The following is a 121,896-nucleotide window of genomic DNA, read 5'->3' on the forward strand; positions in this document are numbered from 1 at the left end:
TGCCGTCGCTGGAGTGGGGTCAAAAAAGTTCAGCCGCACCCAGTCTGATTGATGGCCGCCTTCTTGCTCCTAATAATATTTTGCTTTCTTATTGCTTCCTACAAAACAACTCTTATACAAAATGATTTCATATATTGTTTTAAAAACAATTTCATAACAAAAACAACGACATCATATAAAAAAGCCAAATTCACATTCAGTACAGACACAGCCTAATGAGTTGCTTCCTGTTCAATCACCCTGCCTTTAGCAATCCTGAATTGCCTTTAATTAGTCAGTTCTTGTCCTGCGGGAGGGGGCAGTCTCCGTTTGCAATTGCAATCTTAATAAATAAAATAGGAGAACACAAACTGACTAATTAGGGGCAATTCAAGAATGCCGCGTCCAGGGCTATGAACAGAAACTAATTAGCTGTTTTAAAAAGAAAGGGGCAAGGATGATTATAGCAATTAAAGGGATATTTTGCAGGAAGAAGCAAAAGCTAAAAGAGGCTTCCTTCTGGGTGAATGTTCCTACCTTTGGATGGGGAAAGTTGCACCACATTTAGGCTGCCTCAACCTCTGACCTTTAAAACACATTCAAAGCACAAGCCAGCCCCACGAATTCTGAGAGCTGTAGTTTACCTATCACAGACCTATCATTCCCAGCATCCTTAACAAAACTACAGTTCCCAGGATTCTTTGGGAGAAGGAGGCGGTGCCTTAAAGGTCTGGTGTGTACCCAGCCTAAGTGTCAAATGGAACCACCCTTTTAAATTCTGCTCTCAGCCAATTGCAAAAAAAGCAATGACTCATCAGCGCTAAAGGGTTTTTTGTATGCAAATAACTGCTGGCTGATAGGTTCTCGTCCCAAACATCTGGATGTGTTTGTGCCATGTTGGGAAAGGTTGTTCTAGCCCAGGGTTTGCCAAACTTGGGTCTCCAGCTGTTTTTGGACTACAACTCCTATCACTTGGGAGACCCAAGTTTGGGAAAGCCTGATCTAGCCACTATAGAATACTGGTTTCCAGAGCTTGCAAGTATATTTAATGAACAGATTTATCAGCGCTTTTAGGGGTTCACCTAACCTGATTTCTAGGGGCCCCACACCCCAGGTTTACAATGGCATATTTTATATTTATTGTTGTTTCATCCATTGGCGTTATAAAGAAGAAGAAGAAGAAGAAGAAGAAGAAGAAGAAATTGATTCAAGCAACATTCCAATAAATCCTAACTTAATCAGATACCATGGAATGTCACCAGGGAAAATAAACCAAAAAGGCTTTCAATAGAGACAACTGCAGACTTCCACCTTTGGCTCCAGTTTCATTTCTAGTTCACTGGATTAATCAGATGATCATCTGCTAGAGATTATCGCACCAACCTTTCCAGAATCCTAATTTATTTTCCAATCAGCATATTACTCAGAATGAGGAGGTGAACAGAAGAGGCAGACTTGCAGACTGTGCCATTTGAAATTGGCTTTTTAAATGCATGGTGAGAAAACAGAAGGCATCTAAAGCAAATGTGAAATGCTCAGAAGCCAGAACCACCACCATCCCATCAATCACTTTGTACTTTCATGGGATCTACCATTTTGTTTGCCCTGCCAACCATGATTTCAGAGTCATTTACATGCATGCTCCAACATACCTCTGTGAATTAGCTACCAGGCTAGGTTAAAATGCTGGTGCTGATGCACAAAACCCTATGCAGGTTGGGAGAAGGACACCTAGAATATTGGCGCGTGACCTATATACCCAACCAATCACTGCATTCTGCAGGAAAGGGCATCCTGCAAACCTCGTCCTATCAGGAGGTTCATTCCTGCATTGCAGGGGGTTGGACTAGATGACCCTCGGGGTCCCTCCCAACTCTACGGTTCTATGATACTATTGGAATCAGGCCCGACCCCTTTCCATTACATATCAGACAGGCACCTTCTCTGTTGTCCTCTCAGCACCCGCCAAAGACATCCCCCTTTCCACAAGCCTCCTTGGTATCTGGATTGGATTTGAGCTGATCCTATAAATGTGCTGTTAGTTTAAAACATGTTATTATATGTATGTAATTATTTCTATATAAGCAAATGTTCTAGCTGTTTTGATATATGCAGTTGCTCTGTACGTTTTTATTCCATTGTAGGTCACTTCAGGGTGCCTCATAAGAAGTGATTCATAAATTATTATAGTGATCATAGAATTGTGGAATTGGGAGAGATCCTGAGCGTCACCCCATGCTATGCAAGAGTCTCTAAAGTAGATCATCCCTGACAGATGGCCACCCAACCTCTGCTTTATAAACTCCACATCCTCCTGAGGGAGTCTGTTATGTACTGAGCTGAATCATAGAACAATAGGATCCAGAATCAGCAGTCTGATTGGTCCTCAGGAGCCACCCAATCCAACTCCAGGTGGAAGTGAATCCGCAACCTGATTGGCCTGCAGGAGCAGCCAATCAGGCTGCTGGCAGAAGTCAATCCACAAACTGATTGGCCCACAGGTGTAGCCCTGAAGCAGCCAATCACGCAAAGCCCATTGTGTAAATAATGTACGGTATATAAGCAGATGGTTTTGGGAAAAGGGCATTCTTCTCTTCTTCTCCTTGATGACTACGAGCTGAATAAAGAGCATGAAATTCACTCTCGACTCCGAGTATATTTCAGAGTCCACTGTCAAACAGCTCTTACTGCCATAAAGTTCTTCCTGATGTTTAGTTGGAATCTCCTTTCTTCTAACTTGAAGACATTGGTCCTCCGCAGGAGGAGAAAGCAAGCTTGCTCCATCAGCCCTTGAGGTATTTGAAGGTGGCTATCACGTCCCCTCTCAGTCTCCTCTTTTCCAGGCTAAACATACCCTTTGGTCATCTAGTCCAAATCCCCGCAATGCAGGAATTATGGTGATGATGACGTTTTGTGGCAATTTTGGAAAGAATATGATGCCCAGTGGCATCCCCCAAATGTTGATTTGCTTACTTATTCTTCATTATATTTCTACCCCATCTTTCTTCAAAGGAGCTCATGGTGGCCTACAAGTCTCTCCCCCTCTCTTCCCCATTTCAATCCCCACAACAACCCAGTGAGAAAGCTTAGGCCGAGAGACAGCAAGTGGCCCAAGGTGACCCAAGTGAGCTTCATGGCTAAGTGGGGACTAGAACCCCCATCTCCTGGGCCTTAGCCTAACACTCTAACCCAGGCACCCCCAAACTTCGGCCCTCCAGATGTTTGGGACTACAATTCCCATCTTCCCCAACCACTGGTCCTGTTAGCTAGGGATCATGGGAGTTGTAGGCCAAAACATCTGGAGGGCCGCAGTTTGGAGGTGCCTGCTCTAACCACTACACCAGACTGCACCCTGTGCAAAAGGGGCCTATCACCCACATAGGTATTAAGTTCCTTCACAGAGTTCCTTCAAGCAAGGTGGAACCCTAATCTAGGACTCAGAAGGAGGAGGCCTACACATACAGACCCTGTATACATGCAGGTCCCATTTTGCACAAACACAGAAGAGACATAGAATCAAAGAATTGTAGAGGTGGAAGGGACCCTAAGGATCATCTAGTCCAACCCCCTGCAATGCATGAATATGCAGCTCTCCCATACAGGGATCAAACCTGGAACCATTGCATTATCAGCACCATGCTCCAACCAACTGAGCTGTCCAGACATGGCCAACAGGCACACTGGTATCAGAATGCATGTGAATGGGAATGATCCTGCTTCCCCCTCAATGCTTCATTGAATAACTTGGACTCACAGTGTCCCATCCCAGTGTACATTACTTATCTTTGGCTGAATCTAGTAATCGGGTGCATCTGGTTCTTTAATGGCCATTTTGCTGCTGTTCAAAAAGGCAGCCAGAGAGCTCCACCTAGTGCATGCATAGCCCCAATAACTTCCCACAATAGCTTGCTTGATAGAATAAAGAATTCACTCCCCATTAGATGATGCTAAAATAAGGTGGGGTTGGCCGCTTGCTTGCTTTTGCGATTGCAGTGCCTTTTTACAGACCACAAGGCAGAGACCAAAAGGGACATATCGTTAAGGTTAAAGCCGTTGCAACTGTGAAAAACTGGTCAAGCAGAAGAAGATACATTTATGAATATCTTTGCACAGGTGTTATCAGTATGCAGGTGGCACACAGCTCAGTCTGTCTTTTTCATCAGATGCGGGCGAGGCTGTGGACATCCTGATTCAGGGCCTGTGATGGACTGGATGAGGGGAAGCAACTGAGACTCAACCCAGACAAGACAGAAGCAAAGGTGGTAGTAGGTCATCTGCTCATAGCTGCCAAGTCTCCCGTATTCCCCAGGAAACCCCCGTTTTTCCGGCTGTTCCCAGCCGAAAAAACGGATTTTTTTTATTTTTCCCGGTTTATTCTGGTGCGGCGGCCATTTTGGAACTGGGTGGAGCATGCTCAGAAGCGACTTTTGATGCTGCTTTGCCCAGTTCCAAAATGGCTGCAGCATGACTTCTGGTGCGGTGGCCATTTTGGAACAGGGCAGAGCAGCATCAAAAGTAGCTCCTGAGCATGCTCTGCCCAGTTCCAAAATGGCGGCAGCACTACTTCCGGTCTGCTACTTCCGGTCCAGTCCCTTATTTCTCAGGCCGGAACTTGGCAGCTATGCATCTGCCTTGCATGGAGAAGTTCCCAGATTGAACCCATGTCCTGATGAGCTCCTGCTTAGACTACAGTACTGCAATATGTCATACATGGGACTGCCTTTAAAAGCAATAAAAACACTACAGTTGGTTCAAAAAAGAGCCATAAGACCATCAAGCCCTACATGGAAGTGCTGACAACTGAAGCTGGAACTTTCTGCATGTAAAGCAGATGCTCAGCCACTCAGCTATGGACTTCCCCCAAAGATTTGTAGGGCAAAGATGATCTTTGAGGTTGTGGGTTTCTGAGCCATGCAAGGTTGTGTAAGTCAAATCCACGCTTCGGTTTATTCTGGTGCGGCGGCCATTTTGGAACTGGGTGGAGCATGCTCAGAAGCGACTTTTGATGCTGCTTTGCCCAGTTCCAAAATGGCTGCAGCATGACTTCTGGTGCGGTGGCCATTTTGGAACAGGGCAGAGCAGCATCAAAAGTAGCTCCTGAGCATGCTCTGCCCAGTTCCAAAATGGCGGCAGCACTACTTCCGGTCTGCTACTTCCGGTCCAGTCCCTTATTTCTCAGGCCGGAACTTGGCAGCTATGCATCTGCCTTGCATGGAGAAGTTCCCAGATTGAACCCATGTCCTGATGAGCTCCTGCTTAGACTACAGTACTGCAATATGTCATACATGGGACTGCCTTTAAAAGCAATAAAAACACTACAGTTGGTTCAAAAAAGAGCCATAAGACCATCAAGCCCTACATGGAAGTGCTGACAACTGAAGCTGGAACTTTCTGCATGTAAAGCAGATGCTCAGCCACTCAGCTATGGACTTCCCCCAAAGATTTGTAGGGCAAAGATGATCTTTGAGGTTGTGGGTTTCTGAGCCATGCAAGGTTGTGTAAGTCAAATCCACGCTTTGGGTGGATTTGGGCTGAGAAACAAAATGGCAGGCAGTGTGTGTTAAGTATAATTGGTTTAATTGGCACAGAAATGAGAGGTGTGTGTATATTAATGAAGGTTCAAAATGGAAAACGGCCAAATGTAGGGTTGTCATATGTCTGGAATTTTCCGGACATAGTTGGCATTCAGCCCCCTTAAGCAGTGTCTGGGTGGAAATTGCTGAAATGTCCTGGAAAATCCAGACATAGAGCAGCCCATGTTCATTAAGAATAGCTCAAAAGCTTCTCTCTCTTTTTTGAGATTTCGCAAACAACTTTTGTGTCCAGATTTTCACTTGCCGGATTTTCACTTGAAATGTGACACCCTAGCTAAATGTGTATTGCTAACATTGGGGTTTTCCCACAGTAATTTTCTAATACGGACTCTGAGCTCTTGCTGAGTTGATGATTAACTAATTGTTTTCTGCTAGCTAACATGTTAGGGTTATCACCTTAGATCAGGTAACAAAGGTAAAAGGGAAAGGGACCCCTGACCATTAGGTCCAGTCATGACCGACTCTGGGGTTGTGGCGCTCATCTCGCATTATTGGCCAAGGGAGCTGGCATACAGCTTCCAGGTCATGTGGCCAGCATGACAAAGCCACTTCTGGCGAACCAGAGCAGCACATGGAAACGCTGTTTACCTTCTCGCTTGAAGCGGTTCCTATTTATCTACTTGCACTTTGACGTGCTTTCGAACTGCTAGGTTGGCAGGAGCAGGGACCGAACAACGGGAGCTCACCCCGTCACAGGGATTCAAACCGCCGACCTTCTGCCCCAGGCTCAGTGGTTTAACCCACAGCACCACCTTAGATCAGGTGACAAAGGTATTGAATTGCAAATCCGCCATCTTGAAAGGGTGGTAGCTGTTAGTCTTTATTTCAATGTGACAGAGGGTGTAAATGACTCTCCAAGAGCTGCATAGCCTAAGGCAGGCTAAGGTGGGTTGAGATGGGGAGAAAGAGACAGAGTTTGGATTTCTTTTTCTTTTTCTTAATTATCCTTTATTTCTAAGGGACTAAGCCACTGCAGGATGTATATTTGATGTTTTAATTCTGTTTTGAATAAAGTTCTGCAGTAAAAATGTGAATAATATTTTTATGGTTCTGGACAAGGATTTCTTCCGAAAGGTGTCCGTTCTTATGCATCCAGTCACTTCAAACCGTACAATATTAATATCTGCAATAGTGTAGGCAGCCCAGCACCAGTCCAAGGTGCAGTATTCTGACCTAGAGGTTGCCAGATCACAGAGAACCAAAGCTAATTTTCCCCCATCCAGATACTCATCTTCCAGAACAAGGCAATCTACAATCATGACCATTTGATTGATTCTTTGAATGGGTGATTGATTGATTCAGAAGGTTTATTATATCCTGCCTTTCAGCTTCAAGTAATGATTCTGATTTACCTTGCAGGGATAGTGTAGGGATTAAAACTAGACAGTGCGTGTGAAAGGCTTTGGAAGTGCTAACCAAATGTTAAGTGTTATAATGAAATGCTTCTGAAGCAGCTAGAAAGTGGGATTCAAACCATCAAACCCAAGAGGAAAACAATAGATCTTCAATAATAAAAAACAGCGATAAAAGCAGCAAGAATAAAAGCAGGAACATCACAGGCAGGCACATTGATAAATACAATAATAAACAGAAGTAAATGCAGAAATAAACAGCAAGGCAGGAAAAATAATCTAAATAGAAGCTGGAAGAAGTGTGATTTTTACAACACTTAGAAGAGAATGTATCAAGTGAAATTCAGTGGCATGGTGGGGGAATATCTTTATTTGTTGTTTAGTTGTGTCCGACTCTTCGTGACCCCATGGACCAGAGCACGCCAGGCACTCCTGTCTTCCACTGCCTCCCGCAGTTTGGTCAAACTCATGTTAGTAGCTTCAAGAACACTGTCCAACCATCTCATCCTCTGTCGTCCCCTTCTCCTTGTGCCCTCAATCTTTCCCAACATCAGGGTCTTTTCCAGCGAGTCTTCTCTTCTCATGAGGTGGCCAAAGTATTGTTGTTGTTGTTGTTTAGTCGTTTAGTCGTGTCCGACTCTTCGTGACCCCATGGACCATAGCACGCCAGGCACTCCTGTCTTCCACTGCCTCCCGTAGTTTGGTCAAACTCATGTTCGTAGCTTCGAGAACACTGTCCAACCATCTTGTCCTCTGTCGTCCCCTTCTCCTAGTGCCCTCAATCTTTCCCAACATCAGGGTCTTTTCCAAGGATTCTTCTCTTCTCATGAGGTGGCCAAAGTATTGGAGCCTCAGCTTCACGATCTGTCCTTCCAGGGAGCACTCAGGGCTGATTTCCTTAAGAATGGATAGGTTTGATCTTCTAGCAGTCCATGGGACTCTCAAGAGTCTCCTCCAGCACCATAATTCAAAAGCATCAATTCTTCGGCGATCAGCCTTCTTTATGGTCCAGCTCTCACTTCCATACATCACTACTGGGAAAACCATCGCTTTAACTATACGGACCTTTGTCGGCAAGGTGATGTCTCTGCTTTTTAAGATGCTGTCTAGGTTTGTCATTGCTTTTCTCCCAAGAAGCAGGCGTCTTTTAATTTCGTGACTGCTGTCACCATCTGCAGTGATCAAGGAGCCCAAGAAAGTAAAATCTCTCACTGCCTCCATTTCTTCCCCTTCTATTTGCCAGGAGGTGATGGGACCAGTGGCCATGATCTTGGTTTTTTTGATGTTGAGCTTCAGACCATATTTTGCGCTCTCCTCTTTCACCCTCATTAAAAGGTTCTTTAATTCCTCCTCACTTTCTGCCATCAAGGTTGTGTCATCTGCATATCTGAGGTTGTTGATATTTCTTCCGGCAATCTTAATTCCTGCTTGGGATTCATCTAGTCCAGCCTTTCGCATGATGAATTCTGCATATAAGTTAAATAAGCAGGGAGACAATATACAACCTTGTCGTACTCCTTTCCCAATTTTGAACCAATCCGCTGTTCCATATCCAGTTCTAACTGTAGCTTCTTGTCCCACATAGAGATTTCTCAGGAGACAGATGAGGTGATCAGGCACTCCCATTTCTTTAAGAACTTGCCATAGTTTGCTGTGGTCGACACAGTCAAAGGCTTTTGCATAGTCAATGAAGCAGAAGTGGACGTTTTTCTGGAACTCTCTAGCTTTCTCCATAATCCAGCGCATGTTTGCTATTTGGTCTCTGGTTCCTCTGCCCTTTCGAAATCCAGCTTGCACTTCTGGGAGTTCTCGGTCCACATACTGCCTAAGCCTGCCTTGTAGAATTTTAAGCATAACCTTGCTAGCGTGTGAAATGAGGGCAATTGTGCGGTAGTTGGAGCATTCTTTGGCACTGCCCTTCTTTGGAATTGGGATGTAGACTGATCTTCTCCAATCCTCTGGCCATTGCTGAGTTTTCCAAACTTGCTGGCATATTGGGTGTAGCACCTTAACAGCATCATACAGCCAAAGTATTAGGACCAACCAAAAAGTCTGGAGTATCAGAGAAGATTGAAGGCGTATTTAGACTGGCCAGTGTGCTAAGTAGATTGCACTGAAAGCTGTGGATACAAAGAGCTCCTAGATTGTAGAGCTGAAAGGGAACCCCCAAGGATCTTCGAGTCCACCTTCTGCTATGCAGAAATCACAGCTAAAGAATCCCCGACAGATGGCCATCCAACCCCTGCTTAAAAACCTCCAATGAAAGAAGTCCATAGCCTTCCAAGGTCTGGTTGTCAGAGCTGATGGGAAGGTAAGCTTGGTGTCTTCCAGATGCTATTAGACTACAATTCCCATCATTCCCACCAGCCATTTTCTTAAAACAGGGGGCAGTGAGGGACACGGCCTATGGAGAGAAGGTGGGGCTGGGGAGGGCAGGAGGGGTGGCCTGCAGAGTGTCTCAAGGGCCACATAGAGAGGCCACATTTGGACCCAAGGCCTGAGGCTTCCCACCCCTCCTTTCATAGATTAAGTACTGTCATCTTACAACAGAACATTCGCTGAGCTGTTGGGGAGACCAGGCTTGCTCAATCCTCACCTCCGTTATAAGAAGGTGATGTTTTCAACCCACTGGCTGGCTTGTTGACAGACTCTTCCTAGTTCAAGCATCACCCTGGACTCCTTTTGCAATGCCGCCTACTGGAACATTGTGTTTCGACCATCCTTACCCTTGCCCGCCTTTCTGTTTAATGCAAGCCATATGGAGATGTCCATTTTGAAAATCCTGCTATTTGATCTGGCTTTCCAGGTGGAATTAGCAGAAACTAAGGGTTTGGCACTAAGTTTCATGACACTGAGCAGGCTCAATAGATGCATTTGCTCCTATTGCGGGGGGGGGGGGGCAGCGGAGGGGGGGGGAATCAATAACCAGTCCTGGCCAAAAGCACTTACTTCAACTCAGGAATTTTCAGTGCAAACCTCAGCAGACTCATTATCGCCATGATCAGATTCTAAAAGCCCAGATCTTGCTTCCCCACACACCCCACCCCTTTAATTGTTTCCTAGCCGTTAAAGGCTCGATGTCACCATCTGATCACATCTTATCTGTGCGCCTCAGTGAGAGAGGGATGTTACACCAGGAGAGAGGGATGTTACACCCTTTCATGGGACAGCAAAGGACTGGCTTTGGATATGTTTATAGTTAAGACTCCGTTTTGCCATGAAAATCTCAGTTGGTCACACTTTGTAGCATACTTCTCTGTGATTGAAATGCCCAAAATGCCCCCAAAACAGCATGGATATATATATATATAATATTAAAGAGGGAAATAAGACAGCACAAAGTAAACCAGCCAGGATCGGCAGAAGTTATGCAGATATTTTAAAGTCACCCAGGCATAGTTTGGTTTGTGATAATGCCCTGTTGAAATCCTAAATTGCCTCAGTTTATACTTCAGAACACTGAGGCCACATGTGAATCCTAGAATCATAGTTGGAAGGAAACCTGAGGGTCTTCTAGACCCAACACCTTGCAATCCAGTAATTTCACCTAAAGCACCCATGACAGATGGCCATCCAACCTCTGCTTAAAAACCTTCAAGGGGTGAGAGTCCAACACCTTCTGACGGAGTCTGCTCCACTGTCAAATAACCTTTATTACAGGACTATTATACCCCTTTAACAGTCATGGCATCCCCCAAAGAATCCTGGGACCTCTAGTTTGTTAATGGTGCTGAGAGTTGTTAGGGGACCCCTATCACCTTCACAAAGCTACAATTCCCAGTATTCCCTGGGAAGAATTATCTATTGTTAAAACACTCTGGACACTGTAGCTCTGTGAGAGGCAGATCAACTGCAGGAGCCCTTAAGACTCAGTTCTGGGACTGCCAATCTCTTGCCCTCTTTAGTCATCCAAAGTCCCACCCTCCCAGCCAAAGGGAATCTGCCGAGTTAAGCAGAGTCAGCAGCTAAGCTAAGTCTTTAAGCAGTTTCTCTACAAGCAGAGTAATAGGGTTGTGGTGTGGCTGAATGATCCTTAAGAGGTCACTCGAACCACCTTCCAGAGCAAGAAACCTCACTGGCTTTCAACAGAAACTTGACCCAACCCCACCAAGAGAGAAGGGAACTTTTGACATTTCAATCCGGCAGCAGTTTAGAATATTTCCTCACTCCGTGCCAAAGAACAGGAGCGATTTTTCCCAGGAGCCAAAGGAAATTACTGGAGGTTTCTAAGGAGAATGCCAAGCTTTGGTCTATTACTTAGATTATTACCTTGGGTGAGGCATTTTCTCAGCCAGCAATTTCAAAGGTTTCTGGGCCGCTCTGGAAGGGAGATAAGTCTTCATAAAGCTGATTGACACGCCAAGCCATGTGCCTGAAAGCAAAGTGGCAGAATGGATTTCATAACAGAGATCAGAACATTGTACCCTAAAATCAGTGCTGACCTCTTCACACCGGCTTCCCCCTTTGCTATAATAAAAAAAAGAAGCCTTTAAAAGCTGGCATTTCAGGAGCTTTCAAGTCATAGTGAATAATATGTATCAGCGAAGGCGTCTTGTGTTGGTAAAACGATGCCATGGGAAAAGCAACGTCCGTGGGGCAAAAGGGCAATGACAGCACAATCCTTAGTGAGCTAAGCCTGCATAGGTCACCCCTATTCCAAACTCCATTCAGGAGCAGAGCTGCTTTCGGCTGAGTCAGGCCAAGCAGCACAGTGTAGTGGTTAGAGATCTGGAATTGTAATTGGGAGGCAAAGGTTGTTATCCCCACTTGGTCATGAAGCTCCCTGGGTGATTTGGCACTGTGGGTTAAACCACAGAGCCTAGGGCTTGTCAATCAGAAGGTCGGCGGTTCGAATCCCCGCGACGGGGTGAGCTCTTGTTGCTCGGTCCCAGCTCCTGCCAACCTAGCAGTTTGAAAGCACGTCAAAGTGCAAGTGGATAAATAGGTACCGCTATCCTACTCTGGGGTTGTGGCGCTCATCTCGCGTTATTGGCCGAGGGAGCAGGCCACATGACCTGGAAGCTGTACGCCGGCTCCCTCGGCCAATAACGCAAGATGAGTGCCGCAACCCCAGAGTCGGTCATGACTGGACCTAATGGTCAGGGGGCCCTTTACCTTACTACCTCTCAGTCAAACCTACCTCAGATGGTTGGGGGGGGGGGTTGGGGGGGGATAAACCAGAAAACCATGTGCACCACCTTTAGCACCATGGAGAAAAGCTGGGGTGTAAGTGTAAAAATACCCAATGTTCATTCAAAACTTGCAATTGAATGTCTCTTTAACTTTAAATTTTTAAGGGCCATCCCTTTGCAGCTTAAAAGGGAAACTTAGGTAGGCTAGTTTTAGCCATTTGGTTTAAGTAATCCAGAACGCTTTAAGGCAGACTGGATTCTCCTGGTATTTCCCCTTTAGAACAATAATCACACAAGCAGTCTTGTAAAAGGTAAAAATGACATTTACCCACTCGGTGTTTCTGGTTGAAGGATAACAGACACAGCAGCTTTGTTCAGACAGGCTTAAAATGGTAATTCAGTTATACCAGGCATCCCCAAACTGCAGCCCTCCAGATGTTTTGGCCTACAACTCCCATGATCCCCAGCTAACAGGACCAGTGGTCAGGGATGATGGGAATTGTAGTCCAAAACATCTGGAGGGCCAAAGTTTGGGGGTGCCTGAGTTATACTAACACATGCTTTAGTCTAGCTTAAGATGGAATCTGAGCAGTGGCTCAGATTTAGCATATGTTCCACATTGCTGGAATAAGGTCAAAGACCAAAGAGGAAGCACCCAGCCAGGTGAGAAGAAGGTCCGTATAGTTAAAGCTATGGTTTGCCCAGTAGTGATGTATGGAAGTGAGAGCTGGACCATAAAGAAGGCGGATCACCGAAGGATTGATGCTTTTGAATTATGGTGCTGGAGGAGACTCTTGAGAATCCCATGGACTGCAAGAAGATCAAACCTCTCCATTCTGAAGGAGATCAGCCCTGAGTGCTCACTGGAAGGACAGATCGTGAATCTGAGGCTCCAATACTTTGGCCACCTCATGAGAGGAGAAGACTCCCTGGAAAAGACCCTGATTATTGAGGGCACAAGGAGAAGGGGACAACCGAGGACGAGATGGTTGGACAGTGTTCTCGAGAGCTTCCGGGTTCAGCGCCAGCGCCGATCGGCGGGGTTTCGTCTCGTCTCCGAGACGGCCCGTCCCTGCTAGGAGTGGGGAGGGCAGCGAGAGCGACGCTGCGTCCCTTAGAACCTCGGGAAGGGCGTCCCGGGGGCAAATTTGCTCGGCACAGGCCCAATCCGGACTCCCCAATCCTTCGGCTAGCTCTAATAAGAGCTCCGGAGCGAGGAGGGTAGAAGTCGCGGGGGCCATTTTGAGCGGCAACGTTATTCTAGCAGGGAGAAGCTTCAAGCCGAAGGCGGAGAGCGCTGGATTCTTCCGAAAATAAAACGATTGGAAAAGACTGTAAGTAACCTCATGATTTGGATTATAAAACAATTTGGATCTGGGAGAGAGGGGAGAAAAGAGGAAGCCACCCCCCCCCCACGGCAACAAAAGAGACAGTAAATAGAAACCCGAAGCCGTAAACAGAAGATTTGCAATTCAAAAGGATCCCTCAAAGGCATCAAAGAGAATCTCCCCTTTGATGCAGGGTGAAAGGGGAGAGAGACTGTGGTTTATGAGTGCCCTGCAGCAAGAGGTAAAGACTAAGAAAAACCTTTCTTTTCCTCGGGAGCCGGCAGCCCAGACAACCCAGTGAGTTGATCAGGATTTATAAGTCAATTTTTATTTCACTTTGTATTTCTGGACTTTGTGGAATTTTTTTTTTTTGGTTTAAATGTTTGTGAAATGTGAGTTCGAACTTTATTGTTAATAAGACTTGAAGAATGCAGCCAGCTTGTTAAAATGGAGTCGAGAAAATAAACTGTGATCATATTCCACCCCACGTGACAAGTTTTGACCTTGGCAGGATTGAATTATGTCAACAAAAAAGTGTTCCCCTGAGTTCCAGCGGTCTGTTTTGACCTTAATGTGGGAAACAAGAATAGAGCTATGTCAAGAGGAGACACGACGGCAAGAGTTACAGCAAAAATTTCAGATGGTGATGGCAGAATATGATTTTTTAGAAGATGAAGCTTTTGACACTGAAAAAGATGAATGTGAGAATGACAATGATGGTGACTGTGATTTGGAAGGAAAAGATGAAGATGAGGACTGTGATGATTCAACACAAAATGAAGCACACCACGAAAAAAATGATGACTTTACTCTACAAAAAGTTGGATGGAGTGCCCTGCCTTTGAGGGGGGCACGATTGGTATTATTGGAACTCCAGAACGCCCACAGGGAAGAAGGAAAAAATATGCAGAGAAGAGAAGAAATTCAGGGGTCCTGCATGGTGGCCTGGATGGCAAAAGACTGTAAACAGGGGGTGGGGTGAAGGGAAAGTGATGTTGTGATTATAAGGATGGATTAACAGGTTTATAACTGGTCTGCTGATTATGGAATTTGCTGGATTGGGGGGGTGGAGCCGGTAATCGGGGATGTAAGGTTAAATTGAGAATAGTTATAGTTTTAAAGGTGAATGGATTTTGGAAAAATGTGAAAATATGGAGGCCTATAGAGGGAGAAAAAATAAGGAATAAGGAAAAAATAAGGAATAAGGTCAAAGACCAAAGAGGAAGCACCCAGCCAGGTGAGAAGAAGGTCCGTATAGTTAAAGCTATGGTTTGCCCAGTAGTGATGTATGGAAGTGAGAGCTGGACCATAAAGAAGGCTGATCGCCGAAGAATTGATGCTTTTGAATTATGGTGCTGGAGGAGACTCTTGAGAGTCCCATGGACTGCAAGAAGATCAAACCTATCAATTCTGAAGGAAATCAGCCCTGAGTGCTCACTGGAAGGACAGATCCTGAAGCTGAGGCTCCAATACGTTGGCCACCTCATGAGAAGAGAAGAATCCCTGGAAAAGACCCTGATGTTGGGAAAGATGGAGGGCACTAGGAGAAGGGGATGACAGAGGACGAGATGGTTGGACAGTGTTCTTGAAGCTACGAACATGAGTTTGACCAAACTGCGGGAGGCAGTGCAAGACAGGAGTGCCTGGCATGCTATGGTCCATGGGGTCACGAAGAGTCGGACACGACTAAACGACTAAACAACAAAATAATAATAATAATAATAATAATAATAATAATAATAATAATATTGCAAGGAATTGATCTTCTAGGAACTCCCTGTTAACAGAAAGCAGGCGTTGGGTAGGAATGGAGGAGAAAATGAGTTTGGTTCAGATCTTAATGGGAACCTACCAAATCGGTACTTTCTGAAGCACTATGCAAACCAAAGAACAGCTATCCTTTGAAACTGACGCTTTCCTGAATTTTTTGATGCAGTTCTCCAGCAAAAGAGTGTGTCCATTAAAGTATACTGTATGTCAGGAGGAGTGGAAAATATGCATAAAAATGAATATAACATATAAAAAACATTGCATTGGGGAAATTGCTTGCAAAACACATGCATATCACGAACAATTGCATACAAAGATATGTGTATTAGGAGAAATTTGTTCTAAAATGTGGGTGAATCTCCATGAAAATGCTTTCCTTAAAAAAATAATGCAAACTGATGCAGAAATGTGGAGGATTGAACTGGGAAAACGAGAAACAGAGAAACTGAAATTGATAGTTGTTTTCCATCCATATGGTCACTCTTCCATCTTAGACGCCTGCTAGAATACTTTTTTATTGTTATTACAAGTCCACTCAGACATATAGGATACAGTAATTTAGTTTTCCATACATGTTTTGTTTTTATTTTTTCCTGATCCTATAATTATTTCAAATGATTTTCTGTTCGCCACTTAGGAGACTTGTTTACTTTTGTTAAGCCATTCATACATATTTCAAAAGCGATGTGGAAGCAGTTATAGGTTTAAAATTCAGTCCTTCCCAACTAGGCCTCGTCTCCACAGCAACCAGCGTGTGAGAAAGAAGAATCTAGGAAGCCCCCTGAACATACAGCAAACCTTCCTGAGCATACGCACCTCAAAGTTTGACCTTTTCCTTCTACATTCAAAGCGCAAAACCCAGCATTCCTCCCCCTCCCCCCGCCTCAGCCATGAGAATTGTCTAGCTATTGTGGTTGTTGCTGCATTTGCTCTGTAATGCACCTGGGGGGGGTATTGTATTGGCATTCACGAACTCTAAACTGCATTGTGATTTTTTAATCAAGAATGGTATATTTAAATATATATTGTTGGCACCCGTCTGTCTCAAGTGACAATGGAGTGCGCCTCCGGAGGTGAAGTCAAACCGTTGCATTAGCTGCGCCAAAGTGACTTTCCTGGGTCAGTGTATATGGAGGACCTGGGCTGCTTGGATTTCATAGAATCATAAGAGTTGGAAGAGACCACAAAGGCCATCCAGTCCAACCCCCTGCCAAGCAGGAAACACCATCAAAGCATTCTTGACATATGCCTGTCAAGCCTCTGCTTAAAGATCTCCAAAGAAGGAGACTCCACCACACTCCTTGGTAGCAAATTCCACTGCCGAACAGCTCTTACTGTCAGGAAGTTCTTCCTAATGTTTAGGTGGAATCTTCTTTCTTGAAGTTTGAATCCATTGCTCCGTGTCCGCTTCTCTGGAGCAGCAGAAAACAATCTTTCTCCCTCCTCCATATGACATCCTTTCATATATTTGAATATGGCTATCATATCACCCCTTAACCTTCTCTTCTCCAGGCTAAACATACCTTTTGAAACATAAACATTTCAAGACCCTACTCTTGGCCTCCACATATTCCAATTGGAAGCCCACAGCCTCAAGGGTGCCAACTTGGGCCCCAGATTATGGGTGCCTGATGGCGCCCGTGATTATGATAATAATAATAATAATAATAATAATAATAATAATAATAATAATATATTTATTTATACCCCGCCCATCTGGCTGGGTTTTCCCAGCCACTCTGGGCGGCTTCCAACAAAATATTAAAATACAATCCTACAGCGATCCCAAAAGAATGGAGTAAACACTGAAATAGCAGAAAAATTAAGAATCACCCATAATAATGCTTGCTGAACTCACACAAAAAGCCACCCCCACCCCAATAAACTAAGTTGGTCAACCTATGCTGGCCCAAACAGAAATTGTTAATGGCCACAGAAGATGAAAAAAGTTACAGCAGTTAGATGGCCAGTTAAACTGCATGCCCTCAGGGGATATCTTGGTCAAAAGGGGCTTAGAAGAGACCAGGAAGCGTTTCTAGCAGACAACATGCCTGAGGGAGGTCAACGTCAGGTGGATTACCCAACCAGTACCATAAAGTTGCATTTGAAATTCTAAAGCAATAGCATTCACTATATATGCCTGTTTCAATATGACAAAGAAAACGTATGGGAACAATCCTGTAGCGATCCCAACGTTACGTTGGCATGCCACCTCCAACGCAACTTCCGTTTTTCTGCTGGAAATCACGTCGGAGGCTTCGCAGGGCCTCAGACGTCGCCTGGGAGGTCACGTCCAGCCTCTCGACGCAAGTTCCAGTAGAAACTGGAAGTCACGTTGGAGCTGTGCAGTGTGGGTGCTGAGCCCCTGCAAAAAATGTGGGAGCCTAGGCACCCAGGGGCCCCTAGAGTTGGTATCAGTGCACAGCATAACAATGGCTAGCAGTGGTCACAACCCCTCACTTTCTTAAAGAAAAAATGGTGTAAGGTCAGACCAAGGCTGGGCAGGGAAGCAGAACAGCTGAGCAGGAAAATCAATCCTCCTTCTTTTCCTTGTCAGCTCATTCTGGAAAATTCTGTGAATTTTTCCCGCCTTTTTTTTTGCCTCTGATTCTCAGCGGCAGAAGACCTCGGTCATTCCACCCTGTTTGTGCCTCATGCGTAATTCCCACAGGAGCATGCACAGTGTGCTCCTAGCTCTTCACCGTGTGACAGAAATTTCAATCCTGAGGCACTGGAGCCAAGGGCAGGCGAAGCAAATATCTAAACCACTGAGCCTCTTGGGCTTGCTGATCAGGAGGTCAGTGGTTCGAATCCCTGCGATGGAGTGAGCTCCTGTTGCTCTGTCCCAGCCCCTGCCAACCTAGCAGTTCAAAAGCACACCAGGGCAAGTAGATAAATAGGTACCACTGCGGTGGGAAGGTAAACAGCATTTCCGTGGGCTCTCACACTTGTCACGGTGTCCTGTTGTGTCAGAAGCGGTTTAGTCATGCTGGCCACACATGACCCAGAAAGCTGTCTGTGGACAAATGCCAGCTCCCTCGGCCTGAAGTAAGATGAGCGCCGCAACCCCATAGTCGCCTTTGACTGGACTTAACTGTCCAAGGGTCCTTTACTTACCTTTTACCTTTACCATCTACAAAAATATTTTGCATATTGCTATGCCGTAGAAATATCTCAAAGAGGTTTACACACACAAAACAACCATCCAATAAAAACCATAAAGGTAATTAAAATAAGACATCAATTAACTATTGTGGAACTATTTTTTTATTTTTTTTAAAAAAAAGATTTTTATTATTTTTCAAATAAAGCATACACAAACAAGACATATAATATAACACTGTCCCTTCATATTCCCTCCACACACCGGTCCACTTCTGCCACCAGTAGGACCCGTGTGCTTTAGGAAACAAAGGGGTCCAATTGTGAATTGAGTTCTGCTTCCCCCCTCCCTCCTCCCTCCATATCCCCCCCCCCTGCCACTGAGAGAACAGGGAGGAAGGGGTTATGGGGATCTGCATCCCCCAACTCTTTCATAATCATATTAATAAACCTAGAAGAAAAAGAAAGAAAGAAAGAAAAGAGGAAAAAAACAAAAAAGAACAAAGGGAAAATTGGGAAGAGTTCAAACTTCCCAGTTCTTATTATTTTAACATCTTAATTGCGACTCCCTCGATAGTCTTCCTCATGGTTTTCCTAACAAATTCTGATTACTAGTGGCGAATTTTCCAACTCAGTTTCAAAACTTAATCTTATAATATTAACTCAATCCTCCTCCTTTTTCATGCTGCCCTCCCACAGGTCCCCTCCTGCCACGAGAGGTGCCTGCAGAGCACAGCACTTCCAAGGTTCCATTTCCTCCTCACCCATCTGAGCACCCCCTGCCACTGAGTGCCTCAGAGTAAGGAGAGGGGGGCAGGCAGCTTTCTGCCTAAACACCTCACTTAACCTACAATAATTTACAGTAACTTAAAAATTCTCTCCAAGCCATTCTTATACTCCCTTAAGGAAACATAACTTTTTTTCCCCTTCTTATTTACATTCCATCTCCTCTCCCTAAGTCTTTTTCCCCCAATTGGTTCAGCATTTCCATTGTCATGCCAAGATTTCGAAGACCGTCTTTCAGAAACCAAAACAATACCTTTTAACTAAGGTTTTTACCCCACACCCATTCTTTCCCAAATCCATCTCCAGGCCTTTGCCCCCCCCCCTGCCCCTGTCCTTCCCATCCCACAAAAACCCCACTCCACATTTTAACCCCTCCAGGATCTTCAATTCCATTAGACTTCAAGTCCCTTTGTCTCTCATCTTCTTGTTCTGCTTGTTTTTCCTCCTTTTGGAGATCATATTTTGCTTCATCCCAAACAAATTTATCATAGTCCAAGTCCTCTTCCAGTTGTTTCTCCTCACACACAGTCTCAAAATCAGCAGTCTCCAAATTTAAATTATCCTCTAAGTCCTGGACTTGGACTTCAATCTCAACTGGTGGTAAGTTGGGATGTTGCCGTTCCTTGTAAAAATCTTCCCATGACAGCAAGTAGTTCAACACAGTCTCCTGGAAGGCTCGAGACAGCTTTGTTTTCATACCTCTCGTGACCGCAGATAAACAGGGGGTAGGGAACAATGGGTACTGGAAAATTCCTTTCTCAGACGATCGACTCCATTTTGGCTGTTCTTTTTCTTAATTCTTAACTCAGTCCCAAATCCATTCTTACTTCCAATTTAAATAGTTCTTTCACATTTTCAAACAATTTTTCCTGTTCACAGCAGTGCAATCAATCCACCCGGTCTTTTGACAGTTTGACAGCTTTTGACAGCTGTCAAAACACTCTTCCCCTTAATGCCGCTGTACCTCAAGGGGTGCCGGACTCAGGGGCTGAGATGGTTCCAAAAAGTCTTTTTTCCCTCTCGGGTCCACAGTTTCAAATTCTTTCGTTGTTCGGCTAAGGATTTTTTTTTTCCAAACGCCTCCCAGTTTCCCATTAGGAAGAGACCGGCTTCCGTTTCTTTAAAGTCTCTCCTATTTTCCAATCAGCAAATTTAGGATTCAGATCAAAGTTCCACTTACTTCTTTAAGGATCTTTAGTTTCAAATCGGAAGAATCAGCCGCTTGCCGGGTCAGGACTCGGAGCTTCGCTTCCCGGAGGTAAGATGTGGCCCAAAATGGCTCCCGCGGTTCAACCCCGCCGGCTCACGATCGCTCTATTGAGCTCTCGGGCGGCGGGAGATCCGCCAAACGGAGCAGCTGCTGGACGCCTGAGTCATCGGAACTCTCGATCCGATGCTTTTACGGGGAGTCCGCTCGCTCTGCGGACTTCCCCCCCCTCCGAGAAGCCAGGGACCTCGGCACGCGAAGTCCCTGCGTCCTTCTCACCGCCGCGACGGACCGGAATTGTGGAACTATTGTCTTCTTAGTTCTTTTCACCAGACATTTAAAAGTAGGCACAGAAGTTGCCCACTGAATCCCTATTGGTAGATTATTACACTGGACTGAACTGATGGCATAAAAGGCTCCGTTTCTCATTGTGGCCAAATGGGCCTCACCAACTTGGGGAATAACCAACAGAGCTCTGAGATATAAGGGGTCAGGCAATCCCTCAGGTACCCTGGACCCAAGTTGTTAGGGCTTTGTAAATCAATACAAGAACCTTGAAGCTGGGCAGCCAGTGTAGCTGTTTCAATGATGGTGTCGCATGTTCTCAACCAGAAGCTCCCATCAACAACCTGGCCACCATATTCTGCGCCAGCTTCTGCACCAGCTGGAGCTTCTGAACCAAACCCAAGGGCAGCCCCACATGGAGCGCATTACAGTAGTCCAGCCTCAATGTTTACCAATTCATGGACCACAGTGGTCAAGGAACAGCCATAGTTGGTGAACCAGATGAAAACATCTCTTAATAACAGAGATGTATTCAGTACCCCCCAAACCCTCCAATTGCCCCATTTTTAGCAGGACATCCTGGATTTACATCCAGGCTTCTGTTTTGAGGCTGAAGCAGAGAGGAGCTCTCCCCTCGCCTAGCGGGGTGGAAAGGCTCCAATTCTGGAGCTTCCAAGCTACGCACCTGCAAAGGTAACTTTCCTGTCTCCCGAGATGAGAACCACCCACCCAAAGAGCTTCCGTCTTCCCAAGATGCAAGCACTCATAGGTAAAAGGAAAACAGATTCCCACCCTACGCCCCTTGCCATTTTTAAGTGTCTCCCCTGCCATCTGAGGTTTCGCCAGAGGCCACAATGAAACCAGCAGTTAAAATATTTCTCCAGTTACCGAGAGGGAAAGCCTGCGGTATCTTCCACAGTCTCCTCTGAGCCATCCATTCTAGTGCATTTTAATTTCAGTTTATCTGTTTGGTCGTTTAACGCAATGAACCAGGCATCGTAAACACACTTCCCACCAGGAAACCGAAAGCCGCGATACACTTCCTCTGCTGAGAAGGTTTTAGTTCAAGATCCTGAACAAATCAAATCAAACCAACGCGGCAGGTTTTCACCTCCTTTCTCTAACATACAATAATCTTATTTGGAAAGCAGCTTAAGAGGGGGTAATGCGGGAAAGAGGTAATATTCAAACGCTGAATGCTGTGTGAGAGAGAAAATCAATTAAAGTGCATTTGAATTTCATTTTTTCCCCCCTGTGTTTGCAGAAAGTTGCCCTTTTACAATTAGCCTTGATTGCGATCTAATTGTGAATGCAAATCATTTTTTACCTTTTTGTTTTGCATTTATTTGGAACTTTTTATACGAGGGCTAAGTGGGAAATAATTAGCATAGGTAAAAGGCAGGCTATATAATGGTGGGACTTGGGTAACACAGACACCTTTTGGAAATGAAATGAAAATTACTCCTTCACGTCTCCATCTGGAAACTGTGAGCCTAGATGCAAAGATGAGAATATGAGCTGGCAGGATGGGGGCGTTTGTGCAGTTTCAAATCCCAGCAGCTCTTATCTGTATATGCCTAATTCTCCCCCCCCCCCAATACACTTCAAAGGAGGAATTAAATTGATTGGTCCAGAAATGAACGAGCTGCTTCTGGCCTAGTCAGTTTCACTGCTCAGTTGCTAGTGACTCGCCCTTCTGATAGGAAATGCTTTGCTAGGGGATAACAAAATATGGGGAGTTGAGGAGGGTCAGTGGAGGGCGAGTAAGAAATGTCCCTATTTTCATCTGAGGAATGTTGGAGGGTATGCCAGCCCGTGGGCTTGCCTTGCCTGTCAACTGCCTCTTCCTTGGTCTCAGTGTTTGCCATAGCTGCCAAGTTTTCCCTTTTCTCATGAGGAAGCCTATTCAGCATAAGGGAATTTCCCTTTTAAAAAGGGATAACTTGGCAGCTATGGTGTTTGCCCCTTGCACAACTGAGCCCGGCTCCGGGCGGGGTACAAAAAAATTATTATTATTACTATTATTATTATTATTATCATCATCATCATCATTATCATTATTATCATTATTTGCAGGCAAGAGGAGGGGACAAATCTAGAATTCGTTGGCTCTTCCTGTCTGTCAAACCAAAATAAAATGTTCCGGAAGGCCTGTGAACACCATCTTTGTAGTCAAGAAAACCTCCAAACTAATTAGTATTTGTTGTGATTACAAAAGTCACAAGCAATAAATAAACCACATCAAAAAAAAATACACAACCAAATGGAAAACAATTTCCACATAAATCAAAATCTAAAACTAAGAATACAGCATTAATGTCACAGTTTAAAATGACATAGGTAAAAAAATAACAGCAATTTAAACAAAAAACAAAAATAGAACAGAACAGAGCCCTCTCTGCCCAGCAACAGCAGCGGCATCAGCCCCCCCCCCAGGCCAGGTGGTGAGTGGCAGGACTGGGCCCCTCAGGCGCTGAGCAGGGGAGTCCACCTATGGCCTCACCAACCAGGTGTGATAGGAGGTTCTGGGCAAACTGATGTGTGCAGCTTTGAGCATAAAGGCAATAAGAGTGCTATTTTTCTAGAAAAAGAGGTTCCGGAACTTACCATGAACTTCGCTCTCTTAGAATGGCAACGGTGCCCACCTGAGGGGTGCGTGAACAGTGTTCCGGTGAGTTCCAGTTGAATAAAAGCCCTAGTTGTACAGTGGTACCTCGGGATCCGTTCCGGCGGCCCATTCACAACATGAAAGGGGCGCAACATGAAGCGCCACATCTGCGCATGTGCATGATGCAATGCAGCACCTCTGCACATGTGCAAAGCGCGGTTTAGTGCTTCTGCGCATACTCGCAGGTTACGGACACGCCAAACCTGGAAGTAACCCGTTCCGGGACTTCCGGGTTCGGCGCATCCGTAACCTGAAAAGACACAACATGGAAGCGGACGTATCATGAGGTATGACTGTATGAACATTTGCTTGGGCATAGACAAGTCATGGCAAGCTCTCACTGGTGTGGGTTGCATCCTGCGTCTGTAATGGCAGCGAGGCCCAGCAAACTGATTTATGGCAAGCTTATGCCATCTGATAATAAATCACTAGAACAGATCACTCTGCCCTTTTTGACATCCTTCTTTGGTTTACCTGCACCAGACCACTCCCACAAGCTCACCTTTGACCTGCGGTTCAGAACACAGTCATTGGCTATGGCAGACCCTCCAGGTGTCCCTATTTTCCAGGGATGTCTCTGATTTAGAGAAGCCGTCCTGGTTTCTAATTTGATCCCAGAATGTCCCACTTTTCCTTAAGATGTTCCTATTTTGTTGTTGTTGTTTAGTCGTTTAGCCATGTCTGACTCTTAGTGACCCCATGGACCAGAGCACGCCAGGCACTCCTGTCTTCCACTGCCTCCCACAGTTTGGTCAAACTCATGTTGGTAGCTTCGAGAACACTGTCCAACCATCTCATCCTCTTTCGTCCCCTTCTCCTAGTGCCCTGAATCTTTCCAAACATCAGGGTCTTTTCCAGGGAGTCTTCTCTTCTCATGAGGTGGCCAAAGTATTGTAGCCTCAGCTTCAGGATCTGTCCTTCCACTGAGCACTTGGGGCTGATTTCCTTCAGAATGGATAGGTTTGATCTTCTTGCAGTCCATGGGACTCTCAAGAGTCTCCTCCAACTCCACCAACACCATTTACACCAATGTAAATGTTCCTATTTACATTGGGGAAATGTTGGAGGGTATGGAGTTATCTGACCCCCCCCCCCAAGCCGTCTGAAAGCAATCCTGTATAGGGAAGGTGTTTTTTTTAATGTTTAATGTTTTATTCTGTTTTTATATATATTGGAAGCTACCCAGCATGGCTGGGGCAACCCAGTCAGATGTGTGAGGTGTAAATAGTAAAATAATAGGGCCGGCCCTGATATCCTGGGCTTGAACCAGAGCTATCCTCTGATTTATCAGACACAGTACTGCTGCCGATGACTGAAGCACAATCCAGGCTCCACCTGTCCCATCCTGACCTTGGGCTGACCACCATGATAAAGACATCAAGAAGCACAATCAGCAGACAAAACGTCTGAGGAAGCTGGGGCCCAGTGGGAAACGGAGGTGCCGTAATTCAGAAGCGTGGTTCTTGGCTGAAGCAGTTAAAGAAGAAAGATGAAAGGCAATTCCTGGAGGCTTCAACAGTTAGGCACCGGACTTATTACCGGATAAATGAGGTGGAAGGGGCATTGCCGGAAGCAAAACAACAGCCACTGCTGCCAAATTATAACATAGTAAATATGTTTGCAGTAGCCGAGTGGACCCCGCTGCTGACAGGTTCAAGAGGCCAGTCAACCCCTATTAATTTAGACCTTTGCAGGTTCATTCCTGGAGGTTAGTGTATATACAGACGCTGTTAACTACGTAGGGCCGAAAATGGCTATATATATATATATATATATATATATATATATATATATATATGTGAAAATTTGCAGGAAGCTACGCAATAGAGGCTGGAATTCTGGCTACCATGTCATTGAGAAGGACATTGACAAAAGAGAGAAGGTTTAGTCAATGTGGTGCCCTCCAGATCTTGAGGGACACAAATCAGCTGACATCTAGAGCAAGGGTGGAAGAAGGCATCATTTCTGCTCAGCCCAGCACTCACTGCATGCAGAGCTGTTTCCATCCCACTGCAATTTGCCTTCCACCAAAAACTACATTATTCATCTCACTGTCTGCTGTGTAGAAATTAATTACTGTGTGCATTGCAAACAAACAAATGTGGCCCCCAGATGGTTGGGTAGAAGGGAATGCGGCCCTCAGGCTGAAAAAGGTCCCCCACCCTGGCTTTGAGGGCAGAATAGGGGGAAGGGGGCCAACATACACTGGCTTTCCCCGGATTCAAACCAACGAAAGCCAAAAGAACACTGGAAGGTTAACAGAAAAGACTGAAAGTAAGAAACAGACAAAGGTCATTGAAATCCTTCTTCAATGAGACTCCTTGTCTTTGTCCTCCCTGCTGTGCCTTCTAAGGAATCCTAAAGCTCTGATAGCGATTGTTGAGGATGGGGAGGAAGGAGTAAACATCCAAGAGGGATACCGCATGGAAAAAACATTCCCCCCTCCAACCAGATATTCAAAACCGAGGTATGATGAAGAGAAAAATCAGGGTGGGGGTCCCCAAAGGGGGAGGAGAGGGGAGAGTTACATGCACATCAAAGCCTACCAAGTTGTAACACATGTTTGCGCTTTGTGGCTGCGTTTGGCGCGATGTTATCAGAGCCTCTTGATGTTCCCATCATCGTACACACCCTCCCCTACGTGAAGCATCTATCTGGGCTTCCTTGGTGGATAAGATACTGGGGAACTGAATACATTTCCACACATAAATGTTTTATTTCATATATAATGCACCCAGCCTCAAAGCGGGGGAAATAAGTGGGGGGTAGGGGGGTTAGGTACAGAATCTTTCTAGCATTATCTTTGAAAAGAGGCTTAAGTCAGACTGCAGCCTGTTTGATCTCAGAGGATGTGTGTGGACACAGGGAACGTGTGGGGGAATGTGTGGCCCGTTTTATCACATGCAACAGCCATCTCTATCCAAAACAAATGCAAAAACTCATGATGGGATGGGCCAAAGCATCATCATCATCATCATCATCATCATTAATTGTAACACTAAAAGCTATTAGCACCTGGTTCACTTATTTAAAGGCTTATAACCCGCTTCCCAGATTGAGGGCACTAGGAGAAGGGGACGACAGAGGACAAGATGGTTGGACAGTGTTCTCGAAGCTACGAACATGAGTTTGACCAAACTGCGGGAGGCAGTGCGAGACAGGAGTGCCTGGCGTGCTATGGTCCATGGGGTCACGAAGAGTCGGACACGACTAAACGACTAAACAACAACAACAACCCGCTTCCCAACAAATGTTCCCAAAGAGGTGTGTGGGAGAAATGTTGAAAGAACAACTGCTATACAGTGGTACCTTGGTTCTCAAACTTAGTCCGTTCCAGAAGTCCGTTCCAAAACCAAAGCGTTCCAAAACCAAGGTGTGCTTTCCCATAGAAAGTAATGCAAAATGGATTACCGTGTTTCTCATATTTTAAGACATGTCTTATATTTTTTTACTCAGGGGTGTCTTATTTTTTGCCGAGCCCCGACTGAGCGGGAACCAGCAAAGGCAGCAGCCCGCCACCGGCTTGGAGCTTGGCAAAGCGCTCCAGTGTCTAGTCTGTAAAATTGATTGGGTAAACACGGGTGGGCTAGAGGTCTGTTTCGACTTTCTTAAGCGGCCACCCCAGCCCGAGAATCGGGTGATAATTGCGTTCGTACCCCTGCCTTGCAGCCTCCGACCCTTCACCCAGGGCGTTCACACGTGCATCCCCACCCCCGACCCGCGTCCTCGTCTACCGGTACCTGAAAGCTGCGCACGCGGCATTCCAGCACAAAGCCACCAGCCAGCGTCGGAAGAGGAGAAGGAGGTGCCACTGAGAAACCCAGAAAGGGGAGGCGCAGCGGGAAGAAGGAGGAGACCGGCGGGGAGGGATCCAGAAAGTTGCGAGCGACTTCCTGCTCCCCCCCCCCCTCACGGAGCGAAAACCAGCAAAGGCAGCAGCCCGCCGCCGGCTTGGAGTTCGGCAAAGCGCGGCTTTGTGCTGGAATGCCGCGTGCGCAGCTTTCAGGTACCGGCAGGGGTACGAACGCAATTCTCACCCGATTCGGTGGAGCTCGGCAAAGCGCCGCTGCTGCCTTTGCCGGCTCGAGCTCCAAGCCGGCGGCGGGCTGCTGCCTTTGCCAGCTCCCGCTCAGTCGGGGCTCGGCAAAGCGCGCACTGCTGCCCTTGCTGGGTCCCGCTGGGTCGGGACTTGGCGCGGCGTGCCCTGCCATACCGTACCAGCATGTCTTATTTTCGGGGTATGCCTTATATTTCGCCAGGTCTTGAAAATCCTGCCATGCCTTATTTTTTAGGGATGCCTTAAAATATGAGAAACACGGTAATCATTTCCAGACTTTTAGAAACAACCCCTAAAACAGCAGTTTAATATGTATTTTACTATCTAACAAGACCATTGATCCATAAAATGAAAGCAAGAAACAATGTGCTGCAGTCACACAATCAAAACAAAAAACACACACAAAATAAATAGCAAAAACAGGCACCTCAGCATAACACTCAAAACAGAGTACCATCTCTTCCCATACGACCTGGACCCTGTGATCATCATCAGAGGCCCTTCTTCATGTGCCTCCTTCATGGGGGTCTGGAGGGTGGCAACACGAGAAAGGGCCTTTTCTGCAGTGGCTCCTTGCTTGTGGAATGCTCTCCCCAGGGAGGCTCGCCAGGTGCCTTTTCATTACATATCTTTAGACACCAGGCACAAACATTCCTCTTCTCCCAGACCCTTGGCCAACTGAATAATCTATGGCCTTTTAAACTTCGTGTGTGTGTGTGTGTGTGTGTGTGTTACTATGTTGTGTGTTTTGTGTTTTTATATCGTAAACTTCGGCGTGATCCTTTGATGAAGGACGGTATAGAATTTTTATAAATAATAGTAATAAATCATTATCATCATCCCTGACCACTGACTACACTGGTGGGAGGTGGAGTCCTGCATCATCTGGGCCAGGCATCCCCAAACTGCAGCCCTCCAGATGGTTTGGCCTACAACTCCCATGATCCCTAGCTAACAGGACCAGTGGTCAGGGATGATGGGACTTGTAGTCCAAAACATCTGGAGGGCCGATGTTTGGGGATGCCTGATTTGGGCAGACCCAAATTCCCTACTCTGGTGTCGAGACTGATCTGCAGTCCCCGTGGGGTCAGTAGTCCATATCTGATTCTCCAAGGCAGTAGGAATCAAACGCTTCAGAATTTAGTGGGAACGGCAGCAGCAACAGACGCCAGATGTTCACCAGGATGCCATTTGCTCTATCTTTTGACAGCAAGATGAATAAACACAGCTGCCTAATGTGTTCCTTGCACTTTCGCTGTGGTGGCAGGAGGAAAGCTCCATCTGTGTCTCTTAGAGACCTCTGCTCTTTCGCTTCCATGCCAGAGGAAAACGTTAGATGCATCCCACAAGAGCAATCTGTGGAGGAGCGAGAAATTTAATATCCGCTCATTTGTTCGTAGAGCTAATGGGTGCATGACAGTCCATGGGGGGAAATTCTTGTAAAGTGTGCAAACTCTGGCCACTGGTGAGTTAGAGACACACACACACACACTGTCGCCTGCAGGACTTAGATTTCAGCCTGCATGGGGAAGCACTAGAAGATGGTGCTTCTCAAAGCAAGCTAAAAGCTGCAATCTCCAGGTAGATGTGGCAGAGTGGTGGGGTCATGGCATGCAAGCATTCCTCATAGCCACCACTTGTCCACATATGGCCATGGGGCCAAGCCTTCCTCTGCTTTTATAGTGTAGAGTAGGGTGATGACTTTTTTACAACCTCATTTCCCTGTATCATACGGTAATTTGATGAGCTTTCATTAAAGATTAGATAAAACCTTACTTTGGTAAAAGATTTGATTAAAAAAAAAACCTCACACACAACATGATTTTTAAAAAAATATTTATCAGTTTTTTGACTATTTTTGAAGTCACTAAAATAAAAAAATTCCTTCAGTAGCACCATAAAGACCAACTAAGTTTTTATTTTGGCATGAGCTTTCGTGTGCATGCACACTTCTTCAGATACAGACTGTATCTGAAGAAGTGTGCATGCACACGAAAGCTCATACCAAAATAAAAACTTAGTTGGTCTTTAAGGTGCTACTGAAGGAATTTTTTTATTTTACTTCGACCCAGACCAACACGGCTACCTACCTGTAATTTGAAGTCACTGTAAGCAGATATAAAATTGAACCCAAGCTTTAGAGTCACATATATACAACATTATATAGGGTCATCAAACATACAAGGAAGCTTTTTTTAGCTGCAGTAACAGTATAGACGCCGCTAGAGGACGATGTTTTGCTACCTCTCCTGTAGGTTCTTTTCCCAGCATGCCCGGCAGGGTCTGCTGGCTGAGTTTTGAGGCCCCCAAAAGGGGCTTTTACATTGCGCAGGTGTGACATTTGTATACCCTATGTTGCTAAGAACACTCCCCATTGTGGAATGTGGTGTTGTGTCCAAATTTGATATGAAATATATATAGAATTGTGAATACTATTTTATGAAATGGTAAAACGGCATACAAAAAAATTAAAAACGGTTTGTGCGTAACCTTTTTAAATATTTCAATGGAATATACCTCATTTTAGTCATTAATAGGCAAAAGTTCATCCATTTCTGCTACAGGAAATAATTTTTGAGAGAGAAAAAAGTAATCACCCTAGTGTAGAGCATGTCTCCAAATCTGAGGGTTTAGCTCAAGGGCTTCCCACAGGCATCTGTTTGGCCAATGTGAGAGCAAGATGCTGGACTACTGTAGATAGGCCTTTGTTCTGATCCAGCAGGACTCTTCCAACGTTTTATGTTCTTACAAAGGCCAAGCTAGACATGACATTAGTTGCATGAATCCAATTAACATGCATGGTCTTTCTTCAAATGGAGACATGGGGAAGCCTGAGCCCACCTGGGTCCATGGGGAGGGGACGCTAGCATTTTTCTTCTCCTTGTTGCAGCCCTGACAAAAAACCCTCTCCCAAGCTGCAATATGCCTGTCACCAATGGAGGTTTCCGTGAAATGCAAAAAGCAGCTTTGGAGAGGCTATTTTTATTGGGACCATGGCGGGAAGAGAAAGGGTTAAACTTCCTCTCCATGCCCTGCTTGGTTGCAAGGCTGCTCAAGTTTTTATTTCCATAACAAAATGACGTCCACGTTAATTGCATTCATGCAATCAACATCGCAGGTAGTGTGGTTGCTGACCTTGAGCCAGACATCTTGGAGAGTGAAGTCAAATGGGCCTTAGAAAGCACTGCTAATAACAAGGCCAGTGGAAGTGATGATATTCCAGCTGAACTGTTTAAAATTTTAAAAGATGATCCTGTTACGGTGCTACACCCAATATGCCAGCAAGTTTGGAAAACTCAGCAATGGCCAGAGGATTGGAGAAGATCAGTCTACATCCCAATTCCAAAGAAGGGCAGTGCCAAAGAATGCTCCAACTACCGCACAATTGCGCTCATTTCACACGCTAGCAAGGTTATGCTTAAAATTCTACAAGGCAGGCTTAGGCAGTATGTGGACCGAGAACTCCCAGAAGTGCAAGCTGGATTTCGAAAGGGCAGAGGAACCAGAGACCAAATAGCAAACATGCGTTGGATTATGGAGAAAGCTAGAGAGTTCCAGAAAAAAGTCTACTTCTGCTTCATTGACTATGCAAAAGCCTTTGACTGTGTCGACCACAGCAAACTATGGCAAGTTCTTAAAGAAATGGGAGTGCCTGATCACCTCATCTGTCTCCTGAGAAATCTCTATGTGGGACAAGAAGCTACAGTTAGAACTGGATATGGAACAACTGATTGGTTCAAAATTGGGAAAGGAGTACGACAAGGTTGTATATTGTCTCCCTGCTTATTTAACTTATATGCAGAATTCATCATGCGAAAGGCTGGACTAGATGAATCCCAAGCAGGAATTAAGATTGCCGGAAGAAATATCAACAACCTCAGATATGCAGATGACACAACCTTGATGGCAGAAAGTGAGGAGGAATTAAAGAACCTTTTAATGAGGGTGAAAGAGGAGAGCGCAAAATATGGTCTGAAGCTCAACATCAAAAAAACCAAGATCATGGCCACTGGTCCCATCACCTCCTGGCAAATAGAAGGGGAAGAAATGGAGGCAGTGAGAGATTTTACTTTCTTGGGCTCCTTGATCACTGCAGATGGTGACAGCAGTCACGAAATTAAAAGACGCCTGCTTCTTGGGAGAAAAGCAATGACAAACCTAGACAGCATCTTAAAAAGCAGAGACATCACCTTGCCGACAAAGGTCCGTATAGTTAAAGCTATGGTTTTCCCAGTAGTGATGTATGGAAGTGAGAGCTGGACCATAAAGAAGGCTGATCGCCGAAGAATTGATGCTTTTGAATTATGGTGCTGGAGGAGACTCTTGAGAGTCCCATGGACTGCAAGAAGATCAAACCTATCCATTCTTAAGGAAATCGGCCCTGAGTGCTCCCTGGAAGGACAGATTGTGAAGCTGAGGCTCCAATACTTTGGCCACCTCATGAGAAGAGAAGAATCCTTGGAAAAGACCCTGATGTTGGGAAAGATTGAGGGCACTAGGAGAAGGGGACGACAGAGGACAAGATGGTTGGACAGTGTTCTCGAAGCTACGAACATGAGTTTGACCAAACTGCAGGAGGCAGTGGAAGACAGGAGTGCCTGGCGTGCTATGGTCCATGGGGTCACGAAGAGTCGGACACGACTAAACGACTAAACAACAACAATCAACATCGCATATTGGTTGGTCCTGAATATGTGAAGCAATACAAAGGTGCCAGAGCACCGAGGAATTATTCCTTCCTTCTTAACAATCTCTGCATAAGTCATCACTAACAGGTTGCCTGGGGAGGTAAAGGTAATGGTACCCCTGACCGTTAGGTCCAGTCGCGGACGACTCTGGGGTTGCATGCTCATCTCGTTCTATAGGCCGAGGGAGTGTCCGCAGACAGCTTCCGGGTCATGTGGCCAGCATGACAAAGCCGCTTCTGGCGAACCAGAGCAGCACACGGAAACCCCGTTTACCTTCCCGCCGGAGCAGTACCTAATTATCTACTTGCACTTTGACGTGCTTTCGAACTGCTGGGACCAAACAATGGGAGCTCAGCCCGTCGTGGGGATTTTAACCGCCAACCTTCTGATCGGCAAGCCCTAGGCTCTGTGGTTTTGACCACAGTGCCACCCGTGTCCCTGTTGGTTGCCTGGGGAGATACTAGCTCCTTTGTTGAAAGATCTAGGTTCAAGTTATTCAGTGCACAAGTAACACAAAGTGAGCCTTTTATCCTCAGCCTGTCGTGCTGTTTCACCTTTGTTGTAGGAAAGAGGTAGCAGGGCACCTGAAGATGTCCAAAGCAATGAGCGAGGATTTAGGAGATAGTTGTTGTTGTTTTTACGCTGCCTCTCTTAGCTGGCAGATCAAAGCTTTCTGCCAATTGCTTGTCGCAACCTAAGAAGAGGCTTCTGTTGATTCCCCAGCAGGACACCCTTCTATAAAGAAAAGGTCTGGCCAGGCTCTCATAACATCGAGCCTAGATCTCGATGGCATGTTGCGCATGAGGTTCCCCTTGAAGAGCCCTTGGAAATGCCATGTGGATGGGAACCCACCGGGCTGATAACTTCTTGCGGAACATTAAAGATCGACAGCAGCATGAGTTTTGTTTCTGAACACAATTAAATGTGTTGGTGTTAACCTACAAAGCCCAAAACAACAGCTGGTGAACCAGTGGAAATTCAGGTGGTGCTGGACTACAACTTCCAACACCCCTTACCATTGGTCATGCTGGCCAGGGACTGATGTGGGTTGGAGTCCCACAACATAGACAGTTCAAGGATGGGAACCCTAGAGGAAAGCTGTCTCACATAAAAATCTACCTAACTTGTACTGCCTCCAAATATTAAACAGTTGGTTATCAGAGCAAGGCCTTTTATGTGGCTGTGAAGTTCCCTTCCCAGACAAATACATATGGCACTTGCCCTTTTAAACCCTGTGTGGCTGTTTGATGGTTTTGTGCGGTTGTTTGTTTGTTTGTTTGTTTGTTTGTTTTGGGGGGGTTGGATGATATTTGTGTTGTTGGTTTTTATCTTAGAAATGCATCTTGAGCACTATTGGGGGGGGGGAATTGTGGTATATAAATCTGATGAATTTTATCCTAGCACAGATATCCGATTCCCTCTCTATAAAGGGCAGCATGGAAACTAGCCTACTGGAGAATTCAGGAGCCCTTGTGCTGGACAGCTCCCAAATGGTTCAACACTCTGGTCCCAAGACTTCTCTGCATCTCCATCTCCTGCCTAACAGCACCTGGTTGGACAACTCCATTGACCTGCCGCATTGTTCCACACCTGAGAAAGCCAACATGGTGCCCTCCAGATGTTGCTGTACTACAACTCCCATCACCATTGACCATTGGCTGGCTGTGGCTGATGGGAATTGGGAGTCCAACGACACCATAAACCACTTGGAAATCATTTTGGCAAGTAGGCAGTAATAGTAGTAGTAGTGGATGTTGAGCATGCTGCTTTTGTCGGAATCGGGAGGTCAAAAGGCCAGCTGGCTCGGCCCCAGCTGGAGCGTCTCCCTTCAGCCTTGCCGCTGCGGAGATCCCTCAACCTCTGCTCCGACGTGATCAGTGACTCAAGCTTGCAGACTTGAGCACACTTTACTCAGCAGTGTAAACTGCACAACAGAAGAGGCTTGAGGCTGTAGACACATACTAAACTACGCATTTATTATACACAAATCAGGACAAAGAAACATGTCATCTCTCCTTGCCGTCTTCTCGTAGAGAGACTAAAAACAAAAGTTATACAGAGCGGAAGTTTTGCTCACACCAGCAAACGGTGCTGGAATGTAAACAGACATGTGACACACAACAATCCCATGTCTGCAGCAAAAGGTGGAATGGAATCTCAAAGATGTGCTCTCCCGAGCCCACATTCCCAACAAATTCACACTTCTGCCTCAGCGACATCTACGCTGGCTTGGTAATGTCTGCAGAGTGGAAGATGGAAAGATCCCTAAGGACATGCTTTACAAGGAGCTGGCTTCAGGCACCAGGCTCACTGGCAGACCGACTCTGTGCTGCAAAGACAGTCTGCAACTGTGACGTGAAGGCTGGCAGCAATAACCCTGCCATTTGGGAATCCCTTGCAGGTGCCCACAGTGCCTGGAGACAGACAGTCTGGTCATATAACCACAACAGCATCCAGAGAGAAGAAATGACAGCTGGGAGGAGCGCAGAGAAGAGACACATCACGGTGCATCTGCAGGAGCACAACCGGACGCTTTCATTAGCCCCAGCTGCAACAAAACATGTCTCTCCTGTATCAGTCTCGACAACCATAGCAGGCTCTGAAACTCTCGAACAAAGGCACACTCCTCCTCTGTCTCCCAAGGCAGAGGGTGTGTGAGCAGGCAGGGATGAAGCCGCCGCTGCCTCCTTTCGCAAACTGTCTCTGAATAATGAAGAGCCTCTGTGCTGGATCAGGCCAGTGGCCCATCTAGTCCAGCATCCTGATCTCTCAGTGGCCAAACAGATGTTCATGGGAAGCCCACAACTGTGCCTGCCCAGCTGCCCAATGGTGCTGGAATGCTTGGGTAGGTCTTTGCAGCGGTGGAGGAAGCTGCTCGGGCGCCTGGGCCGGTGCACCCAGGGGCGGGGAGATCCGCCCATAGGGGCAGGGCACACCACGGGGCCTCCGGAGTCTGCCCGCCTCCTCCCACTCAGCCGCCCTACAGCTGGGGGAGAGGCAGCAGGTGAACCGTTTGGGCAGCATGGAGCCTGCGCACGTCCAAGCCACTGCATCTCTCCCAGGAGAGACACATGCTTCAGGCACACTGCAGGCCCCGCTTGAGTACCGCTTGGCATTTTTTCACACACACACCCAGTGGTGACACCCGGGCGGCCCACACCCACTGTATCCCCTTCCTCCGCCCTGGGTCTTTGGGTGCAAATCAGGGGCTCTGTTTAGTTACCCTGCCTAAACTGAAATGTACACAGATTGCACACACAAACACATCCTAAGCATTGCTACCCAGTGATGTGGTATCCAAAGCAGCCTGCATTGATGTGCATCAGCAATATAGGTTTGTTTTGTTTTTGTTTTGTTGTTGTTGTGTGTACACACACACAAACAGGCTGGAAAAGAAACTGTCTGAACTTTTCTTCGAGAGAGGAAGAAACAGAGGGAGAGGAGGAGGAGGGGGGGGAAATGTAACCTTTGCATATCAACTGAGAATTTCACAAAGCACAAAACCTGATTATGACTAAAGCCTATGAATTATTCATCCGGCTTCAAGTGAGAGAGATCAGATTTAATTACATTCCAAGGCGCAACTCCTATAGAATTAAAAAGCAGGGAAAACAAAAACACTCATTGGTCTAACACAGTGGTTTTCAAGCAAAGGCGTACAGGGAACTTTCAACGTCCATACATATGCATCTCAGAAGAGAAAAGTCAGCGCTCGTTCACAAGCTTAACTAAGGGACGTAATTAAAAACATGTAAATGCTTCGTCAGTACAGCCCTCTGCTTAGAGGATGCTTTGATGTGAAATCTGATGAAAAGGTTGTCTCTTGAGCACAGAGTGAACCCTAATAAAAATACCTGTAGCAAAAGATGGCCCCAGGGGATGACGATAAAATCTCATTTATTTTGCCTCCTACATTTCAGTGTTTTTAAATGCCTCAGAGTGCAAGTCCCTATGTATGACTACTCAAAAGCAAGGTGCCCCATGATATTCTTGTAAAGAAGCTGGTAAAATGCGGGCTAGACAGTGCTACCATTCAGTGGATTTGTAACTGGCTTACTGACCGAACCCAAAGGGTGCTCATCAATGGCTCCTCCTCATCCTGGAGAGTAGTGACTAGTGGGGTGCCACAGGGTTCTGTCTTGGGCCCAGTCTTATTCAACTTCTTTATCAATGGATTCAAACTACAAGAAAGAAGATTCCACCTAAACATTAGAAAGAACTCCCTGACAGTAAGAGCTGTTCGGCAGTGGAATTTGCTACCAAGGAGTGTGGTGGAGTCTCCTTCTTTGGAGGTCTTTAAGCAGAGGCTTGACAGGCATATGTCAAGAATGCTTTGATGGTGTTTCCTGCTTGGCAGGGGTTTGGACTGGATGGCCCTTGTGGTCTCTTCCAACTCTATGATTCTATGATTCTAAGGAATACTGAGCATAGCTGCCAAGTTATGCCTTTTTTTAAGGGATTTTCCATTATGCTGAATAGGCTTCCTCGCGAGAAAAGGGAAAACTTGGCAGCTATGCTACTGAGTTCAATAGGGCTTACTCTGAGGTAAGGGGGGGGATTCAGCCTTAGGAAGGCTAAGACACCTCTTATTTTCCTACACTGCAACGTTTTGCTACAGGTTCCCTTTTGTACTTAGCTCAACACAGTTGTCACTCCAGTGATGGAAATCAATGTTCTACCCTAGCCAGCCTCCCCTCCATGTTTCCATTGCATCTGTGACTGTGAAGGAAGTGGCGCATGTAAGGGACATGGTCTGTTTTGCAGTATGTAAGATTATAAAACTTGCACATCAATATGTTTGCGGATCTGGGTTTAACTTGCTTCTCCTGCTGGTGGATCACATTGGATGGGTGATAAACTCCTTTGAAGATATGATAGGTTGCACCAGTCTGCCTGCAGTTGGGAATTTTTGTAATTAATTTTCCATTTTTCCAATATTGTATGATAACAAATAATTCACTACTTCAAGAGTTTTCCCTCCCCACCCCCCTCGGACTTCCCTCAACCCCCTTCTCTGGTTGGTTTTAACATACTGTAGTATTATTTCCTGCATATTTTCATTCCGTTTGTTTTTAACATTTGATCTTATAGTTTATCTCATTTCTACTGATTGTGATTACTCAAAACCTCCTAGGGAATCCAATTCTTTGCATTGTTTCTGTAAAAGGTCCCCAGTCTTCCTTGAAATATTTTTTGTCCTTATTTCGAAGTTTTACAGTTTGCCATTTCAGCATATTCCATAAGCTTTTCTTGCCATTCTTCTTTAGTTGGTATTTTATCACTTTTCTATAGAATCATAGAATCATAGAGTTGGAAGAGACCACAAGGGCCATCCAGTCCAAACCCCTGCCAAGTAGGAAACACCATCAAAGCATTCTTGACATATGCCTGTCAAGCCTCTGCTTAAAGACCTCCAAAGAAGGAGACTCCACCACACTCCTTGGTAGCAAATTCCACTGCCGAACAGCTCTTACTGTCAGGGAGTTCTTCCTAATGTTTAGGTGGAATCTTCTTTCTTGTAGCTTGAATCCATTGCTCTGTGTCCGCTTCTCTGGAGCAGCAGAAATCAACCTTTCTCCCTCCTCTATATGACATCCTTTTATATATTTGAACATGGCTATCATATCATCCCTTAACCTTCTCTTCTCCAGGCTAAACATACCCAGCTCCCTAAGCCGTTCCTCATAAGGCATCGTTTCCAGGCCTTTGACCATTTTGGTTGCCCTCTTCTGGACACGTTCCAGCTTGTCAGTATCCTTCTTGAACTGTGGTGCCCAGAACTGGACACAGTACTCCAGGTGAGGTCTGACCAGAGCAGAATACAGTGGTACTATTACTTCCCTATTTGTGCATATTTGTGCCAATAGTGTCCTTGCCGCAGTTATAGCACACATAAAAAGTTTTTGCTTTCCCTTGTCAGATATTGACCTAAAATTCCTAATAAGAAAGCTGCTGGGCTTTTAACTAAGGTTATCCTGAACATTTTTTTCATTTCATTATATATCATGTCCCAATAATATTTGACTATTTTACAATTCCACCACAAGTGACTAAAATTACCTCCCTTATCTTTAAACTTCCAACACTTGTTGGAGCTTGCTGTTGGGAATTTAGAGGCAATAACTTCCTTGGACCTTGTCAGTTGTGGTGCGTATGTGAATCACATAGCTCCAGTGTCTCGCTTTGTTCAGCAAACTAGACGGTGGTAAAACAGCAAACAGGTAGCATTACAGAGCTATTTAGAAGGTAGATTGTGTTTAGCTCACATTTGGCTGTACTTTCAGTCCCTATTTTCCAGGGACAGTCCCGGATTTCATAGAATCATAGAGTTGGAAGAGACCACAAGGGTCATCCAGTCGAACCCCCTGCCAAGCAGGAAAAACCATCAAAGCATTCTTGACATATGCCTGTCAAGCCTCCGCTTAAAGACCTCCAAAGAAGGAGACTCCACCACACTCCTTGGTAGCAAATTCCACTGCCGAACAGCTCTTACTGTCAGGGAGTTCTTCCTAATGTTTAGGTGGAATCTTCTTTCTTGTAGTTTGAATCCATTGCTCCGTGTCCGCTTCTCTGGAGCAGCAGAAAACAACCTTTCTCCCTCCTCTATATCCCAGTTTCTAATATGATCCCAGTATGTACTGCTTTTCCTTAGGATGTTCCTATTTTCATCAGAGAAATGTTGGAGGATTCAGAGTTATCTGACTCCTGAGCCATCTGAAGGCAGCTCTGTATAAGGAAGTTTTTTAATGTTTACTTATGTTTTTATATATGTTGGAAACTGCCCAGAGTGGCTGGGGCAACCCAGTCATGTGTGTGGAGTATAAATAATAAAATTATCATTATGGAATGGGACGTCCCTATTTTCATCGGAGAAATGTCGGAGGGTGTGCAATAGATAACCCTGATGAGTTTATATGCACTGCAAGAGTAGGAACTCACATAGACACCATCACCCGGACCAGCTTAAGTTGAAGGATTTCATTGAATCTCTTTTCAAAATCAACGTGTTATAATTATCTAAACTATGTGGACCATATAAGCATCGATCTGGAACTCGCTGAGCATTTTCCCCAAAGGTACAAGGAGAGGAGAGAGGTTGCCACAGCATGGAACAACAGCAATCTCCCTAAATTAATTACTTGGATGGGGGAGGGAGAGAGAGGGATTATGCCTACAGAAAATGACAGAGAGCTCAGTCACAAATCCCTATTTCTACTGCTTATACTTCCCTGCTTAAAATTCCCAAAAGATGAAATTTTATTCCAATTATATATTTATTTTAAAGAATAATAAACAGTTTCCATTCAACCCGTATGTGATGAGTGCCTGTTTCCCCATATTTACATCTTAAAATGTGCCAGGCTAATAGTTTACCTGGTTAGACGTAAACTTCTTTGTTTTTTTGAAAAAGGCAAATTATTATGGAACCAATAATAAAGGGCCAATCTGTATGGTATCTCAAACTTTAAATTTTAGGTTCTCACATGTCTATGAGTTTGACTTAATTTTAATTCTTAAGCTGTTTGCTGTATATTGTTTTAAAGTGCGTATTTTATTCTTGTGAAAGCTGTCCTAGATGTGCCTTTCGAGCTGATCTATAACCATAATAAACAAATGAATGAATGATGTCTTTTCCTCCTTTTCCCCTGCCACCTTACTGGGCAACTCAAATGCATGCTTCTGTTAATAATAATAATAATAATAATAATAATAATAATAATAATAATAATTTATTTATATCCCACCTTTTCCCCATGTGAGGACCCAAGGCAGCTTGCACAAATTAAAAGGGATTCCCAACCAAGCTCTGATATTCTTTCTTTACTCAAAGCGATCTTGGTTACCTAAATCAATACATAAGCAATACTCTCTTTAATAATAACAATGTCAACCAGCCCCTCCAAAATTGTATGTACTTACAAGCCCACCAAATATTCTAGGAGTCTGCTTTCAATGTCAGTGGCTTGCACTGTTAAAAACCATGCATTCTTCTTATTGCAAACGGAGTGAAGAAAATGAAACATATAGTGTGTTCTACACATACCTTTTTTTGCATATGCACCCAGAGAGTAATTGAAACCATTCATGCACACACAGGACCATTGCTCATTAGACAGACTTAATTGAAAGTATCTTTCCCATTAAAAAAAAATCAATAGGATAACCTCCATTATTGCTTTCCCTAAAAGTAGCATCTTTTAAGGCTGGTCCAAACAGCTGAGCCAGAAGGGAGGGAAAAGATGTGCTCATTGATTATAGCGTGTTAACTAGCTCCCTCTGGTGGCTGGTCATTGAATATTCTTCCCTTGAGTTTTCTTTCGAGATTTATAAGGCTTACTCCCTAATTTATTTGCATTGCATTGATCTGTACAGCCCTAAATACATTCCTGAATGGCATCTGCTGTTTGATTCTTGGCTGGAGGGAGGGTGGCACTACTGAGAAAGCCCTCTGCCTGGTTCCCTGTAACTTGGCTTCTCGTAGTGAGGGAACCACCAGAAGGCCCTCAGCACTGGACCTCAGTGTCCGGGCAGAACAATGGGGGTGGAGACGCTCCTTCAGGTATACTGGACCAAGGCCGTTTAGGGCTTTAGAGGTCAGCACCAACGCTTTGAATTGTGCTCGGAAACGTACTGGGAGCCAATGTACCAGTAGGTCTTTCAAGACCGGTGTTATGTGGTCTTGGCGGCCGCTCCCAGGCACCAGTCTAGCTGCCGCATTTTGAATTAGTTGTAGTTTCCGGGTCACCTTCAAAGGTAGCCCTACATAGAGTGTGTTGCAGTAGTCCAAGCAAGAGATAACTAGAGCATGCACCACTATGGCGAGACAGTCTGCGGGCAGGTAGGTTCTCAGCCTGTGTCAGGGGCATCGCAATGGGGGGTGATGGGGGCGGTGTGCCCCGGGTTCCACTCGGGGGGGGTGCCACTTGGTGCCCCCACCCACCCCCGCAACTCCCAAGCCGAGCCTCCAGCCTCCCGGTAAAAAGTCCGCTCAACACTGGCTTTTTACCTGGAGTTTGTAGCTGGAGGAGAGCGGCTTTGGAGGGGCGGCGATACCCCGCATGCGCTGTTACGTAGTGACCCCCCCACCAAGTGCATGACAATTTGCCGCCCCAGGTGCGCAGCGGCTCGCTACGCCGCTGGCCTGCGTACCAGATGGAGCTGATAGACAGCTGCCCTGGACACAGAATTGACCAACGCCTCCATGGACGGCTCTGAGTCCAAAATGACTCTCAGGCTGCGCACCTGGTCCTTTAGGGGCACAGTTACCCCATTCATGACCAGGGAGTCCTCCACACATGCCTGCCTCCTGTCCCCCACAAACAGTACTTCTGTCTTGTCAGGATTCAACCTCAATCTGTTAGCCGCCTTCCATCCTCCGACTGCCTCCAAGCACTCACACAGGACCTTCACCTGTGTGCAAATAGATAAATAGGTATCGCTGTGACAGGAAGGTAAACTGCATTTCCATGCGCCATGGCACTCATCACCGTTGCACCAGAAACGGTTATGCTGCCCACTTGATCTGGAAAAGCTGTCTGCGTACAAAAACACCAGCTCCATTGGCCAGAAAGCAAAGATGGCCCCATAGTCAAATTTGACTGGACTTAAACATACAGGGGTCATTTACACACACACACACACACACACACAGAGAGAGAGAGAGAGAGAGAGAGAGAGAGAGAGAGAGAGAGAGAGAGAGAATATTATTTTTTAATACTTAATGCTTTGTTATATTTTGATATACGTTGGAAGCAGCCCAGAGTGGCTGGAGTAACCCAGTCAGATGGTCCTTGTGACAATCAGATGGTGAGAGTAGAATTGTGGGATTAAAACCTTTTTTAAAAAAAAAAGTAAAAAAATAAATGTTAATAGCAGTTAGCAAAGCATTGCACATTTGATTCTGCCTCCAAAGCAGCCACACACACCGCCCAAAAAAACGCAATACAAACAATGAATGGCTCTTTGGAAAATGACAGCACTGTCTTGCAAGCAGTAATGGTTTTAGAGGCTAATTATCTCATTAATTTCCAGTCCTCTCCTCCCACAAGAAGTTCTCGGTGATGTTACCAAGTGTCAGCTCATTCCAACCTCTCTTCCTCGTAGAAGAAAAAGACACCAGCATGTATCACTTCCACTCGAGCAAAAGTATTAATATGGGGATGCAGAGATGGGCAGAGGAGACCTTGATTGACTCAACATAAACAGCTTGTGATGTTTATTCCCTGGCCAAATGTCGAACATTCCTCAGCTGCGGGAACATTGGTTTTAAGTGCCCTAAACTCTGGTTTCTGAAGTGGATTTAATGCTGGTCAATAACCAGCTCCGTTTCCCCCATAAGCTATAAAAACAAACATTTCCCCGTGCCAGTAAATGATTTCTCAACATGCAAAAGACTTGCGCTGTTGGGAAGAAGGTAAAGTGGTAAGGAGCCATCTTTCATTGCTCTCATGGGGGAGCATCATGAGGTGCTTAAAAAGGCTCAAGGCCTCCTGGCTGAGGCTGCTGGGAGTTGTAGTCCAGCTGTAGTCCAACCTGGAGTTGTTCATCCGTCCTGTATTTTAACCTCTTAGTCCCAGGACTGGTGCAATATATTTTTCAGCCTGTGGTGGAGCAGCAAGCACTCCTTCCCCCAAAATCATGATGCACAGGACCCAAAGCTGCTCACCCAACCCTGTGAATGCAGTTGGGCAGAGGCTGAGCTGAGGAATGGTGGCCGAAGGTCACACGCACCCCAGTTAGGTCCTGGGCTAAGTGGGGATTCAAACGGGATTCTCTGTTGTCCTAATCTGACACTTAATCCACCCTTGCATTTAAGCACTAGCCTGGGAGAATAGGCAACCAGTGGAGGTTGCAGGTGGAGGCTAGGCTGAGCAATATTGGCCCAAAGTCACACACGCCACAATGAGGTTCCTGATTTAGGGGAGATTTGAACTTGATTCTCTGTAGTCCTGATCAGACTCTTTAATATACCCTTGCATTTAAGCACTGGCCTGGCAAGCAATGTTGACCAGGAAATGCATGTGAGTAAATGGGCTGGTAGAGGAGGGATAGGGTACTTTCTATGCCCAGCAATGAAACTAAGTGGGCTGCTAGAGAACAACCAGGAGAAATCCATCCCTCCTCTCCCAAATTCCAGTGGGCAGTGATTTTTTTGGTAGGCTAATGACTTTTGGGGAGTTATTTACAAGGTTGCACTATGCTGTTTTGGTGATGTCAAACGCAATCAGCACCATTCCTATAAAAAGCCAAAATAAGCTACATTTTATTTCATTTCTCCCCTCCCCCACTTTGTAGGAGTAATAAATCAAGTCTATCCTAAAGGAGAAAGTCAGAATTTCCACGGCACCATAAATTAATACCGTGGCACCGCAAGTCCAGAAAAAGGGGAGAAATTATTCCCATCTAGGTTCCCATCTTCTCATTCTCAGTCTGAATCGTGTATGAAATATTGATGCTCGCTCCTGTTAGCAGAAAACTGCTCTCATTGCAATTTCTTTCTTTCTTTCCCCAGAGTGGAATTGCAGTGTAAGAGGAGCCATTCTGTAAATTCAGGAACTTGGGAGCCATTTGCCATGCAAATCCACCCTTCTGTGCTAAGGAAGGCTGCAAGAAGAGGAGAAAGGGACGGTCAAGGGAATCGCTCTTGAGTCCCAAGTGGAGGTGCCTCAAAAGAAATGGTTGGAGCCAGCGGAAGTGGCTGGGGAGGGGGAGGGAATGGTATGTCTTGACTGCAGAGATGCAGACAGCCATTCACACCTCGTCCTTCCTGTTTCCCTTCAGCTGCAGCAGCACCAGCACTCTGCCAGTCCCCCCCCCAAAAAAAATGTGGCCAGCTAGGCAGTGGCTTCTTCCCAGGCCACTGCTTGAGAGCAACAGAAGTGACCGGTGGCTGCATCAAAGGGCATGCACAGAGTGTGTTGCCCTAAGGGCGATGCTTGAGAGGCCTGTAAGCGAGGCTCTCCAGTGAGGTTGGACAGGAGACCATCACCATGTGGAAAGAGAAATTAATTCAAGTTCGTTCATCTCCCTACCCCAAGGCCAATGTAGCACCAGATGATTGACAGGTGGGTGGTGCTGGTCAAAGGTGGCCCTTGAGAGTAAAAGGCTACCCCTGTTATTTGAACATAACAAGCATTCCAGCCAGGCAACAAGAAGGGTGCGAAGGAGGTCTTGTGGGGTGTCTGGCTTAGAGAGAATACCGAAGGCCATCAGGGGTCTAGAGCAGGCATAGGAAAACTTGCCCCTCCAGATGTTTCGGGACTACAACTCCCATCATCCCTGACCGCTGGTCCTGTTAGCTAGGGATGATGGGAGTTGTAGTCCCAAAACATCTGGAGGGGCAAGTTTGCCTATGCGTGGTCTAGAGGGACGCATATTGCCCCTGGACCTGAGATTCTCCCTCTCTACTCTGGTCTACCTACCTGATTGGTACAGGTCAGTATTACCTCCTCAAACCAGCTGTGGCTTTGCATTGTGCTAGTCGGGGTTTTTGTCCAAGCCTTGCTATCAGAGACAATTTATAACTGGAGATCCTGTATTGATAGCGGCTGTAGAATGGAGACCAAAGAAGTAATGCCTTTTATATCAGCTGGAGGAAGGCGACAATAGGATACCTTGTTTTATTGTGTGTGTTTTAATTATACGTAGGGGTTTTATAATTGGTTTGGCACCTGTAAACTGTTTAGAAGCCACTTTGGCAATTGGTGGTATTTACATGTATTCTCATCGTTATTATAATTGTTAAAGCCAAGATTGTTTTACGAGAACCACCTTTTGTTGAATCTATGCTGCTTTGTTAGAATGGATTTATTGCTACAAGTGCATAGATTATTTTACTTGTTTTCACAACTGCGCGACTATATTGTTGTAAACGAAGAGCTTTTATGCTCGCAAGACTAAATGCTTTCCCCTCTGCAGTGACTACAGGTAGATACTCGCAAATTCCTTATCAAGCCTGCCTGTGTGCCTGCAAACAGGGAGTGTCAGATTCACTGGACCATATTCTTTCGGACTGCCCTTTGCGCAGCAGACTCTGCAAACAGATGCTAAGCAAGATGCTGGGCCTGCGACCCACGACTCCAAGAGGAAGCCAAATGAGGTTCCTCCTAGTGGACAGGGACAAGGACATTGCTACCTCTGTGGCTTCCTTTGTAATTTTCATCTCACCGAAAGGGTTCTTAATGAATCATCTCTCTAGGGCAGGCATAGGCAGACTCGGCCCTCCAGGTGTTTTGAGATTCTCATTAGATGTTTTGGGACAATTCCCATCATCCCTGACCACTGGTCCCGTTAGCTAAGGATGATGGGAGTTGTAGTCCCAAAACATCTGGAGGCCCCAGTTTGCCTATGCCTGCTCTAGGGAATAGACAGGGTAAAGCAGAACAACCGAGTGCCTTGTGACCCTCGACAGCCTCACTCCTGTCCCTTTTAAATTTATCCCACGGATTTGAAATGTCTTAACTTGTCATGCCAATAAAGGTATTGTATTGTATTGTATTGTATATTCTTGTAACACAGCCCAAGACCTTCTGGCAAAAAGCCAGGTAAGGAATCAACAACAATCAACGGCAATCAAAATAAATCAACCAACTTTACAGGGAATGGGTCTTTATTTGGAATGATCTGTGGCAATATTTATACCTTTGCAAGTGTTTTCATCCATTTGAATGTTGAACTCCTTTGAGAGAGAACGGCGCTTGAACGCTTCTCTGAAAGCCTCTGAGCAAGAGTTTAAAGAATCTCTGAAGAGAGGATACCCTCTCTTCAGCAGTGGAGAGGTCTATCATTGCAGTGAGCACCACAACACAGTTCTTATGACAGCCAGAAGCCTTAAGCGCTATGAGGAGCCTGCTTCAGTTTTCGTGTTTTCTCTCCTCTCCCTGTTTCCTGCACTGGAAAGAGGTGGCAGGGCATTCTTTTCGTACACTTCGCCCAGTCTGAGCTGAGATTCCGGAACGGCATAGCTTCTCAACACGTCTGAGTAAAGTAAGGCATCCTGCAGGCAAGCGGGTAATGGCAACTGGCGGATAAACTGGTCTGACCGTAAGCGATCGCTCGTCAAAAGTGACCGGATCTCCAAGCGGCAAAGATGAGACAAGGGAGGGATGTGCTCTGTCGCAGAAAAATAAAATAGAATTATATGGGGCACAACAACTGAGAGGACTTCAAGCTCGCTTCTGCAACTGTTCCATAAAACCATCATAGTTAACATCCACAGATCAGGCTGTCCCTCCATGACTTTGTCTTGGCTCCTTTTAAAGCCATCTAATCGAGCAGCCATCACCACACCATGCAGCAGCGAATTCCCTAAATGCATTATGCCCTGTTTAGAGAGGGTGGAAGCCTTTCTTCCTTCTGCCCTGAATCTACTGAGCAGTCAAGACATACTGGTATCTAATCTGCATTAAGAGTTCTTGAGCCTACAGGCTTGCTTTGCAAATTCAACGCAAACTGGATGATCTTGGGTTGTTTGTTTGTTTTGTTTTTAAAAATTTAAAATATAAGACTGAAACCAGCTCCCTTCTATTAAATAGCACCATCTGCCTTTTTCTTTTTTTAAAAAAAAATACTGCAGATCTTTTAAACAGAGAAGAGAGAAAAATAATGAAAATATTGCAGGGCGGGGGAGGACCCAGCGAGTAAGTGAACTGAAGGGAGACCACGAAGAGATGGTAATTAAGCAAATATTCAGACTGAACCATCCTGATACGTTTGCTGGCCTTGTACACAGGAGAGAAAAAGAAAGACATTTCCTGATCAGAGTCTAGCCTAACCTTTCTATTATTAAAAAATGGTATTTCACTCTCCCGAGTCTCTAGTTAGCAACTGACGATTCCATACTGTATCTGCGCTTTTCTTTCTCCCTGGCGGGTGGTCCTGGGCTTCACCACTGCCAGGAGTAATTGGATGACCTTTATCTCCAGAGCCGGATCAAGCAGAACAACAGGATCATTTATATATACCCACTGATTTTGGAAGGCTAATTGGAAGAGCCGCGTTGGATGGACGCCTCTGCTCTGAAACCAGCTTGTACTGCATAGGGAGGACTCTGTCCCCCAGTCATCTAGCTCAAGATTATTTACTCCAGCTGGCAATGGCTCTCTGGGATGCAGCCTTTCTTAGCCCTCAAACTTACAGCAACATCCTACATTGAAAGGCAGGGAGAATCAACAAGCTGCTCTCCATGTGTTGCTGGACTACAACTCCCATCATCCTTCAGTCCGCATCTAGAGGTCCACAGGTTCCCCATCCCTGAATTCTAACTCCCAGCTGGGAGCAACAAGGCTAAATGGTGCAGTGAAGCCCCTACCACACTCAGAGACCTTGTGCCAACCAGAGTGCAGAATGGCAATAAAGCTGCTGGTTTTCACCTCTCCAAACTAGCCCGGCCCAGAAGCCTGGATCAGGCTTATGATAGAGTAGGAAAGGGACCCCAAGGGTCATCTGGTCCAAGAAACTGGACCAGCTTAGGATGCAACATATTCTTGGCTAGTCTCTGCTTTAGAGGCCCCTGCCATCAGAGTAAAGCCTCCGCCATGTCCTAACCTCCACCCAGCATGGCAGGTTTTGCAGCCTGCCTGGCAATGAAGCCTTCTACAGTGAAGCATGGATTTTTGTGAAGTACAATTACTCTGGATCCAGATCCGTACCACTTCTTTTACAGGCTCCGCGTTATTTTGCCCAAGCGTTCGTAATGCATGTCAGCCCCAAAAGCAGTTTTGTCATCTATGCCCTGAAACAAAACAGATCGTGTAGAGCTGAATGAGCCGGTCGTTTACTCACCAAAGTGACTGCGAGTCACCCATGTGGGGGTTTCTTTGTGGTCGGAAAGGATCTGCTCCACGTCCCAGGGAAACGCCTTCCAGTTAGTGAACTCCAGGAGAAAGTTGAGAGTGTCACTGCTTACAGAGGAAACCCTACGATTGAGCAGAACTCAGTTATTAGGAGAGCTTTTGCCTGAAGATGCAAATATGCATCAGGAAGAAGCCACATCCCCAAAGTCTCGTCTCCAAAATCACATTGTATATCGTCCTGTCTGCTCAGTCCCTGAGCTTCCCCTGACCTGTGTTGATCAGGGAACATTTGGAGGGGGTGTTTACATTTTCACTTGACTGTGTGAACTCCCTGTGGAATGGGGGACCCTGAGCCACTCTACTTGTGTTCCAAGTGAACACAAGAAAAGTCACTGCAGACCTTCCTCCATTGCTGGAGGCAATATGCTTCTGAAGACCAGGTACCAGAAACCGCAGCAGTACTGTTGCACTCAAGTCCTACTTCCAGGCTTCCCATGGCCCTCTGGTTGGCCAGTCTGAGAACAGAGAGCTGGACTGGTTGGGCCCATAGCCTAATCCAGTAAGACTCTTTCCTGCTCAACCCAAGAAGGTCAGAGCTGGTGTCCATGAGGATGGATGAAGCTTTGAGCAGGGCTTTCTGATCATTGGCCATGCTGGCTGGGGGTGATGGGAGCTCAAATCCAACAATATCTGGGGAGCCACAGGCTCCCCAACCCCCTGCCCTAGAAGACACCCAGGCCGAAACACACACAAGCAGTTTGAACCAGGGCTTGCTAAACTTGTCGAAGGTGCAACATACATATGGATTCTCCTGCCCAGTAGAAATCATCCTTCAGCTAAATGAAATAGAACATCATTTCATTTAGCTGAACAGCTTTGAGCTGCGCTTGGGGCCTGTAAACTTAGGCTCTCGTCGACTTGATGAATTCAGCAATACTTTCTCTCCTCGCCCACCCCTAGTATTAAATTACACTCGGCAAGCGGGCTGCCAGTTGGAAACCATAAGCTTGTCCAAGTGCCATAATTAAAGGATTTATATTTTGCTCCCTTAAGGAAGCAGCCAGTTGCCTTCAAGGTACAGGGGTCTTTCCTAGAGATCGAAGCAGTTAAAAGAACCTTTTTCATGCTGCCTGCATCCAGTGACCTTTAATATTTTGCTTCGGAATACATGGCTCTTTTTTATTATTTCAACCCAGCTGCAAGTCTTGTGTGTTCAGCAACGAGATGATTCCTGCCCTTTTACAGCACAGAAAAGGCATTCTGTGCCCCTTTCCCATAGAACCGGGTCTGCGCATGCCTTCCCTGCCCCCTTGCCGAAACCTTTAGAAACACAGCATACGGCTTGTTTTCTCCTTTCACTTGAGGGAGACAGACCTCCTGCCCTCGGTGATGAGTCAACACAGTTGGAATTCAATACAGAACACAATTCTGTGAAAGATCCACACTATGTTCTCCCTGTAAGGAGCTTCTGCCGTCACTTCTCTTCCAGTTTCACTGTCGGGCAACAATAATTATTCGCTTCTATTCCAAGCCTGCTTCTTTTTCAGACTTGGGGCTGGAGCAGACATAATGCTCCTGAAACCATGGTTAAGGGATTGGGCTGCAAGAGCATGGCGCTTCCTTTGCCCCTAATATCTCCCCCCACAGAAATCCCCATTGTGAGTCCTAATCAAGGCTAAAACCTGAACTTAACCCTAGTTAAATGCTAACCAGGATGTCCACTAGAGGCAGTTTTTCCTCAGCCGTAACCATGGTTAATTGATCAGGAATGCCTTGCTCATTCACTCCCCCCCCTTTTTTGCATGTGAACTCCTTGTCAATTTAACCACTGTGTAGTGTTACATCTGCCCTGAGATTCATGCCAGCCACGATTAGCTTGAAAAGAGGATCTGAAGCTGATTCACAAACCGTGGTTAGAATTGGCCTTGGTGCTGACATAACACCACACCATGGCTAAAAGGGAGAAGGAAAGGAGATCATTTGGGAGAAAGAGGCTACAGTCAGAGGAGTCTGCTTCCAATTACTGTATCGTGTTTATTTAACTGAATTAGAGAATTCGCATTACCTGCAACAGGAACCATATTCTAAAATAGTGCATAAAGCCAAAATTGCGTATAGTCAAGACACATTGGATAAAATGGCAGGTGGAACTGTCAAAGTTTATTCCAGCCACTTTTTAATTTTTTTGTCAAGCACAAAAAGCTGAATGCACACAAGTTAAACGTGCATACGTTGCGGGTCTACTACATATGCAAATGTCTCTCATCTAAGACTCTATAGAACCTTTATGTTAAATAATAACACAACTCACGGGGGGGGGGGAACCTTCACTGGCAAACTTTCATTTTTACATATCTGTTTTATTCGTAAAGGGAATCCTTGTTGGAGTTAATACTTTACTGTTCCTTCAGAGTTGCACCGTACTTTTGTACTTTTGCCCTTCCAGACTGTGATGTTCTTTCTTTTTGTTACGATTGTACTTCTTCTTAACAAAATCAATTCTTAAAATTATTTTAAAAAGAAGAAGAATGGATGTGTATCTATATGAATTCATGTACACACAAGTGAACACATGCATGTGTGTATGCTGCTCACACATGCACAGTGTATTTTATTTCTGAGAATGCAGAGACCACTAAAAACTTTGATTAAAAACAGAACAAGGTATAAAACAACACGGAGAAAAGTCACAAATGTGAAAGACCTACAAAATCAGAATAAAAGGAAACGTTAACCCAGTGATGGTGAACCTTGGCACTCCAGATGTTTTGGAACTACAATTCCCATCATCCATAGCTAACAGGACCAGTGGTCAGGGATGATGGGAGTTGTAGTCCCAAAACATCTGGAGTGCCAAGGTTCACCATCACTGCGTTAACCCCTTCCCCCCCAAGGCTTGTCTGAATAAATACATTTTTCAAATGCACTGAAAATGATCGGTGAAGGCGCATGTCATGTGTGTGTGTCTGTCTGTCTGTCTGTCTGTCTGTAATCTTGCTTACCATGATGCATTGAGGAGATGCACCGGATTGAACCCAGCCAACAGGAGGGACGGCAACCATTCTTTGTACCTGTCTCCTGCAAGAATTGCATTCTTCGTAAATTCCATCCGGTGCTCTCTGCTTGGAAGCTTACAGCCTCGCTTCAAGAAATGCTGAAATAAGGAGAACCTTCCATCATGCAGACAGAGGTCTAAATCTGCTTCGGAAATTGTGATCCCATACTTCAGAAGAATGAGGATTAAGCCAGACCTGCAACCAATGTTCAAAAACACACATTTGTCAGTGCAGTTTTGTTTTTCAAAATGTCTGCACTTGCGCACCAAAAGGCCTATAGAAGAACAACTGCAAATCACACTGGGGTGTTTGTGGTGGTGGTGGGTGTTCTTGGAGGGATGGTTGCTGTTTGGTTTTCGTATCTTTATTTTAGGTGTTGTGATTCATCCAGGAATTGTTCAGCTTGGCTGTGTATTTTTTGATACAGTGGTACCTCGGGTTAAGTACCCAATCCGTTCCGGGGTGCCGTTCACACCCTGAAAAGTACTTAACCCGAGCAGCGCTCAGGTCCGCCGAGTACATAACCCGAAAGTACGCAACCAGTAGCGTACTCAACCCGAGGTATGACTGTATTTTATCAATTGCACATGACTACTTTTATTATGTTGCAGTTAGGTGTTTTTTCCCCATGTTGCAAGCCAGCTTGAGCATGGCTTGAACTGTGGGAAAGCAGCATACAAATAAAATCATGTGTGCATATGCTCCCCTGCAACCACACATTTCAGAAGATCCACAGTGGTGGGCAAGCTGTCTGAGAAGGCAGATCCTCAGTCTGAGGAAGCCCTGGGTTCTCCACAACACTTTGAAAACTGCTGACTTCCTTGATATATCACTGAAGTTCTAATAGTATTTACTGAATCTGTGACAAGCCATGTTAATCTTGCCAGACGTTAGGCATTTCCATTAGTATGGGAAACTGGTTAAACTGCAAGTACGTCCTTCTTTATAAACTGGGATAATGTCTTTCTCACTGGTAACCCAGTTACCCTCCTGTTTCTTCTTCAACGTCTAGTTATATTACTGGAAGTTTAAATAGCTTTTGAAACTAAGCAGAAAGGAAGAAAGTAAAAAGCACTGAAAGCATCCAGGTTTTGATAACACAAATTATGCATAGTTCAAAGCCAAACCATGGGTTGCTGCTAATATATGAGCATGCAAGTTCCTAGAGAGGAGACTGCAGCCATTTTGCTCTTCCTCCAGTTCTGCTGCTGCTGCAAGCTAAATAATGGTTTGGCTTTTGGCCTCGTCTGAATCTGGGCTTCTGGAGCAGACAAACCACAAGCTATAAGCCGAAGGAAAAACCTCGGTTATAAGCCTTGGTTATTGTCTGGAGCAGAACAAACCGCAAGCCCAGGTTTGGATGGCCTGCTTAGCCAAACAATGGCTTAGCTCCCAGCAGTGCAGCAGACGCAGGACCAGAGGAACAGCAAAGCGGCTGCAATCTCCTCTCCAGGAGGCCAGTTTGGGCTTAGCGTTGTATGTTCAATCCGTCTCTACGTAAAAAGAATTTGTTGTTGGAAAACCGAGTCTCTTGTAACTTATGTAGGACAGTTCCCTGAGGCTGCCTGGACATTTCCCCCTGTCCCTTCTACCAAGGTTGTTAAGTATTATAATTTCATAAAAAAGAATATCTGCAGAGTGATGCCATCTTGAATGCTCAAGGTGAGCTATGATAAAAGCAAAAATATCTCAAGAGAGACCATTAGAACAAAATTCAAAATAGGTAAAATATTAACATTAGCAAATGCTAACAGAAAAAAAACCCCAACCTTTGCCACACCAAACAGGGCTTATAATTAGGGTTTTAAAAGTTTATCTGATTTGTGTGTTTTTTAGGGTTCATTAGAAGTCATTGCAATAAGACTGACATAGGCAAGAATGATACAAATACACACACAAAATGACAAAGGACTTTAAGACCAGCAACAGATACACGTATCACGTTTGAGAAACTCTGGACTGATAAATGCATTTCTGTTTTCATGCATTTCAGAATTTCTCCTTTCCTGTAAGCTGGAAGAGGGGGAAAAATCAAACTGTGTCAACAAGCATTCCTCCTTCACCCTCCATGCACAATATAGAAAGGAAACCCCAGCAGAATCCATGCTAATAACATTATCTTCTTCTTTTTTTAAGGAAAGGAAGAGATTGATATTAGGAGAGAATCAAGCAGCCATTTCAAGCAGAAGGAGATGGGTGGGGAGGAGAGAGAGAGAGAGAGAGAGAGAGAGAGAGAGAGAGAGAGAGAGAGAGAGAGAGAGAGAGAGAGAGAGAGTTCTATGCTAATTAAGAATATACTTGACTCAATTACAAAATCGTGTCAAGTTCCCAAGAGACAGAGATTGCTGATAAAGACCCTTTGAAAGCAAGGAAATTAGACTGAATGTGTGTTCAACAAGCTTCTGTTTCAAAGAGGAAAACTTCCCCAAGGAATATGATATGACCCAGAACTGGTACACATCAGGCAGAAGCTTTCTGTTTTCTTAACAGTGCAATTCTATGTCCGCCTGTTCATCAGTAAGCCAGGTTAGTGTTTACACAATTGCAGCCTGAGAGGAAATCCCTCTTTTTAAAAGAAAGCCCTAGAGCAGGCATAGCCAATGTGGTCCTTTCCAGATGCTGCAGGATCACAGATCCTATCAACCTTGGCCATTCTCCATGCTGGCTGGGGCTGATCAAAGCTGAAGGTCAGCAACATCTGGAAGGTACCACGTTGGTTAAACCTGCTGGGGGCGCATGTGGAATTCCAGCACCAAAGTTCAAAAAGTCCATACATATGTTTACTCTCCCACCAGCCCCTGCAAGCCAGCCCACTGTGGAATATTCTTGAGAGAAATCATAGGTGCATGTTTTCCAAGAATGTTTGAATGGGGGGGGGGATTACTGATGTTTTCCCACTGCCCTAAATCATCATTAATTGAGTTTATTAGTCACCTTTTCTTGCCAAAGGCAAGTCAATGCAACTTACAAGCAAGCAAAAAAAAACACCACATAAATACATTTAAACCAAGAAAAAATAGGTTTAAATAATACATTTAAATACACTAAAAAATTACCCCACCCATTCTAAAAGGGCACAGAGGGTTAGAGGCCAAAGGCATGGTTAAAGAGAAAAAATAATGCCTGGCACTTAAGATATACAATGATGGTGCCAGGCAAGCTTCCCTGGGGAGAGAATTCCACAAACATCAAATTGATTTGAGAGACTGATCTAGCATGTTAATTTGAGTTCTATTCTATAGGCAAAACTATTTGCCTTTTAGTACTTCTCAAAGGCTTTCCCCCCAATAATCTAAAGTAGCTAAACTAAAATATTTGATCAGGATAAAACAGGGGTGGGGAAATTCCAGGCCTTAGTTGGCATCCCCTTTTCCGGCCTCCTCTCCATGCTGCAATGAGGCTTTTTTAACACCTCCATCGGTGCCAAGGGCTTTGAGCTTTCTTTTGGAGGGAAAGAGAAGGTTCAAATAATGGTAGTGATGATGATGATAAAAAGTAAAGTGCAAACAAAATTCAAAAACTGCTGGATGTTACCCATTAATGTGGATTTTCTAAGCACAGATTCCCCCCCCCCTTGCAAATCAGTGGAAAGTTTTCTGGAAATCATCACCAAAGTAAAGCCCTAACCTAAAACCTTTTTAAGAATTCCCAGCATTTGCCAACTTTCCCAGAGGCCTACCTTTTCCCTACAGTCACTAGTTCCATTTTGCACCCTGCTCTGCCACCAACTTCTCAAAATAGCTCCATGATCCAAACCTCTGCTACCTTCTGCTTTCCACAATGGTCCCTTGAATCTTGTTTTCTATCATTTGGCCAGCCTATAAACAATGAGAAAGTTCTGTCCTTGGATATCCAGGAGCCTAATTTTCGCTAAGAGCAGCTGTGGCTCTGAGAGGGGAGTTTTGTACCCTTCGCCCCTCATTGGAAATTGCCCCTCGCTGACAGAAGCTACTATTAGCTCTACAGAGGGGGGAAGACAGCTTCATATATTACACAGCAATATGGAACACAGTAAGTTATTTTATGTCAGGTTCTGAGCGATCACAGGCACAGACTTTTTGTCCACCCTCTCCTGCCAGTACCTGCTGATACCTACCTCTTTTGGAAAGCCAAAGGCATGGGTGATCTGCAGCCAAAGACTGGACAAGCCTGGGCATCTGGGCTGTAACCTTCCTTAAGTAATAATTCCAAGCAATCTTCATGACCGCCTAGGACTGCCGAGTACACAGGGCTCACTTTGCCTTCAGCGCTGCCACAGAGCCGGTCAGTAACGGGTATGAGCAAGCGTAATGTACTAAGGATATGAAAAGTGCTTGTTATTGCCACAGGTTTCAGTGCAAGAGCAAAATCTTTCCTGGCAGTTTAAAAACCAGCAACCCAACTTTACCACCTTACAACATTACATAAATATTAAAACAGTGATTCCAGGGTTTAAAACAGGTTGATCCTGGGCTTCCGGGTTCAGCGCCAGCGCCGATCGGCGGGGTCTCGTCTCGTCTCCGAGACGGCCCGTCCCTGCTAGGAGTGGGGAGGGCAGCGAGAGCGACGCTGCGCCCCTTAGAACCTCGGGAAGGGCGTCCCGGGGGCAATTTGCTCGGCACAGCCCAAATCCGGACTCCCCAACTCTTCGGTTAGCTCTAATAAGAGCTCCGGAGCGAGGAGGGTAGAAGTCGCGGGGGCCATTTTGAGCGGCAACGTTATTCTAGCAGGGAGAAGCTTCAAGCCGAAGGCGGAGAGCGCTGGATTCTTCCGAAAATAAAACGATTGGAAAAGATTGTAAGTAACCTCACGATTTGGATTATAAAACAATTTGGATCTGGGAGAGAGGGGAGAAAAGAGGAAGCCACCACCCCCCCACGGCAACAAAAGAGACAGTAAATAGAAACCCGAAGCCATAAACAGAAGATTTGCAATTCAAAGGATCCCTCAAAGGCATCAAAGAGAATCTCCCCTTTGATGCAGGGTGAGAAGGGGAGAGAGACTGTGGTTTATGACTGCCCTGCAGCAAGAGGTAAAGACTGAGAAAAATCTTTCTTTTCCTCGGGAGCCGGCAGCCCAGGCAACCCAGTGAGTTGATCAGGATTTATGAGTCAATTTTTATTTCATTTTGTATTTCTGGACTTTGTGGAATTTCTTTTCTGGTTTAAATGTTTGTGAAATGTGAGTTCGAACTTTATTGTTAGTAAGACTTGAAGAATGCAGCCAGCTTGTTAAAATGGAGTCGAGAAAATAAACTGTGATCATATTCCACCCCACGTGACAAGTTTTGACCTTGGCAGGATTGAATTATGTCAACAAAAAAGTGTTCCCCTGAGTTCCAGCGGTCTGTTTTGACCTTAATGTGGGAAACAAGAATAGAGCTATGTCAAGAGGAGACACGACGGCAAGAGTTACAGAAAAAATTTCAGATGGTGATGGCAGAATATGATTTTTTAGGAGATGAAGCTTTTGACACTGAAAAAGATGAATGTGAGAATGACAATGATGATGACTGTGATTTGGAAGGAAAAGATGAAGATGAGGACTGTGATGATTCAACACAAAATGAAGCACACCACGAAAAAAATGATGACTTTACTCTACAAAAAGTTGGATGGAGTGCCCCGCTTTTGAGGGGGGCACGATTGGTATTATTGGAACTCCAGAATGCCCACAGGGAAGAAGGAAAAAATATGCAGAGAAGAGAAGAAATTCAGGGGCCCTGTATGGTGGCCTGGATGGCAAAAGACTGTAAACAGGGGGTGGGGTGAAGGGAAAGTGATGTTGTGATTACATGGATGGATTAACAGGTTTATAACTGGTCTGCTGATTATGGAATTTGCTGGATTGGGGGGGTGGAGCCGGTAATCGGGGATGTAAGGTTAAATTGAGAATAGTTATAGTTTTAAAAGTGAATGGATTTTGGAAAATGTGAAAATATGGAGGCTTATAGAGGGAGAAAAAATTAGGCACGGGAAGATAAAATGGGAGTTTGATTTTTCAGTGATTTGAAGTTGTATAAGATACAAAGGTGTATTTCTATAAAGTAAGAAACTGTTGCAGATGATAAAAAAGGGATGAAAACCGGGGAGGGGGGGAGGGGAAGCCCACAAAATATGGTTTTACAATCATGAATGTAAGAAAAATTTTTCTGTTTTGTATTGTTTTTTTCTCTTTTTTTGCCCTTTCTTTTTTTTCTTTTTTCCTATTTCTATTTTTCTCCTTTTTTTTTTGGTATGACAATAGATGGTTGGATGGATGGCCTCCTGCGTACTGCCCTGGTTTGCTGGAGCTCCCTGGTGGCAGGGGGGGGCTTTGGGGTCAGGGGAGGGGGAGGAGGACAGAAATCCAAGCATAAAATGGAACATCTCTGACTGTTCACATACATGGGATACTTCTGTGGCAGGGGAGGACCCATGTGGGTGGGTAGGAAGGAGGTGGAAAAGGTGTTTATGTATGTACCGTTTTTTTTTTTGTTTTTTTGTATTCTGTAAAATTAATAAAAAGTATGTTTAAAAAAAAAAACAGGTTGATCCTTAATGGATGGGGGGGGGGAAGAGAGATCACACATTTGTAAATTACTTTAAAATATAGCCTCAAAATTAAAAGGCAGTTAAATCCTGGTTTATATAGATTTGAAGCACAATCCAAACCTAAGATCTACCTGGATGAGAGACTTTGCATTCAGCAGATTTAGCAGGGGGTTGGACTGGATGGCCCTTGTGGTCTCTTCCAACTCTATGATTCTATGATTTGCTGGGTGAGACAAGGCTCAGCCAGGGCTACGTCGGCACATGTCCCTAATGCCGGTTCAGTCAGAGATACACTGATGTAAGCCCCACACCCCAGCTCAAGTGGCCAATGGAACTTCCAGCCCCTGGACCTTCTGATCGGCAAACCCAAGAGACTCAATGGTTTAGACCACAGTGCCACCTGCGTTCCCACATTCGAATCCCTGTGACGGGGTGAGCTCCCATTGCTCTGTCCCAGCTCCTGCCTACCTAGCAGTTCGAAAGCACACCAGTGCAAGTAAATAAATAGGTACCACTGCAGCAGGAAGGTAAACGGTGTTTCCGTGTGCACTGGTTTCCAGCACGGTGTTCCATTGTGGTTTAGTCATGCTGGCCACATGACCCAGAAAGCTGTCTGTGGACAAACACCGGCTCCCTCGGCCTGAAAGCAAGATGAGCACCGCAGCCCCGTAGCAGCCTTTGACTGGACTTAACAGCCCAGGGGTTCTTTACCTTTACCTTACCTACCCCAGGAGTACAAGGTAAGTCTAGTGACAACTTCGTTGCCTTGAAAATTGTAGCAGCTTCTTCCAGAACCTACTTGCTGTGCCCCATTTCCGCTGCAGCGTGGATAGGCAACTGCCACTCATCTTCATTGCAGTACAGGTTTGGATCTGCTCCACTGGATAACAACAGCTCCGTGCATTCGTTATTGCCCTCCTGCGCAGCGATAAATAACGGAGTGGCCCGATCCTTGGCTTTACAGTTGACGTTTGCTCCTGACAGGCAACAGAGAATCCAGCAATTAATCAATAAGAGGCGGTTAAAGCCCAGCGCTCTGCATCTTGCAAACTTTCCTGCCATTCAATAGGACCACTGTAAATTACCTTTACTGTGTATGCTTGCTATGCAAGCTCAGGGAGTTATGAAGTGCACAGTAGGGTCAAACTAACGGCCCATCTGGTCTTGCCAGATGCCTCTGAACGCTCAAAAGCAGAACATGACATTAACAGACACCCCCTCTATATCTGATCATCAGAGATAGACTGCCCACAAACGGCTTCCCCGGACCTTCAGTCATCACCAGGGGCCCTTCTCTGTGTGCCTCCTTTGAGAGAGGTACAGAAGGTGGCAATGCAATAATGGGTTTTTTCCCCAGTAGTGGTTCCCCATTTGTGGAATGCTCTCCCAAGGGAAAAACGCCTGGCATCAACATGGTCAGCTTTCAGACACCAGCTTTAAGACCACCCTTCTTGCCCAAGCTTCTTAACGTTGGATTGCACCTTGAAATGACTCTGGCCTTTACTGTGGTAGTCATCTTTTTGTGGGGAGGGGTTGGATCTGTTCTTTCTAGAGTATGATTGGTCAAATTGTTTTTTAAAGGAATTTGGTCTTATATTTCTTGTTCTTTAGTCAACATCGTGTTAAGCATGTCAGTCCATCAGTGCCCAGATTTCTCCTTCTGCAATAGAACCCTCTTCTCTTCTCTTCTCTTCTCTTCACCTCTCCTCTCCTCTCATCACATGCCCCCTAAACCTGTTCTAGAGGGGGGGGGGGGGTCCCCAAATCCTCCAGAGCAGATTTGGGGATGATGCAGACATGCAAAGCTGAGGAGAGAAGGGATACCTGGTTGCATTATAGCTAATCCTTGCATTAGTGCAACGTTTTAGTTAAATGCCATCATTATTTTTTTTAAATGTTTTGCATTATATGGAGATGTAAATCTATTACTTTTATTTTTATAAAGCAACAAAATAACAACAAATCCCTCCAAAAATTCATTTTAAATCTTTTAAAAGCTATCGAAGCTACAGGTCTCTGCTACAACCTGCAGCAGATGCTCTAATCCTGAGCTACAGCTCTTCTCCTTGAAACATTCACTTTGTTAATAAGCCGCTTCTATTTAACAATGGCAAGACTGTTATTCACACACACCCCTCAGCTTACACCAAGGAAATCTGCTGAAAGACAGAAACAGAAAAGGGTTACCGTATGATATAAGTATCCTTAAACTTTCCAGCTTTCCATACTGTGCAGCAACAAATAAAGGGGTGATCCCAAAATCATCCACACATTCTTTTTCGGCTCCTTTGTCAAGGAGTAATTTCAATATCTCTGGGTAGTTCTGAAAATGGGTAAAAAAAGGAGTTCATCGTTGTTAAAAAACAGATCAAGATCTCGACATGTATTTGCATTGAGTACCATGCCATTGTCCGTGGTTCCCAGCGCTTAGTAGTGTCTCCCTCCCTCGACTACTCTGTACATTCCAAAAGTAAGGATGGATGAGACGTTTAGTTCAGTACATATTTAAAGCCGAATCTGTCAAAGTCACGGGATTCTGCAAGGCCCAGCCCAGAACGTCTGCTGCTCTAGCAGTTCAGAGAGCTTTCTGTGCCAAAGAACTTGGGAGGTTGGCTTGGGCAGGGAACTGCAGGCAATAAAACTCGCCAGCTTGTATTTTACCTTTTAAATACTGAAGCCCTTCTGCCTGTTGTTTGAGGAGCCCCAGTGCATCGGGACAAAATAATTATTTCAAGCAAATTAATATTCAGTAACAGATTTATCACCCATGTTATGCTTGATCATTTCTTAAAACACGTGTAATACTTTAAATATTTTTAAATGCTCACTGTGTTTAACACTCAGCACAATTCCTGCCGTATTCAGAACAATCATTTGCATTTAAACTGATTTTTCTGCACCCGGCTGTCATAAATCACCAAAAGGAACAGCATGCAAAGACTACACAAAGCTGCCATTTTAAGAGAGAAAGGGAGAAAGAGTAAAACTTTATTTATATGGAAATGGAATTATGGATTTATAGATTACCTGAAAAGCAGCTTGGTGCAGAGAATTCCATTCAGACCAACAGTGGGGACCATTAATATTTGCTCCTTGTTGAAGGAGAAGCTTTATCACGTCAACGTGTCCATTTTGAACAGCTATAAACAGAGGGTTAAAAACCATTATTCTTATCAGCTACACCACATACATTCATCTTAATCAACATCAGAATGCTGTTTTCCACCAGCTACTGAAGTCAGAATTAATTCTCTTAAGTAGTCATGCAGCAGTGCACAAGCCTCGACTTCCCTACATAAAAAAAATTGGGGGGGGGGGGGATTTCCAAGAGATGTCTGCTTTGGAGGCAAAAGATTTGCAACTTCCTAGGCAGCCAGTGAACTGTTCATTATCAGCTTTCATCGCATGCTGAAGACACACCTCTTTACCCTGGCCTTTCGACATTTGAAATATGTATATTTAAGACCCACTCTGGCTGTCCATGTTTTTAATGCTGCATTTTACACTGTGGCAATCCACCCTGGGACCTTGTGGTGAAGGGAAGGAAATAAATACAGAAACAACAAACAACAGCAACAACGGAGTGTTGAGCTCAACGTATTTCCTTCACCATCCTCCTCTTGTGCACAAGGATGAGATCAGAACCTTTTGCTACCACTTTTAAAACAATCTGTTCCGCTTTACCTCTGAACTCGGAAAACTGTGGTTTGTTTGAGCAGGCCAGGGTCTGGAACCACAGCTTGATCCTGGTTTTCTTCCAACAAACCACAGTTCCTCACGTTCAGGTGTAATGGGAAATGGTGCTTAATTTTAAAGTGGAAGCAAAAGCTTTTGGTTCCTTCTTTGTGGCTATGCAGTGCTGGACTTATGTAATAGCTAAACAAGCTATAGCTTAGGGCCCCACCCCAAAATGTAAAGGGGAAAAAACTGGATGTATATTTCCAAAATATAAGACAAAAAACAAAAAAAACCATACAGCAACAGTGTTTTGTGTTGTGTAGGCTCCTATGATGTAAGCCATGGGCCCCGCCTACTAGCCTGCTCCCTAAAATATCACTGGTTTGCTCATTTCTATATATAGGGTGCCTACATTCTGCATGGACTGGTTGCAGGGCAACATGTGCAAATGGCTTTAGATACCTATTAGGTCCATAAATTACCATATAGCATATATTCCACACACAAAAACAGTGACCATTTGTTGTTGACAAAGGACAGCTGGACATATAAAGGGCCCCATTACCTTCAGTAGCTTAGGGCCTCATCAAACCGAAATCCGGCCCTGTGGCTATGTAAGGAAGAGGGAAGGGCAAATGGGCAACCCGGAGGCCAACTGGCCCATCTCCTCTGCTTCCATGGCCCATGGGGGAGATGAAGGTGGGGGAACCTGAGAGCTGACTAGAAACCCAAACAGGTGGTGTGGGGACCTCCGGTCCTTGGTCAGGGGTGCCCAGATCTGATGGTTCCTCAGGCTAACTGACAGCCTTGGCTGGAGGGTCCTGTTCTCCTTGCTACTCATCTGAGATGTCGGGTTCAAGGTCTGGGCAGGGCTAAACCCTGGCACATAATTGTCGTTTCCTAATTTTCACCATTGCTGGATTTTTAACGACCACAAAGCTGAAGAAGGGGCACATCATCAGCTTATCTCTCTCAGCAGATTCCTCATCTGTACAAGAAATGTGATCGCTTTTCCTTCGCTCCCAGGAGACTTTGGAAACGTGTCCAATCATTTTCCATGGCATCATCAGCCGCTTAAGCCCACCTTTTACAGATGGCAGACACGATAACAATCTCTCCTGTAACTTTTTTTTTTAATGGAATATGTAAAGCTGGCTCAAGGGACACAGGTGGCACTGTGGGTTAAACCACAGAGCCTAGGGCTTGCTCCCATTGCTCGATCCCAGCTCCTGCCCACCTAGCAGTTCGAAAGCATGTCAAAGTGCAAGTAGATAAATAGGTACAGTGGGAAGGTAAATGGTGTTTCCGTGTGCTGCTCTGGTTCGCCAGAAGCGGCTTAGTCATGACCTGGAAGCTGTACACCGGCTCCCTCGACCAATAACACGAGATGAGCGCCGCAACCCCAGAGTCGGTCACGACTGGACCCAATGGTCAGGGGTCCCCTTTACCTTTACCTAAAGCTGGCTCAGGGAGCAAGGATTTCTTTAACATTTTGCTTCAGTAGTTCTTTGCTCCCAAGAGAAATCAAAAAGTCGGTTTGAAAAGGCCACAGGTAAGTAATAAAAATAAAAATCAATGTGTGTCTGGCAGCACTGTAAACTAAAACCTCAAAAGGGGGGGGGGGAGGAAAGCTGTGATAAATAACATGAAAGAAATTGTGGGTTATGCCCTCCCAACTGCAGCATTAACTGTGCTATTAGGTTTTGTGAAATACTGTGTTAAATCGGAGCTCTAAGAATAGGACAAAAACTTATTGATAGCAGAAAGCAGCAAGGATGACCGGGGGGGGGGGCAGGGGGAGAGATGTAGTTCTAAGAGTGGTCAGTGATTGAGCGACTGTCTTTGTCTTCTGCTCTCCATTCAAATGAATCCCAAAGCGGCTTACAAACAATAAATAACATTAACAGAGCAGAGCATTAGAAGCATAGCATAAATCGTATAATATAATTAACAAGTCATCAGCCAAACAATCTATAAAACACTATTAACAAACCAGAAACTTAAAAAGCAAGCTAAAAACAAGTCATACTACAGGATTAACAAATCAAAAAAGCATCTATAAAACAAATGAGCAACTAAAAAATAAGTTTAACACTGCTCAGTTTTTGCACGTACATTTCTCTCCCCCCACTTGACTCATAATTTTTCACTCTGTTCCATTCATTAAAATACACACACCCATCCATCATACAGGATGACCCTGATCTAATAGAAATACCTACAAAAGAGCCATAATTTAAAATTATTAGTTATTAACTCTGAAGCTGAGGCTCCAATACTCTGGCCACCTCATGAGAAGAGAAGACTCCCTGGAAAAGACCCTGATGTTGAGGAAGATGGAGGGCACATGGAGAAGGGGACGACAGAGGACGAAATGGTTGGACAGTGTTCTTGAAGCCACCAACATGAGTCTGACCAAGCTGCGGGAGGCAGTGGAAGACAGGAGTGCCTAGCGTGCTATGGTCCATGGGGTCACGAAGAGTCGGACATGACTAAACGACTAAACAACAAGAAGAAGTTAACTCTGTCCTTCCAACCAGTGTTTAATGCAGCCACCAACAACAGCAAAAAAATTAGCAAAATACAGTGTTATTCATGAATAAAGCAATTTCCTTTAATTGGGTGTGGAAATATAGAAGATGGCAGAAAGATGGAGCCTTAATCTACATATGTAGCTCAGTATTTTCTATTGCGACTGGCAGTGGCTCTTTCTCAGCCATACCTGAAGACACCAGGAACTGAACCTTCTGTATATTAATAATAATACTGTAATAATAATAATAATAATAATAATAATAATAATAATAATAATAGAATGCAAAGGATATGCTCCGTCACTGAGTTACAGCCCTCCAGTCGCAAAGCTAGTTTGCTATTGGAAAGAATGGCAATCTTTCGTTTCTTTTTTTAAAAGAACAGATGGCCTTAAGACCAAAAAGTACTGGGAAAGGACAGAAGAGAGAAGGGGAATAAAATGCCTGTTCCAGTTTTACTTCCATGAAAATTAACTGAACAGGGTCGCCAACCCAGCACCCGCGGGTGCCATGTTGCCCATGAAAACTTTCTGTAGTGTCCCTTGGCAAACTCTGAGCTTTTTTTAAAAAATACTGTAAGTCAGTCTCTAGTAAACATAACCTAGTCATGGGTGGTTGTCTCTCTAAGTTTGTGTTCTGCCAAATCTCCCCATGCAGCCATTTTGTGTTTTGGGAAGTCTCTTCCACGGCAGCCATTTTGTGACTGTCACCCCAGCACTCCCTCAAAATTTTGCCACAGACTAACACAACTACCCCTGTGGAAATAAAATATGATATGGCACACAGATTGAAGGACTGCATATTTTTATAACCCTGAACGATTTTTATAACACTAATGCACAGAATGCTTAAAGGCAGGTACTTTAACGGAATAGTCTCTGTGGAGGTATTTATTTGAAACAAAGGAAGGAAATAAACTCAGAACATGCTTCCTTCCTAAGCTTTTGCTTCTCTGATTCTTGAAATCTCACAGAACTGCCAAGCAGATTTCTTCTCCCTATTAAGCCAAGAATTTGCCTTGACTGTTCTCAACTTCCTCAGTGGACTTGACTCTTTCACTGATCTATTAACTCTGCCAGCTTACAACCCCAAATCCCCACACATCAGGAGGTTAGAGAGTCAGAAATTCTTTGAAAACAAACAGAATAGCAGGCTGAGACATGAAAACAAAACAAAAATCAAACAACAAAGCCAAGAATAGCAAAGAGATGTGAGACAGGATTTGCAGTGGTGCTCAAAAAGTAGTTTCTCCTAGGTCAACTGAAAGCTTGTGGCTTTTGCCTTGATTTTTCACCAGAGCAGCAAATTTGAAAAAGAGGTTTCTCTTTCCAACAGACATCTGTTGAGCCGTTCCATTTTCCGAAATACAGTCTTTTCTTTTTCTTGGCCATACTTTATAGCCAAAAAACACCATCATTTTTTAAAAAACCTGAGCATTAATAAAGATTGAGCTGGGGAGGGAGGTGTTTCTTTATTTTCTGTAATCTTAAGACAGAAAATGAAAAAGTGCATTATGCCCCCAGAGACCTACAGTGATTGTAGGCATGGGTGAACTTGTCAATTTTTGTTTCTTTCAGTCTTTGATTCAGTTAACTGTATTTCGACACTAGTTAGCAATTGAAAATAAAAAGTCCTTATGAGAATTCATCAAAGCTTTAGTGCAATTTTCACCTAATACAGTGGTACCTCATATTGCGAATGGGATCTGTTCTGGCGGTCCGTTCGCAACATGAAAAGGCCGCAACATGAAGCACCGCATCTGTGCACGCGTCTGACGCAATGCGGCGCTTCTGCGCATGCACACAGGTTATGGACACGCCGAACCTGGAAGTAACCTGTTCCGTCCGTTCAGCACGTCCGTAACCTGAAAGACGCCACATGAAGCGGACGTATCATGAGGTATGACTATATACACATTTTTCTATGCAACTTTCCCTCATGTGCACATTTTTGAAAACCAACAGATGACATTTTTTGTATGTTATTTTCACAAATATGTCTTTTCATGCACACTTTACCACAGTATATTCATTTCCGTACACTTTACTCGGCCAGAGACTTGAATTGCAAAATTTGGAGTTGTACAAATCTATTAACTTCACCACTGCCACCAAGTGAATCTCTTTCTTCTATTGCCACCTCCACTAAAAGGCCCTTTAACCTTTCAGACTTCAGCTGACCCAACCACTGAGCTATGACCCCTCTCCAGTATAGTAACATAGGTGGCACTTTCTTGATGAGCACTCAACGAAGGGGCTTCCTGATTCAGCAACTAGGGACATGATACTTTGAAGCTGAGATCCAACAAGCTATTGTGAAGATAGGAAAAACTCTCACTACCTACACTTCTTCTGATGATCCAGAAGACTATGAGGAAGGTCTAAGGCTACTAGCCATAATGACTATGTCCCAACTCTGCTGTCAAGTTTCTGGGAATCACAAGTGGATAGACAGCTGTTGTGGCCAAGTAATGGTTACAGGCTTCTTGTTGGTATCTGGTTGGCCACTGTTAGATCAACAAGTTGGACTACATAGACCAGGCATCCCCAAACTTCGGCCCTACAGATGTTTTTGACTACAATTCCCATCTTCACCGACCACTGGTCCTGTTAGCTAGGGATCATGGGAGTTGTAGGCCAAAACATCTGGAGGGCCGCAGTTTTGGGATGCCTGACATAGACCACTGGCCTGATCCAACATCCTCTTCTCTTTGTACCAGAGCCAGATACGAAATGATGGCTCAGGAATTAGTCGCCTACCACAACCCTGTCTTATGCACTGGGAAGTCCTGCTTATAAAACACTATCTGAATTACTACAGAGTCACGATTCCAATAGCCAAACTCAGGCGGGAGAGAAAGCATTTAAGTTGCTACTACAACTGGGAGCCAGTTACACTTATTGATCTACCACCAATTACCCAGAGATCCATCAGCAGATCCGAATCTATCATCAGTCTAGCCCTGCTGTATATCAGGTTGTAGAGGTTTTGACTGGCTTGGGTAACAGGCCAAAAATTTGTAGTAGCCGCTGATCCTGACTCTCCCTCAACTTAGAAGATGAGTGAGTATCATGCCCAAAGGGATGTGCATGGCCAGAAATCTTCTTGCTTCAGTATCTCTGAAGCCCAGCATGAGGTCAGAAATGAGACCCCACATTTCTCCCTTTGCATTTCCCACAAATGTATGCGCTGAGCTAAGAAAGCACAACTGCATTTGTGGACCCTTGCCGCTCCTAGCACTAATGCCTAAAACATTTTCTTCCTATTTAGAATCATTTCTTCAGCAACGTATAAAGAAGAAGAAAAGATTACTAAAGAAACAGACATGTGAAGATACTCCAGTTTACACAGCAGACCCAACGGAGAGCATTGTCAACAAACCACATAAAAAAGGGAATATTTTAGAAGAAGAAAATATTCCTGGGAATACTCTAAAGAGCAGAAAATGTTAAACAGATGCGTTCCAGCCACAAAGAAAAAAGGCTGTAGATGCCAGAACACCTTGTTTCAGCATGCTATGTTTTCATAAATATGGTTCAGAAAAATGTTACCGTCTGCTAACATACCTGGATAAGACACTAAATGGTAAAGGGTAAAGGACCCCTGGACAGTTAAGTCCAGTCAAAGGTGGGGTTGTGGCACTCATCTCACTTTTAGGCCGAGGGAGCCGCTGTTTGTCTGCAGACAGCTTTCTGGGTCATGTGGCCAGCATGACTAAACAGGAATCTGAGCGCATGGCAACGCCGTTTACCTTCCTGGCGCAGCAGTACCTATTTATCTACTTGCACTGGTGTGCTTTTGAACTGCTAGGTTGGCTGGAGCTGGGACAGAGCACAGAATCCAGGAGCAGGGAACCTTGAGGCCCTCCAAATGTTGGACTCCAGCCCATCAGCCTCAGCCTGATTGACTATGGTCAAGGGTGCACCTGCTTCTGTGAAGCATCCCTAGCCACTGAACTCTGTCTTCCCAGCTGATTACTCCCCAGTTCTAGCTAACCACTCCTACCAGTCATTTGTATACCAAAATTGTCGCAGTCCATCCCCACCAGTGGTCATATCCCCCAGTTGCAGGATCCATGAATATAGATTGGGGGAAATGTCGGAGTTTATAGTCCCTCTCCCCACCTCCAGCCCAAGACCCAAACAACAACTCACTCCCTGGGACAGTGTTTCTCAACCTTGGGTCTCCAGCTGTTGCTGGACTACAATTCCCATCATCCCTAGCTAGCAAGACCAGTAGTCAAGAGTGATGGGAGATGTGGGTCCAACAACAGCTGGGGACCCAAGGTTGAGAAACACTGCCCTAGGAGAATATACCTCCATACAAGCTGTTTCAAAACACTGCAGCATTTTGCCATTCGTTGAGTAACACTGACATCTGCCGGTTCTCCACAAAAACTGTCTAATTTTAGGTTAAGTAAATTATTTCAATTATTTTTGGGCCAGGGTATTTTCAGAATGGGGTGTGCTCACCTAAGAATAATGGTGTGCTTGCATCATTAGTAAGCTCATTGGGATCAGCTCCAGATTCTAGAAGAATAGCAACGCACTCCAAACTTCCTTGGCTTGCAGAAAGATGCAACGGGCAAGTGCCCTCAAATGTCTTCGATCTTATGTAGCTATCAGAGGGTGCTGGAGACGATATAATAAAATAAAAACAGCATTGCAAAATAGCATTAGAAAATAGGCAATCCCTTCATTTTGGATGGAAGCAGTAGGAGAAGATAAGCTTACATCGACTTTGATGGGCTGGATGTAAAGTAGTGGGGAGCTAGGACAACTGATGACTTTCTCGGCTTAAAAAGGCAGGTGATTTACCCCTGAGCCACAGCCATTCCCCCAAAGATCTCCTCTACATGGTGCTGTCAGGGTTTTGTACCTGTGGAGCTCTTTTCGTTTTGTTTATTAACAGTAGCTTTTCGTTACGATTAGGATTTTGGGATTGCAAACTCCTAACTAGCTCTAGCTTTTAAAAGGGTTTTAACAAATTATTACTTTCCTTGGTTCTATTGTGCAAGTTTAAGATGACTGCTAGTTGCGGTTTGTACTTTACACCGCCTTTTGGGTGAATTTACATAGGAAAGCAGCTCACGCATCAAACAAACAGCTAAATCCAATGTGATGTTGGGCATCTCCCTATGCTGAACCCGCCACAAAGCTATTACGGCAAGAGTTGTTTCATGAAGAAAAGCGGACTGATCATGTGACTCTTATACTGTATAGGAGTTTGACTTGGAAAACCACAGCAGGGGTGAGATTTTAAACCAGGGACTTCATGATTTACAGCGGTTTCCTATACGGCAATTCTCACCAAGTAAATCCTACTGAATCCAACAGGGTTTACTCCCAGGTTAAGTGAGATTAGGATTGAAGCATTAGCTATTATGCTACACCAGCTACTGATTGCTACTTGACATGAATACCGCAAGGCAAAAAGTCCACTGCCAATTTGCCTTTGTTTATTGCAAGCTGGGGAAGGATTGTAGCTCCGGGGTAGACGAGCATCTCCCTTGTATGCAGAAGTTCCTGTGTTGCTAAAGCTGGGCAGGGCTGATAAAAAGCTCCTGATACCAAGGAAAGTTGCTGCCAATAACTCTAGACAATGCTCCACTAGATGCACCAACAATCCAGCTCTGTATAAGGCAACTTCCCATGTTCCCTCCCTAATTAAGAATGCATGGCCCACAATTTGTGTAGCATTTACTAGTAGGAGATGCCAGATACGTTGTAGATTCTGCCTTTCTGGACTCCAGTACAGTGGACCCTCTGGATACGAACTTAACTCGTCCCAGGGGTCCGTACTTACCCCAAAAAGTCCGTATCCAGAGGCACCGCTTCTGTGCAAACCTGTGGCGCGATAGAGCACTTCTGCGCATGTGCGCACAGCAAAACCCGGAAGTATACACTTCTGGGTTTGCCATGTTTGCAACCCCAAATTACGTTACCCGAAGGTAACATAACCCGAGGTACCACTGTACTGGAGAACAGTGGACTCTAAAGCACTATTTTTGTATGAGACCCTATTTTCCTTTACCTGCATGAATTAAGAGCTTCAGACATGCACTTGCGTTGTGAAATGCTGCTTCATGGATTGCCATCCAGCCCCTGTTATCAGGGACATCAACACTATACCCCTGCTTGATAAGCTTCTTCAATTGCTTGGCATTGCCTTCTCTCGCTGCAAGCCCAACCACAGAGCACCTGTCCGAGTAGGCTTCTGTGAAATCCATTTGAACAGAATCCTAGCAAAAAAAAAAAAGACAGAGAGAAAATGAAAACACACGTTGACAAAGTTAGCACAGATCAGGATGTCGACAATACATTATCTCAGCAAAAAATTACACTTTTTGAAGTAGAAATCTCAAAGTTATCTCGGTTATAAACTAATCTGAGGAAAGTGTTTTGAAGACTGTGTGATAAAGATATCGCTTTGGATCTCACTGACATTTGAAGTCTTGCTTCAAAATGCACTGATGTCTGAGAATTGGCAAGGACAGACCAGGCCCCAGATGAAAAAGGTAAGTGAAATTCTACAATTATGCTTGACTGACACAAGTTTCAAATGTCTCACGAATTAACATTTTTGTAGGCTTAACAGAAGTTGGAATAGTGTGTAGGGCGATGGTGGCCCAGCTACTTCTCTATCTACACAGGGATAGGCTAAAATCTGCCATCTATGCTCTGGTAACCTCCAGGATAGATTACCACAATGCATTATAAATGGGGCTGCTTTTTGGACAGTTCAGAAAGTGCAGCTGCTGCAGAATTCAGCAGCCAGGTTGCTCATCAGGGCAAGACAATCTGAGCACCTGAGACAATCTGACTACCTTTTAGTTTCAGGGCTCAATTCAAAGTGCTGGTTTGACCTATAAAACCTTACATGGCCCAGGGAACCTTACATACCTCAAGGAACACCTCCCCCCGATGAACTACCCAGACCCTGACATTGCCATCTGAAACCCTCCCAGAGGATGGCAACACAAGAAAAGGCCTTTTCAGTGGTGGAATCCCCACTTTTGGACTGCTCACCCCATAATCTTTGTCTAGTTTTAGGTGCCAGGCAAAACCTTCCATTTTTATCCAAGTTTTTAGCCCTTATTTTGAAGGGTTTTAAAGTATTTGTGTTGTTCAACTCAGTGGACCTACTTACAGGTAAAACTAGGAGTCTTGTGGGCCTCAAAGACTAATAAATCTATTATGGCATGAACTTTTGAAGTTTGCAAAATAGTATAGTCCCTTAAGGGTGCCACAAGTCTCATTTTACAGTACAGTATTGCTTTTGTTGTAAGAAACAGGGCTACTACTCCGGCAATTCTTACTTGTAGGTAGGCATGCACCATAATTGCACTGTCACCTCTACTGAGGGCCAAACAACACATTATGTTAAGCATGCATAAAATGCCACTTTTATCTTGCAATTAAAGCAGCCAATCCGCAACTGTTGTGAGTGACCATAAACAATAAAATTGTAAATAGCAACCTCTCCTCCACTTCTGACCATATTAACATGTGTGAAATTATTATTATTATTATTATTATTATTATTATTATTATTGCCCGGCCCCTGACATGCACCACTTTACACTTGTTTACACTGAATTTTACATTTCCCTGTTGGTGGCAATCCCAAGTGGAGGGATAGAACCATTGCAATATGGTCCTCCTGGCTGTGAACTTCCCATAGGCATCTCATTCGCCAACGGTGAGAACAAAGATGCTGGACTAGATGGGCATGTTAGCTTGATAAAGCAGGGCTCCTCCTATAGGCAAAAAGAGGCACTGGCTGCTTCATCTCCGCTTGCTCACTCGCCCTCATACTGCGGGCAGCGCAATGGGGTGAGTGGGATTGGGGAATGCACTTGGTAGTCATAATTTGTCATGGGCCCTACTGCGAAACACATTTCAGTACTCTCCCCCATTTAGTTGGAGTCTATCCCAATATCCAGTCTTGGATCATCATTGTGAGCAGAAACTCAATGAAGTATGCAGTGCAAAACTTCAGATAGATAGACAGATAGATAGATAGATAGAAGAATGAAATTAATAGATGCACCTTTGTATGTAATATGAATTGACATGATAAAGTTATGTTAGAATACTGCAATTTAAATATTCTTTTTCTTGGTTTGGTTGGCCCCCTAGAGCCCGTGGGTCCTCCTGCACAGCACGCAAGGTATAGCCGCGGCTGGGAACATTGGTAGCTGCCTTATACCGAGACCAGTGGCCCATATAACTCAGCATTGCTCGCACTGACAGGCAGCGGCTCTTTCCCAGCCCTATTCGGACATGCATCCACCTGCACGGGACCTTCTGCGTGCAAAGCGGATGCTCTTCCACCGCGCTTGCAGAGGAGCGCATTTGGTGGCCGTGGAAAGGACGAGTGTGACCAGCATAGCTGCCAAGTTTTCCCTTTTCTCGCGAGGAAACCTATTCAGCATAAGGGAAAATCCCTTTAAAAAGGGGATAACTTGGCAGCTATGGTGACCAGGCAGGGGTTGTTTTGGGGGCCAAGAGATGGTGAGCGAGAGAGAGGGAGAGGGGGCGGCAGCCCAAGCCCCTTCGCTGGCTTGCACGCTCCTCCATTCTACCGCCGCGCCTTTCCAGTCTGTGCCGCAGGACAAGGGGAAAGGGAGGAGAGCGTTGCAATTTACCGTATGGATCACCTCTCCTTAAAAGCAACCGCTGCTGACCAGCTGCGTTTCTCTTCAAAGGAAGGAAAGGGAGGGGGGAGCAATGGCCTTATGAAGCCCAGCCCTCCCGCATCGCCCCCCCCCCCCCGCGACACTTTTCTAGCACAGAAAAGGATGCTGGGAGCTGTAGTTCAGGCTGGCCAACCCCCTAGAAGTCCGCGTTGCCTTTGACCCGCAGGCTCAGCCGCCTCTAGCAGCGACAGCCGAAGAAGCACGTGGCTCGAGTGGGGAGCCGGCGCTGGAGGCTCTCTTTGGGCTCGGTCGCTCGGCCGAGCAAGCTGCACTACAAGCCCCAGGGTGCCTTGCTGAGCGATCGCTCGCCGGGGAGAGCATGCAGAGCTCCGGCAGCCCCCAGCAGGGCCGCCCCCTGCCTCCCGATCCCCGGGAGAGCGAAGAAGAAGAAGAGAGTGGCGGCGCGAGAAGCATGTGGGTGTTTGGCTACGGCTCCCTCATCTGGAAGGTGGATTTCCCTTACGAGGACAAGATGGTCGGGTACATCACGGGCTACAGCAGGAGGTTCTGGCAAGGCAGCACGGATCACCGCGGAGTGCCGGGAAAGGTGAGTGGCAAGAGGTTGGGAGAGGATGGGGATTCGGAGATACCTCGCGGTTCTGTCTTCCCCGCACACAGAGAAGTCCCCAGAAACCAGACGCGCTTTCACACTTACAGCCCAGCGTTTATTACCGCTCGGGTTTACTCTTGTCACACACAACCATGTGGGTTTTGTAACCGTTCACTTTCCTGCCTTCCTATCTGTACACATGCACGCAAACACACACACACACACACGCTTTTCTCTCTCCATGCCACGCAAAAGCCGGTTAGCAAATCAGTGCAACCACCAATGCAAGATGCTCACATTTTCCTGATTATGCTGAAAGGGGTGAAATTGAGCCTGGCACGGTTCATTTCCGAAGCAGTACGAGATGAACATTAGAGAGAACATTTGAGGATGTTGGCACAGTTCCCAAGACGGTTCTTCCTTGTGTACCTTTGCTTAATTGCAGTACATTGGGTCACCTCTTACATAAGCTATACACCCTCAGCCGGTTATGCTGGGCACCAAACACCAAACAGGGCGGGTTACTATTAAACTTTCTTAAAAGACCAGGGTGGATGTTGAGATACACACACACACACTTTATAGTTAAGCAACTTTTGCAAACCTTTTAATGAGAAGACTGGCACTGCTCAAGCCTGAGGTTCCTCCCCTATTTTGGGGAGCACAAAGGGTGGAGGGCTTTCCATCTTCAGTTATGTGTCACTGCATTATGTCAGCATCTACTGCACCTACTTTTTCTTGAATATTTGTCAAGAAAAGTGGAGTTTAATCTGGGTATATCTGTTAGGGTAAACAAACAGAAGTCCTAGTTTGTTTTTAAAAGAAATTTATAGAATCATAGCCCAATCCTGTGCATGTTTTCTCAGAAGTAAGTTGTGCTGAATCCAGTGGGGTATTTCCTGATGTGTTTCAGATAGAAGGCAGAGAGGTTATGTTGGGAAATATTTAGAAGGTGAACTTCCTTTTCTTAGGCATAAATAGGTAAGGTTGATGTACAGTATGTATTTGGAAGAATCGCAGGGAGCACTGTAGTTAGGGGTAAATGCTCTCCCTCATCAAAAACTCCCCACAACTTGAAACCTACCACATTAGGGAAGGTTCTAGCCTAGTCTCATCCCTAAAATACTCATTCTTTCTATGCAGATGTTTTGATGTGGAAAAGCAAGCTGCCATGCATGTTCCACCACTGGCTTCCTAAAGTGGCATTACTAACAGAAAAATATGATGCAATTCTTCTGGGTACTTCCATTGAGAATCTCGGAAACAATAGCTATGTTGAATCCCATGTGGAATTGCAAGCTGTTGTTGTTTAGTCGTTTAGTCGTGTCCGACTCTTCGTGACCCCATGGACCATAGCACGCCAGGCACTCCTGTCTCGCACTGCCTCCCGCAGTTTGGTCAAACTCATGTTCGTAGCTTCGAGAACACTGTCCAACCATCTTGTCCTCTGTTGTCCCCTTCTCCTAGTGCCCTCAATCTTTCCCAACATCAGGGTCTTTTCCAAGGATTCTTCTCTTCTCATGAGGTGGCCAAAGTATTGGAGCCTCAGCTTCACGATCTGTCCTTCCAGGGAGCACTCAGGGCTGATTTCCTTAAGAATGGATAGGTTTGATCTTCTTGCAGTCCATGGGACTCTCAAGAGTCTCCTCCAGCACCATAATTGCAGAATTGCAAGCTACACCCTGGCTAAACTCCCCCCCCCCAAAAAAAAAAAATATTTTATTGCAAGTGACATAAGCAGGTATATGGGTTTCCCTTCTTATGATGCTGGAGTTTGTTGAGGCCCAACAACAATTCTGTAGTTCTTGCCCCTAAAACTCCCCTAAAAGCACACCCTGTGCTGTACTCTCATTTTCCCATTCTTCTGTCAAGGCTAATGATGCTGTTGTCAAAAATTCAGATGGGGTGGCTCTCAAACAATTTTATTTCTTTACATGGGGAGCTCACTGTGATGAAGACAGAGATCTTCCGTCCTCTTTTATTTTATATTACCTGTCCAAACTTAGTTACTAACATACCAAATAATGTCACTAATGCAGTTATCAGTACAGCTTCTCCTACAGTATTATATTCCTTATTTTCCATTCAGTATGAATATAATCCTGCCTATAATGTTGAACGCACTGCAAATCAATTTCATGAATGACTTCAACTTCGAGTATTGAGTGTTAAGAGGAAAATAATTTCTGTATACTCTAACCACACCATTCCTACATTTATAAACTACTATCATGTCTCTCTCTCCACCCCCACCTTTTTTTCTTAATCCCCTCACTCTTTTTTAGAGATCCTTTGGGGACTTTTCAGAGTTTACTTGGGATTTCACCATCCAGGAAAAATTGGTAGTGTTCACAAACTTGTCTACTTTACTCTAGATCACTGTTCAGAGATCTCCTCTCTAGCAAACATTGGCCCAATAACAGAGTCTTCATTTTTTAAAAATACTAAAGTGCATTTAAAATCATAGCCATAATTATATTTGTAGCATTATCTTCAGCTTCATGTCACAATTGATAAAATTAAGGCTGTTAGCTACTAGAACTAAGCAACTCACATCCATTCTAGCTAGTGTTTGTATGAGTTTCTATATGCTATTAGCAGTATAAAGAAGAACATAAATATTTCATCCACCCATCAGAAGTTTGTGCATCCCAAATTTCTGAGTAACTCTCGGAAACTGTTCCATTTCATGGAAAGTGCATTTTTAAAGCTACCTGAATGGAAATAATAGATTTTAAAGTACTTTGAAGTACTTTGAAACCCAATGTGCTTCTCACTATACAAGGGCTATAGAGCTTATATAATTCTAAGGAAACAATGGGATCCAGAAACATCCAGAAATCTAAGAGAATGGCATTGACAGGGCTGGGCTATGTTATTTACAGCTGCATATGCGGCAAATTATTTAGTCATCAGAAGTACTTAGCTGACTGTCAACATACATGAAGCAACACTTAGAAATAATTGGCATTATTTTGTGAATGAGAATATGCCATACTGTATTGTTGTTTATTACAGCTTGTGCCTTTCAGAACCCCTTACCAAATTCACATCTCTAAGCTGTAGTCCTTAAAATAGACTTCTGGGAATCATTTTAAGGTGCATCATAATATTTTGTGAAAACATAGCCATAAATCTACAGAAAAATGCTAAATTGATATAATTTATGTTGCATTTTTTCTTTTGTTCTGCATGAACAAGAAGTTTGCAACAAAGATTAAGATTGACAGTCTGACTCAAACTGCAAGACAGATAACAGCTTGTTTAAAAAAAATCAGGTACAACATGCAATTCAATTAATTGTACAAAACATTATTAATGACTACTCTGGGTAAAACTGTTTCTTTAAACAGCCGATTGGATTAAACTGAGCCAAGTGTCGATTAGTATTTGATGTACAGAAAATATACATAAATGACTGTTCTTTAGAAGAGCAGGGAGACAGTAACTACATACAAATTCTAGTGTACCTCATTCTTACTTCCATTTTGTTGACAACAGCCTTAGGTCACATAGTGAGTTCATAATTGAGGTTAGACATCAGCTAAATATAACTATTTAAGAGCAATTTCGTTGTTCCCGCAAGGGGACAATGACAATAAAGATTTATCTTAAGGCCGATTCTGAGGACTGGTTCAGATATAAGATCTGGTGCTAAATTCCTTTGCTAAATACCTGGGGAGAGTACCCAGTTGCAAATACCACCAGTGAATGAAGTCAGCATACTGAGATTACTTTAATGAACCTGTTCTCAAACAATATGTCTGCACAAAGCTTTAATATTACCTAGGAATAAGGTGTCCCCCGCTAAGGGGAAAAAAAAATTCTGGTAATAAGGACAAAATTTAAAAGTACATGGTTTACTCTTTTATAGTCCATGCTCAGAACTGCATATAACCCATGCTAAAAAAATTAAAATTCTGCACCCAGGCACTTTGAGTTTTGCTCCCAGAAAAAAAAATCGCAGTTTTATTTTGTGTACAGTTCTACAATGTCTGTCATTTTAGATCAATCATTATGGTTCTTGATTGTCACAGACAAGGCATTGACATACACATGCACAAACATTCTGTCTCACTTGTAGGATTTCAGCAGGTATTGCTCAATCACTTCCAATCATATTTCCATCATATAGGCTGGAATTTTACTTTAAAAAAAAATACAGGAAGCTGGGTTCTGAGCCCTTTACATTATGGAACTTTTCTAGATTTAATAATATCCAACAGCAAGTAACTGACTGCTCAAAGATGCATTGTGCCTAGGAGTTCTTAAAGGTTAAAACAAAAATCTGTTGCACTCTAATACTGCTTTAAACAAGCATGATACAACCTAAAAATGGGAGAATAAAAAATTATCTATGGCAATGCCAAAACTTTCAGGAAACAAAATGTTAGCGCAAGCTTTATTTTCTTTTTGGACTTGAGTTGCTGTCCTATTGTTTTGTTTCCATAAAAAAAACCTTCTGAAATGGGTAATAAAAGAACAATACTTTTTCATATCAAAAAGAAAAAAAGTTTCTTGCTTCCCTTTCCCAATATAAACACAGAAAAATAATCAAGAGTTACACTAAACCAATTTCTCTAGCACATATGAATTCCATAATATCTCTATTTTAGAGTGCAATGCACTGAATAAAGCAGTAAAATAATAATTCCACTGGGTTGGGGGGCGCAGGTTGCAATATATCTACCACATCAGATCAAAGGTCCATTTGGTTCAGTATTCTATTTTCTCCAGTGACCAATACTATCTTGGCTTATTTTTTTCCTAATGGCAACAGAACTCCAGCAGCTGCACAATAATCAGAAGTCAGAAATTGTTGTGCTGAATATCTCACATATAGTTCAAAAGATTCCTTAAGAACATGTGAAACATAGGTGAGGATTGCAGTTAAAAAAAATCTTAACTCCAATTTGTTAACCTGCCGGTTGAAAGAGTATTAAATGGTAGGTCTAGAGCAGGCATCCCCAAACTGCGGCCCTCCAGATGTTTTGGCCTACAACTCCCATGATCCCTAGCTAGCAGGACCAGTGGTCAGGGAAGATGGGAATTGTAGTCCAAAACATCTGGAGGTCCAAAGTTTGGGGATGCCTGGTCTAGAGTAAGGCTGCTGCCCCTCCTTCCATCATTGCTCACTTATAGAGAAGGGACAGGTGAATAGGCAGAGGTACAGCAGGTCCAGGGGACTCCCTGGGTTAGCAGCAGACCCTAATTATGTGTCCAACCCTGTTTTCCCATGATGCTGCCCTTTCAAACACCGTAGGGCACAATTCCTTCAGATGCATGTGTCCTCCTGCTCACTACCATTATGTTCCAGCCAAGCTGCAATATGGGCTCTGTAGCAAACAGGTGGCCATAGGTCAGCTTCAGCTAGCTGGCTGTTACCCACCCCAACTGTTCCCTGTTTGCAGCAAGTAAGGGCCAAGGCATGTATGCCAACATTTTAGGCCGTGGCGGCTAGCCTGCCGCTCTCCAGACACTGTTGGACTACAACTCCCATCAACCCTGACAATGGACCATGGTGGCTGGGGCTGATGGGAACTGGAGTCCAAAAACATCTAGAGGACCAGAGTTTAGTCACTTTGGGTTTAAGTAATATGCAGTTTGGCTCTAGGATTATCTTCTTCTTTTCCTTTCTCCTCTTGTACTCAAATGCACCAGAGGGAGAAGGTAGGCCTGCTCATTCTAATCCAGAATACTGACACGCCCCAGTTTGGAGATAGTTACCCATATTGTATGTGTCACATTTTAGCTGTCCCTTCTTCCAGTGTTCTCAATGTGGTGTACATATTTCCCACCCCCTTATATCCTCATAACAAGTATGTGTGATAGGTTAAACATGAGAGTAAGTGAACTAGTCCAAGACCACTTCTGACTCAGGATTGAACCCAGTTCTCCCCAGCCCTAATCAGATGCTGTAACAATCAAACCATACTACGGTAGCTGTTATCTCTGGTTAGAATGGTAAAAAGTAAGTCCAATCTGTAGTTGGGAAGAGGAGGGAGCATGCAATTCTGTAGTCCATTCCAAATTTTTACTTCCCAATTAACTTTTGAGTTGCACTGCATCTGCACTAGCTTTGAGACACAACTTTTTGGTCAGTGTTATGTAAATCATTAGAGAAAGTGCTAGTAAGTGTTCAGCCTTTAACTGGGCCATGCAGTTGTCAGGCTTGTAGTGTGTCTGCCCTAAGTACAGATTTGATACAGTACCACACAACATCAGAAATAAAGGTCACACTCTTCCAAATGGATAGTATTGGTTTGATAGTCTTGTGGTCCTCTTTTTAAATATATATATTTCCATTTTTGCTACTGATTTAATAATAAAACTTTTTACTGTGATATTTCTTTTAATTTTAGCCTGGAAGAGTTGTGACACTTATTGAAGATCCTGAGGTATAGTAGATTCTGTTTTTATATACCATTTAGTATATACATTCTTCCGCAAAACTCAGAAGCATATTTTGATAATACTGTAAAGCTGTATTTCTTTAATTTTGAAATACAGAAAAAAGTAACCTGGGCTGCAATCCTATGCACTTACCTAGGAGCAAGCCCTACAGGACACAGTGGGACTTGGTTCTGAGTAAACATGCATATAATTTTATAGTTAATAAAGCTTACAATTTTTATCCAAAGAAACTATTTATTTAAGCCCAACCCATTTATTCAGAGATATGTTCCTTCCCAACAGTAGGCAAGACTGTTTAACCAGGGGTAGTCAACCTTTTGGAGCCCATGGGCATATTTGGAAAAATTATAATGGGGAGCATACACAAGCACACAACAATCTTTGCCTGCCCCTGCCTTCTCCACCATAAATTAGGCTCAAAATAAAGTGTAATTTGCTTGGGAAATGCAGCTGGAGAGGGCTAACCCTCCCTCCCCAGCTACAATCTCCATAAAGATCATCCTGCCTTGAGTTGTAATTATGCTTCAAGTAAGTTTTTCATTGGCTACAGAAGACTTCTTTGAAGCTTAGTTGCAATGCAGAGTAGGGAAGGCTTTGGCGAGCTGTGTGGCAACCACACAGTTTAACTCATTTCCCAGAGGAAGCTTAAGAGGAGTCTCTTAAGAGGAGTTCCCTTAAGAGGAGTTCCCTTAAGAGGAGTCTCTTGATTCACACAGGTTGGCCTCTAATAAATCAATTCCTGTGCACTTTTGAAGACTCCTGTTTTCTGTACTTGAGCTTCCATGTAGGCCACACAGGAGGGGACTTCCTCTCCTCTGAAGGCAGCATGGCAACATAGGCCACTAGCCTCTTAGGAGGCTAGCAAAAAAAAAAAAATGCAGGCTAGTGTCTTTTGTGGCTGCAGTAAACAGTTTGACCCTGCACCAAAAGAAATTATGACCTTCTCTTCTCTCAGTGATTTGTGTAGTCATTATTTTGCAGGTGATGTTCCCAGCCAGTGACACTCTTTCATCATGGTTGGGACATTATCTCAGCAAGCTGCTGTTAAGTCTGTGATTGCCCTCAGAGGGAGGGAGGGGTGTTTAACATCTTCTTCCATGCTGATTGATGAACTTCAAAAAATGCTTCCCTGCCCCAAACCTGGCCACAGCTACACAGAAAGGGAAAGAAGGTTTGGCCTCATCCATCAGCCAAATGAACAAAAGCCACCTGCTGGTTATCCAAGGCAGATTCAACACCCCCTCTAAAATGAAATATACACTTTTGATCCATAATTCCAACACACACTTTAGTAGTTAGGTATACTCTTCATTTTAAACTCTTTCCCCATTCCTAGCATAGCTATCAACTTTTATGCAACAACTTTGATATCCATACCTCCTGCAAATTTACAAGGTGCTTTAAAGGTATTTTTCGATCATTGCCAATGGCATAATGCTTTTATTTTTATTACATCTATTAAAATCTGCTTGGAATACAATGTGAAGAAATGAACAGAAAGGTTCCTTCCCTATGACTTGCTGAATTAGGTGCAGTGTAGTAGCTATGACTGTAATTTTCTGCACCATTATAAGCCCTGGTGAACACTGTACTAAGTACTGGTGAAAACATGCCTAAGATAGGACAAAAAACAAGGGCCATGAAGTTTCTATTTCAAATTAGTGGTGAACTTAAACCCCTCTTTCAGTCTATTTTCTGCCCATCTTTCCACCTGCAATATGAAGGTGAAGGGTGTGCCATTTTACCAGACCATTGCAATGGTTACTGAGATAATGGCTGCATTCACATGTCATACTAAGCCATGGACACTGTCTGTGAACCACAGCAAGCTGTGGGTTTGCATGCTTCACTCCTGTGCTGCTAACAGCAAGAATTGGGAAGTTATTGCTTCCAATTAACTACAACTCCCTGTGTGATTTAAACCAAGAAATGTGACTGATGCTAATCATGGTTAATTTAAACAAACCAGCTTCAGAAACCAGATTTAGAAGTTTGTATGTTTGAAATTAATCATTGCTTAGCTTTGTAAAATAGCATGCCTTTATTATCTTAATCAAGTAGGTCTCACCACAACACCCATAGTTAGTATCAACCAGTTTGCCATACAACCATGGTTAATAATAATACCGTAATAATAATAATAATAATTTATTATTTATACCCCACCCATCTGGCTGGGTTTTCCAAGCCACTCTTAAGATTAAGGCAAAGTAAAAGCTTTACTTGTCCTCCTGGCCACCAGGTAGGAACACACAAGCCTGGTGTTTGCTGCCACTTGTGCATGCCATGTTAAATCATGGTTTAGTATGTCAAAGGTGTAAAATTCAAAATAGCAGTACTATTGTTCCTAATATTTCAGCATATTTGTCAATCATAATCATCCTTTTGTAATGTGGATGGTGTTGCATAACCAGCCATTGTTGCTCTCCCCTGGACTTTACCCACTTTCACTGTAGGCAGTGGCACCACTCATTTTTAAATGTTAAGAGCACATTTGAGTGCAACACAGCTTAGAAACTGAAACATGGAACTTTCCATTTGATCGGAAAAAACTGCTTGAATCTCAGAAAGTTTCCCTGTAATGCTAACACTGAATTGAGATCAATGTAATAGCTGCTATAGACTTCAACCATTTTTTTGTAGTTGACAAGGCCAGCAAAATACAGCATAGTGTCAGCCATTGTGAATTTTCTGTACCTTTCTGGTATGTTTTTTCACACTGCTGTGCAGTTGGGACCCCATTATGCTAACAGACAGATTCCTCTATAAGCAAAGAATAGTTCAGCTTGTGTGTGTTTTCTCTCTCTACTGTATTTGTCCTGGTAAAACAAACTAATTCAGTTCAATGCAAATAACATCTTTTATATCTATAGTCTGTAAGCAATCTTTTAATTATTAGTGTACCACTAAAAGTGCAGTAAAAATAAGAAGAAAACTTCTAAATAGCAATTTTCCTATTTCATTTTAAATATCACTACACTAGTTTCAACAGTACAGTACTTACAGAGTTACATGTTGGCTTAAGCAGGGTGAAAAAGCAAGACAAGTCTGGAAAAAAACAAGAAAGGGGGATTTCCTAATATTTAACAGAGTTACTAACCACACACCAGATAAACAAAACATTGACTAAGTTACTTTTAAACACAGGTTTCTTTTAGGCCAGGACTAGATAGGAAAAAGTAAAGGGACCCCTGACCGTTAATTCCAGTCGCGAACGACTGGGGTTGCAGTGCTCATCTCGTTTGTCCGCAGACAGTTTTTCCAAGTCATGGGCCAGCATGACTAAGCCGCTTCTGGCAAAACCAGAGCACACATGGAAACTCCGTTTACCTTCCCGCCGGAGCGGTACCTATTTATCTACTTGCACTTTGACGTGCTTTCAAACTGCTAGGTTGGCAGGAGATGGGAACGAGCAATGGGAGCTCACCCCGTCACAGGGATTTGAACCGCCAACCTTCTGATCAGCAAGCCCTAGGCTCAGTGGTTTAGACCACAGAGCCACCCACGTCCCAGTACATGGCAATAACTCAGTGTGGTGTAGTGTTGGATTGTGGCTGCAGAGACCAGGTGCAAGTTCCCTCCCAGCCATGAAACTCACTGGGGGACCTTGAGCCAGTTGCTGTCTCTCAGCCTAATCTATCGCACAGGGTTGTTAGGATAGAATGTAGAGGGAGAGAGCTATGCAGACCACCTTGAACTCCTTGGAGGAATAGTGTAATATAAACATAATAATAAATAAATCTTTGCCAGGTAATACCTTCCTTCTGGTAGCTTTCCCCCCCAGTCAGACTTTGAGACCAGATATAAGCCTGTGTGGGAGGAAAAACAGGATTACCCAGGAAATATGATTTTGGAACATGTAGTTGTAACTTTTATACACAGATTTCCTGGACATTTCATGAAGGAGACATTGCATGTATGCACTATGGATATAAACTCACCTGAAAACCTTTCAAGCAGGGATGTGACCCTCCAAATATTGTTGTTGCACTCTAACTCCCATCAGCCCCAAGAAGGATGCCAGGGAACAATGGGAGTTGTAGTCAAACAACATGCAGAGGGCCAGATTCCCCATCCCTGATTTAAATTGCTTCCTTTTGCATCATTAAAGTGAAGTATGTTTTACCTTCCTGGTTGTGTTCTTCAACAGGGCTGTGTATGGGGTGTTGCATACAAACTGCCACCAGGACAAGAAGGCGAAGTAAAAGCATATCTTGATTTCCGAGAGAAAGGTGGCTACAGGACTACAACTGTCATTTTCTATCCGAAAGATCCCTCAGTGGAACCGTTTGATGTGCTGTTATATATCGGAACCTGCGAAAACCCTAACTACCTTGGACCAGCACCTCTAGAAGAAATTGCCAAACAGATTTTTAATGCAGTTGGTCCCAGTGGAAGAAACACAGAATACCTGTTTGAACTCTGCAACTCCCTCAGGGATCTCGTGCCAGAAGATGTAGATGAACATCTTTTTACTTTAGAGAAACTAGTAAAGAAACTCTTAGAACAGGAAGAAAGCAAAAATGTCAATTCCATATAATAATCACATTGTGATTTCAAACAGTCTCTTCATCATCAGAACAGTTTCACTGATGACAGTAGTATGATTTCAAGATGCTCCATGTGGACTTTGGATATATTAATTTTCATGTTTCATTCAGGGCGCTACTGTCATTGATCAGTAGAAAATTATGTTTAAAGCTATGTCTTTAGGAGTTTAAGGGAGGAGGAGCTTTGAATTTTGGTAAAATTTTAAAGAATGCATTTCTCTCACTTTCTCAGATATGAAGAAATTATTTATGCCCAATTTAAGTTTGAGGGAAATTTTTATTGATTTCAAGTTATTTAGATTTTTCTTCCTTTTAAAAAAAATATAGTTTGGGACTAGATCCTGCACTCAGACAGACCATGGATGCAATCCTATACATATGTGCTCAGGAGCAAGTCTCCTTAAACCAGGCATGGCCAAACTTGTCCCTCCAGATGTTTTGGGACTACAACTCCCATCATCCCTAGCCAACAGGACCAGTGGTCAGGGATGATGGGAATTGTCCCAAAACATCTGGAGGGACAAGTTTGACCATGCCTGCTTTAAACAAAGTGAAACCTGCTTTTGGGAGTAAACTTACATAGGATTGAGCTGTATGTGTTGCCTTAGACCTCAACTACACTTATTTAAGAGCAATCCCAGTGGGACCAGTCTATAGTGGTTTGTGGATTATAGCACTGACGTGGAAATCCTATGTACACTTTCTTGGAAATAAGTCCTGAGGAAGTTCAACTGATTTCAAAGTAAACTTCATAGGATTGCACTGTAAGCAGCAGTTATTCCTATGCAAAGTAGGATACCGTATTTTAAAAACAACTCACTACAGGATATATATCATTTTGTTCAACTCCATGAGTCAGCAGTTAGTTTATATATAAACTATCTGCCTCTTAATAAAATGAGCAACTATTTGCATGTGAAGGAAACTGCACTTTCCGTTTAGGATGTAGGAAGACCTATAGAAGCAATGTGTAACTCAAAACATATTGGTGCCTTATATTTTCATCACAATACCTTTAAAAAAAACAAGTTAGGGATATGACTTGAATTTACAATAGCAAGAATGTTCTGAAACTCCCATACTTTATCACTAGGCATAGTATTTTCACAACTATCCTATAGCTAAGTGCACACACAATGGTGTGTAAGATTCCCCCCCCCCCCGGTCTATCTTGGGTCCTATCACTTGTCAGTTTAATCACAGATTTGTATTACATATTTATCAACACTAAATTATCATTAACACTAACTATACCTTCTCCTAACCAGGATTTGCAATCCCCAATTAATATGGGAACCTTAGGTAACTATTGGTGCAGATTTAATGCTGAACTACGGTAAAAAGCAAAAGGTGGAAGAAGTGCAGAAGCTCACAGCTCACTCCTAATCCATTATCCATAGGTAAGAGATCAGCAGTGTTATGTCTGTACTAGACCAAAGACTTCAAAAGGAACACTGCAGAATACTCTTTGAAGATTGCAGCTTACTAGTAAACCGACTTTCAGCAGCACTTACTCTCAAGTCAGTGGCAAGGATTTAAAGATCCATTCTTTGCAGCCTGTGGTGCTTTGTACTTACATTTCTTAACGAGCACCCCACCCATCCCTATGGTGCATGACAAAACACTTCTGAAACTGGGGGAAGTTTCAAAAGTATTTTTAACATGCCATGGGAGATTGGTTTCACAGCCAAAATCAAAATTCCCACTGGGTAAGCACAGGTAGACTGTTGGGGTAGCCTAAAGTACCTCTTTGCATACAGACTATTATGTTTGGGTTGAGATCCAACTTGCATAGCAGGTTAATCTCAGCCATCATTTAGGCACTTCTGAAACTTCTACTCCATTTGCCATCCTTTGTCTGCACAACTTCCACCCAAATGGATGGGAACTGTGTTAACTTTCCTAAGGGATAAATGATGGCCTCATTATTGCAATAGATTCGCAAAAGGAGTTTCCGTCCCAACTGTGAATTTCCTTGCTTCTCATAGTTTAAGTTATTTTCTTTAAGCCTTCAACAGAAGCATATTTTTGTATTTTAATATATATTTAGATACATATATATATATATATAAAGGTTCTCTTCCAAGTGTCAAGTGCTATTCCATTTTCTCATAGCAAAATGTGGTTCTGTATTTCTTTCCATTGTTCATACTTAAGCCTGTATGACTTTGCATCAGTAACAGAACAATTATTTATGTTTTGTGTCCATAAACCATCTCTCTTCCTTTTTATTAGTTGCTTGTAAAATGTTCCATTGCATTCCTTTGTGCGTGTGAGAGAGAGAAAGAATGTAACACCTGTTCAATAGACTGAGAAAAATAGTTTTGTTGGGGAGTTGTTCTTAATGAGAACTATCTTACTACAGAACATAAATGGCTTCTTCAAATTACATGAAAAAAATTGCTTACAGATTATGTAAGGATGATGGTAGATAACCACTCCAGTCATTATAAAAGCATTTACACAAGAAGGTATTATAGGTTAGTCTTTACCCACTAAGGCTACAATCTCTTCCACTTAAATCAACGGGATTTTACCACTGATTTCTATAAGATGAGGACTTTATCCTAATACAGTGTCTTCGACCATGGTTCAGCAAACAATTAAAACATCAGTATATATCCTAAGGAGCTTCTAAAGTAGCAAACACCATACTACTATTTTTTACTTTTCTTTTTTCTAGCTGAAGGAGTTTTAAAAGCAGTTTGTGGTATGACATGGAGGTCTCCTGCTCAAAGGGGTGGGATCAAAAAATTCATTAGGTGCACTGATTATAGGTGTTTGGCTCAGCTCCTAAGAGTGTTTTCATGAATCAGATACAGAAGAAACGACTCTTGAGTTAAAGCTGCAATTCTATAAATGCATATCAAAGTGTCCAGAAGTATCCTTCGTTCAGGATATTGCTAATTTATTATTTACTGGCATAACTTAGACCTAGTTCACACATGCATATTCATCCTCACAATGACATGAACTACCACGCTTGTGTGAATGAGCCATCACAGACCTTGACATCAAAGACAGAACTTTCATATTGTCTGATGCCATTTCAATTTGCAATACTTTTGAGTTGATTTCACACATTCTACTGCAGTTAAGAATTGAATAGTCAAGTTTAATCCACAGTGAGGCTCGCATAAAAAGTGATTATATAAATGCACCATTAGCAACTGATACAATGAATGTGCCCTTTGTACAGTGGTACCTCGGTTTATGAACACAATTGGTTCCGGAAGTCTGTTCATAAACTGAAGCGTTCATAAACTGAAGCAAACTTTCCCATTGAAAGTAATGGAAAGTGAATTAATCCGTTCCAGATGGGTCCACAGTGTTCGTAAACCGAAAATTCGTAAACCGAGGTTCCACTGTATCCAACTATTGGGCGCAAGTACAAAATGTCACATGAAAAACACCCTAAGTGGTCAGTCCTAAAACACTCTTCCAAGTCAGTCAGTCCCCCTGAAATCAAGGGGGGTCTGCATCTGAATAAATATGATTTGGATCAGGTGCATTGTATTTTCATGTATCCAGAATCACAATATTTCCTGCATGGTATATTATTTTTATCACACACAGTGTAGTTCAGAAGCAACCAAATTCCTATCCACAATCTTAGTTCACTATAAAACTAACGAGACACACTATGGGATCAGCAATTTTTATTATACGTCTCAGAAGAAGAGCAGACCTAACATATCTCGCACAGTGTATTTTTTTTTCTCTTCTGTTGAAGAACCGAGTTATAAGAAAAGAGTCCCTACCTGCTTTGACACACACAAATGCTAAGTTAACATATGTCACCTTCAACAGTCACAGGCGAACTCCAGGGAATCTGAAATAAAGCACAGAAAAGATTGCATGAGTGGAGATATTAAACATTTGCTTGAATTACTGTGCACAGATGGTCTGAAGGGAAATCCAGCCAATATAATACACCCCTAATTATAGCTGAGCCAATTCACAGGGTTGCATACATTTGCATCTCCCTTGGCTTCTTTTGGACTTTTGTGGCTGCCCGTCTTCCATCAAGGATTCTTCTTAAGGGGGGAAAATAACTGACTGCAGGAACGGGCTAACTTGCTGCTGCCATACTTCACCCTGACAGGAAAGAGGAAAAAGCAGACATTTCTGCTCCTGTGCAAGCTATGCACCATCATGCTGACCTGCAGCAAGCCCCCCCCCCCAAAAAAACCTGGCTTTCTAGGGAAGTGGCCATGTTCCACTTATATGAGAACGCTATTCCCTTCCACAAAACATTGCGAAACAACCAGAAGGGAAGGAATTCAAGACACACATGATCCCTTCTAATCTCTTCTTTTCACAGCAAGGCGATTCGTATGTTCTTCCACCGGGAAATACAACTCGTGTGTTGTCAACACCACGCAAAATAAGATCCCTCCCCGACGTGAAATGCTCGAATTGGCTTAAACCTCATTGGGCAAGAAGATTGTGTACGCACTTTAATAAGTTAAGTGCAACGTACGTTGACCGGATCACCTTGCAAGAGACGACGGCTGGAAACATTTATTTTAAAAAACAAATAAAAATCCTCAAGGACGCAGGAAACAGGTGTTTACTCAAGCCACTTTTGATTGACGGAATTTGTGAGGAGAGGGTAACAACGTTTAGATTTCTAGGCATTGAGTTACAGGAGGATCTGTCCTGGAGTGTTAATACAAGGGGGATTGTGAAGAAGAAGACTGTATTTTTTGAGAATTTTAAGGAAAAACCATCTTCCACAAAAGCTGCTGCTTGCCTTCTATCACTGTGCCATACAGAGCGTGCTCACATACGGTTTATGTGTGTGGTACGGAAGCTGTACTTCCCAGGACAGAGCAGGGCTGTGTAGAATTATTAAAACAGCAGAGAGCATTATTGGCTGCTCACTCACCACCTTAGAACAAATCTACACCACCAGGTGCCATAGAAAAGCACTAGATATATCAAGAGATCCAACGCACCCTGGTCACCATTTCTTTCAGCTCCTGCCATTGGGACGGAGATATAGAACGATGCAGGCAAGAACGAGCCGTCTCAGGAACAGTTTCTTCTCTAGAGCAATTTTGGCCTTAAATGGAAAGCCTGGACTTCGAAGTCATCTTATTTTACTTGTTATTTTGTATTATATTTACTGTTTTTAATTAGGTTTTTGTAATTTTGGATTATGCGGAATGCTTTATCTGAGTGGATGTAGCAACCGAGTAATTTCGTTGTTCCCGCAAGGGGACAATGACAATGCAGTAAAGATACCATATCTTATCTTATCAAAGGCACAAAAGACTGGCCTTGAGCTGAAACATTTCGTGGGGAAGGGGAGCTCCATGGAGCTGTGAAATCTCTGGATTCAGGGCCTGGCCTGGCTGGGTGAAGGCCCATAAAATGCGTTTTTGCATCCTGAGAAAACGGAGAGGCTCTTTGGGAGCCTGGTTTCCTACGCTCGGGGTTTTTCTACTCCCTTCATAAAATGCCAGCAGCCCAGTCTTGGGGGAATACTTTTCCAAGACCCATTCGGAAGGCGAATTCTGTAAACCCCGAGAAAAACTTAGTTCTGTCCCGCCAAGGCCTATGCAGACAACTAAGAGTATACAGTACACCCCCCCCCCAAACGGTCAACTGACATCTTGTTTTAATTTCCGGCTTTTGTTGTATTTGTCTTTTGTATGTATCCTTGTAAGCCGGCTTGGTATTTTTATGTGACACACAGCACTACGTATGAATATGTTTGGAGTTATTAGAACACGACTACAGTACTTCGCTCCACCGCCTCACAAACGGAACATTTCCCTCACGGGCTGGGAACGCACTGCGCATGCTCCGACGGGAATGTGGCCGGTCCACACAAAATAGCACGGAACGACAGAACGCCGTCCGTCGCCGGAGGGCAAAAGGCGGGAAAACTAACCTTCGCGAAATTTTCCGGAATGAGCCGAAGACGGGCGGAGGCGGGGGAAGGGTCGAATGCTTTGCTCGCCTCCGTTCCACTCCCCCGCCCGCTCCTCGGTCTTTTACCTCGCGCCGTCTCCCCAGGCAACGCGCTTGCCGAGCCTGCCCCGGATGTTGATTCAGCTATTTTTTCTCTCCCCGTCTCTTTTCCTTTAAGAAAGGGAGGGCGTGGCCACCGCCAGTCGTAGTGACAATGCGGGTTTCCAATTGGAACGTTCGGATGAAGTGCATAGAGAAACTAAATGTAAAGAGTGGCACAAACATGGCAATATGAGGTTCCGTGAGGTGGTTTTTTAAAAAAATTACAGCGCATGCGGGGAACCTGCGGCTGAACTACAAATCCCACCAGTTCCAGCAAACATGACAGGCGACAAACGGATACGAGGTGCCAGTGGTTTTCTGCACATCTGCGCTTAACGGTCTTGAGTGGGAACCAGCTGCTGCGACTGGTGGGCGCCTCTATATTTTTCCTGCTGGATTAAAACCGACGCTGGGAAACTGCGGGCCGGCGCGCCATAGAGAGGCACGGAAAGAGCGGGCCGGCCGGCTACCCGTGAGACGGCCGTTGGTCCATTCGTTTGGTTTTAAACGGCCAGGAAGTGACGCAGACTTTCACGCAGCCAACCACCCCTCCTTCCGGAAGTAGACGTGGCCGGCTTCCCTGGGCGTCCGATGTTTGGTGGCTGTGGGGGCGCCTGTCGCCCGCGCCGGGCTCCGCCACACGATGGAGCGGCGAGGGCAGCGGCAGTGTTGGGGGCCGGCGGCGCTGCTGCTGGTGGTGGTAACCATGCTGAGGGCGAAGGCGGCGGCCGGGGCCGGAGGAAGGTCGCTCCCACAGTTCAACGACGACGTTCCTTTCCGAGTGAACTGGCCGGGCAACGAATTCACCCTGGTAGGTGGCCGGTCTGAGGGGAGGGAAGGTTGGCCAGGCGGCGATGAGGACGGGGGAGCGGGGAAGAGACTGGATGCAGGGGTCCAGGCCGGAGGGAGCTGCCTCACAGCACCGTATAGTGGGAATTGTCCCCCTAGGGTCATCTAGTCCAACCCCCTGCAATGCAGGAATCTCAACTAAAGCATTCATGACCGCCAAGAAAGGAGAGTCCACCACCTCCCGAGGCTGTCTGTTCCGCTGCCGAAGAGCTTCTACCTGGCCGGGGTAATTCAATTTCCACAGCACTTTTCTTGTATTTAGCTGTGAAACAGCTATAGAAGATGACATTTCAACATTACTCAGATGTGAGGGTGCAGGGGTTGGAAGAAAACTTCAGAAAACTTTATAAGTGTTTGCACTCTAGTCTAATGTACAAAATGGTACCAGAACGTAAAATGACTCTTTAGCAATAGGTGAGCTCTTGATTTCACCAGCTCATCTCCATGAGTATCCAGAACCCATACTATGAGGCAGAGGAATGAAAAGAGCTTCCTCATTTAAAGTCTCCTTTCTTGGAGTCCCTCGGGGCAGGGAAAGAAAAAACAAAAACGAGTTTGCTGCCTCTCCTACATAATGGCCCTTAAGATATTTGAAGATGGCAGTCCTGTCTCCTCTTTTTCCAGGCCCTCATAAAAGTCTTGCCGAAACCGAAAGGGAGTTCGCCATCCTTCTCTCATCCATTTTGCCTGCGGAAAGAAGCGGCCGATAAATATCTGGGGATAAGCACACAGTTTAAATAAAGAGCAGGAGGGTGCAGCGCACAAGGGATGCAGCCTTTCATATTGAAATGCAGGGTCTTGTCTTTTCTTTTTACTCTTGACCCTGAGATCCAGCAATGGTGGAGCAAAAGATATGTCCTCAGAATGAAATAACCTTGAGCTTGCAGCCCTTACACACACACACACACACACACACACACACACACACACTATCAATTTCTGGCTACCCTCAAGGTTGTCTTTCTTCCTTTGCAGTAGTAAAACTTAAGGGAAGAGAAACAATATAAAACAAATTCCTTCCAGTAGCACCTTAGAGACCAACTAAGTTTGTCATTGGCATGAGCTTTTGTGTGCATGGAAGAGAGTACTTTTCGAAACTGTCATTGTGAGTAATGATTGCTGCAGATAACCCAGAGATCAGTCATTAGGCTGTATTCTACCTTCTGCACACCCTTGTCTTTAAAGAAAGAAATGTGGTAGGGTTGATTTTGAGGGGACACCACAAATTAATGAGCAGGCGTTGGTGTTCTCCAAGCACAGAAAGAATCCAGGAGAACTCAGAAACTTGCTCCCTAATTAGTGATGTTTCAGTTGACCCATATAAATAACTTTGCTGTGGCTTTTTGAATCCGTTTTTCCCGTGATGGACCCATATGGACACCGATTATTTTTATGGCAGATGGTAAGTCTGTCAACAGCTGTTGCATGTGATAACCAAGATGGAGCCTTCCAGAAGACGGTGAGGGACAGGCAGGATCAAGGGTGTTGTCATCTTTGTGTCCTGTTTGTACCCCTAGATACAAATGATTGGCCACTGTTTGGAACATGGTCTGATTCTCATGAACCTCTGATGTGATCCTGGAGGATGCTGTTATGGAGAGACTGCTGTCATTGAGAATGCTTGTCCCTCAGCATCTGCTATTTTAGCCCTGAATGGGATGGTTCCATCTGGTTATTTGGGTTGGGAGGTGATAGACTGTGGTCTACTGGTGGAGCCACTGGCCAATCTCTAGTGAACACGCAGCTGTGTTTCTTGCAAGGATTGCTCAACTATATGTACCTCTCGGGGCATTTCTTTTGTTATTAAGCAAGAAAGCATGCCTAAGACTGCTTCATGCAGATCAGATATGCTGTAATTGTCATGACAAGTTGAATATATATTTACTGTTGTTTTTGTTCACTTAAAATATGTGAGTATACCATGGGGTTCCTATTAAGAAGTAAAAGTTGGCTGCCCAATATTTTGTTCTTGTAAATCACTTTGAGTTCACCTTTCTGAAAAAAGTGACTAATAACGTCTTCTCATCCCTTACCAATAACTACTGGTGACTACATGCTCAGACAGTTTAAATTCTGACAATTTTTGAGTTACATGCAGCCCTTTCTGCAAAGGAATATTGGGGGGATTTTGAGGGAGTCCTTGACTGTGGCAAGAATGAGCATTGCTTGAGTCCAGGGCAGAGGGAGAAGATAACACCATCAGTATTGTATTGATTGTGTATAAGCTATGAACAGTTGAAAGAGGGGAACAAACTTAATGTATTGGAAAATTAGCTGTTTTGTTGCTGTGCTAAGGGGAATTTACAAGATGGTGTACAGCAATTAAATCATTAACGTTTGTAAGGAGGGAAATGATTAAAATTGCATGGAGCTTAACAGCATTCTACATAACCACTACAGTACTTGAAAAGTCATAATGGCAGGGCATGTAACAACACTGACTGGACCAACTGCCTGTTTTGTTGTATGTAAAGCAGCTTCCATGTCCTTATGCCCTGCAGTCATGATAGCCTACAAGATGCGAAGACTGTTCAATTGAGTGAAGCAGGTTAAGTAAATTTACGGCACAAATAACTCTGCTCTTGTCAATATTGCGGGTGGAGCTTCTAGACAGCTCTCTTCTGTGATATGAAAAAGCTGTGCCTTGTGTCTTCTAGTAATGAAGAGGGACAACATTCTAGAAAACCCTCAACATTACATTGCTCAAAAGACTGCTTGGTAACCTGGTGGAAGTGACGTTACACAAGTTACAAGACTCTTGAACCATATTTCAGTGCTTTGTAAAGGTGGCTTAAGCAAGCTAATTCTACAAGTAACCCAGAAAGTGCTAAGGTTAAATTTTAAATGATGTGTATATTTATTGATTGATTGATTGATTGATTGATTTATCTATCTATGTTTGATGTCTATGCTAATAGGCATTTTAATATGTTTGCAGTGGCCTGTGGTCAGAAGCAATAAACAAAGATTGTATTGAAATACTATTTTAGTAACTAGTCAGCAGACCTATTTAAGACTACATTTTAATATTTGCTTACATTTGAGGCATTTCCACCTTTTTCTTTTTAAGCCCACTGCTGGGGTTTTGTATAAAGAAGATCATTACATCATTATGACAACTTCAGAAAAAGAAAAATATAAGTGTATTCTTCCGATGTTAGCCAGCGGAAATGAGGTAAGTTCTGTGTCTTCTCTCTCTCTTTTAAAGCAGGAGTTTCTACTCAGCAACTAACAGAACATTCCTGTGCATATCTATTCAGAAGAAAGCTCCATTCACCCAGATAAAAATGTGTAGGATTACAGCCTAAAATTATTTATAAAACATAAATTTATGTATAAAACATACCATCACCTTTCTATAAAATATTTAGGATGTGTTAAATACATTTAAAACACCTTCAGTGTGTTTGTTTGTCTTAAGAGAGAGACACAGAGAGAGAGTAATTAGCTGTGACATAACAGGCAAATGAATTTTGGCCTGCCTTTGAATGGAAGCTTCATTTTTAATGAATCATAATAATAATAAATAAATAATATTTATGCCCCGCCTTCCCTGGCCAGGGTCGGGCTCAGGGCAGCTATCACCAAATATAAATTACAAAAAAAAATTAATAGAAAAAAACCAGTTAATTAAAATACAGCTTAAAATACAGCCTCATTTTAGTAAAAGGTAAAGGGACCCCTGACCATTAGGTCCAGTCGTGTCCGACTCTGAAGTTGCAGCACTCATCTCGCATTATTGGCCGAGGGAGCCGGCGTACAGCTTCCAGGTCATGTGGCCAGCATGACAAAGCTGCTTCTGGCGAACCAGAGCAGCACACGGAAATGCCGTTTGCCTTCCCGCCGGAGCTTTACCTATTTATCTACTTACACTGGCGTGCTTTCGAACTGCTAGGTGGGCAAGAGTTGGGACCGAGCAACGGGAGCTCACAACTGCTGACATTCTGATCGGCAAGCCCTAGGCTCTGTGGTTTAACCCACAGTGCCACCCATGTCCCCTCACTTTAGTAATAGCCCATAAATCAAGACCATAAAGGGAGGAAACATCAGATATTCACCTGAACCAGCTATCTATGCTTGTCCTACATGGGCCAGCAAAAAAGCCAAGGGGAAATTTATATACCAAATCCCATATAAAAGGTCAGAGTGAGTCTAAGCCGAAGGCAAGGTGGAACAGCTCCATCTTGCAGTCCCTGTGGAAGGATGTCAAATCCCTTTGGAACACCTTGAACAAGAAGATCTCTAACATATCCTTGAGTCTAATAAGGGGGAAAGGCAGAGTATGTATGTATAGATTATTATTATTATTATTATTATTATTATTATTATTATTATTATTTTATTAATACTAATAATCCCAAGTTGCTATTACTCATAATTTGATAACCTGAATTATTGGGAGTACTAAATTGATGTTTATATGTTAGTTGCTGTCTTGCATTTGCCTAGCTGTGGATGTGGGAAGGAATGACGTGGTTTTGTAAATTGCTAGGAGCAGATGTTCAGTTAGGCAGGATACAGGTGTAATTATGCAAATATGTGCATTGGAATTCGTATAAAGATACATGTTTATCTTGAATATACTTAATGGTATTATTTTATCTTGTGGTCTTAAGCACAAAAATATGTTACTGCTCTGCAAGTCACTATAAAACAGTGTCGTTCCAGAAATACTGGCACATAAGCAATAAGTTAATGAATTTGAACATCTTTTTATGTGTATATACACACACATACACACGAAATTTTATATGTGTGTGAGAGCGCAAAGGACACATTTGCATCAACAATAAATCAGAGCAGAATCGAAAGAGCTACTTAGATTTATGCAAGTGGCTTGTGGTAGCTTAGTAGAATTTTTTGCAGTAGAAATTCCCCTTGGTTTCAAAAGCAGTTTTCTGTAGCGATGAGAAGCATAAATTCCTCTTGGATCCATAGAACTGCTTCTATATTTCTGTGGATCTTGGCCTGTGTGGTTTCTTTTCCAGACCTTTTAAGAAAACCAACAGGACATTTCAGCATATGGAGTTGACAACAAGTAATTACTGCCTGGAAACCATAAATATCAAAACTATTTGGGGATTATAGCCTTTGTGTACTGGGTTGTGTATGCCAATTTTTTAAGGAACTTGCGAAAATACGGTAAATGAATGTACCTAGCTCTGTGTCCCTCCATGAATAGTGACATCCAGCTGTTCTCGTTTTAGGAGGAAGAAAAGGACTACAAAGGGCCCAGCCCTGCAGAATTGTTGGAGCCCCTCTTTAAACAAAGCAGCTGCTCTTACAGGGTATGTCCACTTTGAATTTGAGGCAAAAGGCTACAGATCCTGACATCACTCTATGTGTTATAGAGTGGATAAGCTCAGTAAAAGTGCATGTTTTATTTCCAGTAAACCCACCAGCACCACACAGACACATTGCTGTTTCTGTCTGGCGCCAAATTTTCCTGTAAGTCAGTGGGCATTATGGATACCCAACCATGGACACAATTGTGACTTTAAAATGGAAATTATTGTTTTTGAATAATTCCAACTGACGCCTGAATGAATACAGGGTGGAAAATGTGTTGTGCAGCGTGTCTGCCTATGCCCTTTGGAACTGAAAGAGCACAGTTTCATTAGGCCACCTCATTTAATTCAGGGCACTGATAGATTATGGCGGTGTTAAGCAGCCGTGGGGTGCTGCATCTCACCAACTCGAGCTCAAGAACCAAGGGCTAACCTAGAGTGAATTCCATAGATGCCCGAGAAGCTTGCCTCTCAAATAGAGTCTCTGATTACATCTTGCAGCTACTTTTTCCTTTCTCTTTTCATTTGCTTGCTATGGAAACGCAACACATTTCAACATGCCCTGAGCCCTTGAAGGGAGGGCAAGCTGCAAATCTAAATATTCTTACCCATCCATTTTGTTGACTTGTTCCCTTATCGCAAGAACAGCCTTGAGTACCATTAGTAACCAAGGATTCTCTGTGGGACTTTAATCCTGCAGATTCCTGCATGGTCTGAAGTAGGGAAGCCACTGTTCATAATGCAACTTAATGGAGCCCAAAGTTTATATAGGAAGGGCTGGAGTTGGTTTCAGTTCTCTGCATGATCCACAGGTTGCAGTGGGAACATTAAAGACATTGCGCTGAAGCTCGTTCCATGGTTGTTGACATTAACAACAACTGTTGGTTAACATTTCCTTTACATAAAGACTTCCTTCGTTACATTAAAACAATGGTGACATCACCTTTTATATATATTAAGACCCTAAACGTGCAAAAAAACTAAATGCTTTTGCTGTGAAGCTATTATAAATAATCACGTCTCAAGGTTGTCCTTTCACTTGGGCTGCTGCTTTGTTTTTTAAAAAATAGATTTGCCTGTACTCTGTGTTCCAGTTAATGCCAAATATATATATCTTTAGATTGAATCCTATTGGACTTACGAAGTTTGTCACGGCAAACACATTCGTCAGTATCATGAAGAGAAGGAAACTGGGCAGGTATGTCTCATTAAAACTTTGGTCCTCAAGGGTAAAATAAAGCTTGAAACTGACGATTTTATTGTTTTGTTATCTGTTGGCATGACAAAGATTGAAGCATTGGAAGAGAAACAGTTGTTGTAAAACAAAAAAGTGAAGATGTCTGTCTTTTCTCTTTTTGTGTGTAGAAAATAAATATTCAAGAATACTTTCTTGGGAACATGCTACACAAGAGCCCGATACTTGATCCAGGTTTGTTATTTTGCCTTTAAATGTCAGTGGTCAGGAAGAAGATATCATCCATTCACTCAACTCACTAGGGAAAGCACTGTGTAATTTATCCCATTGCTCACCAACAATCAGCACCATCCAAACATTCAGTGTGACGTTTGAGAAGAGCCTAAGCACACATTACACATACAATGCTCAGCTCTCACTTTTTGGGATTTAAGACTACACAGATTTGTGTGCTTTCTATCCCCCTCCCCCCATTATAGAGCATGGTCAAACATCATGTCCAAGCCATTCATGTGAGTCAAGTTCAAAGGCAGCTTAGGTGTCCAGTGGGCAAGATGGGTGCAGTTTCACCCTGCTGGGTTTATAGGGATTGAGCAAGAAACTTCTGTTATATCTGCGCGGGTCATGGCACTTCAAACACTCGTCTATTTTCCCACCATCTGTGACTGAAAATAACCCCGACATGGAGAAACCAGGACCTCCTTTAAATCTTGCCTGAAAATGTCCCCTTTCCTCATTCATGCTGTTCAGTATTCACAGGCTGGCATGTAGCTTATATTTGAATGGCAGTGTCGAGTCTCTCAATCAATACTGGATTCTGTTGAGATACAGAATCTTTGTTTCAGCAGATTTGCTTCCTGGCTCTCTGTTGGTTTCTATATCGCAAACTGACTAAAATGTGATGCTTATCCTGCTTGCAATGTTTTCCAGAGCAAGAAGAGGAGGAAAATGAGAAAGACAGTGCAGAAGAGGCAAGTAGGAAAAGGTTGCCTTTGCGCTCCTGCTCCATGATCAGTTTAATTCATATCTGTATCTAGATCAGCCTTCAGCAAGTTAATGCCATCCAGATGTTCGGGACTGAAGCTCCTCATCAGCCCCAGAAAAGGCTGATCTAGATTGTTGAAGCTCCCTCTCTCTTTTTGAAGTTGATGTGTTCTTCCTTTTCTCGCAGATAATATTGTTTGATTCAAGTCTGTTTCTATTAAGGGAAAGTGACTGTTTTTGTTAGCCCTGATGCTATACACTGCATTGCCAGATTAGGTTGAGTTGTGTTTTCCCCCCCTACAAGATAGTTTCTACCATGGCTGCAGAGCAGAAAATCCACTGAATGCAAAGTAGACGTGCTAAAGAAGAATTCACATGTAAGCAAACTTAGTAGTCGCTCAAAGTAATACTTTCGTTTTCTTTGTTTTATTTTGGTACTATAGATTCCTATGAAAAATATAGAAGGGCAGATGACCCCATATTATCCCATTGGGATGGGAAATGGCACACCTTGTACCCTGAGGCAAAACCTGCCCAGATCAAGTTCAGTCATGTATGTCTGCCATCCTGAGGCCAAGCATGAAATCCTTTCAGTGGCTGAAGTTACTACATGTGAATATGAAGTGGTCATTTTGACCCCTCTCTTATGCAGCCATCCTAAATACAGGTAAGGAATTCAGGCCAATGCTGCATCCAGGTCAGGCCTTCTAGTAGCTACCTGGAACGATATTTTCTGAAAGAGTTCCCTCTCATTCACTCTCCTCACAGATCTTTCATCTGTTACCTAAGGGAGGTTCCAGGCTGTACTGCACATAATTTGTACATCATGCTAAATCATGCAGAGGCTGGAACAGACCTTGGACTCATACACTCCCCTCCCCTCTTCCTGTGCAGCCAGGGCGAGTCCTTCCGCTGCAATTTTATTCATTTACACTGAATCTCTGCTTGCGTTTTGGGTACAAGCCAGGGATTGTGATTTATAGCCAACTCTGATTAGTGCAATCAGCCAGCTTCAGAAGCCAGCCTCTGTCGGGAGTTGGCTTGTTCTTAAAATGACCACAGTGTTATAAGGCACAATTCCCGATTTACACAAAATAAGAGAAATCAAAAGTAAATATGGCTGAGGGCAGAGGTTAGCATATGGGTCCAAGGCTCCCTTAGCTCATCCTATCTTGTAATGTTGAACTAAACCATGTTCTAGTGTGACATTCAGCAAGTTGTTATACCTGAGACAGGCTGGCTACCAGAAGAGGCACTTCTGCATCAGATTATCTCTTCTCCTGTAAAAATGTTGGATAACCTATCAGCATTGTAATATATTCACCTGCTGTGCTTCTTTGCCTCAGTTCCACATCCCTGGTGTAAGTACAGAAAAATACACGGGGTGTTGACATTATGACCCAAGAGGTTTTACCTATAATGAGAGAGATTTTAAAAACTTGATATGGGGTTCTGTTTACAGTGGCAACCCAATGTTTGGTGTAATGTGTAATTGTGTCCCCAGAAACTTGGTGTAGATATGAGCTTTCTAATATTAGTGAGAACCAGGAAGTAAAAATGTTCTTTTAGATTTATTTATTTTTGAAAAACAATGGTGGATCAGTTAAATTTCTTTTATAAAGCAGTTTTGATTTTTTTTAGTAGTATATGCTATATTGGGGCCACAAAACCTTTTGTGCGGAGGCTGTGAGTGAACCACTCCAAAAGTTTGCTGTTGTTTGCGCAGGTTCAGAGCGTCCCCCGTGAATGACATATTTTGCCAGTCACTGCCAGGAGCCCCACTTAAGCCCCATAACTTGGAAAAACTGGAGCAGCTGGAGCAGGAGCACCAACAGCAGCAGGAAATGATGAAGGTGCCTTTCAGAAGAGCCAAGGAGGTAGGAGCCCAGGGGCGTATCGCTGATGACACAAGTGTGGGAAATCCCACTATTAATCTGCCCTTTCTAGATGGCGAGGTTTTACTTCTGCTGGGGAATTCTGCTACGCAAAATTCATCCTGGGATTTCAGTGGCAGGAAAGTGGTGTCCTGCTTTCTCTTCCCCCCCCCCCAAGCCAAACAGGTTGCCCAGTTCTGCCCTGACTATCTTAACCCCATTCAGGAACCAATAGTGTGCTGCAGATATTAAATCAGTCTATGAAAGCTAGAAGAATTGTGTGATCACCAACTACTGGAACAGTTTAAGGCTGCTGTGCTTTTCTTATATACATTTGAGCTCGGTTTAGAAGTCTCACAAGCCGTATGTTTCATGGTTGTGGCTTTTTGGCCACACTGTGTTAACATCAACCCCCCTTTACCTGTGTAATAATAATAATAATAATAATAATAATAATAATAATAATAATTTATTGTTTATACCCCGCCCATCTGGCTGGGTTTCCCCAGCCACTCTGGGCGGCTTACAACAGAAAAATGAAATAAAACAATTAAACATTTAAAGTCTCCCTAAACAGGGCTGTGCCTTCAGATGTCTTCTAAAAATCTGGTACCTATTTTTCTCTTTGACATCTGATGGGAGGGCGTTCCACAGGACAGGCGCCACCACCGAGAAGGCCCTCTGCCTGGTTCCCTGCAACTTGGCTTCTCGCAACAAGGGAACCGTCAGAAGGCCCTCGGTACTGGACCTCAGTGTCCGGGCAGAACGATGAGGGTGGAGACACTCCTTCAGGTATACTGGACTGAGGCCATTTAGGGCTTTAAAGATCAGCGCCAACACTTTGAACTGTGCTCGGAAACATACTGGGAGCCAATGTAGATCTTTCAATATGATATGTGTGAAACATGGGAATCTGCCAACTGAGGGTCAGTGAGCATGCAGTATTCAGCCTGCTTTTGACCCATGTGCACTAGTGCACATTAGTGCATGTCGCAATACATCTGTTCATCTTTAACATAGAATGTGACTCTTTCATTGTGTTCTGTAGCAGACTAAGAGGGCTATCCTCTCTAAAATCAGATGCCCAGTACCATCTAAATCTGCACATATTTAAATTTCAGGAAGAAGTGAATTCAGCAAAGGAAGAGAGGTTTTCCTCCTTCCACAAGCCAGTTGCCGTTGGAACACCACATCTGTTGACGGTTGGAACGACACACATTTCCAAACTGACCGACGATCAGCTCATAAAAGAGTTCCTTAGCGGGTCTTACTGCTTTCATGGGGTGAGGAATCAATTCTATGCACTGGGCTGTACTTCGCACACGTGTTTTGCCTTCATTCCATAACCAGGCTCAGGCTAGCTCCTGCTCATTTTGCTCCGTGATTCCTTTTGCCATTTCCATCCCATTATTTCTCTGATTCCACCCAGAACCCCAGTCGTGTTAAGTTTTGTATTTTGTCTTCCTACAAATGTTAAACATAGCAGAACAGTAAAAAGAGTGGGTCTCAGCTTGGACCTTGGAAGTGTACCTTCCTTCCCCCCTCCCTCCCCCAGGTCTCAAAACTCTAACAGTGCCATCATGTTATGTCTAGACTTTATGTCTAGAGCTGAGGGTTAGAAACGTACATTGTATATTAACCTAATGGGTGTCGTGCTTGCTGGAAGCAGCTTGGATTGCTTGAGTTTAATTGCCTTCTCTTCTTCCTAGGGTGTTGGCTGGTGGAGGTATGAATTCTGCTATGGCAAGTACGTGCATCAGTATCACAAGGTACGTAGAAACAGCGGTTGGAAGGTTCTGCCACTAGGTGGCCACATACAGCTTTTTTAAATGAAATTTGCTGCTTCACAGGAAAGATCTTGAAAGCAGGGCTGCAGAGTTAGTAAAATTCATTGGTGCCTTTGCTACTGCTGCTGTGTTTTATTAGGGCGCTGTGCAAGGGGTTTGGGGAACTGTCAGTCCACAAGGACCTTTTGGGCAGACCTACGCCCACCTGCCTCTCACCTGACGCAGGGCAAGGAAAAGCAGGGCTGGGCAAAAAAGGGTTTTCCCAAGTGCCCAACCACCAGCTGGATGCGTTTGGCATTTGGGAAGCGCTGAGCACATGCGTTGCAAGTAGGGTTTTCAACATTGCGATATATCACCAACTAAACATCGCAATACAGTCATACCTCTGCTTACGTAAACGGCAAACCCAGAAGTATATTTCTGGGTTTTTTCTGCGTGCGCAGATGTGCTCTACGAAACAAATCTTTTGAGTCTCGGAAATCATGGCAAAGAATAAAACATTTAAAATATCAGATCATGCAAGAAGAAAGGGGGTCTGTGTAGCATTTTCGTTTCAGTAACAAGGAGAATTGTCGTCCTCTTTTAGGATAAAGATAATGCCAAGACGACCATAGTTGTGGGCACCTGGAACAAGGAAGAACACCTTCAGTGGGCACAAAAAAATGTGGCCAGAGCATATCACCTCAAAGACGATGGTCTGCAAACAGTGAAGTATGCCTGAGTTGGTTTTCGGATAAAACCTCAGAGAGTGGGCTTGCCACGTCGTTGCAGCTAGTCCTTAAAATCGGTTATATAGCAAAATAGTTTTCCAAGTCACCAATGCTTACTGTGTCCAGCCTTAGTCTTGAAATTAAAATCTCTGCATCTTGAATCCATCCCATGCTTTTTAAAAGTGTAGAATTCCCCTCACTGTGCCAACCGACCTAAAAAGGTTTCGACTTCCGAAGTCGACAACCCCCGGAAGTCTTTTCTCCCTGCGCGCCCGGCCTGCGCGTTCTGTGCCTGCGCAGAGTGGCGTGCGCGTTCTGTGCCTGCACAGAAGCGCGAAATCGCGCTTTGCGCATGCGCCGAAGCAGCACTTCGACATCCAAAAACCTCGACTTAAGACAGCCGTGGAACGGATCGTCTTCGTAAGTCGAGGTTCCACTGTATTCTTTTGGGAGCAGCCTAGAGTGGCTGGGGAAACCCAGCCAGGTGGGCGGGGTATAAATAATAAATTATTGTTGTTATTTTATTATGCATGGGAGGATGTGATTTAATCCTGCATTGGCTGTTCACCCTGTTCCCAGTAGGGAACAAGACTGTACAGCCAAGGCAGGATTTAATCTCTGCTCACCCTCTGATGAGTGAGAATTAAAGCCCTGTACAAAAGTGCTTTTTGAAGCAGCTGGTGCTTCTCCTTTAAGCCAGCAAGCCAGTGGCAGCAGCCGGGTAGAGGGGTGAGTCTTCTCCACCCCGCTGCTACCGCTGCCTACACACTTAAAGGAGAAGTACAAGATGTTTCAAACAAAAAGAGGCCACAGCAACAGGAAGGTGATCCTGCTTGGTCTGGATGCCATCACAAGCTCTCTGTGGGGAGTTCTTGCACACATCCAAACCCAGTGCTAGGAATCCCCCTCCCTCATCACCTGATGCAACACGTTGGCAATCCTGCTTGGTCCAGGGGTGTGAGAGGGCTCTCTGCAGGAATGTAGCAGACAGCAAAGCTAACGGGAAGGCTTTTTTCACCTTTGAAATCAAGTGTCTTGCTGCCTGCTATTTGGTTTGAAGTCCCAGCTCTGGAACTTCAAAGCACCCAGACCCCTGCCATTTGTGACGTCAGTTGGTTGCTTGGTGCATGGCCCCACACACCCACCTGTCAAATTTGGCCTGCAGAGCAAATCCCGAAAAGGATCTGGCCCATGGAACCATAGATGTTCCACACTCCTGCACTTGGGAGACAGCGATTCTGATCCCTTTGTGATCTTTTGGCTGGTCGTTTTTTCCCATCCTGATCCACCTTACAGTTTGTTGTAGGGGTAAAACAGGGGTTCCTTTGGTGTTTCCAAGCTCATAAGAAAAAATGCCTTCCAAGTGCTGGACATTGTGCAAGCGTCAAATTCCAGAAGGCAGCACACAAAATTCAGCCCTTTTAGTGATTTTTGCTTGGGCACATTGTAATACTTGCATAGGTACCAAGTAGTGAGTTGACTTGGCGCTCTAAACGTTTTAACTGATTGTTGTGACCAAGCTCTAATTTTGCGTCTTTCCGGCAGAATGGTGTCTCACTACTACGGAAACGGAGATCTTTGTGACTTGACTGACAAACCTCGACAGGTGACAGTGAAATTGAAGTGAGTTGGCCCTCTTAAAAATTATCCTATTCCAGGCAAACTTGATTTATATACTTTGCCCTAATGGAAGGCTCTAAAAATGTACCCAGCTGTACTTTTAAGAAACGGCATGACTGTATCTTTACTAACTGGGCACAATCCTGAGATCTTTAAGCATGCCCAAAGGTTTGCCTGTGCTCTGCGAGGGATTTTAATTATTTCCCCGCTTCAGATAACAACTCTTTGCGCTCAGAAGCACTTTTGCTAGAGAATGTCATGTCTGCTGCTCAGGGTGATAAAAATCTCAGCCATCTTCACTAGATAGTGACCCCTAACTCAGCAGTCTAGTGTCTGCTGATGCAAGTGCCCATCCCTGCCTTGTGTTTCCTGGACAAACAAGCTTCCCAGTATGTTTCCGAGCACAATTCAAAGTGTTGGTGCTGACCTTTAAAGCCCGAAACAGCCTCGGTCCAGTATACCTAAAGGAGCGTCTCCACCCTCATTGTTCTACCCGGACACTGAGGTCCAGTGCCGAGGGCCTTCTGGCGGTTCCCTCCCTGCAAGAAGCCAAGTTACATGGGCCTTCTCGGTAGTGGCACCCGCCCTGTGGAACGCCCTCCCACCAGATGTCAAAGAGAAAAACAACTACGAGACTTTTAGAAGACATCTGAAGGCAGTTCTGTTTAGGGAAGCTTTTAATGTTTGATGGATTACTGTATTTTAATGTTCTGTTGGAAGCCGCCCAGAGTGGCTGGGGAAGGCCAGCCAGATAGGCGTAGTATAATTTATTATTATTATTATTATTATTATTATTATTATTATTATTATTATTATTATGCCTGCTCTGCTGGCTTCACGGCATCCCCAACCCACGGCATCCGCCTATCACTGCTTAAACCAGGGGTCGGCAAACTAAGGCCCGTGGGCCGGATCAGGATCTGGCCCGCGGACTGTCCATGGATCGGCATAGGGATTCTGTTCATTCGGGCTGCGCCATTTTTTCCCTGTGCCATTCCATTCCATTACACACACACAAACACACCGGTGGCTTCTCCCTCCCTCTTCCTGGCTTCTCCCCGCCCTGCCTAGAGGAGGAAGGGGGCTGGGCTGAGCTGGCTGAGCGCCATTTTAAGCAGCCCCTCTCCAGAGCCAGCCCTTTCGTGGCACTCATCTTCCCTCCGCCGCCCCTGCCCTGGTACTCCTGTGGGCCAGAGAGCGGAGCGGATGAGCTCTCTCTGCCTACCCACGAGAAGCAGCAGTGGTAGTGGTGGTGGCGGCGGCGGCAGCCCCTGGGAGGTAAGCGCAGCGGCTGGGGATGGAGGATGGGGAGGAGGACTACTTGCCCCCCCTCACCTCTTCCATTTCCCCCCCCCCCGGTGCCGCTTCTCCAGCCTGCCACAAGGTCTAAGGGGCAGTGGACCAGCCCGCGGCTAAAAAATTTTGCCAAGCCCTGGCTTAAACCGATACGTTTGTATACCAACACCAGGAAATGTCACACAGGAGTGTGACATCGTGGCGGTATTTCACCCAGACCTTTAGCGTTTCTTCACAGGCCTGGCATATCCTTGGCACCGGGCGTTAGTCTGTTAAGAAACCATTGTTCTCTAGGTGCCGGTCACCCACTAACATCTATTTCTGTCTTCAGGTGCAAAGAATCGGATTCTCCTCACGCAGTCACTGTCTACATGCTGGAGCCTCACTCCTGTCAGTACGTCCTTGGGGTATGTATTTCTGACCTTGTTGCCAGCCCCGCTGACCTCTAGGAATACCGGTACACTTTTTCCTTTGCAGAAAAGTGCATTTCACTTACAGAAGACATGGAAGCTTTGAAACAGAGCTTTCAATATCCCATCCGTCTGTGAAATGAGCGTTTTATTTTCTACAAAAGCTTCCTTCAGGACCCGGTGGCCAGCCTTTCTAAAGTGCATATTGGGGCAGTGGACTGATCCTACCTGTGAGACAGACCCTCAGTTCTGGACTCACTGTTTTCCAAGAGCTTCTATTTATAGGCCTAATTGGAAGATAATGGCTCGAGATTGATCTAAGAGAGCTCATTAAAACCATTTTCTGTGCCCTTCTTCAAGGGCGCCATGCAAATGCCGGAGTGGTCTTTAAAGGCACTTTGCCTTTCAAAATCAGCAGAGAGGCTCGCTGAGATGCTGCTGTTTTCGATTCAGTTTCTCTTCACCTCGTGCGATACTAAGCACAGTAGCCTTCATGCTTGAGAAGGGGTTCAAGAGCCGAGGCTATTCAGATGATGGAAATAATGAGAAATCTGTTGGCAGGAGTAATGTTTTTGTCAGGAACATTCTGATTAGACCACACGCTGGGAGAGTTGAAAAGCAGGCTTGGGTTTTGAGATGCAAATGTCCTCTCTGTCTTTTCGGTTGGGCAAAAGCTACTTTCCGAGACAAGATGGTTTATTTTATTTTTTTAATGCTAAGAACATTGGGCACAAACCATCCAAAAGTTAGAGACTTGCCAGATGAAATAAGGTTCTTCATTGTTTTTATTTTTACCCTGCCTTTTCCCCTGAGGGGACTCAATGGTTTTTGTTCAGTTCTCTCTCTCTCTCTCTCCCCCCCCCCAGCTGCCACTGGGAAAAGAAAAATCTGTTCCAAAACATCAGTGGACTCTTTGGAACAGTGGCAATGGGGAGGCACAAGGGTCTCCTGAGAGAAGAGGGAATGAGCCAAAATTGCCTCTCTCTCTCTCTCTCCCAATTTCTTTTCATGGACGCCACCTCTGGATCTGCCAGCGGAGAGATATGCACAAGAAAGTGCAATTTTTGCTTGGGCCATACCTATTAATATGTTTTGGTTTTTTTAATGTGGTGGTCTGGATTCCTTTGGATGTCTAAAGATCCGAACCCCTCCCAACTCTGGTATAGGAATGGGAAATAATTTTGTGCTGGATTGGCATTGTGAGATAAATGCTCAGTAATCATGGCGAGCGTGCAAAGGGCTTTGGATAAGTCTGCTTGCCTCATTGCTGCCCAAAGGCCTGCCACAGCAGAGAGGGTATACAGAGCACATTAGCCAACCTAATTCCCAACATTGCAAGGACCATGGGCGGCGCTCAAGGGGAATGCCTTGCCTTTTGAGGCCCCGCTAAATTAGTGTGAAACCTACATCCTGTCAGAGCTGTGGACAGATTTTATTTCATTTTCTGGTGCTGGACTTGCTGGCAGCTGTTTGTTCTTATATGGGGGGAAGGTTAGGGTTGCCCTGTCCCCAGGTGATAACAGTCTTTCATCTTTACGGCTGATATCTGCATAGCCTCATTCTGGCTTCTACAGATATTTCTACGGAATATAATTTTTTGGTCTGCCATATGAAGTAAAATAACATACATGTCTCTGCTCCAAGGAACTTAAAAGTGCTCAGAACCATAAGCTGCGAGAGAATGTAGAACTTCCACTTTCTTTTTAAGGCATTTGTTCATTTCAAATTTTAAAAGCCAAGACACATCTTACATTAAAATAGTGCCCATAAATAGTCTGCTTGCAATCATTTTTCCCTGCACTTGAAGGGCGCTGGCTGTTAATAAAGCAAATGGCTGGCCATTATCCTGCACATCATCATTCCAAAATGTAACCCTCCTCATTTTTTTGATAAACGTGAGTATCTGCCATTATTTCTTCTTCGCCTTCTGTCAATATTGGGTCAGTTTTCCAACATATGCCACAAGTCAAGCGCTTTGTAATCCGTTCTGTTATAGATGGTAGGTCTGGTGTTGTTTTCTTCCTCCCGTTTGATGCTTATCACCATTGTTTTGTGTGTCTATATATTTCTCCCTTCAGGTGGAATCGCCAGTTATCTGTAAAATTTTGGATACAGCAGATGAAAACGGAATGCTTTCAATTCCCAGCTAATAATAGCACGTGGGATTCATTAAAAGTTCAGGGCCTTGAAAGCCAACAAAGGAGCACACCACTGGAGTTCTCCACTTTGAACCAACGGCAAGAAGGACCAGCAAGACCTCACCAGCAAAGAGCTACTATCATGAACCACTTTGTGAATATTATATGTATATAAGAGGCTATTGATAAACTTTTAAAAATTAAAAAAAGAATACCTTATCTTGAATAACTTTTTTGGTTGCCCTGTAATGTGGAGCAGAGTCTGTTTTTCCCCCCCTAAGGTGATGCAGTGTGCTATAGTGGAGAGATTGTCACTCTCAAGGAAAGAGTGCTTCCCCAATTCCCTGGAAGGGGGATAAGAATGAAGCTGAGAACATCTACCCTCAGTCTTCCAGGAAACGCAAGTAAAACTGCTGTTTCTAACACGAGTAAGCCGCGGTTTCTGCTCAAACGACTACCAAATGCAATTCCCAACCTCTCCTAGCCGCTGCAAAAGAGTTTCCCAGCGGCCGCTGTGAAATGTGTGTAGCCTACTGTGACATTCCTTCACTTGGCAGAGGAACGCAAACGCAAGCTCTGCACCTCTCCACCTGCCATCTGACAAGGTGGGGGAGCTGTTGGCATAGATTTGACGTTTTTGCAGGGGTTGTCCTGGGCCATTTGCAGGGGAAATAACCTATGACCTTCCAGAAGTTGGTCTCCAACTCCCATCAGCCTCAGCTAGCGCAGTTAATGATCAGAGAAGATGGGAAGTGAACAACTGGGGTGCTACTGGCCTTCCCTCTCGCATTTCCATTTCCTCAGGGGCTAAGAACATAAGAAGAGTCCTGCTGGCTCAGGCTGAACCTACTACTCCATTATCCTGTTCTCACCGGCCAACCTATGCCTATAAGCCGCCCTCAAGCAGCACCTGATAAAGTGATGGGGTAGAGCTCAGCGAAGGCAAACCTCAGCGGGGGTGCAGTTGGGGCTGCAGTAGCAGGCTGCTTCCAAGTGCAGATTCCACTTTCGCAACAAAGAGAATGAAAGGGTCAGTGCTCTGTAGGACAAGGAGTGGCTAGGGCAACCCAGCAAGGTGGGTGGGCTATCTATAGATATAAAAATGTAAACTGGGCGTGTGTGTTGCTCTCCAATGTTCAACAAAACCGATTGCATTCAAATTTTGACACTTAAGTCAAATGCGACTGCAAGAGCAAGCTCAGGCCATTTTCAAAGACAAATGTGACACCTGGGCCACGTAAAACCCAAAAAACCCTGTTTTCAAAACCACCCCACTCAGACGAAAGTGCTGGGAAATAGAAGCCACAAACTGCATCTCCATTGGCTGCAGACTATCGGTGACATCACAAAATTCCTTGGCAACCAACTGAAGATGGGCCTTCCCTTGGCAACCAACTGAAAATGGGCCTTTCGCAGCAACAAGGCCTAGCATTGCCAATCCAGGGTAACTGAGTAGGCCGCAGGGGCCTTTCGCAGCAACAAGGCCCAGCATTGCCCAGCCGGGAAAACTGACTAGGCTGCAGGGGTTTCCAAGGGGGAGAGATAGAGAGGGGTGTCATGACATCATGCAACAAGGGTGAGGAACGGGGGTGCTGAGTGACTGGGGAGGGTGAATGGGGTGGGGTGGGGGAATTTCACAGAACACGCGTGGGTAAGGGAGTCGGGGTTGGAAAAGGGCAAAATTTTACAGAACACACGTATTGGGGGGAATGATTGTGTGCAAGATGAAGGGGGACTCTGAAGGGAGACTCTGAAGGTCCATTTAACAGAAAAGGATCCATTTAACACAAAAAGCCACAGCAACGCGTGGCAGGTCCAGCTAGTAAATAATAAAATTATTATTGATTCAGGTAGGTAGCTGTGTTTAAATAAATAAATAAATAAATAAATAAATAAATAAAAATTTTAATTGTCCTGTAGCACCTTAGAGACCAACTAAGTTTGTTCTGGGTATAAGCTTTCGTGTGCATGCACACTTCTACAGATACACGGCGAAAAGGAAACAATACAAGAAGAGGCCAGAACACAAAGCGTATGGTGCATTTATCTCATACAGCGAAAACGATGCGCTGTCAGCTAAAGAGACCCTGCTGGAAAAACTGGAAGCCCTCGAGTTTAGAGTATGTTACCACGAGAGAGACTTCATGCCAGGGCACCCGGTTGTTGGGAACATTTTTCACTGCATTGAGAACAGCCACAAAGTTCTCTTTGTGCTGTCGCCCAGCTTCGTCAACAGTCGCTGGTGCCAGTATGAGCTGTTCTTTGCTGAACATCAGGTCCTTAGCAAAAATGAAGACTCTCTCATTATGGTTGTGCTGGAAGACCTGCCGCCCAACAGCATCCTGCAGAAAAGGAAAACCTACTTGAAGTGGAGCCCGGAGGAACACAAACAAAAGCTCTTCTGGAGCCAGCTGACCGCTGTTCTGAAAACGACAAACGAGCCTATGGCTTTGACAGAGGAAAATGGGCTGTACTAGGAAGCAGGGGGGACACATAGGAAATTGAGGGTGCATGGATGTGGAACACAAACATTTGTGGACTGGAGCATGCTGAGATGTTGGCTTTGGGCTGTTAAGAACACTACTTGATCAAATACTGTCAAATGACAGCCAAATGTTTCAACATTTGGTTATGTTACCAGAATTTATGGAAAGTTTTTTTCCGGGGGGGGGGAGGGGTTGCCCATCCTGCGGACATCACACACACAGAGAGAGAGAGACACTGACTAGCAAAACTAACACAATCCTGCAAATGGAGAAAACTTTAGAAAGCCATATAAAATCGCTCCCGTATAGGATTTGCAGCATTCCAACTTTGTTCTGCTCAGGAAGGAAATGGCTACCAAGGAGGAGCATGTGAAGTCGGCAGGGGCAGCCATAATCCCTGGCCAGGTACTTAGCTGCCTCCTTGCCAGGGTGATAATCGCTGGCATCCTGGCCCCTGAGTGCCAGACAGGTAGCCATTCCAAAAACAATAGTAAACCCAACCTCAGTTTATTATTAGGAGTTTGGTCATGACATAGGTGTGTGCTTAACCGGGAGAACAGGATCATGTACATACTCAACTTAATGGGTGTGAAGTAGAAGTCAAGGGAGGTGTTATGTACCGAGCTTGGATCCTAGAACAATAGGCAGGTAGGATCCTAGAAGGCAGCAACCTGATTGGTCTGCAGGAGCCGCCCAATCCGGCTCCAGGAGGAAGTGAATCAGCAACCTGATTGGCCTGCAGGAACAGTCCAATCAGCCTCCAGGAGCAGAGTTGAATCAGCCAATCACACGGCACCCATTGTGTAAATAATGTATATATAGCCAGCTTTTTGGGGAAAGTGCTCACTCACTGTTTACCATGAGCTGAAATAAAAAGCATGAAATCAACACTCAACTCCGGGTATATTTCAAGAGGGATGGGGGCAAACCTGAAGATCAGGTTTCTGCCATAAGACCCCTTTCAGATTAAGACATAGTTGTGATGTATATATGATGTATGTATGATGCTTCACTAAGGGTGGTGTTGTTTAGTTGTTTAGTCGTGTCCAACTCTTTGTGACCCCATGGACCATAGCACGCCAGGCACTCCTGTCTTCCACTGCCTCCCGCAGTTTGGTCAAACTCATGTTCGTAGCTTTGAGAACACTGTCCAACCATCTCGTCCTCTGTCGTCCCCTTCTCCTTGTGCCCTCCATCTTTCCCAACATCAGGGTCTTTTCCAGGGAGTCTTCTCTTCTTCTCATGAGGTGGCCAAAGTATTGGAGCCTCAGCTTCACAATCTGTCCTTCCAGTGAGCATTCAGGGCTGATTTCCTTCAGAATGGATAGGTTTGATCTTCTAGCAGTCCATGGGACTCTCAAGAGTCTCCTCCAGCACCATAATTCAAAAGCATTATGGCATTCTCAAAAGCATCAATTCTTCGGCGATCAGCCTTCTTTATGGTCCAGCTCTCGCTTCCATACATCACTACTGGGAAAACCATAGCTTTAACTATACAGACCTTTGTCGGCAAGGTGATGTCTCTGCTTTTTAAGATGTTGTCTAAGGGTGTGGTGGGTAAAAAGGGGAACATATAAAAAAGGAGCCATCCTTTGTTCTGGGCTTCTTCCTGCTTCTTCCATGTTGTGGCTGGAAGCCTTGTTGCAACAGATCAGGCCTACAAACTGCTGTTTTGCTCCTATATTCTTGGCTGGTGCCTTTGTTTGGCAATGCAAGTAAGCCTGGAAGATTTTCCTATGAGAGTTATTAGTAGGGCTGGGCGATATCTGGTTTTCAACATCGCAATATATCACCAGCTAAACATCGCGATACACTGACACATCACAATGTTCTGAAATAGGGATGGAGCTATGTAGAGGCATTGGCTGGCTTCGTGGGTTTTTTTCCACATCATGATTTTTGCATAGCATATGCACACACACAGTTTCGCAATATATTGCCAGGTCAAAAATTACGAAAGCAGTATCACGATATGGACCAGTTTTGGACGATATGTCAATAGATCACGCAGTCCTAGTTGTCATAACAGGAACAGTGGGCAGAGAGGCTTTAGTGAGATTTAAAAAAATGAAAACATGCTGCTTTTTAGAGGACTCTTCTATACCACATCAAATTAATCAGAAGCATTATCCCAAATGAATGGTTACCTTGGCTCCTGGGTACTTGGGGTCTTTTTGTGCATTTTTTTTTAGTTTTGCATTTTTTAATTAACAAACTTATACAGCAACTATAGTATACACGCTCTTTGACTAAACATGAGTATAAATCTTATAAACAGAGCAACAATCGTATACAAGTAATAATCCATTTGCTGTCAAACAATAAACTTATTTTATACTTCTACTATCTCTTATTTTCTCCTGTTTTTAACATAGATTAAAAAACAAACAAACATAACAGAAAAAAAGAAAAAACAAACACATAATTGGACTTCCTATCATTTTCCGATGAGTATTTTATTACTGATGGTGAATATACCTAACCTTATTAGCTTATCCTTTATATTCTTTCTAATACATTCTCAGAACAGTATTTAACCTTTGACTTGCTTCATTTATATTTCATTAATCCAGGGTCAATCAAATGCTGCCATAGACTTTATACCGCTATTGTGATTTTGTAGATATCTCTTATATTTTTCCCATTTTTGCACAAATGCCTCCCTTGTATTGCCTCTCAAGCTATTAGTCAATTGCGCCATTTCTACATATTCCTGTAGCTTATTTTGCCAATCCATTATGGTTGGAACATTTTCCCTTTTCCAGTTCATTGCTATCAATGAACTGGAGTACTGTGTCCAGTTCTGGGCACCACAGTTCAAGAAGGATACTGACAAGCTGGGACGTGTCGTGTCCAGAAGAGGGCAACCAAAATGGTCAAAGGCCTGGAAACAATGCCTTATGAGGAACGGCTTAGGGAGCTGGGTATGTTTAGCCTGGAGAAGAGAAGGTTAAGGGGTGATATGATAGCCATTTTCAAATATATATATATATGACATCAAAGGATGTCATATAGAGGAGGGAGAAAGGTTGTTTTCTGCTGCTCCAGAGAAGCGGACACAGAGCAATTGATTCAAACTACAAGAAAGAAGATTCCACCTAAACATTAGGAAGAACTTCCTGACAGTAAGAGCTGTTCGGCAGTGGAATTTGCTGCCAAGGAGTGTGGTGGAGTCTCTCCTAGTTTGAAGGTCTTTAAGCAGAGGCTTGACAGGCATATGTCAAGAATGCTTTGATGGTGTTTCCTGCTTGGCAGGGGGTTGGACTGGATGGCCCTTGTGGTCTCTTCCAACTCTATGATTCTATGATCATGTTTGTGCTATGATACTTAGTAAAAAGTCTTCTGGCTTTTTAAGAAAGGTTAACCCTTTCTGACTATCGGTCGCATATATTGTATTGTATAGAAAGGTGAACCCAATATATTTTTTTTCAGCTTGTCATAGACGAGGCACCAAAATTCTCTTATCTTTCTACAGGTCCACCACATGTGGTACATATCTCCATTACTTCCCCCACATCGCCAGCAATTGTTTGGGTACTTGTGTGTCCCCTTGGACCAATGTACATGCATGTTCTGGTTATTTATTTATGTTGGTGTACAGCTAAGATCTTTTGTAATATAGGCTTGCAAATGCAGAGTGCAAATAGGTTGGGGCCAAACCTGGTTGGCAAACATATGTATCGGCACAGTTCTCCCCCCCATCAAAGGCAAGTGGCCTAGTTCTCAGATTTGATTTGTTGCTAGAAGTTTTCTGTGTGCGTGGATGATTTGTTGGGAGTCCAGTCCTGTGAGCCCTCACCGGCAGTCTGAAGAGGTACAACTCAGAAAAAAGCTACCGGTAGGTGGTGGTTGTTTTTACCACCTCATTGAAAGAAAGAAGCTGAGCTAGGAGCAAGTCCCCAAGTTCAATCTTTGTAAACCGCTTAGAGGCCTTTGGTTTGGTTTTTGAACCAAGCAGTATAGAAATCGTGGTGAATAAATAAATACCGCCTTTGTCCATTAACTCAGCCGGTGTTCACAGGCTTAAAACACAGTGAGGTCATTCTCCACACACACGCACACACCTGCATTTCAAATCACATTTGCACATGGTTATTATGACCTGTGGTTAAACCACAGAGCCTAGGGCTTGCTGATCAGAAGGTTGGCGGTTCGAATCCCTGTGACGGGGTGAGCTCCCGTTGCTTGGTCCCAGCTCCTGCCAACCTAGCAGTTCGAAAGCACATCAAAATGCAAGTAGATAAATAGGAACCGCTACAGCGGGAAGGTAAACGGCGTTTCCATGTGCTGCTCTGGTTTGCCAGAAGCGGCTTTGTCATGCTGGCCACATGACCTGGAAGCTGTACGCCGGCTCCCTCGGCCAATAATGTGAGATGAGCGTGCAACCCCAGAGTTGGTCACGACTGGACCTAGTGGTCAGGGGTCCCTTTACCTTTATTATGATATACATCAATATGGCTTTTCGGTGGGTTTCCAAGTCGCCCGCTGCCTGTGCATACCAAAGGGTGGAGAAAGGAGCCATGGATGTCTTCTGTGTGGCTTATGCTTTCAAATTGCGTCGCCGCTGGTTGGAGGCGGCGGGAAACGTATCAAAACACTGCATTTCTCAAGAAACCACATGATAGATGTGTATTGTGGCCAATACTGGCTTCCAAATACAGCACAGGGAGCAAAGCAGAATAAATGGGAATGTGTGACCCAGAGTCCAGTGCACAGAGGGCACTGGAAGTAATTCAAGAGTTTGGAAGGGTAGCAGGTTTCAAATTGAATAAATCAAAAACCAAAGTATTAGATAAAAATTTGAATATTGAGGAGAGAGAAAAATTGCAAGAAGCAACTGGTCTATCTTTTGTCAAGAAAGTGAAATACCTTGGAGTTAATATGACTTCTAAAAATTTGAATCTGTTTAAAGACAATTATGTGAAATTATGGAATGAGGTTAAGAAAGATTTAGAAATTTGGACCAAATTGAAATTGTCTCTGTTGGGCCGTATAGCAACTGTTAAGATGAATGTATTGCCAAAGATGTTGTTTATGTTTCAATCATTGCCAATAATAGAAAAGCTTAATTGTTTTAAGGAATGGCAAAAGGCGCTATCGAAATTCATATGGCAAGGGAAGAAGCCAAGAATTAAATATAAGATACTGACAGATGATAAGCAAAGAGGAGGCTTCTCCCTGCCTGACTTTAAAATATACTATGAAGCAGCTGCCTTTTGTTGGTTGAAAGAGTGGTTTACATTAGAAAATTCAGATATTTTGGATTTAGAAGGTTATGACAATGTATATGGTTGGCATGCATATGTATGGTATGATAAAGTAAAAGCCCACAGAGGCTCCAAAAGGCATATAATTAGAAACTCATTGTATAAGGTTTGGTCCAGATACAATGATTTATTAGTAAGGAAAACACCTAAATGGATTTCACCCTTGGAGGCCAAGGCTCATAAAAGGCTAAATACGGAGACCGGTTGGCCGAAATATAGAGACTTATTGATCGAAGATGGAGACCAATTTAAGTTAAAAACATATGAGGAGTTGAAAGGTAAATTAGACGATTGGCTCCAATATCATCAGATAAATGAAGTGTTTAAAATGGATAGAGAAATTGGTTTTCAATCAGAGAAGTCAAAGGTGGAAACAGAACTATTAGAACCTAAGACGAAAATACTTTCCAGAATGTACAAACTGTTGCTAGAGTGGCATACGAAAGATGAACAAACAAAAAATGCGATGATCTTGTGGGCAAAGGATGTGGGACACAACATCATGATTGAGGAATGGGAAAAGTTGTGGAAGGAGAATATTAAGTTTACTGCGTGTAGTTTATTAAAGGAGAATATAATGAAGATGATGTACAGATGGTATCTTACACCAGTAAAATTAGCAAAGATATACCACAACCATGATAACAAATGTTGGAAATGTAAGAAAGAATTAGGTTCATTTTACCACATGTGGTGGACATGTCCACTAGTGGATGACTTCTGGAATAAGATTTATAATGAACTTAAGAAAGTGCTGAAAAGCACATTTGTTAAGAAACCAGAGGCATTCCTAGTGGGCATTGTAGGAAAGGAGATCCCTAAGAAGAAGGTATCTTTTTTTATGTATGCCACTACAGCAGCGAGACTTTTGATTGCTAAATACTGGAAGCAGCAAACATTACCAACGATTGATGAATGGCAGATGAAGATGATGGAATTCATGGAACTGGCTGAGATGACCGGACGAATCCGCAACCAGGGAGAACAGGCGATGGAAGAAGAGTGGAAAGATTTTAAATTGTATTTAAAAAAGTATGCTAAAGTAATATTTTAGATTAGAAATTAAGTGGTAAATAAAACTGTGGAATATTGGAATAGGTTATTTAGAAGGAAAAAAAGAGATGTATTTTAAAAGGTGATTATTTGGATGTAGAATTTGCTATTTAGGAAAGTAAATAAGAACCACAGGGACGGGAACCCGAGGAGGTCCCAACTTACACTGTGAGGAAGATAAGTTGCAATGAATTATATTTTTGTTTTGTTTTGTTTTTCTTTTCTATTTTTGTATTCTGTATTTTTGTACTTTGTATTTTTGTTTTTGTTTTTCTTCTTCTATATTGTGTTAAAAATTCTTTGTTAATTTTTTGGTCAAAAATCAATAAAATATTTATATATAGGGGGGGGGGGAGGAATGTGTACCCAGCCACGGTCGGTGGCTCACTTTGGAAACCCAGCCAGATTATTATTATTATCATTATTATTGAACCATCATTTAAAAAAGACATACCACAAACAATATTGGGGGTTGGTCAAAACATCACAGAACACGGAGACTCCTTTATTGTAGGAGAACACATTAAGTATGAATTGGCACAGGATAGAAGGAAAAGTTTGATCCGTATCCTTAGATATCCCTTTATGATCATGACAGCATGTGAGATTTTTTTAAATAAAAAAAAAAACACACACACACACCCTAAAATACCAAAGAAACACAAGGGGTAACAGCAAGGTTCTTCCTCTAACATTTTGGGAATGCGAAAATGACAAACGTGAAATGTTTTCAGCAAAATATTACTTCCCTAACAGATTCTGCACAACCATCATTCACATGCTCAGTTTTGCTTGTGTTAGCTCTTAGGGCGCCTATGATTATCTAGCAAAATAAAAAAATAAAAAATAAAATCAGTCCTTTATATTTTTTTTCTAGAATGGCCATTTTATAAGCACCGATGCTGGCGTAGTACAGTTGGTCCGCAATTATGAGACAGTTATTGCAAAAGACACATATAATCATGTAACAAGAAGAGAGGCAGGCTCTTGCAAAGAGCATTTACATTATGCAAGAATGGGAAGTGCGGAAATTGGGCCCTTGAAATCTCAACTTTTAATAGGGGTTGAGAGAGGGGTGCAGGCAGGGAGTTTGGTTGCCTTCTACCCTTTGTGATTCGCAAGAGTTTAAAATTGCATGTGCGTGCCCAACCCCTCACCATATCCAGAGTTAAAACAAGCAAGCAGAAATCCTAATACGCTGCAGTTGCCTTGCTAGGATGTACCACTTCTGGGGAAGGGGTGGGAGGTGGGATTGAACGCTCTGCCAAAGTAACACAATCCCCATAGACTGTTCTGACTGGAGAATGAGAACAGGTCTATATTAGAAGGGATGGGGGTGCAGAGGGGTATTTAAAAAAGGGCTTGTAAATAGCCATATGCTTTGTTGCCAGTGACAGGAAATGGTAAGTGTGGTTGCCTTTCATGTCATTCACGAATCAAAACGCGTTAAGGTTTTGGACAAATCAGCAAACAGAGAAACGCTGTGGACTAGTAACTTTGAATTATTTACAAGACTGACGCAGATCTTGCCGAGAGGAAGGGATCTCATGTCGTTAACATACATAAAAGTTTACATTTCCTTGTTAACCGTAAACCCAAACACTTTGTGTAAAGTTTTCCCAGTGCGTGTAGCATTCGGAATTCTTTCGAAACGCAGCAAAGCAAAACCGTAAAATAAACTCTGGTCCTGACAAGAGTATACATACAACTGTTTGGGGATAGGCGAGGCTTCGGCGCTTGGGCTGTATTCTTTCACAGGAGCTATGGCCCGACTCTCTGAGGAGCCCATCTTCTGACAACTTGTAATTAAATAATAATAATAGTTATGATGATAGAGCTGAGCAGCTTCCAGCCACCATCTTGCGTATCCCATTCCGGCGCCCCCTCCCACAATACCCCAGAGGTTGAGTTAACACAGAGACGATGGGATGGGGGGGGGGGAGGAAGTGATATGATTGCTTCCACAGTTGGGAAGCCCACTGCACTTGTGGGGAACAAATTAAATTAAAAGAGGGTCCAGAACAGGCATCAGCAGTGGGGGGTCCACCAGTGCAGGAGGTGCTGAAAGCCCTCTCAATCCTGGTCCCAATCCTGGTTTGGGGATAGGGTTGCTACTTCACATGCTTTGCCAACCAGCACAATTAAACACTCTTCAATAAATAAATAGAAAAGCAAGGTTCCGCATCGAACCAGTCTCTCTCTCTCTCTCTCTCTCTCTCTCTCTCTCTCTCACACACACACACACACACACATGCAAAATTCAGAGTAGAACCTTTTAGAAAGCTCTGTCAATGTTTAAAACAGTAGTGCACTTTCACGAGGATACCACACACACAAAAAACGGCAAAACAATACCACAGGGGGTTTCGTGGTTGGCAGCTCTTGACAGAAAAAGCAGATTCAACATTGTATTTGAGGGTGGCGGAAGGAATACTTTGGGCAGGGTGGGCGTATAACACCCACTAAGCCTTGGGGACTAGTAACCAGAAATTTTGAAAGATGGGAGATGGCAGGAAAGCATGTGGCCAACCTGTGAAACCAAATATCAGAAGCAGGCTGGGACAGGAGAGCTCAGAAGCCTGGCAGGGGCATAGCTGCTCCTGTGCCTTCGTGCGCCAGCTGCTCAGCAGACTGAAGGCAAAACCACCCTAGAACATGGGTAGCCAACCTGGCACCCTCCAGCCGTTGCTTGACTACAACTCCCATCATCCCTGGCCAGTGTGGATGGGAGTTGTAGTCCAGCTTCTGAAGGGCACCACCACGGCTATCCCTGCTGTGATGCGTATGAGAGGGGCACGATATCATGCTTTGGATGACCCGTGGGGGCATATTTGCCACACGGACACACACACCCCACAAAGAAAAATGTCAGCCACCACTGCAGTCAAACGTTAAGAGTCTCAGCTCCCAGTAGCTACACCGAGGGAACGGGTATCTGCTTAGCAGAAGTATTGTCGAAATCACGCCCCACATCTGTCATCGCGTGATAGTGCATGGCGATGTAGGAGTTGGCGAATCCAAAGGGAGAGTTTGTGGGCTGTAGGCTGTTAGGAGGGCTCACTTCCTGGGAAGGGCAGCTGTTATAGATGCTGTAATAAGGTTCGATGCGAGTGTTCATAGGGGTGGAGCTGCTTTGGGCCCCGTAATGCTGGCGGCCGGCGGAAGCCTTTGGGCTCAGCATGCTTTCCTTGGAGTGACTCGGACCGCAGGCTTGGTCCACAAACTTCTTCTGAGGCTTCGGAGACAGCATGTAAGCGGAGTTGGTCTCGTGGTGGGACGACTTGTTGCGGTTGGCCTCGAGGCTCCCTTTGCCCACAGCGCGGAGCCGCGTCTTTTGCTTGCAGCAGAAGAAGACGAGGGCAAAGTACTGGAGGCACCAAAGGACTCTCCTCCTCAGCCCCGCGCTGTTCCGGGAATATATGAAAGGGTTCAGCCCAGACTTGAAGAAGATGAGGGTGAACCCGCACAGTTCGAACTGGTAGAGGATGAAGCCGCTGTTCCGGGACAGAACGTCCTGGACCAGGGAGATGCCGAGAGGAAGGCAGCAGACTAACACCGAAAGGACAATGACAACGCACGTCACCACGGCCTTCGAGTCCTTGGCTGTCGACAAGTTCACCGTCGACACCAGCTGGAACCTGCTGGCCGCAGTTGCAGGCAGCTGGCTGAGGTTCTTTGTGTACGCATGGGTTTGGATGTGCTGCAGCTTGTTGTAGTTTTGGTTTCTGTAGAGAGCGGGCACGGCGCACTGCACGCCGTCAGTGCGCCCAGCAGCAAGAGGTCCGATCAATGGCGGAGGCCTGGATGCATCGACTGTGATGATGGGGGGACATTTGCGCACCTGGGCGTTCTTCCTCAAAGCCTGGGCTATCATGATGTAGGAGACAGAAACCACCGCCACGCAGCAGATGAAGTCGATGACGTACAAGTAAGGGACGACCTTCCCCTCGCCGATGACCAGGCTGGAGATGGGGAGGCAGAGGCGGGATTTCTGGGTCCTCATGGTGGCCAGCGTCGCAAGGGTGAAACTCATGGACCACAAGGCCAAGGTGAGCAAAAGGGTGCAAGGGAAAGAGGCCGTCCGGTTGGGCTGCTTCCCCAACACCATGCGGAGCCGGTGAAGGGCGATGACGGCCACCGTCTTGAGGGACATGATGATGAAGCCGGAGCTGGTGAGGTGGAAAGTGAAGCAGAAAGCGTCAGGGATGCCCGCCGCCGAGTCCAGGAACAGGGCGAAGGTGAACATGGGGGCGGTCACTCCACAGATGAAGAGGTCGCAGAAGGACAGGTTGAGGATCATGAAGTCAAAGTTGGTGCGGAACTTCCGGAAGGCCGGGTCGAAGAAGGACAGGAAGACGATGAGGTTGCCGTAGGAGCCCAGGCAGAAGATGACGGCCAACAAGAAGGTACACGTGACCAAGGTGGCTGTGTGGATGATGTCTTGGAGGTCTCCTGGGAAGGAAAAGGTGTCATTGCTGCCCCAAGGGTGTGGCGGCGGTGGCTGTGCCGAGGAATTAGACCGGTCTGTCCACTTCACCTCAGCCCAGCCTGTCAGGTTCATCCTCACAGGAAGCAACGCTCTGCGGTTCCAGCGCCTCAGAATCAGTCACCTCCCCTTAGAAGCTTGAAGTCCATGGTGGGTGAAGCCTGTTTGTATAAGCAGAAACACACACCCCGTCCAAACGTAAGTCAACAGACACCGGATAGCTAATATTGGGCCTTCAAATCTTCTCCTCTGTACTTTTAACAGCCATGATGTGCTATAAAGAGGAAACTATGTCTGCCAACTCAATCACTGTAAATCTGTAGAAGATCTCACAGAGTAATTGTACTGAAACTTGATCTGCTCTCAACCGCTGCTTTAACACACAGAGAGATGTTATCTATATTTAGATAGTATATTTTTTGGCTGATTTTAAAGCCTGTATTTACGGTATCACTATTCTTTAAAAAACAGTATTCTGCTGTATGCTATTATGTGAACTGCTCTGTTACATTTTTGATGTAACATATGTATCCTGCTGGTTAAAGAAAATCAAACACGGACAGTTCACGCCCAATATATTGACTGCTGATTTTTTAATTATGTGGGCAGGGTGGAAGGAACCATGGTTCGGCATTTAATATTGTTTCTGTGCATTAAGGGGAGGGAATAAGATCATTAAAGTCCCTGTTTCA

At 44.3% G+C, this 121,896-nt stretch overlaps 5 protein-coding genes across 16 annotated transcripts; 3 read left to right on the forward strand and 2 right to left on the reverse strand.

Annotated features, from left to right (window-relative positions):
* Positions 1 to 44,327: 44,327 nt before the first annotated feature.
* ASB3 (ankyrin repeat and SOCS box containing 3) lies at positions 44,328 to 89,805 on the reverse strand. Of its 11 annotated transcripts, none has more exons than XM_060273125.1 (13): positions 89,640 to 89,805; positions 87,539 to 87,569; positions 82,945 to 82,996; positions 82,192 to 82,235; positions 69,556 to 69,763; positions 67,995 to 68,153; positions 60,338 to 60,450; positions 59,498 to 59,633; positions 58,110 to 58,287; positions 54,895 to 55,092; positions 50,745 to 50,993; positions 47,732 to 47,865; positions 44,329 to 46,060 (listed from the first exon to the last, which is right to left on the reverse strand). In XM_060273125.1, exons 5-13 carry the CDS (start codon positions 69,749 to 69,751, stop codon positions 45,786 to 45,788), a joined length of 1,638 nt encoding a protein of 545 aa, XP_060129108.1. In that variant the 5' UTR covers positions 69,752 to 69,763; positions 82,192 to 82,235; positions 82,945 to 82,996; positions 87,539 to 87,569; positions 89,640 to 89,805; the 3' UTR covers positions 44,329 to 45,785. The 11 variants fall into 11 exon arrangements, with proteins under 11 accessions (XP_060129100.1, XP_060129108.1, XP_060129103.1 ...); XM_060273120.1 differs by having other exon boundaries at positions 87,499 to 87,569; XM_060273124.1 differs by lacking the exon at positions 82,192 to 82,235.
* On the forward strand, positions 72,481 to 86,046 carry CHAC2 (ChaC glutathione specific gamma-glutamylcyclotransferase 2). 2 transcript variants are annotated; one of them, XM_035110971.2, is made up of 3 exons: positions 72,481 to 72,770; positions 79,136 to 79,171; positions 83,338 to 86,046. In XM_035110971.2, the coding sequence occupies exons 1-3, from the start codon at positions 72,543 to 72,545 to the stop codon at positions 83,725 to 83,727; spliced, it is 654 nt and encodes a 217-aa protein (XP_034966862.1). In that variant the 5' UTR covers positions 72,481 to 72,542; the 3' UTR covers positions 83,728 to 86,046. The 2 variants fall into 2 exon arrangements, with proteins under 2 accessions (XP_034966862.1, XP_060129112.1); XM_060273129.1 differs by lacking the exon at positions 79,136 to 79,171.
* Positions 89,806 to 90,311: 506 nt separating the features above from the next.
* ERLEC1 (endoplasmic reticulum lectin 1) lies at positions 90,312 to 108,131 on the forward strand. The gene is made up of 14 exons (XM_035110969.2): positions 90,312 to 90,572; positions 93,681 to 93,785; positions 95,818 to 95,898; positions 97,019 to 97,096; positions 97,264 to 97,327; positions 98,024 to 98,064; positions 98,521 to 98,744; positions 99,804 to 99,954; positions 101,073 to 101,234; positions 101,661 to 101,720; positions 102,325 to 102,449; positions 103,994 to 104,071; positions 105,696 to 105,771; positions 107,853 to 108,131. Exons 1-14 carry the CDS (start codon positions 90,405 to 90,407, stop codon positions 107,922 to 107,924), a joined length of 1,485 nt encoding a protein of 494 aa, XP_034966860.1. The 5' UTR covers positions 90,312 to 90,404; the 3' UTR covers positions 107,925 to 108,131.
* Positions 108,132 to 109,587: 1,456 nt separating this feature from the next.
* Positions 109,588 to 110,495, forward strand: LOC118083121 (toll-like receptor 6). The gene has a single exon (XM_035111216.2). The coding sequence runs from the start codon at positions 110,057 to 110,059 to the stop codon at positions 110,387 to 110,389; it is 333 nt and encodes a 110-aa protein (XP_034967107.2). The 5' UTR covers positions 109,588 to 110,056; the 3' UTR covers positions 110,390 to 110,495.
* A 6,870-nt stretch (positions 110,496 to 117,365) lies between these two features.
* On the reverse strand, positions 117,366 to 121,643 carry GPR75 (G protein-coupled receptor 75). The gene has a single exon (XM_035110647.2). It carries the CDS (start codon positions 121,277 to 121,279, stop codon positions 119,633 to 119,635), a length of 1,647 nt encoding a protein of 548 aa, XP_034966538.2. The 5' UTR covers positions 121,280 to 121,643; the 3' UTR covers positions 117,366 to 119,632.
* Between the last annotated feature and the right edge of the window lie 253 nt (positions 121,644 to 121,896).

Source organism: Zootoca vivipara, chromosome 3 (assembly GCF_963506605.1).
Source record: "Zootoca vivipara chromosome 3, rZooViv1.1, whole genome shotgun sequence".
NCBI classification, from domain to species: Eukaryota; Metazoa; Chordata; class Lepidosauria; order Squamata; family Lacertidae; genus Zootoca; species Zootoca vivipara.

Coding starts and splice junctions, on each gene's coding strand:
- CHAC2 (XM_035110971.2), top strand. CDS start 72,543: ATGCAGAGCTCCGGCAGCCCCCAGCAGGGCCGCCCCCTGCCTCCCGAT. Junction 72,771..79,135: donor ACCGCGGAGTGCCGGGAAAG/GTGAGTGGCAAG, acceptor TTTTAATTTTAG/CCTGGAAGAGTTGTGACACT. Junction 79,172..83,337: donor CACTTATTGAAGATCCTGAG/GTATAGTAGATT, acceptor GTTCTTCAACAG/GGCTGTGTATGGGGTGTTGC.
- ASB3 (XM_060273118.1), bottom strand. CDS start 81,929: ATGGGGTCCCAACTGCACAGCAGTGTGAAAAAACATACCAGAAAG. Junction 69,764..81,884: donor TGAAAAAACATACCAGAAAG/GTACAGAAAATT, acceptor TTTTTTTGCTAG/GATTCTGTTCAAATGGATTT. Junction 60,451..67,994: donor AAGCACACCATTATTCTTAG/GTGAGCACACCC, acceptor CTCTGTTTATAG/CTGTTCAAAATGGACACGTT.
- ERLEC1 (XM_035110969.2), top strand. CDS start 90,405: ATGGAGCGGCGAGGGCAGCGGCAGTGTTGGGGGCCGGCGGCGCTGCTG. Junction 98,745..99,803: donor TGCAGCCATCCTAAATACAG/GTAAGGAATTCA, acceptor TTGTTTGCGCAG/GTTCAGAGCGTCCCCCGTGA. Junction 104,072..105,695: donor CAGGTGACAGTGAAATTGAA/GTGAGTTGGCCC, acceptor TTCTGTCTTCAG/GTGCAAAGAATCGGATTCTC.
- LOC118083121 (XM_035111216.2), top strand. CDS start 110,057: ATGCCAGGGCACCCGGTTGTTGGGAACATTTTTCACTGCATTGAGAAC.
- GPR75 (XM_035110647.2), bottom strand. CDS start 121,279: ATGAACCTGACAGGCTGGGCTGAGGTGAAGTGGACAGACCGGTCTAAT.